We start from the raw sequence: 144,179 nt of genomic DNA on the forward strand, positions 1-144,179 counted from the left end.
TGCCGGATGTTTGTTGTTGTCTGTTGATCCCCTGATACTAGACATCTGTTCAGCACAAAACATTCCATGAATAGTGTTTGCTTATAACACACACACAGCAGTAGCTAACATTGACACACACACACCACTAAAGTGTATTAACCCTGGGTCATAGTCCCCACTGCAGTCACCATCTAGTTGTCCCCTTCAAAAGCAATGTCTGCATGGATTTGTTCTAAATTGTGTGTGTGTGTGTGTGTGTGTGTGTGTGTGTGTGTGTGTGTGTGTGTGTGTGTGTGTCTAGTGTGCTGTCTCTAACCAATTGTCTCTCTTTCTCATGAAGAATCAGCTCCAGGACTTAAAACCAGTGCTTTCTAACAAAATCTCCCCACTTGATGTGACAGAGAAACTCAGATTAGGTAGATCAGTCAAAGTATCATCACTCCTGATTCTCCTAGGCTTCTCTGCTGCCTTAGACATGGTGAACCACAAATGTTTGCTGCAACTCCAAGCAGGACAGCAGCTACTTATCCCTGGAGCAACTGGTCCTAGCAGAGATTTTCCCATCTCTTTTGAGAACTGTCTGGTCACTCTGCGAGTGCAAGAAACCTTAGTGCAGTTGTGGATGACCAACTGTCATACTCATATCGTGTGACAAACTTGGCTCAATCATGCAGTATTCTCCTCTTCAACATTTGGAGAATTTGCCCTAAGGAGGCCACCAGGTGTTTGTTCAGACTCTTGTCAACTGCAGGTTTGATTACTGCATCTCTCTCCTGGCAGGTCTTCCAATGAGTGCCATCATGCCCTTATAACTGATCCAAAATGCTGCAGCATTTTTGGTCTTGCTCCAGAGTTTATTCATGTCACTCTGTTGCAGCATTCACTTCACTGGCTTCCTGTAGTTGCTCATATCAGAATTAAAACCCTTGTGCTTGCCTACAAAGCTAAAAATAGACCTTCCTACTTCATGACAATGGTCAAAATGTGATCTGTACCTTGAGCCCTTCGAGTTTCACATACAGTTTGGTTTGACCCACCATCCTTAAAGATTCATGGAAGACAAGCATTAATGCTCTTCTCTGCCCTGGCCCCGAGTCGGTGCAATGAACTCACACTGGCTGTCTGACCAGCTGAGTCCCTCGCTGTTTTCAAATGCCAACTGAAAGCTCATCTCTTTGAAAAGCACCTTATCATATACTTATAAAACCTTGCCATATTTGCACTTGAACTGTTTTATTTTTCTACTGAAATGTCTAGTAATTGAAATCACAGTGTATTTTCTAGCATTGTATTATATTGTACTTTACCTCTCAATGTAGATTTCAGCACTGACTCTTATTTCTCCAAGTATGTCTGTTTAAGGTTATTATGGACTCAACATATTTGTACAAGCTAAGGTAAATAAGAAATTTTGGAAGTTATTCTGGATAAAGGTGTCTTCTAAATGCAATACATTTAAATGGAAAGAAACCATTTGTGTGTTTCTGTGTTTGTGTATTAGTCTTTTCATGCTATTAAGGTGTTAACACACCTATCAACATGTCATTGCAGTTCACATGTCTCCTTTCTTGCTGTGGCTTCAGAATAAGCTTCAGATGTTCCTTTGTGATTATGCATGCATGTGTGCGTATGTGTGTGTGTGTGTGTGTGTGTGTGTGTGTGTGTGTGTGTGTGTGTGTGTGTGTGTGTCTTTGCCTATAGAATGTCTGCTAGCTGGAATAAATGGAATGTTGACCTAAGTATGTATGTGTGTAAAATCAGAAGAATCTGGCTTCATTGGTAAGAAACATATTTTATTGGTAGGGATTTATGCTGTTAGGGATTCATATTTGGAGTAAAAAAAAGTGCCTAGGTTTCCAGTTTATATCATCTTGTCCACAATTGCATACAAATTCACCTTCAACCATTCTGTGTGCTCCATGGCACAGTGATACAGTGAGACCTAGTGACCTAGTACACATGCACAGACAATGGGAAACACACACACACACACACACACACCCCACCACAACTGCAACCACACAAACACATGCTATTACTGTCAACTCAGCTTCACAAATGTTGGGCATTTATGCCACATTTTCCTGCCAATCCTGGGGTTATAAGAGCAAGTGTGTGTGTGTGTGTGTGTGTGTGTCTCTGTGTGTGCGCGAGTGTGTGTGTGTGTGTGTGTGTGTGTGTGTGTGTGTGTGTCTCTGTGTGTGCGCGAGTGTGTGTGTGTGTGTGTGTGTGTGTGTGTGTGTGTGTGTGTGTGTGTGTGTGTGTGTGTGTGTCTCTGTGTGTGCGCGAGTGTGTGTGTGTGTGTGTGTGTGTGTGTGTGTGTGTGAGTGTGTGTGTGTGCGCATTGGAGCACCGGTATATATTGTCTTCATGTTTCATTCACTTCTGAGAGTGAGGTAGAATAAAGAAATAAAGGCATAAAGTGGTTTTAAAGTCATCAGAAGGTGACACTCTCTTGGCAGGCCTGGTGCCAAAACATGGTTTTCTTTTTTTATAGTCTGTAAACCAAAATATACTGTATTTTTGTGCCCCTTTTCAGTGAACCAAATTTACATGGGTAGATGATGTCTGTCTATACAATAAAAAAAATTGCCCACAGAATTAAATTAAAGTTACAGTTACTGAAGAACTCCAAATACTACCCAGGCCCACCCGTTAGCCTGAGCTGGTGTGAGCCTCATTTAACACCTTCCTAGACTTGATTAAATTAGATTAGGAAATTGCTGGCTTCTTTTTTTATTGAAGAAACAAAGATAATTTATTATTTACACTCGCTTAATACACATCCTTACAGGATAAAAACAAACATCTTGCACATGACTTATCTAATGTGATCTACAGTTGGCTGACTTAAAAAGGAATAAAAATCTTGTTTTCAAACAAATTCATACGGTGAAACTCAGACACTGTGAAAAAGCAGGCTACAGTGAAAGCCTCAGACAGATCTCCTGACAGATGGTTTAATACCCATGTCACATGCTACCTGAGACAGAGCCAAGGGCTCCATCTGTGTTATCAGCACACGACTCAATCTAGCACAATCAGCACTCACCTAACCCAACATACCCAATGTTCTCACACGCTGACACATGTTCGCACGCACGTACACTTAAGTGGAACACTGGTGACACAGGCAGGAAATTATGAAATTGGGTGACTAAACAATTTGCAAGGGTAACTAAAACTGATATTTCATGACAAGACACGTGCAACTCCCAAACATGTCGCTTTCTCAAAACACACTCTTTGTCAGTGTAGTGGAAATTTTGTGATGACTTCATTGCAACTCTCTGAAGTAAGAGGAACGGATATTAACACCAGTGTGACTCTTACATCAGAGGACCAGCCCTCAGACCTTCTGCTTTGGGGTGTAGGTATTCAGCCCAAAATGTACAAGACTCAGTCCTGAATGATAGAGCTCCACTGCCTAACAATGATCCAGGGTAACCTGACTCATGCAAGCAGGATGGGAGTAATTTCCTACAGTTGAATTAAGCCACATACATGGTACTGCATTTCTATTTTCATCTATAATGTATAAGGTTATAACTCCATGCATCATAGGTAGCATGCTAAATTGATCTGAGATTACTTTCCCTAATCCAGATTAAATCTGAAACCAAAGTGCCACCTAGTCAAACCATTCACACAGAATTGTGAACCTTGACCCTAACTCAAAACCTTAACCTAAAACTCCCTCTACCACTAACCTTAACTCTTACTCTTCCTCTTCACAAACAAACAATGCTGAATACTATAATATTCACATGACAACCAATCAGTTCTAGTCCAAACTGTTTGATTCACCACCCTAAGATCAGTACACATTACCAATGGGTAACCCCACCCTCAGTTCAGCGCATGTGGACACTGGATAACCCTACCTTCAGTACAATGTGCATGGATGACCCCTAGGTCTCATGTCGCCTTTATGTTGTGCTAAACCTCCTTTAAAAACCAATAAGTTTTCTAGCAGGAGAACATGAAGAAAAATGACTACACTGTTCTAAATTTAGAGGTGAAATTTCAGTGGAGCATTCACTTCACAAGAGTTTTATCCTATACTGTATTCTGATTGTTTTCTTTAGGTAGCAAAGTGTTGATGTATTTAATAAGTAAAAAAGAATACAATTGAAATAGCCATAAGTTTCCCTCTGGTGTATCAAAAACATATTGAAATATAGCTCTGACCACAAAACAGATAAGAACCAAACTGCAAACTTTGCACATCGGTCCAACGTCAATCAGCATGTTACCTAAAACAACAGCTTTTAAAGGCTCAATTTTAAGCATTCACAGGAAATGCACAATCATTTCTCAGCCTTAACATGGTATTAAAGCCTTGTTATCATCTACAAATGAGAAACCACAAACAGCTCACATGTAGGAAATGGATAGAGAGGCTTGCCACAGAGAGCTGAGAAGCGTGAGCAACTGCAGGGGGTGCCACACCATCTCCTCCCCATTGAACCGTAGATTGTATAGGGAGCCAACGACTGAAGAGGTGACAGACACGTAGCTTTGAACAGGCTTGAGCTCTTCCACACAGAAACACAATGGTGAGAGAGTCTCCTGTGAGAAGGAACAGAAACACTGCCTAGACATATACCTCTACACTGGAAAGCATCCTAAATACACACACACACACACACACACACACACACACACACACACACACACATTGAGAATCACAACATGCAAGACTCTAAACCCATGACCTCCAGGACCCAAAACTTGTAGGACCCAAAACTACAACTTGCAAGAACCAGAACCCAAAATGTAGAACCCAGAGCTCACAACCTGTAAGACCCAGAACCCATGACCCGCAGAACCTAGAAACCACAACCTGCATGACCCAGAACCCATAATCTATAGGACCCAAAACTACAATCTGCAGGACCCAGAACCTACAACCAGTAGGACCCAGAACCCATGAAAAATGTAACCGATTGGTTTACAATCCATACTGGTTTCTTCTTTTTAGTTGTATATTCCACTGTTTCTGTTTTTGGGTGTGCAAACGTCACCCAGTTTTCCATCAGCATCAGCACCGGCAATCAAAAGAACAACTCTCCGAAGCACCTCACTGAGAAAGATACCCATCAACATACAGTTACAAATAACTACACCAAACTGTATGCAAATTCAGAGCTACAGCAGACTATGCTCAGCTATACCAAATTACACCAAATTGCTTTGCTATGAAACAGGAAATTATTAAAATAGAAACTTTCAGAAGTAGTTTGATATATTAGATCATTAGAAATTAAGAAAATTGCATTAGATTATTATAAAAAACTATTCCAATAAAATAATATTCTAAGAATTATTAATATTAATTACATTGTTACAAAAATGTGTATAGATCCATGAATTTCAAATCTTGTCACTTTTGAGAAATTTGAGTTGTATTCATAACTGTCTTTCCATAGCATGAGTCAGTCACTTCCCCTGTAGAATATACATTTCTTATCACTGCAGCCATAAACCACATCCACAACTCTCCACACTCCACCCCCCAACCAAAAAAGGCAGCCTTCATGGAATGACATCACCAGCAGCTTTTCCATGTTCCATGATATTATTGGTGATGTTTATCTAGTATATAGTATAATAAAGGTTACATTTAACAAAACCAGATGCTCATTTGCAGGCTTGTTAAATTGCTTTATACTGTGTGTACAGAATGTCTTCCCTTTATCCTATTTGCACAAAGTACATTTTCTTTTTTACCCAGTCTACAGTGTGTTTACATTCTATTTGGTCTTTAGCCGTACACATGTGCTACATAGAGGACTCATTCTAGACTGTGTAAGCCTGAGAGCGAGGTCCTCTACTGCTTCGCTGATGGCACTAAGTGAGAACCCAGGGGATGATGCCACATACAGAGAGAGCCCAGATCAGCCAATTAGCATGTGATATTATTTGTAAATTGTCCTCTCTATAAGATGCATATAGGTAGCATTATACATGTGTGTGCGTGTGTGTGTGTGTGTGTGTGTGCGTGTGTGTGTGTGTGTTTCTCTGAAAATCTTGTGTACTTCACTGCAATTTTGTTTTCAGTGGGCAAACAATTACATTAATACATGTATGTACCCTTGTGAAAAGGTTATCCGTCATCCCTCTGACACATAAGGTGTATCTATTTGGAGTACATAGCACACATGAATAATTAATACTTCAATGAGTTATGAACTGGAGACCACCAACAAACCTGTGTAACACACTCTAGGCCAAAGCTATGTAACACATACCAGACCAACTCTGTAGCACACACCAGCACCAAACCTCAGTAAACACACACACACATCAAACCTGTGAAACACACACCATCAATCGATGAAACACACAAACAAGCAATGAAGGTGTGTAACTGCATATAATCTACAGTATTTAAACACACCACCACCACACCTGTGCGACACATAAATGCCAGCACAACGCTTACATAACAGACCATCTGTGCAGCAGCATGAGTTAAAAGGTAGCAGCAAGGAGGCAGTAAAGCAACATACCAGCACAGTGCCACAACTCACACACAACAGTCCAATATGCAAACACCATCACATCAGCACAATATCCAAACACAGCCACACAGACAGTCGCCCATAAGCTTGTTTGCATTTTGTTGGGTTTCAGTTTGTGTAGGGTAATTCATATTGTAATTGCTAAATGCTCTTCTGAGCACTAAACACATTTTTTTCATGGGCACTCTGCCACAAATATACCTCGAAAGCAGGTTGTGTTTATCTCTTAACTATACATATGGCCAAGGAAGTAGCCAATCTGTAACCAAATTACTGCATGACTTTACATGAGCTCATCATGGGGTAGTGTGGACACTAATGATAAAATATTCACTGTGCCTCAGAGCGGAAGTAGCACAAACAGTGTTATTTTCTTGTTCATGATACTCGGACTTACAGTAATATCAATACTGAACAGAAGGTGCATTATTTCATATTACAGCTGCATGATGTCAGTCAACGGCCTACTAGCATTTGAACCTTTTCCAACCTAGGTTAGTGCATGTTAATATTCACAACAGCCATTCATATTCCATACAAAAACTATATTCACAAAATAAAGCCACACATGATGCAGTTTGGTTTTTATCACACTCTGAATTAGACCAGAAAAATATTGTACAAGAGGTACAATTACAATTACAGGGTCTGCAACAGATGCCATAAAACTGATGGCCTTGCTTCCACTATCACAAACACCCTTAATGCCTACATACATGAAGTGAGGAAACGATACACACTACACACACTCTTGAGACACTTTGTTCAACTAAATTAACATTTTTTGCAGGCCTAAGCCTTATTGTCAAGGATAACATGAGCCAGTCATGAGAACTAGACGTGATTCTGGGTTTTACAGTGTTGTATCAGAACTTCTAAAGAACAGAAACAGAAAGCCAGAAGTGCACTTTGTAGTTGTTTCGCATATGTACTTTGACATCTACAGGCCAATCTTGTCTACCACTTCCCCTTTAATGGCAGCATTTACCGATAGCTTATGAAAATGCACTGGCAAAGTGATAGTGAGGGTTATAAACACTATAGTCATTCAGCACTGAATACGGGTTGATTTTTATGTCCACTTAATTAACTGAACATGTGACAACTGTGACATTCCTGTATTTCTGTCTTTCTGTCTTTAAACACACTGCGGGAAAAGGGAAGCCAACAAGTACGAGTCTCAGCTGTTCTTTATGATCCTTTGCCCTTATATAACCAAACTTAGATTGGCCATGCAATACCTAAAATAAATTCCTATTATATTTGTCCAAAATATCTTCTCTATGGCTATGGCGGTGGAGGGAAACTAAAGCCTAACTGAAAAATCTTTAGCGACCGAAACGTGAACATATCATTTCAATAATCGGTCATATGGCCTCAAATCAGGGCTTGTACAGATAATTCCACAGCACTTCAATAGAAACTGGAGCGTCCGAGGAGAAAAAAAACCTAAGACCATGTTCAGTTGTCAATTAAACTTCGTTATGAAAGACACAAACAACCACTTCAAGAAGACAATAAATAAACAATAAATATGGGCATTACATGTAAAGTAATCCCAGTCTGCCGGGAGGCGCTCGCCATCCTGGGAGTCCTCCTTACTGTCCTCTCCGGTCCGTGTCCGCACATTAAATGTTGGACACGCAATGTAATAAATATAGAAAGATGTGAGTTTTACATCACTGGTCTCAGTGTTATGATACGTTTAAAACATAATTTTCAGTTTTAGCCTCTTGACTTTTAAAGTCACATTTTCTGTAATGGACAGAAATACAAAATGTAACTGTTTTCATAGTTGCGAACATTGTAATTAACTTCTTTTTTATTATTAACTTTTTACTGTTGCTATCGAATAACATGGGGGTTTAAAACCGGAATACTGCTTCATTTAACAAACATAAACGTGACTTCCTTCACGATTCCGTTCACTTTTGCGATGTTGTTTTACCAGCAACCCTGACAACGTAGTCAAGTTCAATGTTTGAAAGGAAGTTTATAAAGACACGCCCATTAGCTACGTAGGCCAACCATAAGCTAGTAAGGTATCTGTCAGGCCAATGAACGATTACGGGGCTGAGTCTCACGGCACTGTTGCTAGGGTATAGCTTCCACTTTGTTACTATCACTGGCTAGCCAATCAAATGTCATTTCGAAATGTATCAACCTTTTTTATGTGAACGCCACTCACCTACATATTTGATTGGACAATTCATTTACCGAAATCCCGCCTTTGACATTCGTCTGCTGTGCGATTGGTGTGAGGAACCGTCCGTCTAGCTGTAGGTTTTAGTTTAGGTGCAGTTGATATGATTTTGGCTGGGAGTCCCCACGACTCGGTGTGAACGTAGCTGTCCATATCGGGCGTCACCAACTTTACTTTTTGTTTTATTTTCTGTCTTTTACATAATCTGTAACATTTTGTACATACACTTTTTAATTTTGTATTTTTATACAAATTCATCGGGATGGAACTAAATTCTCTTCTAATCCTTCTTGAGGCTGCAGAATACTTGGAAAGAAGAGACAGAGGTATTTAGTCTGCGTGATAAAATGGTGCTTATTTGGATAAAAAATCAAAATAATCTGTTTTAAAGGGAAGTGCACAATTCTGTGCAACGATTTTATTGTAGGGAGCTCTGCAGGCATGATGTCACTTTAGGAGCTGACATTATTTTACTGAGCTGGCTGGGCTCTTCCTACCGGCAGGGATAGTTTAGTCAAAGCCGCAAAAGGTTCACAGGAAAGCTGCTATTAACATTAAATCGTTTACTTATTGGTTAAACATCGTTAGTGTCTTTTTGTGTGCTTATTTGCTATCATCTGTCATCAAATAAGACAAAGTCATTGACATAGTCCTTATAATTGTGTGAGACTGTCGGATTTGGCTAGTCATACTGAGTCTCATGTTTTGCTGAAATACCTGTGCCTATATGAAACTTGACAGTGGTCTAATTTTCTGACGATCCCACTGAACATTCTTGTTCATGAGCTCCTAAGCACAGTATTAAATGTTGATTTTTGTTTACTTTGTCAATAGAGGCAGAACATGGTTACGCTTCTGTTTTACCGTACAATAGCGACTTTTCCAGAAAGAAAACGAAAGCGACGCCAATATCAAGAAAAACTCAGAACAATAGGTAAATATAATGATTTTTTAAAGGTATAGCGATTGCTTTTCGATCGATCTGTTCCTTCACTTCCATTCTCGCCATTTTTCTTGCTGGGCTTGGCTGTTTTGATCCCGTATAAACACTGCCACGCGTACAGCATCAACTTGCTTCCCACTTTCTCACCCTTCGCTTCTGACACTAACCTCCGCAGTGTACATTCAAATTTTACCGAGCTGTCTCGATCATTAAAAAACTCGAGCATTTCCTAAACCGTGACCTTTTTTGTGCGTGTGTGTGTGAGACATTGCGCTGTAAATCGGAGCGATAAGGCTAGCCCGGCCCGGGGCGCTCAGCAGAGAGCGAGGGCCTTGTTTTGGCTCCAGTGACAGATCCAAGACTAGGAACAGGGCTTAGTGTTAGAGGCTGGACTACTCACGAAACCGATCGCTGGGTACTTGTTTGGAGAAAGTAAAGTTTGCATCGTCATTTCATAACTATTTAAAGCCATTCTTCAACATATTAAAAGAATACTAGCAACAGAGAGGGGATAAAACAGGCACACAAACATGCACACAAAGTTATTATTCTTGCTCATGCCCCTTTTTCTTCAGATGTGTGATGAGCAGTGGTATATTCATTTATTTTTAATGTACTTTTGTGAAGAATATTTATGTTTTGAATAATACTTTAGTACCATTTTAAATGACAAATATTTTCTTTGAAAATGTGTTCTGAAGGTTCTTAGTGTAGTTTTGACTCCGTACAGGTCAGGCGCTGTTCACAGGTAGATGGGCTGACTAGTACCTGACCACCTCAGTGGCAGGTGGACCCCAGAACCCAGTTCACCCAAACACTACTCAAAAGATTCACACCGGTCGGCTGCATTCAACTCTGAAATTTGGGTATTTCCTTAATGAACTCCTGAAGTTTGAGTTTGACCGGAAAACTTGATAAACAACCTGCCTCGGTTTGGCTTTCCAGAGGCAAGGCACTCGTCCTCTTTCTGCTCTCAGCCAACTACTTCCCCTCCCCCACATCTGCACACAAATCACTAGAAGTTGAGGAAACAGTCAAGAAAACGTACCACGGGGACTGTAAAATGTTCTCTGTGCCAAAGCACCAGTGCAGATCCTTTCCCCCTTCGCTCTGCTGGGTTCTGAACTTCACAGACTGCAGGAACATTGGCTTTGTTTATTTTGAGCTAGAAGGCATTTTCTTTTTGGAGACTTATGTCATTATAAATCTATGGCTCATGGTACAAAGGATCATAAAGCAAATTCTGTAAACTTCTGCTGATTGAACCAGATTTAAAGCTATAAATACCATGGCAGCACAGGCTTGTTTCAGTACCATAATAAAAAGAACAGTAATGCAGTTGTAACAAGTACAGATTTTATTGTATTATGTTACTGTTGGGTATACAGTCCTAACCCTTGTTGCCACACTGATGCAGTATAAGATATTAATATGGCTAGGGTTAGATTTACCCATTCAAACCCATTTGCATTCATCTGACCTTATATAATAAGACTGTGATCTCATGGGAGGGTGGAGCCTGTGTGCCTGTCTGTTTCCTGGTGCTTTCTCGTGCTGTCCCTAATTTGCACGGGTTTGAATAGGAGCTGTTCTGCCATGTAGAGATGCAGTTCTTCCCCTGGATCCCTGCATGAGCCCTATCCATGCAAACAACCCAGCTCTGCAGCAGCAGGGCTTGTGGATCTGCACGAATGTGGGTGTATCAGTAGCTGTGCATTACAAGTGTGACTAACCTGGTCCTTATGCACAGTGAGAAAGGAACCTACGCATTGCCACTGCCACAGGGCAGCACAGGATATGCTGACGACTGGTGCTACAGCTAATGTATTTGTATCTGGCTGTTTTCTCGAGAAATTAGCATAGATTCTCCCTGCAGTCCCAGTGTTTTATGAATGGCATGTTTGTTTTGAGACGGATGTAATTTGCCCACCCCGTCCTCAGTCAGGCCTGAAATAACTACATGTGTTGCAGCATGCTGAAATGTCCCAGCAACGCTGTGCAAGTGTGTGTATGTTGTGCTTTGTGTTCCTTGTTGTACTTTTACAATTAGTAATGAGGAATGAACCGAGACTGTGATGGGGTGGGTTATCAGCTCTCTGTTAAGAGGCGGACACACATCCAGGCAGAAATGGGCTGTGTTTTTTGGCATGACGGTGTTGAAGGGGGCGCTGCCCACCCACTGGGTGAGGGGACTGCCCAGAGACTTTCTCGTTTGTTTTTGTAATTTCTCTTGTGTTTTCCCCGAAACAGCAGGAGATGTTCTGAAAGTATTGTGTATTTGTGCAGTCAAACATGAGTATATTTATTAGTTGAGCAGCCTCTACCTGCCAGATGCTTGGGTAAAGTGATCCAGACGTTAGACTTTTAAGATGAAGGACAACAGTAAGAGAAGTGTGAGGCTCTTCCCACCAGCTGCGTTTAAGCATGGGTTTTAGGCTCTGCATGCGGACACACGGTTCCGGAGGAGGTGTTACGTCACCCACAACCCATCCAGTCAGCACTGGGCCTGCACATATTTCGGCCAATGGCATGCGACTGTGGGCGGCGCTAGCAGAGATGGCCAGTGACAGCGATTTTGCTAATGCTGCAAACACACACAGAGCCACCATGTGTAGTACAGTGTACAAGGAGACGGGGAGATTGGCCACTCTGGAGTTCAAAACAAGAGAAGAGATTCATATTTCATCTCATTCAGTATCACGTTTAACCATGAATGTACCATCTAAAAAACACAGTGAAGAGTTTAGCTTTCAATGGCCTTGCTCATCTTCATTTCATCTCTATTCAAAGCAGATCGAGTCTTATGTTTTAAGCGCTCATCTGGACGCTCTGTCCTGCCCTAACCTCTGTCTCTCTACAGCAGAACAGCTGCTGGTAAGTACTGAGCAGTTGAGTTGATTTGTTGTGCTCATCCATACCTCTGTTTACTTTCCAGATCTTCACACAATGAGCTGGAGAAACACAGGTAAGATGGCAGCCATATTCCACCCCTTTCTACAGTGTTTGCTAACCCTGATGCTGAGAATTGTGTTGTGTCCTGGTTGCTTTGAGATCAGACCTGCAGTGTTCACACAACCTGCCCCTCTATGCTATTATCACACCCCACTGGAGCTAACCCATCTTATCAGGTTTAAGACAGCATCTCATCAGGCCTTCCACATGTGCATGCACATGTCACTAGCTCCCCTTCAGTAAAACAGTAAAAGTTTTGGGGAGACCTGACTGTAATTTGTTTCTCCTGTACACATGGGTGCAGAGTAGAATGTGTTTCTGCTCTACTCTCCTGTTTATTAACCGGCCCCTAAGCACACAGAGCACAAACCTCTTTCCTTTGAGCCTTATTGGTTTGTAAAATCATGTACTGAGTGGGGACTGTCTGTGTGTGTGCACATTTGTGTGTGTGTGTGTGTGTGTGTGTGTGTGTGTGTGTGTCTGTGACACTCTTTTACTCTAGCTATGAGCTTTTGGTTTGTTGGCTTTATGCCCAAGTGTGAGGATAAGACCTGTGGTTTGGAGAGGGGGCTGGTCTGTGGGTGTGGTTGTGGGTGTGTGTGCACATTTATGTGTGTGTGCCCATGACATTCTTTCACTCCAGCTGTGAGCTTATGGTTTGTCTGCTCCATGCCCGAGTGTCACGATAAGACATGGGTGTGGGTGGCTATGGGTGTGAGTGTGTGTATGGGGGGGGTAGGCAGGCATGCATAGACACATCCATTAGAGTGTTAGCTGAGGAGAAACGCATGTCTGATCTGCTAAAAGGTCTTCGCAGGTTTGTCAGCTGCAGCGGCAGTGCAGAGAAGCTATACGTGGCCCAAAAGCATCAGACACTCTATATGTGTATCCTGAAGTACTGGCCCATCAGCGCACGTTTCCAAGGGTTTCCTTTGTACCAGGACAGATTTGACACTCTTAAGTCAGCATGTTGCAATTTCATTTAACAAAGATAAAAATCCTTGTTTACCGACATTCTCTTTATCTGTGAACTTGGTGGATTTATGAGAAAAGAAAAAGTTGAAGTATCCCATCTTCTGGCTGAGTGTGAAACAGGGTGACAGAGTTTACACAGATTATCTGTGGTCATGTGACTCCACCATGGTGAGAGAGCAGGGCCAGCCATTGACAGAACGACAACATCCCGAACTAGACAGGCCTGAGGACGCCAGGCTGAATGATTTCACACCTGTCCACCAGGCTGAGTGTCCTCACACCAGTCCACCATGCTCGGTGATCCCACATCTGTCCATCAGGCTTAGTGTTCCCTTACCTGTGCAAACCTGTAGGCAAATGTTGTAGACTACAAGTGTTTGAGCGCAGTTTACCATTTGAACTAAGGCACTATTGTGGGCATTCCTTGGGAAACCAGCATGCACCTACCACTCCGGTAAGACCAGTTATATGACCAGCATGAACATTCATAATAACTCTCTCTCTCTCTCTCTCTCTCTCTCTCTCTCTCTCTCTCTCTCTCTCTCTCTCTCTCTCTCTCTCTCTCTCTCTCTCTCTCTCTCTCTCTCTCTCTCTCTCTCTCTCTCTCTCTCTCTCTCTCTCTCTCTCTCTCTCTCTCTAATCTGAAATCTCAGTATCACTTTTTAGAAAGCCGGCTCTCCCACACAACCCAGACACTGCATGCAGGGAGTGCTGCTTATTTTAGCTGTGACTCATCCTGCCAGTATAATCACAGGTTCAGGACTGCTATAAAGAGATTCATTAGCCAAATCTGCTGATTGGGGGTGGGGGTGGGGGGTGTTGCTTTGCTGGCCCCTGGTGCGAGCTGTTTACCTCCTCTTCATCAGGTGTTTATCATGGTCAAGAGTTGGCCAACATGTTGAGAGGCTAACTGAGTTGCTGTGTGTATGTGCGTGTTGCTTCTTTTCATAGACGTGTGTCAGACCTTGCCTGACTGGGTAACACTACAAACTGCAGGGAATATTTCCACTGGAAACACTGTAAAATCCAGCAGGGAATATTTCCACTGGAAACACTGTAAAATCCAGCAGGGAATATTTCCACTGGAAACACTCTAAGGTCCAGCAGCTGGCTTGCTGCATATTTTCTTTCAATGTTGGTTTTATAGTATTACGCCTGGCATATGGTAACTGTCCCTCTTCTGTCTCCCACCACAGGGTAACTGCCCATCTTCTGTCCCCCATCATGGGGTAATTGCCCCTCCTTTTCCCCCCCTGCATAGGGTAACTGACCCTCAGACTGCAATTCACACCAAAGCAGTGTCATCAGTTCATTCCCCTGTCCTCAATTCACTCTTTCTCTCTTACAGAAGTTCTCCAATCTGATTGATCTTGTCAATTTCCCTTTTCAGTGGAGCTCTTGAAACCTGTTCTTTCCTGTCACACACCTGTTTACAGGAAGAGATGCTGTGACATTTACAGTTGCCCGCAACTGGCAAAGGATTAGTAAGGTTATTTATAGCTCTGGAGACATTGTCTGTTCCAGAGCACAAAGCTTCCTCTCCCTTTTCAAGTAAGATGACAAAAGTAAGAGATGTTTACCAAAAAAAAACCCAACAGGGCATTAACATTAGCACTCAAACCCGCTGTCTTCTCTGATAGGTTACCATGTGTCTGTCATCTTGTCTCAAAGCTTTGTTGGATTTCTGCCATTGTGTGCTAATAAACACCCACCAGAGTGCTCCCTCTCTCTCGCTCTCTCTCTCTCTCGCTCTCTCTCTCTCTCTCTCTCTCTCTCTCACTCATTCACTCACTCACTCACTCTCTCACACACACACACACACACACACACACACACACACACACACACACACACACACACACACACACACACACACACAGAGCATGCAAGGCAGGGTTGGGGGAAGGTGGGGTGTCTAATCTACTCCAGTGTAATCTACCCTAATCCAGTGTTTAGAGTGACTGGATATCCTCACACTCCTGTCTGTCTTCGTTGTCTCCCCGGGGAGAAGGACAGTCCTGCTGAATCAGCAGGAACTGCAGCAGATGAGGAAAGCAGGGTGATGTGTAATGGGTACTCTCTCTCTCTCTCTCTCTCTCTCTCTCTCTCTCTCTCTCTCTCTCTCTCTCTCTCTCTCTCTCTCTCTCACTCTGCTTACTTTTGGAGCTGTGGGGTGGGGTGGAGTGAGGGAGTGAATAACATGGAGTCCTTGGCTCACTCTGAAACACTCCTGCATTCAAGAGGAAGACATCTGATACAAAGCAAACAGACTCAGAGAGACCCCTTTATCCTTGCAGTTAGATAGCAGAGAAGAGGCATCCTTTGCCAAACCTAGTTTAATATGGCAATCTCTAACTTCAGACCTCACAACTTAAAACTAAGTCTTGATATTTGCTGTAATATGTGCCAAAGACGGAGGTGATCTGTGTAACAGGACCTTGGCTTTTCCTGTATAGAGACACTCTTTCCTGTGCTGTCACACTGCTGTACTTACCGTCAAAGTAATAAGTGACTCATTTTTTGTTGGGTAACTGGTGACATGCCATAACCAATGTGCTCACACCACACACTATACTGCGTGTGTGTGTGTGTGCGTGCGTGTTTGTGTGTGTGCGCGCACCAGCCAGTGTACCTACTGCAAGACTGCATGTTCTGTCGGGACAAACAGTCACAAGGGGTAGTGTGGAGCAGATAAGGCCAGGGGACAGAGGGAGAGAAAACGAAAGCAGGAGAAGGAATAGGATGAGTGAGTGCATGAGAGGGAGACTGAGAGCGCATGAATGCTGTGAGGTTGTGGGGCCACACAGGCGTAACTACAGGACCGTAGGGTAACAGGGGCTATAGGGTTGTAGAGCTGTAGATTGGTGAGACAACCAGTGCTTCTCAACCAGTGTGACCCATAAGCTCAGAGAGAATTCAGGTCAGACACACACACTGGAATGCAAAGTTGTGTAAGAGCAAGAAGGTGGGGTGTGGGGTGGGTGGGGAGGTTGCATTAGTGATTCAGGAATATTACACTCCCGTGACTTTGCAAAGCTACGCCACATAGTGTTAACTTTTATGTACTGCACTGCTTATTGTCTTTTATGCTCACTTTTATGCTCGGGTTCATCAATGTACATGTGCAAAGCCCTGCGGAGTACTGTAGATAAGACTTCAGCTGAGAGAGCCCATTGTAATGGGCGGGTTACTGTCAGCATTGCAAGTACGGGCAGTTCATAGGCAGAGCAAGGCACAGAGGGGAAAGCTCGAGTTACAGTGTCCCAGTGGGTTAGTTCATGTTAATCATTCACAGAGTTATGCATTCGGACCTGGCCTACTGCAGAACACTTCACTTCTCTGCCATGTTTTTCTGAACTCATGGAGCTTTCACCCTTCAGGCACAAGGTCTCTCCACAGGTGGTTTCATTTAACCTAGTTTGGAATGATTGATAGAGCTCTGAAGGATGGAGACGTTACAGCTGTAAGACGAAGCACCATCTTTGAGCTCTGGTCTGAAAATGGGCCGTGCTGGTTTCACAGACACGCAAAAACACTGTTTGCTGCCGTCAGCTGGCCGACCTGTGTGAGCGATGCTAGTATCTCTCTTCCTGATGTTTTATTCTCTCTAACATCTGTTTTACTATAAGCACTATAAGGTTAGGGTCAGACTCTGGGATCAGACTCTGGAGTTATACAGCTGTGTGTTTATGCCTTAAAGGTTTCAAAGTAAAACTGGCTTTTTTTTGTCTTCCAGACAGTAGGAATGCCAGCGTGTTTTTTGTTGTTGTTGTTGTTGTTGTTGTTGTTGTTGTCATTCCAGTCATCTAACTAAAGTGAAACGTGTTAAAGAATAGTCGGAGGACTGTTGATCTACGCTCACTGCATTTTACCATTGCTGAGATGTCATTTGCACTGCTTTGGGTAGTATTGAATAGTTTCCACTGTGTGGACGAGAAGCCATGTAAGAGAGCCTCTTGTTCTTGTTACCAGGCCTGGGTCTGTACACTACAAATGACAGCAGATTGTTTCAGTGGGTGTGGTACCTCCAGTGACTGCAAAACAAATATCTTGGGAAGAGAAATGTGGCATTTTATCTAGTAACCCCCCCTCCCCACACCTCAGCACAAGATGGTTAGGGACTCTCTGCCTTTCTGTGTCTTCTTTACAAGATTAGGTCCTTCATTGTTATGAATTGCTATCACAGGGTCAGATAGTAAGTAGTAATCTGAGGTTATGTGTTTTACAAGAAAGCACAGGAGAGGATGGTAGAACAAGACTAGCTCATTGGCCCAATACATGATCAGATCAGTGACTCAGAGACATATATTTACGTGGTGCACTCACTCTTCATAAAACTCTTGTTTTTCACTCTGAATGCCTTTTTCGTCTTAAAGAAACAGTCCAACCAAAATCATAATGCTAATATGGCTAAAAATAGTGAAATATTTTAGTTCCAGTTTTGTAATATGGATATTGCATTGTGCTGATTGGTGGCTGTTACCTTTTCCTGCTTTATTAGATGTTCTAATATTTTGGCTAGACAGAGATGAAACTGCTGCTTCCTGCTCTATCCGCCAGTGTTCCTGCTCTATCCCCCTGCCTTCCTGCTCTATCCCCCTGCCTTCCTGCTCTATCCCCCTGCCTTCCAGCTCTGTCCACCAGTGTTCCTGCTCTATTCCCCAGCGTTCCTGCTCTATCCCCCAGCCTGTCCGCCAGCCTGTCCGCCAGCCTGTTGACCAGATGTGGGACAAATGTCCGCATGAATGCTGAACACTGCAATCCTAAACTGAATAATAAACAGTCGATTTGCAAAGTGGCCATTTCTTTTGAAGTATGTTTTGTATTGAGAGTGTTTCACCATGGTGCATTCACTGCTCTGAGCCTCACTCTGCTTTGTTAGGAAGTTGAAGTGGGCAAGTTCACTTCCAAGAGCAAGATGTCCAGTATCTGTGACCCTGCTGTTAAATGGCCTGGGTCATGGTCAGGCTGTCTCCCCTGGTGCTTGGTTCCATTGAGCTGGACACTGAATTACAAGCATTTGTACATGTTGTCCATTCAGGGGTGCTTCCTTAAACAGCACTCAACCAGAAGCCAAAACAACAACAAGCCCGTGAGGGTAGTCTGTTTCTCCCAGCACAGCTCCACATCTAACCCAGTTACCCTGGCGAGGAAAGATCTCTGCAGTGTTTGGGCTTGACCTTTGACCTGGATGGAACGAGTTGGCACAAAGCCAGAGAGCAGTAAACGCCCCTTCTTCCATGCAGCCCTGAGGAATGCTTGCCTCCCCAGCAACCTCATTAAACAGCGCAGTGAGTGACTGCTGTAGCAGGACCCCTGCTTGAGTGTGTGTGTGTGAGTATGAGTGTGCATGGGTGTGTGTGAGTGTGAGTGTGAGTGTGAGTGTGAGTGTGTGAGTGTGTGTGTGAGTGTGTGAGTGTGTGTGTGAGTGTGTGAGTGTGTGAGTGTGTGTGTGTGTGTGTGTGTGTGTGTGTGTGTGTGTGTGTGTGTGTGAGTGTGTGTGTGTGTGTTCATTTACAATTTCATTTACTCCTTGTGTGTTCACATAGTGTTTCTCCTGTGCTGGAGTGTGAGCTGGCTATATCGTGGTAAAAATCCTTAAGGTGGCGTTTGAAATATTATTATGTCATGAACTGAGGATGTACATATCTGCTTAGAACAATTCCCATGTCTTGCCTGAGGTTCCTGTGAGTGATTGCATGAGTTTGTGAGTGAGTGATTGCATGAGAGTGTGTGTTTGAGAGAGAGAGATTGCACGAGTGTAGGTGTATATCGTAGTCATTCTCTGTTGAAACACAGACAGCAGCACATGAGTTTGGGCTAGGTTCTTCTCCCCAACCCGGCAGGGCACAGCCTCATATCATGAGTGCCTCACACCATTTAGCCATGGGAAAGTATGGGGGTTTGTTTATTTGTTTGTACGACTGTTTGAAGTGGGGTTGGAGAGAACATTCACAGTATGTTTTATCTTTTTTGCTTTTATCAGATAGTCTTTGCTGTTTTTGCCTCATTGCTTGTTCAGTTCTGATGCAGTGAGCAGGTTTTCCATTTTCTGAAGTCTGGTGCAGTCTGAATGGCCATAGGCTTATGGGTTTCTTTTTTGAATACTTATTATGTGAGTAGCCTACATCTTACACATAGCAACTTGTGAAACCTCTGAAAAAAATTGTATCAAGGACATTGATTGCTGTTTTTTTTTTTGTTTGTTTTTTTTTAAATCCAACAGCAAATGCATTTTTATGTTAAGTGATATGTTGGCTAACCAGGTAAGCCAGTTCTTTGGAGCAGCACTTACCCCTGCAGCTGTGCGGGTACCTGTCCTATAGATACCCATGCATATAGCCCTGTATACAAACCCCATTCCAAAGTGTTCCTTCCTAGTGCACCACACCCACCCTCACTGCTATACCTGTAGGACACACAACGCTGTTTCTCTGGAATTTGTTAACTTAAAAACCAGCACTCCTCGTGATGTGGCCAGGTCTAAGGTCTAAGAAAATGTCCTGCAAAAGTTTCTTATCATTACATCAGCACAACCTACCAGAAAATGGTTTGGGGGGGTGTTTGTGTGTGGGAGTATGTGTGTATGTGTGTGCCTGCGTGTGTTTGTGTGTTTTGGGAGTATATGTGTCTGTGTATGCGTGTGTGTTTTGGAGGGGAGGTATATTTGTGTGTTAAGTGTGTTTTGGGCGGTGGCATGTCCGTGTGAATGTGTGTTTGTTTGTGAGGGAATATGCGCCCGTGTGTATGTTCGTGTGTTATACACAGGCGTATCCATGTGCCAGGAGCGGAGGGGTTTGAGGAGCTTATAAACATGTCGTGAGTGGCTCCTGCTTGGGGAATAACAAACAGGCGCGGGGGTTTTGTTAACGGAGAAAAGAGCCTACATTACTATACAGAGTTCGCATGACGACGCAGACCACAAGAATAACAAGACCCCAGTGATCATGCAATCCACATAACCAACCAGATAAAGGGAGAGACAGAGAGAGGGAGCGAGAGTGGGAGAGAGATAATGAGAGAGGGGGAAGGACCCTAAGACAACTCCTGTGTTTTAGAGGATCATTGAGGCTGAGAGGCTTAAAAACCACCTGTGTGATTTAAACCAATTTCCTGTAAAACTCTGACGGCATACTGTGTGCTGAAGGTAAAACTTATTGGCACTAATGCCCACTAACAGACACTGACAGGCACTAATGAGCACTTACAAATGCTAGCAGGCATTAACCCACACTAACAGACCCTAACAGGTACTAACCAGCACTAACCAGCAGTAATCCACACTAATGGACACTTACGGGTACTAAGGGGCACAAAGGAGCACTGACCCGCACTAATAGTAGCTGAATCATGTGCCCCACACAGCTTTGCCACAGGAAACACACAAACCAAAATGCTTTTATTTTTAATACTACCATACCATTTTTGGTAATTAAATGATTATTAGGGACAATGGCATACACGTTATTAGAAATAACTTCACGGCTGTTGGGGGACATTCTACACAGGGTTTACTCAGCCTGACGGCTGCAGCTAGTGAAGGCATTCTGGAATATTTCGGCTCCGGTGTGTTGGTACACAGGAACGAAGGCGTCATGGCCAATCTGCTGCAGGAAGCAGATTCTAAAGCAACCTCCAATGTTGCCGTACGCCCAACCCAAGCCACACCCTCACATTCTCCCCGTCAGTTGCTAGTAGACAGGTTGGCCTCTGTCTGCGTTTTTGAGCGGTGCATGTGGGAGTAGGCTTGACCACACTACACAAACACCACGCAGATGATGGGTGAATGCAGGTGGGAGTGTGTGCCAAGGTTTGGGGCGTGTCTGCTTATTTTCTGGGGTGGTGTGTGTGTGTTTTGGGCTGACAGTGTGTTCAGATTCCTGTGTGTCAGCTTATGGCTGCAGCTGAGGACACTTCACTCACTCGCCCCTCTCTAAAGCCGCGGCATCACGGCTCGCTCGCATCACAGCCATGTACTACCCCATACGCAGGCAGTGTGAGCGTTACACACTGTGCCTCCAAAACAATGACAGAGAGAAGGGGTGTCTGTCAATAAGCTCAGCCACAGGAAACACAATGGATCAACACGCACTCACAAGCAAATAAAACTTAACTTGATGAAGGCTATTGAAAGACCCCAAGGCATCAGTCTCCTGGAGTTCTTCCTGCAAGCAGCTATGTGCATACGTGTGTGTGTTTGTGTGTGTGTGTGTTTGTGTGTGGGTGAGCTTTCAGAACCAGGTGGTACTGGTTCAGCTACTCATTGGCACTGGTTATGTGGGGGTGGGAGAGGGGAAGGAGACTGAAATATGGTTCACAAGACATTATAGTGGGTTGGGTTATCCCTAATATAGTTGACAAGACATTATAGTGGGTTGGGTTATCCCTAATATAGTTGACAAGACATTATAGTGGGTTGGGTTATCCCTAATGTAGTTCACAAGAAATTATACTGGGTTGGGGTAACCCTAGTGTACTTTAAAAGATATTATACTTGTATACTACAGATATATAAAATGACCAGTATTACAGTATTATTATGTTATATTATATATATTATATTATTTTATTGACAGTGCGCTTGGTATTTTGTAGGGATAATTCCGACAATGTGTTGGGTATGCTGTCACAGATAGTGTTGGGTGTGTTCTTGTCGGAATATTGTTGACTTTATGTTGTCATGGTGATGTTGTTGACTTTATGTTGGGTATGTTGTCAAATGGATAGTCTGGGGTCGCAGCATTTGGTGAGACGTGGTGTGGGGTCACAGTGTTTGGTGAGATGAGCTGTGTGTCACCTCATCTGGCAGAGGACCTTCCTAATGCACTTGGTACAATTTCCCAGTGCCTCTGTTTTTCAAGCCCTTCCATGTACTGACATGATCTCATGAATTTGGAATGGGGATTGAGTTTGAGATTATGTCCAGTGCAGTGATACTACTCCTGTACTACCAAAGAAACACACCTGCAGCGTCCATGAAGCTCTCTTGCATTACATACACAGAAACACACTTACACCACCACTGGGTTGTATGTAAAAACCTTCAAACCGTCCCAGGGTGTGACAAGTCGCTCAGAGCCAAGCACTTGAAAATACTTGTGTTACTGCCTTTCATAGGTGTTTGTGCAAGTATGTGATTGTATACACGTGTGTGCATGTGTATGTGTTCGCATGCGTGTGCCTGTGGGTGTGCGTGAGAGAGTGACTAGCTAAATGCTAATCCCTTAATGTAGCTTTGTCCCACCACTGGGTCCAGTAGCAACTCTGCAATTAAACATTAAAAAAAAAGAAGAAAGACACTGCTATTTCTTAAACCTTACGTGAGCGTGTGCGTGTGTGTGTGAGTGTGTGCATGTGTGTGCGTGTGAGTGCATGTGTGCGTGCGCGCGTGTGCGTGTGCGTGTGCGAGTGTGAGTGTGTGTGTGTGTGGTGTTCACGTTCTCGGCGCTCTGTGCTGTCTCTGCTACAGACGTGCTAAGTTGCGGCTCTACCTGGAGCAGTTAAAGCAGCTCGTGCCTTTGGGTCCGGAGAGCAGCCGCCACACCACCCTCAGCCTGCTTAAACGGGCCAAGATGCACATCAAGGTACGAAGTCCGGCCCTCTCACATGCTGGGCCATGCCTGCTAGAATATACATTAGCAAGCTAGGAGAACCGGTTCAGCAATTCTTCAGAATCTGTTATCCTTCCAAATGTGTGTGATTGATGGGAGCTGAATTTTGAATTAACAGCTAGTGTTTCAATGTATTTTTCAATGTTAGGCAAAACATTTAGGCTGCATTTTGGCACATTTGCTATTTCAGCATTTGGCAAATCCTCACCACTGAAAATCAGGACAGACTAATGCATATAAAAAAAATGAATAAGTACTGAATCTTCTCTTAACCTAAATGAACCACCGTTTTTTTCATATTGTAGTGAACCACAACACTCATACTTGTTTAAATTCAGAAAATGATTTGATTAAAAAAACCTCTAAATTAGATTATTTACTATCTTAATGTTGCAAAACTATTTGTTGTTGTTGTTGAATACAAGCTTCTATAATAGGACGTTGTGAAAGTTTCCTCCTGTAGGGATCCATCATGCATAGAACAAGACGGCAGTGCTGTGTCCGGAAACTTCACTGTACCACATGACACAATATTCTGCAACAGTCATGTTGTTAGTTTCACCTTATCATTTTGAAACCATGCGAAGCATGCCTAAAATCAGACTGTTGATAAAAATGTTGGAATTTTCCTTAATGTGGTGTTCTGTTGTTTGTTGCTTCTGTCAGATCTTGACTGTAGCTGAGCTGGTGATACACACACACACACACACACACACACAGACAGAGCTGAAAGCTTGCATGAGACCTCGAACTGTACTGATGTGGCTTTTAAATGGGCCATGAGATGGTATTTATGTAGCTGCATGTTGGCTGCAGTTGGCTGGGTTATCTTATGTCTTTACTGCAGTAGGTTATCAGGTGAAACCTTGGTTATGGGGATGAGTCTCTGATGCTTGTGTTCAGACCAGCGCAGACTCAGCAGGTTTGAAGGAATGACCAATGGAAACAAGGACATTTATCATGGTGCAGGAAGTTGCTCACGACTGTTCTCATTTAATCTAACCCTCTAATCCACAGCCAGGCGCAGCGTGGGGAAAACGTGAGAGAGAATGCAAGTCTCTGTTGGAAATATAAGAGCCTGATCTAATCCATCAGTTACCCCATTGAGCTAATGAGACCGTGATTGCTGGGTTGTTGTTTTTTTCTGGATTAGATGCTCTGACACTTGAGAAAACCACAACATGAAAGGATGTAAACGTTTTGCACTAATGTATGTCCCAGTCTCACAACAGTAGTGGTAGCTCAGTGGTTAAGGTACTCAACTAGTAATTGGAAAGTTGCTGGTTCCCACCCCACCACTGCTGAGTTGCCACTTAAGGGCCCGTTTAACCCTCAATTGCTCAAATTGTGTTCAGTCATAATTGTAAGTTGCTTTGGATAAAAGTGTTGCCTAAATGCCATCAAGGTGAATTCTAGCCTGTAAAATGTATGTCGAATTCTATGCCACTGACATCTTATACTACACGAGTGAGACTGGTGACCTGTCTACAGATGTCTGATTCTACACCACTGAGAGTAGTGATCCGTCCAGAGAACAAAGCAGTATAAAGTTTGTTTTGTTCGTGCAGCCATTACTGTTGTTGTAATCAACATAGCACAGAGGCCTGGAACCTTGTAAACCTTTATTTTCCTATTTGTTTATGTATTCATGATTGTCAGTTGTGTTGAGAAAGACAATAAGAGAGAGGGAGAGGGAGAGAGAGAAAGCACGTAGCTGGTTGAATTCCTAGGGCCGAGGATGTGTTAACCCTTCGTTTTCTGTTTTGCTTGCCTTGCTCTGCAGGAGCTGTAGGGAGAGAAACCCCCCCCCCCCCACCACCACACATGTACCACACTGTGCTGCTGATATCCTACATGCAGCCCGATGTCACTTACAATGACATTTGTGGTCTGACGGGTGAGTGTGTGTGTGTGTGTATGTGTGTATGTGTGTGTGTGTGTATGTGTAACACTGCAGAAGCTAGAGGAGCAGGACAGGAAGGCTCTAAATGTGAAGGAACAGCTGCAGAGAGAGCATCGCTACCTCAAACGGCGTCTGGAGCAGCTGTCTGTGCAGGGCGTGGAGCGCATTCGCACCGACAGCCTGGGCTCCACCCTCTCCACCGACTCAGAGCAGGGTACAGCAGTCTCCACCTACCACCACCCCTACCACACGCGTTACACGCACACCTCTCCGTCACAGCTCAAAGGAGCTCATGCACTCTGCTTCCTGCTGATATACACCTGACTCGGGTCAGTAGAGCGATTACATTACAACGTGCACAGGTGGATGTGACTGCACGGGTCCATCCACCCACATAGCTCAGCCAGGCATCCACCTGTCAGTGCCAGGCTCCCTGTGACATTAGTGGTCTCAGATGAGCCTACGCACCCTTAAATGCTTTCACGTAGCTCTTGAGTGCATGTCAGTACCATGCCCCCTACAGGCCAGTGCAGTACTCACTTTGTTTGTGTGAGGACTCTGCTGTTAGCATTTTGGTTGTTTAGTAATGCACAATGTGGTAAACATCATCTGCTGTTTATCAGGACAGGATTAGCTACATTTGCACAAAGACATGTGTGTTTGTCCAGGGTTCGTGGCAAATCCTGTCCTAATCCGCCAACACAGCATTGGCCCCCACACGCGTCCAAAACTGGTTACAAATTCATTGTAGCTTTTCCTGACTGATTTGACTGCTGAAGGTTTAAACAGTCTCGATTTTTCTCTGTGTGTGTGTGTGTGTGTGTGTGTATGTGTGTGTATGCACAGAGGTGGACGTGGATATTGAGGGCATGGAGTTCACACCATGTGAAGGGGACAGTGTGTGCAGTGTGAGTGATACCGAAGACCCCTACAGCCTACAGGGCAGCTCCAGTGACGGCAGTCGTTACTCACATTCCCACAGACTGCAGCCACACATCTGTTAGGCCCTGCAAAACCAGCGAGGCCACGCCTCCCACCCACCGTCCAACCTATCCCCTGACAGGCTCTGTCCCTAGGCCCTGCCCATATGCCCACCCACTGCACCAGGAAGCAGCTGGCTGGGGATCCTGTTGTTACTTCCTCCACCACTCTCACACATCCCAGCTTTCACTGTAACACCCGCCAGTACTGCCTCAGGCATCAGCCCACCCACCAACCAGCAATCTGTGGTTTTAGTGGGTCTCCTGTGGTGTGATCATACAGCTTTGACTTGTCAACTAATGTCCTGAGTAACTCAGTGAGGGAAGGAGGAGGGTGTGGCTCTAAGTGAGTGCGCATGTGAGTGTGGCCATAGGCCTGGACTAGATTTAACCTTTCTTAACTTTTATTATTAAACTCACCTGAGTACAGTAGCATTTGATCCACTACGCACCTCTGTAGGCCAAAGCCATGAGAAAACACCTGATTAGGGAGCAGAACTACCACCCTCAGCACACCATATGCTTCTTTCATAACTGCCAGCTGTGACGAAGGCAGTACCGCGACATTTAAGTCGACTGTTGCCATCGGCCTAAGGAGTCGCAGTGACGGCCACCCTGTGAGTTAGGATTCCTCATCCCTCTGTCCATTCTGATGCACTACTGCAGTTTCCAGCGCAGGAGCCTGCCCACAGGAAGGAGATCTCTGCGTGACCCCACCCCTCGGGAGCCAAACCTTTTCCTGTTTCAGTAGCAAAGTGATGTAGCAATAGACGCAGAAAGCAGCTGCTTTCTCTAGCGTGTGTATGACTCGGAGGGGTGGGAGGCACCGGAGAGCCTCTCTCTCCTGCACAGACACAGACACAGACACAGACAGACACACACACGCCAGCAGCTTGTGTGTTCTTTACCAGCCCGCCTGCTGGGTTTACTCCCAGCGTTTCGTTGACAGGTCAAAGCTGAATGAGGTAAAGAGGAAGCAAACAAACAAACCAACCAGAGAAAGCAACAACCCAAACAGAACAGCCAGCTCTAATAGTGTGCTATTTGTGGAGGCTTATAGATGAGAAGAGATTACACTGATACTTTCCTCTTTCACCTTTCCTGTATTTGTTAAACTTACTTTATCTTTACATAATATATGTAACTGATTTCATAGGAGCTTTGGGCATTGCAAAACAGACCAGTATATCGTATTCTTTTGGGTAGCTTGTTCCGAAGTGCATTTGTAATGCAGTGTTCAGTATTCACTATGGACAGAAAGCACTTAACGTTGGCTTTTTAACCACCTCCCTCTACTGCGACCCTTAGAGCTTGGCATCTCAAACCATCTGAGAAAAAAATAAAATACAATAAAAAACTAAAAAATAAAACATGACAAGTCTACAGTGACCGGTCTGAAAAAAATCAAGAAAAGACTATAAACAAAAATGTGCAGAAAAAAAGCTATAGGTCACTAAAAGTGATTTTAGCAAGTGTAGTCTATCTTTCCTGTATTAAATTTTGTATTATATTTTCCTAAATGTTCCTAAGTAAAAGACAAAAAAATAGATATAGATATATATCTATATATGAGATAGACGAGACAGAAGGCCAAGCATGTCATGGGGAGATGGTTAGTGTTGCTCTGATCTCCCACTGTCATTCTGTGCCTTGGTGACTGTTGTCAGGTCCCATTCCTCCCCCTGCTGCCTATGCCCTACTCCTTTCCCTTGAGCCCTACTCAGGTCTACTCCCCGCAGACACTCCCCAGTGTCCATTCTCAGGCCTCTCAGCAGACAGGCCTTTCGCTCCACAACGTTTCCAAACGCGGGTAGGCCAGGAGCTGACCGGGAGTCTGGCATTAAGCGGTTTTGGCCTGGATGATGATGACTCCCTTCCCCTCTCCTGCCACCTGTCCCAGTCTTAGGGGCAACTCCATCACCCTACTGCCCCCTGGAGGCAAGGCAAGGCGCAGTGTGGCCACGGGGCCTTGGCCTCTCACTGTTGTCCTTTCAGACTCACTTTGCTTATGTTCTCTTAATAACGAAGAGGAAGACGCTGGGAGAAGAGCGACATAATCAATCATTAATGGCAGCTGGAGCTTCTCCCCACTGGCCTTCTCCCAGTGCAACTTCCCTTGCTAGTGTTATTGTGTGCCCAGGGGGACTCACGGGACTTGGTCCCTCTGTTCGTAGGAGGTGCTTCAAGTCGTCTTTGACACTGATGTAGGACTGGCTCCTCCTGCCTAGCCCTAAAATGTAACCATCACAATGGGGAGACATGGAGACATGGCTGAACTGCACTCAGATTAGTGTGAAAGGACAGCTTCCACCGCCACTGCAGGAGGCAAATCACAGCAATACAAACATCCCGTGCTTTTATTTTGAATGGGTGACGTCTGTGTGCAAACAGGAGCTTGGATTCTGTGGTGCACTTTGTGACCAACTCTGACATTTCTGGTATTATTTTGGTTTTACCTCTCCAGTCTGTTGCAGTTCTGAAAGGACGGAGCAGTTTTTTTTTTTGGTTTGTTTTTTGTTTTTGTTTGTTTTTCTTCAAAAAGCTACTTTTTCATGAAGAGTTTACATTCATGTCAAGGAAATGTGTGACTGTTAGTAGCAAAATTGTCCTTTTTCAGTGTGTTGGGACACAGAACAACTGAGTAAAATGTAAATGAAAAAAGACCTCTTGCACAGAACCTCCCATTAGCCGTTGTTAGTGTGGATCTTTTAGAATGAGAATGAGATTTGTGGGCCAGACATGAGATTTCAGTTTTCAGTAACATCATCACAGTGGCACGAGACACACAGAGCTCATAAGTGTGTGTGCGCGTGTGTGTGTGTGGGTGTATATATATACACCCACACACACACACACAAACATGCATACACTTTTTTTTTTTTCTGGGATGAGCTACTGAAAACTAACAGTTGTAGAGGTTTTCATCTAATAAAGATGCCTTAGTGGTTTTGGGACAAGCTTTTGAACACTAAAACGTATGGGGACAGAGCGTCCGGCCCTTGCAGTGTCAGGTAAGCCCCAAAGGTGACCCAGCTGCTCTCTCCCATCTCAGAGCAGACACGCTGGGTCACTGGCAGGTGTCGGGGCCACTGCTGCCCAGTGCTACAGCAGCAACGTGGAACCAAGACCACCCTGCTAGTAACCGACCTGGCATTTTTCCCACCACAGCTGAGCATAGTGGCTCTGAGGCTGGAGCACAGACACCATCTGGTCTCACAGGCCCAGTGAGAGGGCGGGAGCCAGGGTGGGCCGGGGGGGGGGGGTGTCAGTGTAGTGATGTTCAGTGAGATGATTAATCCATTCCTGATTCCTTCCACCTAAATCATTAATTATTCTGCACCTAGCCTCCCCCTGTGTTTCCTCCTCATTTCAGTGCAAGGCTGATGCGCTTAAGTAATTCCAGATCAACAGCTTTACATATAGATTTGGGTTTTTCACCCTTTATAATTTCCAAACCTGCCCAGTGTTTCTATTGGGGCATCTTGCAGCACATCTGGGGCAGTCTCTGCCTTGCCCGCAAAGCACCCTGGCTATGCGTGTACCAGGTGCTTGTGTGGCATGCGAAGCATTTAGAGATGTTAGTGGGGTGGAGTTTGGGGGCACTGGGGGCAGGGCTAAGCTGACCCTGAAGGGGATGGCTCTGTGCCAGAGGCCTGTGAATATGTTTCCTTGTAGATGATGTGTAATATGCATTCAGATGTGTTATAAGTTCTTTTTGTTTGTGTATACATATGTACCTGGTGCTGGCTGTGTTCTAGCACACACTTAAAGGTATTGTGTATTCTTTCATTGTAATATAAATAATTAAAAATGTTTTATACATGTGGCTGTCAGGTACATATTTATTTTGACACCATCAAGGCTATGAAAATATTACAGGGGAAACAAATCGGACATGGATTGACATGAATGGATTTGCACTTAAGTTTACCAAAAGAAAATTTAATTTATTTTTAAAACTAGTGCCCCCTGCTGTCTGTAGCATGTAGAGACATCCTTCATTGTATGCTTAGTATTCAGTCACCACCCATATGGACCACTGAATCCAGGAGGGATGCTGAAACATGGAAAACTCCAATGCTGCCACTGAGAGCGAGTATAGAACTGATCGGTGTCTACCGTGACAGTTTTACTGTGCTGAAAATCATCTTCCACCAAAGGATGTGATACTGTGTGCAATTATACACCTATAAATCTTACCTTATAAAGCAGGTAGGATCTAATAAAGAGGACAAAGAGCATTCTCATCAGATTTTTACTTAATTTTTAAATATAGATGTATGAAATTATATAACTGCATTTTAAACAAAAATGTAAAATTGATGTTTCTGTCTCAAATCAAGTACCCACATGCGCACAGCACAATGTGTTTTACATCCATTCTCTCATTGCTCAATTCTCCAATATGAAATGCTGCAAAGTCATATGTTAATATTTATAGGAAGAACATTATTCAATATTAGAACAGCATGTTCAGAATCAATTATTGCAGTATAATATTACTGCAATTATAAAATGCAGTAATAATAAATAAATAGCAAACTCTTTCACAGACCCATCTCCAAAGACATTTATGGGAGCTGTGAATGTGTTTTTTGTTTGTTTGTTTGTTTTTTAAAAAAGCACATGAAGAGAGCGAGAGCGCAGTGGCCCCCAGATCACAGACCAACTCAGCAGGTCCAAACTAAGACCATAAATTCACAAATGCAACATTTCTAGCATATTTCAGCAGTTTTCCGATTTTCCTTTGCATAATTTGATTAGACAGCATGTGTGCTGTTCTGCACCAACGATTACTGCACCCTCAGGTTGATGGGTTTCATATCAGAGACAGACAAAGGGGTCATACCTGAAGTCTCAGAGTCAGAAGAGCATGAGACAGAAACACACGTTAGACGTGAAGTCATACAGTACACACAGAGAAATGATCAACCTTATAGCCAGCCAGCTAATCACAGTATGTCTCGGGCCAAGCATGTGGCAAAATTGTATCAGCAGTCTTTGCATGTAACTGTTCAGCTGTGGCCCACGAGTGTTTGTGCCCGTCACACGTACTGCCGGGGTTTCTGAGGAGCAGTTGCAGGGGTCAGGTGTTTCTGCGCTTCCTTCGTCTCCCTCATGGCAGGCCGGGGAGGTCGCTGGTGCACATCACCTGAGAACCGACAAAACAAAGAAGATAAATAGTGGAAACACTGCTGACACACTCTCTAGCTCAGACTTGGCAACTGCCAGTCACTCAGTGCTAAGGGATAACCAGGAACCCAGATCTACAGTGAGCTCTAGTGGGGAACCTAAAACAAAAGCACACTCATGAAAGGTGCTTGGTCTCATAAACCTTTACAGAGACAAAAGAGAGGAAACTGAAGCACAGACACACCACTAAAAACAACTGTGTTCATGTCACTGAAACAGTTAAATTAAGTTAAGTCTGTCAAGGACAGTCTGTTGCTTATAATTCTCACAGATGCTTCTAGGTATCTTAACCAACTAAGGTTTCATTTGTATGTGGGATGAGTTTTACTGGAACGGACCAGGGAAGCCACAGCCACCGAGAGTATGTAAGCCGTGAGCCAAGCTCTCTCTGGCAAGGATGAGTAACTTCACCCGTCTCCTACCTTCCTCCCGGACATGCTCAAAGTTTCACTATAAGCATATCAGAGTCTGGCGGTATTTATGTGAAATCCAGGGGCATTTATTGTCTGCAGTGTTTGAAAAGAGCTCTGTTCATTTTGAGTGGTGTTGAACAGTGCAGGCGGGGTCATGACCTCAGCAGATTTCATTTCTCAAACATGCTGAATGAGACTGATCGCTGTAAGCCGCCATGTCAAACACTTCATTTAATGCTCCCTCTGCAAAAGCCAGCAAGGATTTTTTTTTCCCAATCCTGAAATAGGAATTGCACTTGTAAGAGGAGTCCAGAAGAGAGGGAAAGTCACTGAAGGTGAGTACCAGTACTGCTCCCAGTATTTCAAATGCTTCGAAAACATGTGATTCCAAGATACAAGCTTGATCACTTCACCCAGTACTCTGGACAAATTTTATTTTTTCAAAGGTTCTTGAAATTTGGACATAAGTCTCTCTTGCTCTTCCTGTACTAACAGAAAAAGAGAGAGCAAGTGAGAAGTCTTTCAAACTCTGCTGCTCCCCAAATAAGTGGACAGAGTCCCCGTGAACACGTCCTGAGGCCGATTCCAAATAAACACTGGTACGTTTGTTTAAAGTGTGATCACAGTATGGACCAAGCACAGGACATCACGTCAAAAGATGCATGAGAGAACAGAGTGGTGGCAGTGAAATGAGCAGAGGCAAAACCCGGAGCAGTGAATAGGTAAAAAAACATCATTAACATTTGGTATAACAAGCACATCTCTAATACACTGCAGAAAATGCACAAAAATGTCAAAGTACTAAAAATATATTTTCAGCTGGTAAAAAGACCACCCCCTGTACACGTTGTTACAGTTCAGCTAATGTTATCGTCGCAAAATGTCGGTCATAAAAGCAGTTCCATCAGAATTTGACGTCTCCATATGAGCCTTGTTTACATCTTGTGGTTCAACAGTAAATGTCATTGTGAATGCTAAGCAAACCAAGACTAAAACACAACAATGTATAAGTTTCTACTTTGTCCTGAACCAACAGAACTGAACCACAAATGTAAACTTGACCCGTGTCTGTGGTGAGAAGAACTGAGCAGAATATCCAGGGCTGGAGGTTTCCCAACACAGTAGCTTTGGCTGACCCTGCTCATGTCCTTATAGTGGACGATGAAGTCTGTACAGTAAGCCATGCTGTCCCAGAGGAATGAGCCTAGGCTGATTTGCAGTGGCCCTTTGAGCTGCAGATCAGAGTCTCCCCCCGCCCAAGGACACACTGATTACAGATCAGTGAGTGTGTGTCATGGTGTGCTGCTGATGGAACAGCACCGGCTTTAGCAGAGGAAAAAAAAAGTGAATGATTACACTGCACATTTTTGTGAAGGTCCCTTTCACTCACTGAGACAGCAGACTGCAATGCATTGGCTATGCAGGAAGTAATGGTTAATGCTTGATTTCTGTGTTTTGCATCATCCTTACAGGCCATTACACCACTGGCAGACAGAGCTGAGCTGTAATGAGCATTTCACACCCAGAGTCTGGCACACAGATGACAGAGTGATCTAAAATCCCAGTCCACTCAGACACTACTGTTACTTTTACACACTGATCACACTGACTGGTAATCCAGTCAAATGCCACTAATAATGTTGTTTAGCTTCTGTTGATGATCCTACTTTTACACGTGGTCTTAACATGCATTTCATGATCAGATCACAGGTTATGGGTTAAGACGCAGGCATTTACATCTGACCATGTTGAGATTTCGTGATACTTACATCACTTCTGCTGGTGGGCATGTTGCTCTCATCCTCTGTCATTTATGGTATGCAAGCTAGGCCCCATGTTCCAGAATGATGACATGTTTTCCCTTAAAGGTGTCCTTCCATGTTGTCCAGGACACATTGAGACATTAGAATGTACAGATCTGGCCATGTGTACCTCTCACCACCTTTGAATGTAGTCTGCGTGATCAGCTCACACTGTGTTTCCAAGCTGCATATGACCACATTTACACTTGTACACAGCACTGACCACATATGAGCCAATCTCTCAAGACACATGTTGATAGCAGGTGTAAACATGGTCAGTGAGACCAGCACTCTGGGCCAGTGCAGCTCTGACCCAGTGCAGGCAGCCTCACCTTGAATGATGACAATGTCTGCAGGACAGCTGGAACACAGGCTATTTAACTGAGCTCATCACCAGGAAGATGCTGGTAACAATGTGCAGCAACAGAAGGCCATGCAGAGAGCCTTGTTTGTAAAGCCTTACTGCGCACATGGGATGCTGCATCTCCATTATCATGCAGGGGAGTCTGAACTCCAGTGAAGGTATGCAACTAACAGCTTTAGTCACAGTAACTTTCTGCAGACACACCACAGCTTGGTCCTCTGTTAACTAACATACCTGCTTCAACTTGCAGGGCCAGGAAAGAGAAATGCTGGACTGCAGGCAAAGCACGTTTCTCTTCTTTGGCCACAAGACACAGGAGCATGTGTGTCAGCCAATCTGCTGTTTCTCAGTGACATTACTGTGCATACACACACAGTAGTGATATCTTACCAAACACACACACATGGCAGCATCTTACTGATACTACAACTTATCATATAAAACACAAACTAACGTACCGTATAAGTTGGTCAGCGCATATTCCAAACCCCTCATGGCTTTCACCTGGTTGCTTTTAAAGCGAGCTAGTCCAAACTCCTAGAACACAAAACACAGAAGTCACAAAATCACAATGCAGAAAACACCCCACATCAAACACAACCACACAGCTATGTAAGCTTGTGAAAGCTGTATGGTATGTAGTTGGGTAATCTGGTTCTGCTTTGTATTCTATGTATTTGTGTGTTGAGTAATTTGGTGGGTAGTTGTGTGTGTAGTGTAAGCGATGTGTAGTTGTGTCTTCGAAGTAGTCCAAGCTGTGTGTTTGGTGTGTTGTGGTACCTGGATGGCTCTGGAGAATCCAAACACATCTGAGGAGATCCAGGCCTCCCGCTGCAGCTGAGTCCATGATGGATGAGCCACCGACTCTTGAAAAATACAGCGCTCCTTAACTGACTACACACACACACACACACACACACACACAGGATTACAGTGAGCACCATCCCATAATGTTTCTTTAAACACCATGAATGACACATGAAATGTTTCTTTAAATACATACTGTGGAAAGACTGAGGCTTTCAAACTAGTGAACTTTCCTAAGATAATTCTTTCCTGGTACCTACTGTAGTTTTCAGTTACCTACTGGTAACAACAGTAGCTAAAGTTTTCTGTGTGTGTGTGTGCGTGTGTGTATATGTATACAGAAGGTTCTAAGACTGCAGTAAGAGGCAGAGGTGTGTTCTTACCATCAGCTTGGTATGATTAAGGTTCCATGTGTATGTTGTGAAGCTCTTGTTCACAGGATCCACTATAGAATCTTCCAGAATAAAAGCGCAGCGTGACAGGGTGGAGGGGAAGAATCGCTCAGCCCATCGAGGGAGTCTGTTGGTCTTGGTGAGGAGACGGCGTGTGATGAGTTGTTGGTCCACTGTTACCATGCGGAACACCACATCCTCCGTGAGAACGTGTGTGCTGACCGACACAAGACACATTGCTTTACACTTCTGTTTCCTGTGTACACTGACATTTTCTAAAAGGTCTTCCAGCTGAAAAGATCTTGGACAAGATGCTGAATTTCTCTGCCTCTCTTTAAAAACAGAACTATTAAAGCCAGAGTAACCTAGAGCAGTGCTAGCATAAATAAATAAATAAATAAATACATACATACATACATACATACATACATAAATAAATATTTATATGTATGTATGTATATATTTATATATATATATATATATATATATATATATATATATATATATATATAAAAACACATACGACGAATTCAAAGCTCACGGTACAGACAGTAATCTTAGTCGACGTAAGTATTAAAACATTAGTCCCATGCCCAACCTGTATTCAGACATGTATACGATAAGATCGAGTCATAGACTCGCGAGATGTCGCGGCATTTCTTGCAATACTACACGCCTGCTGCTAGACAACCCTCGCGGGGTTTTAAATGGATGACAGTTGATACATTTACGTTACCTACTGCTCCCCACAGTAAAGTTTTCCGTTAACCGCTACCCACAGTAAACCTTATTTAGTCTTTCTGAAACTGGAATCTCTCGTTCAAAGGTAAAAAGCGAAAGAGCGAATACCTGAATGGATTGGGGTATCTCTGCCAAAACGCAGAGAAAACATGGTCCCATGAGCTTTTTATGTCCGCCTCGCTGAAAAAATACTTCACCATCCCTCCAACTTAAAAGTGGTAAACTTATAACCTAGGCTGTTATCAAGACAAAACGTTCTCCATTCCAATAAAACCTCTGCGGCTTAAGTCAACCCTGAGGAGAAACAAAGACGGACGAAATTAAAATGTGTAGCATGGTTTACAGAATAAAGAGCTCCGGCTGGCTAACGTTTTCCCAACTGCTTTTCATGCCCTGACCTAGCTGTGTAGCTAGCTATGCTAACTTTACCTCATACATTTAACCTAAATTTCAGTGCCATGTTTAAAATTTGAACACGGTGAGGTTAAGATGTGTAGTTATCGAAGTCAGTTTCCAATTACAACTCTAGTTGTCGATCACTCTGTAAATCTTAAATTAGTTGCATATTATTTAAAAACGTTCAGTTTAAAAGACCGGCCTACTGCAGGCTTGCTAAGGTAGTTAGTTAGCTAACCTAGCTAGCTAGGTAGCTATAAGTAACGCCGTCGTTCTGGAAAACGTTCGCTGCATATTTAAATCGTAACTTGCTTATCTAGCTAATTTCCATACAGCCTTAAAAAATGTCCAAAATAAAACCTACATAGCTATTAGCTAGCCAACGTTAATCTATGTTACATGCTACTTGTGCTAGGTTAGCTTTCCATTCACAGGGTTCGGATTCAACAGTGCGATCACAGTCAGCTCGTCTGATTATTCTAATAATCTGAATTTAGTACCTACACATTAGAGACACTATTATAATTTTCCTACCACCCGAGTATGTAATACACAGAGAATTTCGACATTACGTTGACAACGTTAAGCGAACCTGTCGAGCAGCGTTTCATGAAAGTCATTAATCCATTATTGGTGTGCGCCCTCTAGCGTCTGAATTCTTAAAGAGGCATAGTGTTACATCCGATTATACGAGAAGGGAATGAATGGTCCGGCTGCAGTTTGCCATGGTCCACCTTTTGCCATGGACATATCCCTATCTACATTGGAGATGGAAAACATAGGATCATGCGCATTAATGCACACTTATGCAATATCCACTGTGGAAACTGTTCAGAAGACTGCAAGACAAGCAGGATTCTATGAATTCTGATTGTTAAACATAGATTGTTTAGTCTTCTCATGTGTCATGTTTTTCAAAATATTTATAATCCATAACTATTGTGTATGTAATTGATGACTATTGACAATGATCAGTGACATTTAACAGCTGTTTAAGTAGGCCTTTTGTAACAACCTGAATATTCAAACTTCAGTTACAGTTTAAAATGTCTTATGCCTTTTATTTTATTGAGAGTGCAAGTAGTGCAAATTGTATTGTAACATATCATAACATTCCAGTAACTGTTACATAAAGTCAACCTGAACCAGACTTAGAGGAGCCTTTCAACAAACTGTTTTGAACAAGTATGTGAAGCTTGGTGGAGAGTGACCTAAATGTTGTCAATGTCAAAACATTATAATGCCCCCCAAAGGCCGATTCACACCAATTCACCCCAAACATGGTATTCTTCCGTGTAACGTTCTCACCGTGTGCTAAATTTGGGTACACGGTGATTATCCCTACTACAGTTTTAAGTTATTTACTGTGGAGGAACTCTGTCCATTGATATGTAGCATCCACAATGATTGACATAAGGCATTCACATTGTATTAAAATACTTTTTTTGATAATTATTTACTTTGAGATTTACTTTTATTTACTCTGATAATAATGTAAGATTTAGAAAAAACACTTTGAGGCAATGTTGCTTGTTTCACAGAATTGCATTACCTGATACCAAGATGTGGTGGATATGTCTAAAACAGAATAACATAGACCAGTATAAGTAGCCTATATTAAATTATGAGTAGCACCCCCTATGAATCCTGACCACATCTTATTTACATTTACCTGGCACTTTTATCCAAAGCAACTTACAATTATGACTGAGTACAACTAGAGCAAGAGAGGGTTAAGGGCTTTGGTCAGGTGCCCAACAGTGGCAACTTGGCAGTGGTGGCTTGACCCAGCAACCTTCTGATTACAAGTTAAGTACCTTAATCACTGAGCTACTACTGCCACACTGCTGTTATAGAGAGTGTGCCTGAACCTACCATTTGAGCTGGGGATTAACTCGCCGTAAACCTGTCAAATGTGTGCTGAAATCGGATTGGCCTATGGTGTCCACCATTTTGCAGATATGATATCCCCCTTGATATATTTGTAGATATGATATCCAGCCTGTGCTGGACTTGAATATATCATTGTAAGTCCTTTTGGATAAAGGTGTCAACTAAATGCTGTAAATATAAGTTTCACATTAATTGCACTATCTCAATGAGTGGGACAGATTCTTGGATTTTCAGTGTAATTACAGCCACATAGTGTTGCATGTGTGCCAAAATTCTTTCCCTACCCCACACTCCTTTAGGATATCCACCTGTAAATTTGTTGTCTTTCTCTTCATGAGTTGGAGCTGTATATGTGTAGTATTTGCAGTGGAAGCACCCAACCATGTTTTTGATTGCCATCTGAAAATAATATATTATTGAAATTTCCTGATTTAAAAAAAAAAAAGATAATTATTAAAGTTCAGAATCTTCTGAATGTCTGGAGGCCAGACATTGTGAACGTTCGGCAAATAACCTAGTTTGTGTTCAAAAATATATGCAATTTTGCACAATATCTCACAATCTAAATTACAGTGCTTAATAATTCTTGATGATTTTTGAAGATTGGAATACTAGTAATCACTAGAAAAAGAGAATTTTGTCTGTATAATATGGTGTGGGAGTTAAGGGGAAGTACTACAATCTATTGACCAAGTTTCATGTCTGTAGGACCTGGTCTGAGCAATTCCTTGCAGCGAGAAGTTGGAATAATAAGAAAGACTCTTCAACAAATACCAAAAGGGTTCAAGTATCTATAGTGCTTGGACCCCAAAATATATATATCATTAAGTATGCTTCACACAGAAAAGTCAGACAGAAAGTCAGAACGTGTTGCCAAAATATAGGCTACAGTATAGTTGATCTAGAATGCAATATTGTGCAACCCCGCTCAGTGCAATAAAGTACAATACAATACAAAATTATTGCTACAAAGTGAAAAAGTAGTATTTAAAAGTGCTTAAAAAGGATTAGTTTCGGCACAAAGAAAGGGTGGGCGTCACTGGAAAAGGTACAGTGTGAGGTATATGTAGAGCATAATAAAAGTATAATAAAGCATATGTAATACAGTCTAAAGATGACCCATGTTTTTCTTGTTGTTGACATGAAGAGAAATAGTTACTAATATTTTCGGCGGGGAGGGCTGTATGATGTCGCCTGTAAGCTGATACTGAAGATGGAGAATGTGTGTAGTTTTTCTGTGGAGAACGGTAGTAGTATTTCCCCCCCCATCATTAATAATATAGGTTTACTTGACACACTGTATAGACTATGTTTGCATTGCTTGATCTTACTTGACACGTTTAAATAGACACAGGGCAACACAAACTGCCAAACATAAATAAATAAATACTTGCTTGTTATTATAGGCAGGACATTTGCTCAATGGTTAGAAGTTACAATGTAAATGTGTAAGAAAATTAGCAAATGTTAAAAAATAATAACATAGTTAGATAAATAATAATAAGACGTTAGCTAAACATCTGCTTGTTTTGACAGAGCTGTCTGGTTGAACGTAAATCCTGGAATTGCCGGTTTCGTTCAAGCCAGTATTGGGTCATAGAGTGATGATGGAGTGATGATGGAGCAATAGCGATGTTCCAACGTGTGCACTAGGGGTCGCTCACTATCCAGACAAAGCGGTGCAGGGTGACGCCAATTCGTTCACTTCCTAGTAACGGCACTGTATTTAACACAATACGGATCTCGGAGGCGTTATTGTACCCTTGTCATTAAAAAGCCCCGATTTCGATCCCAGACTCTCATTACCTTCTCTTAAAGCTACGGTTTACTGGGTTTAAAAAAATTAAGTGGTGAGCTTGCTGTTTGGTATGGAACTGTATAATAGAGGGCTTACATGAGAAGACCGACCTCAATTTAAGCACCTGTTGTAAGTAACTTGAAGAAAGCTGTTTTTAAAAACACACATTTTTCAAAAATCAATATACAAAAACATCTAAGTGTGATAGGGCCAGGAGGTCTGTGGATATTTGGAAAGTTTGTATAAATTCAGAAAGTATTTATGCAAGCAAACCTTTCATGTGGATGAAGCACTTTGCTTACACAGCTGCTGAAAGGTCTTTAATAATATAGAAGTAATATGGCTATGTCAGTGTGAAGGAAACAAACAATCTTTTGTGCTTTGGGCAATCTTCCTCTTTGGATAGTTGTTTTGCCAAACTGTTTTGGGCCACTTCTTAGGGGATGCTAAGGATGCTACAACTCTAAACAGTGATCTTTTTTTGCTTTGTTGATAATCTTACACTCACACACACATATTCAACATTATTCAAACCCACAAAGACCCAAATGGACAGGGTTGCTTTGCATGTCAAACAGTATAATTCCCCAGATCACATGTTTACATTAAAACATCTACGTGTTGATAGTAAAAAAAAAAGAACGAAGACAACATGGAAACTGGCATACTATCTTTAGTCTACTCCCCCTCTTAAAAACATACCGCCATCTCACCACAGTAATGTTGACCAGAAATTTGAACAGGGAGTAATTTAGGGATATATGTATATTAAAATACAAATTAAAGTGCATAAAATGCCACACGCCTATAAATCACACAAGGCAACATACTGAATAAATAGGAAGCACCCTTGCCTATTGATTATTATTTATTCTAAAGGATTGATGTACTGTAACTTTGGTCCTTTCACTTACAACAGACACAATGTTGCAGATAAAAAGAGGCAAGAGGATCGATACTTGGAACAGATCTATACGTTGTATTATGAATGTATTCTTACACTGTTGATCATTGACCAAGTAAGCCTATGCAATATCCGTGTCTTCTAAAAAAATTTCCGTGTGTGCCTAGGCATAAGTCTGCGTGGCGCACAGTCATCGCTTTCCACATAGCCTGTAGCAGAACGGCTACTGCAGGTTTGGCGGCGCGTGAGACGTTGGGTGCAACCGGCGGAGCCCTGCACACGGAGCTTGACACGGGGTGTCAGGCGGGGGGCTGAGAAACATTTCACATTAGCTAACTAGCTCTAGACAGCTAGTAATTCATTATCTTTCTGCCAGCAGAACTACACAATGAGGTTGAAAGTTGGCTTTATCCTTCGAAGTGTATTGGTAATCGGTACATTTTTGGGGCTGGTTTTGCTTTGGTCTTCTCTATCTCCAAAGCCAGGCGACGATAACCCGTTTGCCAAACTGGTGGGTGACTCATTTATTCAGTCATTTCTGCTTCTGTAATGCTAAGTAGCGACTTTTTACTTCTTTTAGCTGTGGTTTCGCTGATTGTAGACGTTTCACCGTTCTGTATAACTACAGGGTTACCTAGGATATTTAGCTAAACTTGCTAGCTAGTCAGGGAGCATAAACGCTGGCTCGCATGTTAAGCTAGCCAGAGTCGTTGTCATGGAGATAGCTAGCTAAGCTAGCTACGCTTTTTAGTTCGATTGAATGGCAAACTAGTTTGAAGAAATACTAATTTACGCACTTCAACGCTATATAAATAACTGCAAGTACATTTATTGTCTATTACAGTTGTACTGCTTAACTTAAACTGGCCCGTTTGCTAGTTAGCCACTTAGCAAGCTAGCTTAACAACAATGTCCACGCTAACCGTCGTTGTGAATCTGGGCAACAACCCGGAAGTCTTCTAGCTACATTGTTGGCGATATGGCGCATATTTTATATCATTAAATTACAATACAAGCAGACGATGTTTTCATTCATTGTATCAACATTCGATGTTGATACAAATAAAGAAAAACTGGGGAAAATACTTTAGATAAATTGCATTTAAAAGATATCGAATTAGAAAGCCAAGTAACTACTGCATCGTTCGCGTAATGACTGCCATGCATGCGTGTCATTTTTATTTCCTCCAGAAGTACGGGTCGTGACCCTATGTAGCTAAACTTGTGGGAGACCACACGTAACGTTTTACTTTGATGCTAGCTGTAGCGCAGAAATTGCCGGCGTTATTCATTGACACGTGGCGGAGTTTTGACAGCACGTCATTATTCGCGGCTGCGCCAAACTATAGTAACACTCCTACTGGTTACATGAGTTTCGTACGGATTTTACTGATTATCTGCTGAAAGATTCGTTAAACTGTCTACGAAGACTTCAACATTTAGTTGCTGTTTCAGTTATTTGAGCGTGAATTTGATATTTTATATTTCTGGAGTGTGTTATATAAGCCTACATGAGTGATGCTTGTGAAGGTCTTTATATAAAACCCTTTAGAAACAGACATGATTGTTCATTTAACAGTGTCCACATTTCTATAACTCCAGGAGGCAAGACATGTGCAAAACCTCCCACCGAACGTTGACAATGACGTAGTGGACCAGTTCAAGCCTGTTGTCCCGTGGCCCCACGTCGAAGGTCTAGAGGTGGATCTAGAGTCTATCCGTCAGAGACGTGTGGCTGACAGACTGAACCCCAAGTTCAGGGCCCAGGACCAGCAGAACATCATTCAGAAGCAGTATGTTACATTCAAGCCCCAAACCAACGTGTACTCTGACCCAGTGCTGCGGAGAGGGACCCTGGGTAACTTTGAGCCCAAGGAGCCTGAGCCCGCTGGGGTCCCTGGTGGTCCAGGTGAGGGCAGCAAGCCGTTCGTGCTGGGGGCCGAGTACAAAGATGCAGCCCAGGCCAGTATTAAAGAGTTTGGCTTCAACATGGTGGCCAGTGACATGATCTCACTGGACAGAACAGTCAGTGACCTGCGCCATGAAGAGTGAGTATGGTATGCATGCATGTGTGTGTGAGAGTTAAGGAGTGATGAGTGTTGTGGCTTGTCAGACTATTTTAAGTTTACACAGTTTGAACTGTTCTATGTGACACATCTATCGTTAGGACCAGTAGAACATTATCCTTTCAAATACTGGTGGCATTTGAAAACTCATCCTCAAATATATGAAATAACAAAGGTTTTATTGATGCCATATTAAAAACCGTGTTTCAGAAACTCTGAGTTTTACTGCATTTCTGATACTGATGAGGCAGGTGGCACTGGATCTGTGAGCAGTGTTTAAGAGTCGTGCTGGTGTTAATGAGCCCCACATGCTAGTACACATGAATACAAACAGGTCCAAGCAAGTATCTAATTCAAATCCTGGCAGCCAGCTCGTCACAGCTAAGCACTGCCGGAGGCGAAGCGGTTTCCTGCCCTTTGTGGATTCCTCCCTTATTTCCTTGTCACATAGCTACTTTTGACACAAATGAACCCTTATCGTTACGTGTATTCCAGAATTCTGAACATTTGTAAACATTGCTATTGAAAATTGTTGTTCCGCATTGTTGTATGTGTGGAATTGAATGGAAAAATTATCAGAGTTGTTTTGCTCATTGTACAGTCCCTCAGAGTATCTCTGTCAGATTATCTGACAGATCAAAGTATCTCTGCTATCTGTGCTTAAATATGCAGTGTCACTCTGCTCTCTGTACTTAGTGTAGGACATTGCCTTGTGCTGTTTTAGTAAGCTGTGTAATTCACTGATTAATGTTCTCTGCCCAGAATGACTTTATAATAGCAAAGCAGGATTTATCCTGGTGCTCTTCAGATCTTGTTTGTTTGAAGTAAGTTCCACTGGCTCTGGTCTAGGTCTCTTCTGTATGAATGTGTCCCTCTGTGAGAGTGAGGCACACTGGTCAGGATGATATCACACTTAATTGTATAGGTATTCAAGCCTTACATGTGGGCTGATTTTGTACAGCATTTTTCTTTTGTCCCTTTCTAGTAATCGCACCCATTTCAGTATAAAGACTGTATATTATCAAACATTGGGACCACACCTGTTGCTCAAACAAGTTCCTTTTGTGGACCTTGCACAAAGTCCTTTTAGAAAAGTGTAACAGCCTTGAAATTTCTCAGTGCAACTTGCTAATACAAGGTTTCGCTCCTTGAGGGAGTCTGTCACATTCAATGACTTGAGATGACCGTAAAGGCCAGTCAGTGTTTGTGCAGAGCTGTAAGCACAGCTTCATAGCTCAGGCCTTGGATTTTTCTATGGTTTAGTCTCTCATAACTGTGTCCCAAATAGAGCTGTAATATCAGACCAGTTATACAATATCTGTTTGTTCTGCTCAGTCCTTGTCATAGCTAAATGATGAGCTTTTAAACACTAACCTTACTGTTTTTTGTGGGCTGCTATTTGGTCTGGTTTCTTTACTGTTGCAAATACTAGGAGTATATTGTTCTACTTCAAATATTCTGAAACATAGTTATTACAATTAAAAAATCTAATTGTATGTGTGGATACAATTTTCCCACTTAACAAGGGCCCTTGTTAAGTGGGTAAATGAACAATATTTTCTTCTCAAATGACTTCTCAAGTGTTATGATGTATGATTAAAATATGGACCAATGAGTTACATTTATTGCATTTAGCTGATGCTTTTATGCAAAGCGACTTTCAATTATGACTGAATACCACTTGAGCAATTGAGGGTTAAGGGCCTTGTTCAGGGGCAACTTGGTGGTGAGGGTTGAACTGGCAACCTTCTGATTACCTTAACCACTGAGCCACCACTGTGTTACCCTAAATGCAGCTTTTCTTTTGCCACTTTATGTATAGTTAGGCAATGCAGTAACTGGACTACATTTAACTGTAGGAGTGGAAACCATAGAGACTGTGTGTTTATACCTACCCAGTACAACGGAGTAAAATCTCCACAGAAGACACACTTATTCTGCTGCACCTGTTCCAGGCTTCAGACATGCAGGTTCAACTGCTGCTAGTACGTCACTTATGTAAAAATGCCTGAATGGATATTCAGCTTTGCCAGAAGATGGCAGTGTTTGCAAAAAATGTTCCTTTAAGTTTAATTTTTCTCACATACTGTCTTACCAGTCTGTAGATTCTGTCTTTAGGAATAATAATATTAATAATAATTTCAATTTATATCATGGCATTCTCATACCAAATATGTAGACATGCGTGCACAGCAGACTTTGCCAGTTAGAATAGGCCATTTATCTTTAGGCATCAAGCAACGTGTTTATTTGATTTTTTTTTCTTTCTTTCTTTTTTCAAGTGATTAGACTAATAGGAATATATTGTGCAATAGAGAACATATTTTATAGTGGACATAATCAGATTGCCCCAGATTTTCCTAGCCTTTGCGCAGTGTAAACAGCCTTGGCTTGTTTTCACCAGCTTGTCCTGGGAACAGCAGTCTGGCCTTTCACAGTGACACCAAAAAGGCAGGAAGAGGGCAGTGATTTGGGCCTCATGGACAGGATCTTCTCTGCTGTGTGTGTACATGATATAATGGGATACAGACGTGTGTGTGTGTGTGTGTGTGTGTGTGTGTGTGTGTGTGTGTGTGAGTGAGTGAAGAGAGAGACAGAGTGTGAGTGGGTGATGGAGGGGGCTGGGGTGTAGTCAAAATGCCTGCTGTCTTGAGGAATGTACTGGGACTCCATTAAAATTCCTGTGGTGCTCTTCAAGGCCACAACTTAGACAGAAAGATTACTGACCTCACTCAAAACAAAGCCTTCTCCTGTAGACACACACTCACTCATTCTAAGATCTTAGTGTTTATTTCTTTCATTCACACTTGTATGCATGTGCACACAATCGCATACACCTTCTCTCACTCCAAGATCTTTTTCATTCTGTTTCTTTTTCTGATTTACACTTGTGTTTTCACACACAACAGGCAGAGTTTGTGAACAGCTTTTCTTATGCTGGTTTTAGTGATTTTGTTTACCTGTCCTTGTCCAAAGTTCTTGTGAAATGTGCACACAGGTTCACCACATTCCTTCTGATAGCAGAATTATTCTCTTCTGTTCTGTCTCAGCGTCACCTGTTCTTTGTTCAGTGTGTCTGGTGTTCTATCTGTCACACCAGACAGGCATTTTATATTATTAATAGCGTATTCTGTCCACTGGGGCACACCTTAGTTTGGATGGAGGCCTGATCTCAAAGCATTGCATGGCTGACATTGTAAGGCTGTCATCAACCTTGCCCATGCGAGCCAGTTGCTCTACCAGTTCTGCAGTCTAAGTGGCTGACGGTGCAGCGACACTACTATCTCTGTTTCATACATACAGACACACAGGACTCAGCCCTGTGCCGATGAGAACGGCTGGATTACATTGACTCCCCTTCAGTTCTACCTGGTGGTATTGGTGTCAGACCAACACCAGTGCAGTGATTTGGGATTAGTGTCATAATTCTTTGTTTCTAACTATAAGTATAAATCAGTAAAAACAATAAATGGACACCATGAAACTAAGCGAAGTTAGAAAAACTAAGAGTTCTGCATGTGCAATGTTAAACAATTATACCTTAATAATCAGGTAATGTGATCCATTCAGGTGGTGCAAATGTATGGCTGGACACAGTTTATCACTGTATAAATTCAATATCCATGATGGGAGTGTGCTTGCTGTAAGTCATCAGCCTTCACACCTATGTTTTCTGTTGGCTCCCATACATTTTTTTCCGGTATCTCTTCATAGTACTTTCTGCTCAGTCATGCTTCCATTCAGCACCACAGACGCTGAAGCCAGAGTTCTTACCCTTTAGCCAAATAAAGTAATAATCATATTACTGTAGCTCTTCTCTCTCATCTGGGTTGTGTGGATGTGTTGTTGTAGAAGTGTGTATGATCATGGAGTGATATGGTGTTGCAGAGGTGTGCATGATTGTGGAGGGGTGTGGTGCTGTAGAGCGGTGTGATATTGCAGGTATTCTTAATTGTGTGAAATCAAAACGTTGCATCCCAAGGCCATGTGCAGGGAACAGCAGTGTGTGCTGTTTTATCTGATAATTAATCAGAGGCTTGGCCTCATTCTGGAGCCATGAGTCACTCTCAGATACTTCCCTGTAATGGCCTGAATGGAAGAACAGTGAAGGAGCAGGGAGACGTTCTCTCACAATGGCTCAGAGGTGGAATAGGGACATAGTCCTCCACAGCATCCGAGTGGGAATATTGACTCTTCCAGTATGTTTATGTATAGTACATGCTCATATATTCAGTCACATGGAAGTTTACATTCACATGCATCTGTCCTGTGCTCCTTTCCCATGTGCCTGAGTGGTTTTGACAGAGAATTTGCAAATGTGTGTATACACACTTATATTTGCTCAAACACACAGGGAATGTATGCAAACTGCATTCAAGAGCTTTTCCAAAGAGGCACTGTACTGAGCATTAATGCAGTCACACTGGCAGGCCCACTCACAACGGCTCCAACTCTTCAGGGAATCTGTCGAGTAGCTTTGTAAACAAGAAACGTCAAAGTCTCTCTCTCTCTGTTTCTCTCTCCCATGTGCCTAAAGCTGTTCATTATATTCCTCCCCCAAAAATTCCCTTAGCTCCCTAGCACCATTCTTATTCTGTCTTTACTGGGGGTTTATGTGTGATCTCCCTCTCTCTTTGGGGTGTGTGTGTGATCGCCTTCTCTCCTTGCTTTGTGTGAAATGTTTGGGTGTGATCTGTTAGAGGTCAAACAAGCTAAAAATAACCACAGGCTACTACAGCCCTGAGGTTTTACTGCCATCTCTGTCCACCATCTGTACACAACTATTCAGACAGTCCATCTTAAGATAGTATTGGCTGCTTACTTTTTGGGCAAACAGTAGTGAGTGAGGAAATGCACTGGGCATTGCTGCCACTACAGAGAGGAAGCATCGAGTGAGGCTGTTGCCTTCCTGTGCCACAGATGGCCTCCACAGTAGGGAGTTGTGTGTGCGTGTGTGTGCACGCACATATTATGTTACTAGAGCAGCAGGTTCTTGATCTCTATAGCTCTGCGTGTGCATGTGTTTGCATGCTGGGGTGTGTGGGTGGGTGGGGTGTGTGTGTGTGTGTGTGTGTGTGTGTGTGTGTGTGGGTGGGTACTTATATCCGTGCCTGGATCCTGTTACTGCAGAAACAGTTGTTCTCTGATATGGGTGCTCTTATGCAAGGCATAAGCATGTATGTACGCACACACAGACAACCACTGCCTGGAAATGATAAATCCATATGTAGTGTATATTTCTGAATCCAAGTCATGAAATCTGGCTGTGCTGGCTGAGCTGCTGCCTGTGTTCTCTGTGCTCAGGTGTAAGTACTGGCAGTATGACGAAAACCTGCTAACCTCCAGCGTGGTCATTGTGTTCCACAACGAGGGCTGGTCTACCCTGATGAGGACTGTGCACAGTGTCATCAAGAGGACCCCCAGCAGGTACCTGGCAGAGATCGTCATGATCGACGACTTCAGCAACAAAGGTAGTTCTAGCAGACCCAGCCATACTCTGCTTTTTATCATGGAATCTGTGCCTCTCTATCTGCATACGTTTTATATATTCATATATTATTATGGTACAGTTATCGCTATCCCTTACATTGTTCTTATAGGGTATAAGTCATTCAGAGCATTTAACTGTGTTACCAGGTACTTGGTGTGCAAGACATGGACATAGTCTAGACAGTGAACAGTTTTTGTCTCTACATTACTTGCAGTCAAAAATACTGCAAATGTATCAGTCTGGTGACTTTTTATTTATCAGTCACATTGTTTCTAGACAGTAACATATTCGCATATACTTGTAGCTGCTGCTGACGATGACTTTTAGCTAAAAAAAGTGTGAGTTTTGGGTGGGACTCATGACCTGTATAATTGTTTTTTTTCCGCTCTCTCTGTGCCTATTTCGCTGTCATTTTATGTGTCTTTCTCTCTAAATTTTCTTTGTCTAGTTCACCTGAAAGAGAGACTAGAGGAGTACATAAAGCAGTGGAATGGCCTGGTCAAGCTATTTCGCAATGAGAAGAGAGAAGGCCTGATCCAGGCCAGGAGTATAGGAGCACGCAGAGCCACTCTGGGGCAGGTAGGCAGGAGTATAGGAGCACGCACAGCCACTCTGGGGCAGATGCGCAGGGTTCGTGGACAGGTCGGTCAGTGGTCGTGTGATTCATGCTTGCGTGTGTGTGTGTCTGATTACATGCATCTTACAGCAGCTTGCTCTCCTCAGGTGTTGATCTACCTGGATGCCCACTGTGAAGTAGGGGTGAACTGGTACGCCCCACTGGTGGCCCCTATATCCAAGGACCGGTATGGCCCTCTGAGTGTTACTTGCGTTAACTGAAAAAGAAGCAGCTGGCTAGCAGAGCTTATTCTCTGATGCATTTTAAAGTGTTCTAATATGCATGTTAACGGATCAGAACTTGTTTGATATTACCTGGATTTCTGTGTTTTAAGATTAATGCAGGATACATTTGAGAATGCACCACATGGATATGAATCATAGCACCATCATGGCGATAAGTGTAAACCGTGAAACAACATGAGCAGCTGTTCTTCTTCAGGTTCTGGCCCCTGCATCCTGGACTTCCATCACCTAACACTGCTGTTGTATTGTGGTTGACATTACAGTACGGTTTGCACAGTGCCTCTGATAGATTACATAGACGGCAATGATTATACGATCGAGCCCCAACAGGGCGGCGACGAGGATGGCCTGGCGCGCGGCGCCTGGGACTGGGGTCTGCTGTGGAAGAGAGTCCCTCTGAACAGCAGGGAGAAGGCCAAGAGAAAGCATAAGACCGAACCCTATCGGTAAACACAGCCTCAGGTCACCCAGAGCATGGTTGTTAAAACATCTCTCTCCCCCTCTCTCTCTTTCCCTCTATCCTGTTTTATGTCTCCCCCTCCCAACCTGTAAATATGTGCTATTGCATGTGTGTGTGTGTGTGTGTGTGTGTGTGTGTGTGTGTGTGTGTGTGTGTGTGTGCGCGCGCACGCATGCATGGACCCCTCCCCCACCCCCTCCACTTCATCCTTCATTACTGCTTTTAGAACAGTGTGCACGGTGCCTCTGATTGACTCCATTAATGGGCAGACTTACTCCGTAGAGCCCCAGGGTGGGGGCGACGACGATGGCTTTGCCCGAGGAGCATGGGACTGGAGCATGCTCTGGAAGCGTGTGCCGCTCGGTGACAGGGAGAAGCAGATGAGATTAACTAGAACTGAGCCCTATCGGTAATTCAAAGCCTGATTCCAAAACTGATTTGGAGTTAAACCCACTGAATGATTTGATATGATTGGTGGTGAGCTTGTATGTGGTGTTTTGAGAAAGTCCTTTAAGATTGGCTGAGCAGTGTTATCTGTTATCTGGGACACGCTCACCAGAAACAAGCCTAGATACCATCAGCTAGGCTCCAGCACAAATATGTCAAACATTATTCTTATTGATGATATACTGCAATCCACATAACCGTACCATTTCATGCTATACCAAAACAAAGCTACTCATTCATGAACAATTTCAATGATTGAATTCACCATTTAATCTTTTCACTGCATGCAGTCATCTCCTCCATTCTACTACAACCTCTCAGACCAGTCCTTCCTGGCAGGTCTGTGTTAGTATACTAATACTGTTGCTTGTGAAACCTTTTGACTAAAACTAACCATGCAAAACTAAAGACAGCTACTGTAACGTCTTCAGTTGATCGCTGTGCACAGTGTGCCATGTGGCTTTCAGTTGATCGCTGTGCACAGTCTGCCATATGGCCTTTGGGCTCTGATTTCCCATCACGTTTGCTGCTGGAACAGGGGTGTAAAAATACCCCAAATCTAAAGGTATCAATTTAGTAACATCCATTTTGCAATACTATAATCAATTATCATTGATTTGCAATATTTAATAAAGCATGTTAATATTTAATAAAGCATGTTGGTCAAAATAATAATTCATTCATAATTCATGGTGAACTTAAATTCCAGAATCTAAAGCTTGGAGTATTGCTTTTATTGTCTATATTTCACTACTATTTAAATAATTCGTGTGTGTGGGTGTGTGTGGGTGTGTGTGGGTGTGTGTGGGTGTGTGTGGGTGTGTGGGGGTGTGGGTGGGTGTGGGTGTGTTTTTTTTTTGTTTTGTTTTTTAATTATTATTCTAAATCATACTAAACATAAACATAAATGAATCTGATCAATTTGGTAGAAATATAGTAAAATAGTAAAATAGGAGGGTTTAATCATCTTGTAAAGAATCATATTTATTGTGAGGTCAGAGATTCGCACCCCTGTGGTGTAAGTCTTATGACATCATGGCAGGGGCTTGCTTTGGCAGTATTGCACAGGCTCTGTGGCGGGTCAGTGAGACGCCCACTCATGGGCAGCTGGTTGTAGCTGTTGCCTGTCTATGCTGTGGGGGTGTTCTAGGCACACATTTTGTCTAGTCGAGGCTAAATCCAGGGTTTGAGACCACTGTACCAGCAGTAAGTTCAGACCTTGACTATGTGCAGTCTGTTTTTAAAAAAACAACAACTGAAACATCTGCATGAAGTCTGGATTTGCCAAATATCTGCATTCTGTTTGTCGCTGAGGGCACTTGGTGTTTTCCCTTTATAAAATAAGTGATGAGCCAATTTGCCTGATTAGGGTTTAAGTCTAGGCTATGCAGCATTGGGGTGTAGTTGATGTTTAAGTAATCAAGCTGTAGAGCAGGCTTTCTGGATATTGACGGAACTGGTGACAGTGCATGCCGCATGTCTCAGCCTGGCTGTCTGTCAGCTAAAGCCTGTCCATTTTGGTTGTTATATTTAAACTGCCAGCACACCTGAACCTGATGGGAATCATAGCTCAGGGGAGCTAAGAGCTCCAACAGGAAGCCAAAACTGGAGTAGTTGAGGTTCCCTAAGTATAGGGTCAGGCTGGACATGTGTGGACTCCATTGGGATCTTAAAAGAGAGAGTTAACTGTTTGTGTGTTCGTGTGTATAAGGTCTCCTGCAATGGCTGGTGGACTGTTTGCTATAGAGAGAGATTTCTTCTTTGAGCTGGGCCTGTATGATCCTGGCCTGCAGATCTGGGGGGGAGAGAATTTTGAGATATCTTACAAGGTAAATAACTTGGATTTTATATATTGTATATAAAACCTCACATTTTACTGACTCTGCTCTTAGTTCATGAACAGATCTTTCTGTGCTTTTTTTAGTCCAAGGACCCTTCATTTGTAACGGAACCCATTAGCTGGGTTTATGCAGATTTATGTGACAAGATGTGGAATGCATTTGAAGTGCATGTATTTGACATGTGCTAATAGTCATTCTGTTATTGTGTGTGCCTGTATGCCCATGTCCTGTGCAGATATGGCAGTGTGGGGGCCAGCTGCTGTTTGTTCCCTGCTCTCGCGTAGGCCACATCTACCGCTTGCAGGGCTGGCAGGGAAACCCACCCCCTGCTCACGTAGGCTCCTCCCCAACACTTAAGGTCAGCCCTCAATCGCAAAAATATGCCTCTACTTCCTTTCTTTTTTTTTCTTAGCACCTGAAGCAATGTTCAGAATAGTGATCATATAACAGAAAAATGCCTTTGTGAATATTTCTGTGTTCAGGGCAGTCAGCCATCAAGGTTGGAGTTTGTTTGCCACAATAATTTGATTGTTATTTTGAGTGTGTAATTGTGCAATATAACATAACAAATGAGGACTTTAGCTCTAGATTGTGTGTGTCCTGACTATGCAGAACTATGTCCGTGTGGTGGAGGTCTGGTGGGATGAGTATAAGCATTACTTTTACGCCAGCCGGCCCGAGACTCTTACTCTGGCCTACGGTGACATCAGTGCTCTGAAGAAGTTCAGGGAGGAGCACCGCTGCAAGAGTTTCAAATGGTTCATGGAGGAGATCGCCTACGATATCCCCATTCACTACCCGCTGCCACCCAAGAACGTGGACTGGGGAGAGGTGTGTGACTTCAGGCCTTACAGCCTTAGGCTTTATCAGGAATAAACCCACTGATTGAGGGATGGGGAGATGGGATTTACACTATGCTGCGCCAGTTGTCCAGTTTTCATGAGACGTTGTTTTGAAGTTGTGTGTTTGTAAAGGTCCCATTGATAGACGAGACTGGATATATATAAAGTAAAGAAAAAGTTTAAGTCTTCTGGTATCCTTCAAGAAAAACAAACATATTTTTCTTAACCAGAGCACATGCGGCTGTTTGGAGGTGAACTTGTAGGTAGCATGTTGTGGTGTGCTCATCCCGCCTCTGCCTGTGATCTCAGATCCGTGGGTTCGAGACCAGTTACTGCATAGACAGCATGGGCCACACAAACGGTGGCAGTGTGGAGATCGGGCCCTGCCACAGAATGGGAGGGAATCAGGTGAGCAGTTGCACGCACGCACGCACGCACACCCCCCTTTCCTCACCTCCAGCTGTCATTTAGCCTCATTTGCCAGCCGACCTTATAGCTGCCATAGAACCCATACTCTCATACTCTGGGTTTCAATGCCAAACTCAGAAATTATGGTGGCAGTGTTGTGTGTTGCAGCTGTTCAGAGTGAATGAAGCGAACCAGCTTATGCAGTATGACCAGTGCCTGACCAAGGGCTCGGATGACAATTCTGTCATCATCACACACTGCAATATGAACGAATATGCTGAGTGGAAATACTTTAAGGTACGTCAGACAATAGGTCTCCGGACAGATTTTGGGGGGGGTGTTGTTTGTATTGACAGGAATATGTTTAAAAGATAGTCAACAGCTAATGAACCAACAGTTGGTATTTAGTACATAACAACTACTAATATGCATATTATGTTTATTTAGCTAAATCTTCCAACATCACTAAGAGTGTGCTAGTCATATATATATATATATATATATATATATAAAAATCTCCATATATATATTGCCTCTAATATCACTAATGTATTTTTATCTGACCTTTTATATTGTAAATTATTGTAATCCACCCTCAGGATGGATCTCCTGTACTAACTTCTTGTCTTGTCCTACTTGAGTGCTTGAATGACCAGACACTGTCTGCTTCATCATTTTGTATTCATTTTGCTCTTCCAGGATCTCCATCGGTTTACACACATCCCAACTGGGAAATGTTTAGATCGGTCAGATGTCTTGCACAAGGTTTTCCTCTCTGACTGTGATAACAACAAGAGCACTCAAAAATGGGAAATGAACAATATTGTGGCAGTCTGAATCCAAGAACGATGACATGCACTTAAAGGGGGAAAAACAACACAACACTGTTCACTGCAGCACCAGGCATTAATGGTGTAAATACGTGTGATGGAAAGGTTCTGCACTTTCAGTCTTCAGCAGTGCGTCAGAGCTCATATCATGACCTCAACTTTATTTTATTTTTGCTCCGTTGTATAGGGTTTTTACATGGATTCCTCCTGCTCTCCATGCTGCTAAGGGCTGTGCTTTGGGAATTTGCTTGAAGGTCTTTTTGACTCCACCATTATTTATGGGAAGACGCAAAGAAATGAAAGATGCAATACCACTGTTTTAACTCATAACTGCTACATTTTAAATGTTTTAGTCTTATTTTCTTTCAAGACATATGGATTGTTTACCACCCAATGGGAAATGTTTTTGTTGGTTTTATTTTTTTTATATAACGACACTGGATGCTTATTTGCAAGGATTTCCTGCTCTCATATTCTGATCTTTGACAGTGAAATTTCAAAAGCTGGAAGCTGCATTTTCATAGAATGTGAGGAAATCAATGGGGCTGCGTACAGCAGGGAAAGGGATATATGGCAAGGGTAATGGAAATAAAGGGGTTTGTTTTTTCTATTGCATTGATGTCTGGTAAATGGAATGTTTACTTGTGTATATGGATCCTGATGATTTAAAACTAATAGATATCATTGGACAAGTATTGTCAGCAGCCAAATAACAGGTATTTTAATGGTCACAGGTTTCTCTATCATGAGCAAAAAATAACTACAGTGTATGCTATTTTTTGTACAATGTAAATATGCATTTTTAAAGTAACATTTTGAGATACAGTAAGACTCCTTATGAAGGTGTAAATATCTAACAGTGATTGATGGTTTTCCCAAGGGAATAAATTAAATCTTTTTACCAATTTACATTTGTTGTGTAAATAATATACCCATAATTATCATGAGACTTTTAAACAGAACATTTAAATGGAGACTGTTAAATTCATTGTTGTTCATGTGCATCTAGTCCAAACTATAGCCCACAGTCCATAGTAATGCTAAAAAGAAAGAACTGAATGTATGAAAACTATGCACTCATTATAATTCACTGCATATAGTTCTACAGTGCATCAACAGTCATCACTACACATGTAGTAATTGATGTGGAATAACTGACTAACTGCAGGACCTGGCAATTTAATTTTATGCCATGGAAGATATTTGGACTATTTTAATGAAGAGCTAGAAAGCATAGCACACCTACACAAGGCCTGGCCTCGTTGGCCAGTTTCCTTCTAATCAACAATGAATTGTAATCATCATTTGCATGAGCCTGAAACAGATTAGTGAAATCAGAACCACTTGGTTGTGAAAACTTTAGCTTTAAGTGCCTTTTTCAGCTAAGCCCCTAGTTTAAACTACTACTAATCTAGCCATGAGTAGTAGAGTGGTTAATCACACAACCTGATCACAAGTGGTTACTGGAGAGTCAAGACAAAACACACTAGGTATGAATGGCCATCTGCTGCCCACTTGGGATCAGATGACCATTGATTTCAGGTGCAAATACACTAGTCTAAACAGGCATGCTAAACAGTGAATCCGTATTGATCCCATCCCCAGCTGAGGTCCTTTTTTTTTTTAATAAAAAATAAGTGTGTATATGTATATACATATACACATACACAAAACCAACATAGCTTTTGTAATGCTAGTTCCCAATCACTAATTGAGACTTACAAAAACAAATCAAGAACCAAATTAATCATAATATACAAAATTTTATTATAAAAATTGTGTCTACACAAATTTAAAGCTCAACATCTAAAAATCTTGTTTGAGACTTAAACTACATAACATTGTTCCTCATTTTCCTTACAATGGCAGTGGAAAATTTTCAATTGAGCAGAGAAACCACAGCTATCAGACAAAAAGCAGTGCTTACAAACAAAAACAGCTGTTAAACTTACAAAACAGTACATGACCTCAATATGTATTTCATCTATACACATCTCTGTACATGTTTTGAAAATATTCAAATGCTTTAAAAAACAAAAAAAAATGCATTTTCACATTGTTTTGCAAACAATTCAGCTCAAGTTTCCTGACAAATTTATTCGTCCTCATCATCATCGTCATCTTCATCCTCCTCCTCATCATCGTCTTCGTCGTCGTCATCGTCATCTGTGGCTTCTGCCTTCTTTCCTGCTGGCCGACCTGGTCCACCCTTCTTCGCACCCTCAGACTTCCCCCCTTTGGCGCGGTATGCAGCAATGTCCTTGGAACCAAAAGGATTCTGTTAAGCTCCAACACCAAAATAAACTGCCCGATGTAAATGGGTACTGTTGACCGTTACCTTTTCGTATTTCTCCTTCAGCTTCATGGCCTTCTGCTCATATGGGGACTTCTCTTTTGGTGACAATTTGGACCACATGTCCCCAAGTTTCTTTGCAATGTCTCCAATGGAGATCCCTGGGTTTTCATTCTTCACCTTTGGGCGATGTTCAGAGCAAAAGACAAAAAAAGCCGATCTGCAGAGGAAGAAAAATGGATTTGTTGTACATTGTTGTTTTTAGGAGCCTACAGGTAAAATAAATTTCAATGTGAGTACAAATAAGTGAATGAATGATGACTTACGGTGGTCTCTTTGGAGCATTTGGGTCCTTCTTCTTCTTCCCTTTCTTTGCACCTTTAGGTGGTACATAGTTTTTCATCTCACGATCATAGCGTATCTTGTCGGTTTTGGCCATTTCCTCAAACTTTGCTTTCTCTTTGGGAGACATGGTCTAAGAAACACACGAACATTAGACGCTGTGGTTTGACACCGCCCTCTTCTCTAGGATCAACAATTGAACAGTTGCTGCGTACGCCCCGCCCCCACACTCCCTCGCAACCATCCCCCGGAAAAAACAAAACATGTTCACATTAGACAGCCAACTTACCTTCCATCTTTCTGCGCATTTTTTAGAGAACTCTGCAAAGTTTACAGAAGTCCCAGGGTGTTTCTTCTTGTGTTCCTCTCGGCAGGTCTGCACAAAGAACGCGTAGGACGACGTCTTTCCTCTTGGCTTATTAGGATCTTTCCCCATGGCTGCAATAGTCTGAAATGTTTTAAAATATAGTAATATTTTTTTAAAAACTCGTATAAGTGACACTACCTCGGGTTACGTCTGAAAACTTCTGAAATTCTGGTTACGTTCTGAAATAATTTGCAGACATGCCGAGCAAAGTAGCAGTCAGCTGGCTAAGAGCTCGTTAATCCGATCAAGTTCCTGCTTCGTTTCCACCAGCTCAGACACAGAACAATAAGTGCACCTCCATTTTGCTTCCCGCCTAAACTACGAAGTTGTTGAGCTAAACCACTGTGGAAAAACAATTTTGCAAAAGTTTAAAGAATTAGTTATAAAGTTACTTTAAAGTTTGAAGTAATACATTTGACTCGATTTCTAATAACTAATCGGCTGCATGACGAGGTGCATGCTAACCGAACCAGTTGAGTTTACATTCAACTTTATGACTAAGCCGCTAGCATGCTACGCTAATTAGCAAGCTACATAAGCAAACAATACAAAACAAGATATCCCTTACGAGTTAGTTATGGTCATTTTAGTTTAAAATACTTTATATAATGCTGGTTATACGACAAAAACAGCGATACAAGCGAATTCAGCAAGTTTCGCAGACAACTTAGCAACCAACTATCCTTAGTTAGCTTGTCTAGCGTTAGCTTAGGTAAAATAGGTTAATGTTAGTTTGAGAGCCGAGGCACTTCACATTTTAAAACGAACAGTACGAAATTAACCGTCGAAACGTTACCACTACCAAAAAAAGTCTAGTTTTCAAACACCATATGTAATGATCCGAGTGTTAGATTTCGCCATGGAAAATAAAAACACTAGGCGGCGTTAAAATAAGCGCCGCGTACCTACGTGTATTCAGCCGCTTCTCTCCGACGACTACAAGCCGAAACGCTCATGAACCGTTGAGTACAGGGCGCACGAGCTTGATTAAATGCCTTCGGGGCTCCTCCCTCGCGGCCTTGTGGCGGTTGGCCGAAAACGTTCAAATTTGAATCCACGGGCCACGAGGCGGAATGCGGCCGTTCCTATTGGCTGCTCAGCGCGACCATCACGTTTCCCTCGCCCGCGAGGGCCAGGAGATGACGCCCAGGTGACGTCTGTTGCGTCTTATTTGCTATTGGTTAAAAAAAATATGTTTTAAATGGGCGGCGGTAGCGAGCAACAGTGTTTTTGTATTTATTTTACTTTTACTGTATTTTACTTATTAAATACACTTTACTGCTGATTGTCGATGCGCTACGCCACGCGAAGACGCGAACAAATGGTGTAGCCATTTTTGGAAATTAAAGTTAGAGGCGAGGAGACAACGTCCCTGCTGGGAGCTGCAGTCTGTGTTTACAGATGCACTATGTTGTGTCCCGTTTGGCGCACAAAGCCACAGAACAGAGCAGAAACCCACGATGCAAAGCTACAGTACAGATATCGTTCATGTCAACAGTCAAATGCCCATGCTACTAACGTATTAAACGGCTATTTTTTCATAAACCAGTAGAGCACGTCACTGCAATTCACCAGTTTACAACTACTGTTATGTGCAGTTGTGCGCACAGTACATGAATGTTTCCTCCTTTAAGCTTTAAATGTTTAACCACGCAGGCTTCTAAAATACGTTTCAAACATACTCACAAATAAAAACCCGTTCACGTCAAGAAATATGAATTCTCAGTGGACAAAGCAGTTCAAACCAGTTTTCACACCACAGCCTTTTATTTTTTCGCTATAAAATTATTGATATAAAATAAGAGCGAGCCCTAGTACTCTCATAACTGATTAAAGTGGAATAAAATAGCACAGTCTAGCTCTGATATAACAAATATAAAATTCTAGTTATAGGCGCTTCGTTAAAGAATACATATTTTCTATACGGGTATAATATAGAGCAAAAATGATTAAGTTATATTTATTCATTTTAAAATAAGGACTTAAAACAACATTGCTTAACATAACTTTAGTTGCTCCACTTGCACGTTTTGCCTACGCGTATTTCACAGGAAAGGCGTTCACACTTTCTAAAGCATCCGTACAGCTATTAACATAATACTGTTACCTCAGCCCTTGTTTTAAATGCCCCGAAAGACAGTTCTCACTTTCCACCTCCCTTGGCCTAGAGGGACAATCCCTAATAACGACTGCCCTCGGTTTAAACAATAGGTTACCCAGGGGCAGACTGAGGTGTTGGAGAACTTTGAAGATGCCACATTACTTTTGAATGACCGCAGCTCAGAGGTTTTCAAGGGTCACAAAGGGTGGGGGTGGGGAGAAAGGAGTGGCAAATGGGTCAGTTTAAATCCTGATGTCCAGTTCTGTTTGGGATTATAAGAGTGACCAAAGAGGGAGGCTGCCCTTACAGTGTTAACTGTTACTTTTAATCTGTTCATTTTAAATGAATATCTCTAGCAAAGTGGCTCAATTAAATGTGGCACTATTGAATGCTACGCGATGTCCTGAAAGCAGTTTAAAGCTGTACCTTGTTATCATAATGTAGTTTTATGGTTCTTCCATCCTAACTCCTGTGTAGGCATTTTAGAGAGATGTTGCAGCCCTGTACTTCAGTTATATAAATTGTTTAAAGTTGCAGCATTACTGCAACACATGACAACCTTTTATGTGTTTACTGAAACTGGCTGATAAAATGCACAAATCTCATTAGATCAGACCTAAAAACCATAACTGGTGATAATCTGCATTTAAAGCTGTTTGTTTTATTAAACATTTTTTAGATGTTTGTAACATGAAAAACCAAAGCATATGGTCAGTACAGTAAGGCCTAACACACACTTGTCTCTCCACCGGGCAGCAGCTCTGATTGGATTTTAGAATTGCCAGTAATTATAGTGCTTTCAGGCTGTGTTCATTCCAGCTGGTTTTAGCACTGAACCATGTAAAGCTGATGAGACCTAATTTTGCTCCTGGAGAGATCCCCAGTTTAGCTTCCAACCTAATCCAGTGCACCTGGATCTGATGAATGAATGCCGCTGAAGACCCTATATATATGGATCAGGTCTGTTTATATGGATCAGGTCGTATTGGATCAGGGCTGCAAATCAACCCTGCTGGGCAGCAGAACCTGTGTAGCAGGGTTAGACTCTTCTGCCATGAAATATCATGTTAATGCATTAACGTTGATTAAAATCATACATTTGATTAGAGAGGTGTGTGTTTGTTCTCTGCAGCAGTTTTTCATTGTGTAATGCAGTAGGGCAGAAGCAGAGTGGACTGTTTCTCCATGGCTTTGCTGTTCAGGTTTTGTTTTCCAAATGGGAATATGGACTTTTATTCAGTCACTATAATAAACACATTCATTTCACTCAGAGTACATGCTCAGATGTCTTGCATGGGATCACAAAGGAGATTTTTGGCCCAAAGAAAACATTTCTGGAAAAGACAGAAAAGACAGGTTTTTAGTTATATTCAGTTTGCGAAAATTATCACAAGGAACAATACCAGGAATTGTAAAAACTGGTTGACTCAAAGGAAAATGATCATAGAGTTTTGAGTGCCATCGTAACAGAGAGTAGCTATCTACATTAAAGTTACAATGCATGCTTTTTATCTGAAGTGATTCTTCAACTGTTGCTACATAAGAAAGACTTAGATGTAATGCCTTTTTTTGAACTAGCATTATTGCATATGGAGTTGATTCAGATCGCTAAATGAATAACAGCATAGGCCGCTTATTTATGGATGTATATGAAATACATTGGGCAACAGTGGTTCATTTACATAAATTATAGCCTATGAAACTGTCTACTGACTGTAGTATATATAAAGGCATTGATGTATGAATATAAGCTGTTTAGTCCAGATCACTGAGGATTATTGAAGCTTCCCCAGGGCACTAATGGATAGCGTGTGTAAAGAACAGCTGGCTGGTCCTTGCTACACACGTGCTAGCATTAACAGCAGTCTCATGATAGCCACAATGCAGTCTGTGTTTAGCATGAGTCTGTAACACATATACACACACACATGACATTTCTCCCTCATCTTTCCCTCTCTTCTGCTAGAGCTACTCCGTACCACAACCCTACATCCTTACAACCTTACCAGTCCCACCTAGTGATCAGCAGGTGCAATTACCGTGGACAACACAGCAGCTCTCTGAAGTTGCAATAGCAGATTGTGTCACAGTGATTGCCCTCCCAGTAATGGTACTGCAGGGAGTCCATGGGTCTCATCTTCTCCAGTTTACTGGGGATGCTACGACAGTCCTGGTCTTTCAGAACCTTTCTGCTGCATGACCATCCACGTGTCGGAGACCCACCACCAGCATGTAGTCCAAGCAGAAGAATGGCCATTACATGCAATACATTCATTTTACGATCCTGTCAGCAATAAGAAAGGAATTGGCTATTAACGTCTCATTAAAGCTGAGGGAGTACTTTAATTTTAATCTTAAAAAATATTGCAGGTTGATACATTTTGGTTGGCTATCTTGAACTTAAAACGCATAAAAAATAACCATTGTAACAGTTATTTTTGAAACTGATATTTTGATTATACACTAAACTAAGCTCCTAACTGTAACTACAATTAATGATTAGATAATAACAGCTCACAGCAACAGCACATGTTTGGAAGATAAACAACTATTACAGGAATATAATAAAAATATACCCTGACCCAGGATCAGTAAAGTTCTATTTATCATCATAAACATTTGTAATAAACTCCTTACTCTTGCCCTTATAATACCCTAGACTCCATTATCCCACATTTCCCCAAGCAACAGAAAGTCCTGCAGCAAATCCTACCTGTGAGTGCTCGTCTCCGTGGCAACAGGTCTCTGTGACCACCTCTCTGTGTATATGAGTTTAGCATTTCCACAGTGAGCTTCTTATATCACTCCTTTCTCAGAGGGACTCTGTCTCTCTCTGTCTCTCTGTCTCTCTCTGTCTCTCTCTCTCTCTCTCTCTCTCTCTCTCTCTCTCTCTCTCTCTCTCTCTCTCTCTCTCTCCCTCCCTCCCTCCTGGGTATGGACCGCTGACCAGAAGCAGGCATCAGCATAACCACAGTCTACAGGGCTGTACAAAATGTACAAAATGAGCATTTTGCTCACAAATTCACTTCTGACAAAAATGTGTAAGCATACATTCACCAGCCAGTTTATTATCTCATCAATTTTAGATGTAGATATGCATATACATTTGTATGTCTTATACTCTTCCAATGCACAGTCTGTGTTGTCTGTGCCTGATCAACTTGTACCAGCTCACCACCCACACCAGGCCACTACCAGGTCAGTGTTAATCCTGTGGTGAGAATGGTACCAATGAAAGAAATGTGTCCTGTGGTCAGAAACAATAATGTGGTAGTCGTTTGCTGACAAAACAGACTACATAGTTTAACTGTGCACATAAAACACACTTATAAGGTTGGTGTACCCAGTGAAATTGTCAATGAGTATAAGTCAAATATTGATGTTTCCAGTAAAGTAGTTGTTGACTTTTTTCCAAAGCAAATATTTGATACTTGCTATGATATTTATCTTGTATTTCATGCTGTGGCCCTTTCTGAGATGTTTATCTTTATAGTGCCTGTAATAATTGGCGTTTCTTTTTTTTTTGCAAAGATGCCAGAAGCGTGCGCTGCCGCTTGGCTCGGTAATTCTCGTGCAGCTGCATAGAGTGCATTAGGCCTTTACCCATTCAGAGAAGTCAACAGAACAAGCGCAGCTGCTAGATTCACTTTATGAAAACAAGTAGTAGCTAGAGCACCACTGGCTTGAAATGGAGCACGACATGATGATGCACTTGGTCTCACCGACACTGTTACTTAAGGGGGGTTAGAAGTTCTGAAATCTTAATTTCAGACTATGAATAAGGTCAACTGCTTCCAAGCAGACTAAATGCGCGGCCCGGACCGGACACGTTTATGCTGCTGAGTGAATGAGTTGTATTGAAATGCAGATTTACGACTTGGACTGGTGCTTAGAAAAGTCACAAAGAACACACTGGTCATTACTAACGCCCAGATTTGCGTCTCAACGTCATGACTGGTCGTCTTTGTTGTGGGTGATATTATTCGCTGTTTAAAATGAATTCACAAAATACCGGCTTTCAGCAAATGTGGCACTATCAAAGTAGTCAGTATCCGCACTAAATTCAAATTTTATCCGCTCCATCAGAATAACTAGCTCGTTCGATAATTGTTTTAGTAGTTTAGGTAGTAAGGATTTAGATATGTAGTCTCGGACATTGATAGTTCGGTGTGTACCTGATCACAAGAGGAACACTAAATTTACCAGTGCATCACATTTACCGGCATGTCAAATCCTTACCGTCCGGTGACAAGGAATCATTTCGGAAATGTTCCTGCAGTGCCACCTGCTGTTTATTCGTTAATGTTTGTTTTTATGCTAAGAATTCTTTATTTACACTACAAAGTTAATTACGCTTTTTGCTTGTTTGAATGCGTGCATGCAAGAATAAATTTTGGCTTTGTTAATAAAGTTAAAATACTCTTGATGTGGTTGTGGGTTTGAGGTTTTTAGTCTCTTGAGTGGATCCTTGTTCTCTGCCGTCGTCACGGCTCTGGAAGCTATGACACAAGCTTTGGCAATGGATCAATGAAAATTAGTTGTATCTGTAAATCCCTTTATGGCACATGAATGAAAAGCGTGTATTTATGTGCGGTATTTATATACATATCTGTAGGCTCAAACACTGTGCGTTTAAAGCACATTGTAATTGAAAGACTTGTTTTGTCTTTGTTATTTTTCCCCACTTTCCGGTGTCCTTGATTAAATTAACTTGCATGTAGAATACTTGTTACAAAACTAAATTTCATATAGGGGCACGTTTTAAAAAATTATTTTGAAAAATAACTGACAACATGTGCAGTGAGAAAATGCCAAGCACCAACAGTTCTATTTATAAAGATTATTTCACATAGCAGTTCGCCGATCAATAAAAGTAATGGCATACTGCATTTTTTTTTACATATTAATTTATTTTTTCTAGATCTGAAAAAAATGCAGAATGTTTTGGCATTGACAGATTCTACTGTGAGACTGTATCGGCTGTGAGATTATTGTTTCCACTGTGAGATGATTGTTTCCGGTATGAGATGACCGTTTTTATGTTAGACGATTGTTTCCACTGTGAGATGATGTTTTTTTGTTGTGAGATGATTGGTTTTTTTTTTGTTTTTTTTTGCTGTGAGGTGATTGTTTTTGCTGTGAGATGATTTATTGTATCTGCTGTGAAATGATTGTTACAGTGTGGATTCTTCAACATTCTGTACTGGAAGAAATGGTGGAGAAAAAGATGACCGTTCTAAACTAGCCTTTGGTACAGTGTACATGTTTTAAAAGCATGTATCAACAATCAGGGAAAAAATGGTTGTTTCTGCTGTGAGATGATCGTTTCTGTTGTGAGGTGACTGCTTTTAATGTTAGATGATTGTTTCCACTGTGAGGTGATTATTACGGTGTGGAAAACATTTTACACTGGCAGAAGTGCTGGGGATAATTGAGGGAAAAATCTTTCATTCTTTCTTTCATTTTTCTTTAAATTATTAATTTATGTGTTTCATAGAAACAAGGCAGGGTTTATAGCGCTTGACTTCATAATATTATGGCGCTTTGATATGCGCATCTTTTCCATCCGACAAATCTTGAGTTTTTCGAAAAATGCTGTGATAAATATACATGTACAAACTCCATGTTTAATCACAGACGAAAGAAGAGAAACATGCAAAATAAAGATGCATCTTGAGCTAATGTTTCCTTTTCAGGATCCTGGTGTCTGTATATGTAAGCATCAGCCTGAACCAATGATGTCATCAGTGATATCACTAAGGTTTGGAGGGCCATGGTGCTGAGAACTCATTTCATCAGCTAATTGACAAGCCTCCCCTGAGCTTTTATTTGTGAATTCAATGCACATTTAAATCAGGCTGTCTATGCTTTCAGATCCTCCTAGTCAGAAAGCCCATGTAGTTAGTATAGGACAGTGGCAATCAATGCTGTACCTCCTGGTGGGAGCTGGGTTTCAACCTTCCATCTGGGCAAATGTACTGCTCTATACCAATGAGTCCTTGGGCAATACTTTTGACACTATATTTGCCTACCTCCGTAACGTGACAACTTATGAGAGCGTCTGCCAAAGGCGTAAATATATACGTATACCTGTATCAACCTTCTCAAAACAGAAGAGGGCGCCGCTGCGATAGTTCCTTCAGGTTCTATTGTATTCTGGAAATCGAGGCTATAGCCAAATATCCGGCACATTCTTTTATTTGAACGCTAGTCGAGTTCCGGTATTATATTTTGATGAAAATATAAATCATTTCGAACTTAATTTTCATTAAAATTCTTTTAACTAGGCGATGTGACAAATCGCCTTGCCGCCTAACTCCTACAGCTATCACGCACCCCATGATTATTCGAATAAGCAAGCTTTTATCCTCTAGTGCCGCTTTTAAAAATCATGCAACTACATTATAAATATTTATATTTGTATTATATTAAATTGATACTTAATTTAGTTCATGATTCCTTAAACTTCAGGTCTCCTTGATTATTGACGTTGTCTTTCACGCTGTGAGTTATTTCAGAGCATTGTGTCCTATATATAGGTATCTACCTAAAGATCGCATAGACAGATAACATTGTTCCCTTTGCTAGCTGAATCAAACAGGGTTTTATTAAATGTGATATACAGCTTCTGAATGTAATTATTTTTGATGGATTTTTTTTATTTTTCCCGACTGGCTGTCGCTAAAAGGTACACTTGTACTTACGGTGTTAATCGCATCCCATTCAGCGGATTTAGCGCAGAAATACATAGCCAGAGTAAACGATATATATTAACTGGCCTATTCAAAAGAGGTAAGGGAATGCTAGTTTCACCGGAATGTAATGTATAATAAAAAATAAATTATAATGTTCAATTATGATATTCAGTTAATTCACTTATAATACTGATCAAAATGGTAATCAAGAGATACTGTAAAACCTGTTAAAATGCTAAATGACACACACACACACACACACACAACACACACACTCTCTCTCTCTCTCTCTTTCTCTCTCTCACACACACACACATACTCTCTCTCTCTCTCTCTCTCTCTCTCTCTCTCTCACACACACACATACTCTCTCTCTCACACACACACATACACTCTCTCTCTCTCTCTCTCTCTCTCTCTCTCTCTCTCTCACACACACACACACACACACATTTATTTTTACTACCTTTACATCTTACTATATATTTTATATATACACTAGTTTTGATTGCATGTAATAAGTCCTATTTGAACTATCCATAATGACAACGGCATGATCAAAACATTGCGTATAAGGCTTGAAATGAATTCAGTTTATAGCAGTAAGGTGAAATAAATATTTGTGACATAGACTAACTGTTATTAAGCGAAGTTATTCGTTTGTTTGAGTAGCCTACGCTGTTGTGGTAAGGCCAGAATCATACAGAAAAACATCATTAGTCTCAGTCGGCTACAGATGCCTTCGCTTGTGAGAGACCGGAGAATGAGGTGGTTTCTACTGCAACAGTAATCAAGAAGTGGCCTCCTGAGCTTCATTCTCTGCTATTTTACTGACAGACGAGGCCAAACAACGCTATAGGCTGCGGATGAGAGCACTTCAAGCTCTCCTGGCTGTTATAAGACTCTTGACAAGTCAATCGTGACCCTGTAAATAAGGGACTAAACTCTGACATGTTAGCTCCTCACCTACAAACAAGCAGCGATTCGGAGAGTCGAGTAGTTGCTGTTATAGCTCCAATTCTTCTCAGCGCTTGATTTACGACGCACTTCGCCATGTGTGAGTGAACGTAGCTCTAGTTTCGGGTTAAAAGAGCTGCAAACGGACAAGACCGACGTTCCCACGCCGGAATCGTCATTAAAGCAATCCCGTTTTAAACGAGGAGCAGGGCCCTCCAGCTTAAGATACCGCTGTATCTCACAGGCAAAACGAGTGTCTGTGAAGATAGCGTAATCTTACCGTATAACCAAAGAACCCGTCACGGATATTTTCTTACTCCCCGAGTTTTTACGCGCTTTTTTAAGCTTCGGAAAAGCATCCACGATGTCCCAGGCACTTGTTTAGCCCACTTGTCTCCGGCCCATGTCTGCTTTATCAAGCAACCGTTCATCATATCTCACACAGTGGAAGCCCCAGTCACTGTTTGTGATTGTAAAACCTGTGAATGTAGCCGGAATGTTTATGTCAAGGTAGCCAAGGTAAATAGGGATGTACACATACAACAAAATTCATACATAAATATATTGTTGCATCGGATAATTAAAACAGCTGAGTGATGGAATAATATTTCATGCCGCATTCTTTCGTGATTGTCAGTATCGCTAATGATTGATCAGCTCTCACAGGCCGTTAATCTTTAAGTGATCGGTATCTTATCTTTTTAGGGACTGATGTTGTCGTATTGGTGTCACCATCTTGCGAACACCATCATGTGAATGTGGGTAGTAGTAGGCGTTACGAAATAAAGTGTTTAAGCCACATTCGTTTTTTTTTTTCACTCCAGCATGACACTGGCTATACAACAGCTAATTGGCTGTTGAAATGTTGTTACCTACTGTTTTCTATTTGTCCTATAATACAGAAAACACAGATAGGCTCTGAAATGCTTTTGCTGTCACTGAGCTGTTTTTAGCCTAGATTTTATTGTGGTGAAAACACTTCGCTTCAGTCGTTTGTTTTATTCATTCCAAATTAATGCGATCCATTTTTTAACAAAACGTGCAAAACATGTGATACCGATGTCTATTTGCCTTTGATAATCATTTCAGAACGGCTTTGCCTTCATAAATATTGCGTCTACTCCCTCGTTGCCTTGCTGCGCGGCACGCGCGTTGACTCACCATAAGGGCTGTGGCATTTGTAAAACATCCCATCATTTCGCTTGGCTGGTCAAGAAGGGTTGTGCACGTTTTACAACTGGCCATTAAACTTCTACCATTTGTTAAGCATCGATAGTGCATGGCATTGACTGCACGTCTTGCAAAGCGATATTTGAACTAGAACGAGTGTCCGACGAGCGTGCAGTCCAGCCACGGCTTCCACCCTCAACAGCATCTAATCAAGGTGCGGCGTCTTTCTCTGAACACCATCAAACCCACTCTGAGAAACGTGCCGACACAGCGGGGTGTGGTGGACCTCAGCAGACTGCCCTCGTCTAGGCCACCCACGAGAGGCCCTTGTGCTGCTAGACCCGCGGACCATTTCGTGTACCAGTAAACATGGGGTCACGGGATCCGAAATGTTTCTCACCCACGTCCGTATGAGTCGCATGAGTCGAATTCAAGTTCATTCACGTTATTGGGTAATAATTTTACTTAACTAATAAGTTTTTAATTTTTTTTAATTTTATTTTTTTTTACATTTTAAGTAAATACAGACACGTTTGTTTTATATTTAAATCAATGTATTGCCAGTATTGCCGTATAGTTACTGAAACCTTTGATTATTTAGATATAAAAACCAAAAATGGATGAAGTTTATATCCTTCTTCCTATGTGGTTTCTCTCTCTCTCTCTCTCTCTCTCTCTCTCTCTCTCTCTCTCTCTCTCTCTCTCTCTCTCTCTCCACACACACACACACACACACACACACACACACACACATACACAACATTTGAGAATCCTGGTCAAAATGCTAAATCAAACCAGATCAATACGCTGTTTTGTAGTGACATAACTGACACTGCTGCTGCAGCATGCTAAACACCCCTGTGCATGTGTGCTTAGACATATTATTGGCTAACCTGTGGACTGGATTTGGGTTTGGGTTCTTGGTGAGACAGAAATTGAACCTCCCTCTACAAATGGTTTGTCCTATGCCCACCGGGAATATATGAGACATACATGTGTTACACTGTATCAGAACTGTCCTGCTGAAAACCTCAGATATGTACCCCAAGCCCTTTGTGGTTGGAACTAAGCTAAATTATAATTTACAACATGGATCAGAATAACTGGATTCATTGTTCATTGTTGTTTGAATTCTGTGATTGCAATGGTAATTTCTACCTTCCATAAAATGATATGCTCTTTATCTAAAATGAATCAGTAGGATGATGGGCTACCTTAAACAAACAACCAGGATCTACCATTAATCATGTGATACAGTTGCATCTGTCCCTAAATACCAGTGTTTTTGATTTGGGAAAATGTGGGTCTTTTCCACAGAAGAGGGCCAGGGGTCTGACCATGACAGAGCACACAGAGTAGAAACATATTCAACATGGCTGCTGACTGCATAACTCGACTTCAAACATCAGATATGTATACAGAGAAATTCTTCATGTGATACTTAATGAATGCTAACACACAGAGAGAGAGAGAGAGAGAGAGAGAGAGAGAGAGAGAGAGAGAGAAAGAGAAAGATGGTAGCTTAGAGAAGCAGAGTAGATAGCTGTCATCACTATGGTTTAACAAAGTCAACCACAGACTGCTCCAGAATTTCTGCATTAGTGCCTGTGATTGATGGTGCATAGGAACCTTTTCCTAGATGCTCCTGAGTGGCAGGGCGACCTGGGCTTGCCATGGTCCCAACATTTTCCTAGCCACTGTTTCCCTCTCTACACCCTGATATGCTTCTCAGTGGGGATACCTGATGATGCATATCTCCTATTCTGGTCTATTCCACTGCAACACTGATCAGGAAACAACGTGAAACTGTTTCCATAGCATGGCTCTTTATTGCAAACGGCCACATCCTGTGTTTTTATTAGACAGCTCTCCAATACCTCATTGTATCTGTGACAAGCATTCACTGGATGTTTTACATCATCATACCACATGCCATATGAGGTTATTTTTGCTGCCCATTGCCACAAAATGCAGAGCTGTAGTGTATGTGTGCAAGAACAGATGTTTTCATGAGAGGAAAAGTGATGGGCCATATGTTTAATACAGAGAGAGAAAGGATAGAGGGACGAAGAAATAGAGAGAGATGGATAGTGAGAGAGCGAGAGAGAGAGAGTGAGAGGGAAAGTTCAAAATTGTGGGTTGGGTTTTTCAGGATTGTTCCAGATCTCATCTCCTTGTGTGTAAATGAATGGCTTTACAACTTAGACAGACCCTTGAGGTTTAGCGATGCACATCGTGTGATAGGTTCATCTTAGCTGAGCTATGCAGAAGTGATAAGAGCTGAGCAGTTTCACTAATACATGATGTCTGGACCATGATTATCACAGCCAATATTCTGGGCACCTCCAAATCTATAACATTCTAGGGGAATTCTTTCCTATATGACATAATAAAGCATACCAGTCTGACCACAGATTTTCTGCTGGACAATTGTATCTAATTATTTAGATACAATAGACATAATCCACTCAAAATCCATTCACAACCAATTCTGTTTGTCATTTCTTGTGATAACATTATTAATCTCACGCACAAGAAGTGCTTCATGGGAAACATTAATAGACTGACAGTTTGACTGCATTTTGTATGGACAGAAAACTACCCTCCTTCCTTGGGTGGTAAGACAAACTTACAGAGGCAATTTGGGTACTTCAATTTGCATGACGGTCCATTGGACAACACAAGGATTACTTGATTTGTCCTTTGAGCAATAATAGAAGTGTCTTATGACTTGTGTCTATACCAAACAAAAAAACAACAACAACCATAAGACGGAATCCTATAATACCTCCCATACCTCACACCACTGGGCAATATTGTGTCTTTGCACAGAATTAAACAGATGTCAGGCCCAATTAATGGCTTATCACTTACGTTTGGAAATATTGCTTCTTGTCCTTTCATAATAAAATAATACTTTTCTAGATACTACTACTACTACAAATAATAATAATAATAATAATAATAATAATAATAATAATAACAATGTAGCTTTCAAATGCATAAGTACAATTTTATATTGTATAAGGGCAATTACATTTTTAGACATTTTCTCGTCAAAAGTGTCAGAATGCAACTTGAAGTGTAATTCAGTTTAGTGTTTTAGGGTGACTACAAACATCCTTCAGGAAAGAATTTCACATTACAGTAAAATTCGAGAATTTTAAAGAGAACTTTAAACCAAATAATAATTATTTAAATTAGAAATAAGTTCAAATTATTAGACCTATGTGAAAGTGAAGTACTCAGTGCGGTCAGATTCCCTTAAGCGCTCATGTTGAACTATCGCGATTTTTGATCGTTGACCAGGCAAAGGATTTCATTTCTAACGGACACTCTCAATCCATATTTAGTCGCAGGCATGATTCGCACAAACGCGCAATCTTTGCGTTTACCAAAAAAAATGTTATTTTATAACTTTTAGCTATTTAACGACAACGGGAGATCGGACGTTTTGTCCGGTCTAAATGGGTATTTATACAGATATATATTCAGCTTGTTTAATAGGTTGGTGTAAAAGGTTAGTGCTGTTAATAGTTTGCCTGTGTGATGCACGCAGTCTGTTTATTATTCACTGAAGATGTATTGCAGTAGGTTAACCCTGCCGTTTGGGCCTCTTCAACTGAATGAATGGGACGAAATGGCTTGACTCTGGTTAGGGTCAGTCAATGTCAATCCGCAGCGCTTAGCTAAAAAACTATTACTATTAGGCTTAATAGATGGTAATACTGTGCACATCCTTAATGATTTGGGCGCCTGCTCGTCACGTAACTAATGGAGAGCAGGGATAAGGCTCCAGTCATTTTCTCTCTCTCTCTCTCTCTCTCTCTTTCTCTATCTCTCTCTCTCTCTCTCTCTCTCTCTCTCTCTCTCTCTCTCTCTCACACACACACACACACACACAACACACACACACACACACACACACACACACACACACACACACACACACACACAAATCTTGGATAATCTTAGATTGAACACAGACTCCTATGGTTGGTATTTCCATGACAACGAAGGGGAGTGAAATAATTATTGGATTTAAGATATTGAATTTTGGAGGATTCTGCAATTCATGAAGGAATATTTATAACAATGAATACATATTGCTGCTTCTGCAAACAGCTTTAGTGTTTTATTGTACAATTCATCTTTCAGCGTGCGTGTATTATTTAAGACTTATTCAAATGCAACATTTAAGAATTATATATATATATATATATATATATATATATATATATATATATATACTATATATATAATATATATATGTTGTGTGTGTGTGTGTGTGTGTGTGTTGTGTGTGTGTGTGTGTGTGTGTGTGTGTGAATCAATTAGAGCATTTTAAAATAAGATAGACTGTAGGAAATGGGAAAATGCAGCGGTATTCCGGTGTGTGTTCTGGTGTGTTTTGCGCGCCGCCTAGGCTGGATTTATGCTCTCGTTTAAAGGTTTTAAATGTTTATCACCGACAAAACAGAGCAGTCGCCTCCTGCTCGCCGGGATAAATGGAGTGTTATGGGAGTCGCTTGAAATGACACGCATGCCCCATCCACGTGGGAGGTCCGCCTCTCCTCTCACGCTCGAACCGGTAAGCCGTGGGCTGCACGTGGCAGCAGCGCAGGCCAAAGGTGCGCTTTTGAAATAAAGAAGAAAACGGAATGGTTGCGCTCGCGGCATTAGGTTAGTTGGCAGACAATACGTCCTCGACCAATATGGAGCATGTTTCATATTTCAAATATGAAACAAATACAAACAAATGCATAATCAAACAAATACATAAAATCTGCCTCTTTCCTGCTTAGGCCAAAGTCGTATAGGAGTGTATAAATCCTTTTCGCTTTGGGTTTGTACCGCGTAATTCACGAGTAAGAGCGTTGCAGTTCAGTAATAATTCTTAACGCGAAAGAACAACGGTAGCGTATCATGGACACCTGAAATATGGTTCCGCTATACATCACATAAAGCTGCCTACCAATTATGAAACCACATATTTTATTATTATTAATAATAATAATAATAATAATAATAAACAATAATAAATATTAATAAAAAGAATTAATTTATTGATAATTATTGTTAATAAATACATATCTATCTATCTATCTATCTATCTATCTATCTATCTATCTATCTATCTATCTATCTATCTATCTATCCATCTCTCTCTCTCTCTCTCTCTCTCTCTCTCTCTCTCTCTCTCTATATATATATATATATATATATATATATATATATATATATATATATATATATAGATATATAGATATAGCCTGGAATAACCTGGAATTTTATGCTGATTTTATGTTCCCTGCATTACAGTACAGCACAGCTACATACAAAAATTAATTAAAAAAATTAAAGGTAAGCGCTCCAAAGGCTAAAATTACAACTAACGTTCTTAGAATGCATATTAAGATATGTCGAAAACACAAACAACCTCTGTTTCTCCCTCTACATTTTAGAAGTTAGATCATCTTACCATAATCTATCACCGAAGGACTTCGCGTTTCACGCAACAGCTCTCGCACGAGACGAAGCCGATTCGCAGCACTCTTTAGAAGCGATGGCCATGCGATGTCTCAGGCGTCAGGGCGCACGAGTGCCTGGAGAAGGTTTCGGAGGACGGTTTGGATGAAGAGGGAGTTTTTTTTCTGTGAGAAACTCAATCTCACATACAGTAGCGGTCTCCGTCTGGGAACTGTCACGACTGACAGCGGCACAGGGCGCAGGCCCGCAAACCCGGTCTTCCGCACAGCACCACGCGAACATTGGTATAGTTCCACATAAACGCGACCATTGATTTATTGCAATATTTACAGACCCCTCATCAGGTGGTCATGCAAGATATGTGCGATCTATGGGTTATAGAGAGCACAAAATACATAATTCCGAACTGCCAGCCATTTTCCGCATTAGTCCAGACTGTCTGGTTTTATGTTATTTGGGCTACTCATCTTCTGTGCGTGTTTTGATTTTAATAAACAATAGGTTAATAAATAAATAATTCAACATGTATTACATTAATGGAAAAACAGTTATCTGCTAAAATGTGTTGTAAATTACCATATATTTAGTAGGACATACAACCAGAACAGCCAGCATGTTGTTTCGTGTAAAGCTAATCCTTCGCTTTAAAATTTAAATGTCTCCACTACAAAATACACCGTAATATTCAAATGCATGTCGGCGCGAGTTCTGCAGAATATCACTGCTGTAACGCCAACACGGTCCTACCTAAAATATAAAACTACTGAGTTGATTAATCTTGGGGTTGGTATTTACAATTTATACGCGGGCTCTACAGACTAATAGTCGCAAAGGTCCTGTCGCTCGTGGCTTCTTCCCAGACACGCCAGTTACGCAGAGGTGCAGAGCGGATGACTAAGTAACCTTTACGGCAACAATTCCCGGTAGCTTGGTAACTATTTCCAAAATCACACAATTAAAAGCCATTTTTTTCTGCCAAGAAGTAAGAACGTCTTGGCTCGGCGCACACGTTGCTTTCTGGCCAGTTTAAATAAACAGGCAGTTGTGCAATTAGTTGTGTTATTAATAGGCTTCCTTTGGGCTGCAAGGGGGCGCGAGCGTCCACCCTTGTTTTAAACACGTGAAACGTACACAGCTAGCAAAATATTCTAAAGAACTGCTTATTTTAACATTAATGTTTAAAAAATAAATATCCATATTTAACATTCAAGTAAGCATTTATCCTCCCTATAAAAGCTACATTTCTCCAAGCTCTAGCAAATAACTGAAAATGTTGCCTCCTTTGTCGTACTGACATCGAAATATGAACTATTTCGTCATAGACTATTTACATCCGGTTTTTAATTGCTTTGGCATAAGTGGAAGGTGAATTTTGACAGTCTTGTCAATTGGACAATAACAATCAATAAAGGTAAAATGTCAGAATGAACTGCAAGCCTTAATTTGCGCATTAATTTGTGAACGGATATCAAATTCGCATGAGTACCACAAACAAGGATACCTGACCTGAAGAATCCAATACATTAACTTCACAAGTGCGTTATCCCGCTAATGCACTTAATGTTTGCTACTGCATTAACTATTATAATAAAATATAAATAACTAATAGATTCACTGGTTAGATTTTACGAGTAAGTTAAATTTGTTACGTTTAATATCACAGTTCAGTCTTAACATGAATCGGTGTTGAACTGTTGTACGTCACATCTGTTGTCAACGTACAGCCTCAAATAAGCAATAAATGATTTGAAGTAGCTGTGTTAAAACTAAGATGCATCTGTTTGACTACTAAAACAGAGACGATCACCCGAATGGTGATCAGGTGCTTAGTTTACATGAGGGTGGAATTTTAAAATGTATTATTATTATTATTATTATTATTATTATTATTATTATTACTAGTACTACTACAGTTGTTGCTGCTGCTGTTATTATTTTGTCATACGCAACATTCCAAAAGAGAAACAGCAATTAGGTTATTTGTAATTTCTAATTATCCATGAATTTCCACAAACGCAACAGTGGGTTATAAACAGTACAAAACACACAACAAACGTTTTCTTTCCTTCTGTACCTGATCGTATTTATGAGTTGGGTGATCACATATTGACTGATAAATTGACATAATTGTTTTGTTAGAAATTCAATGAAAACATCAGCTACATAGCAGATAAGTGAGACACAAGAATAATTTGTTCACGCGAAGGCAAAGACAGACAGACCAAGATACTCCACAAAGTTGGGCATTAAAGAACACACACACACACGCCCTCGCGCGCGCGTTCACACGCGTATACGCGCATAAATTACATAATAGCCTCTTTTCATAAACTTATTCAGATGATGAAGGCCTACCCATACCACGCGTACTAGCAAGCCCTTACGTTCTACGCCTACGTTGCAGGCAACGTGATGACGTCCAATGTAGGCGCAGGATGTCTCCCTACCGTATGATTTGACGTCAACATGACCGCTCTGCAGACTGAAAAAAAAAGACGTGGGGGAGGGACTTATGAACTAATCGTTTACAGATGCCTATAATACCAGAAAAGCGATCCTATTTGGTCCACATGCGTTAAAATATATCACAACCCAGTAAGCTTTAAGATGGAATTTTGACACAACTGCACAGCCAAAGTCTTTAGGCTGGTGACTGGTAATCATTTATAATATGTAGTTGAAACAAACAACATTGTGTATTTGTTTGCTACTTATTCAACATTGGAAAGTTGTGCTTCATTTGGATCGCGCTATAAGATCTTATAATAACGAGCTTTGTTGTTAGATTGACGCAGCCCACAGTGGGGAATCGAAGCCAGTTACTGGCCCTCCGCACTGCACGCGATTTCCCCGGAGGAAGCAGAGCGGTCCTGAGATCACCTTAGAGACCACGGTGACACCCGGTCTACCGTCTTTACTGCAGTACTGCATAAACAACGTATTTCTGAACATTTATGGTCTTTGCCATTGGTACAGCCTTCAGAGCGCCGCGCATTAAAGATAGGCCTCCATGCTCTCCACTATTAAGACTCAGCTACTGACGTCAGAGCAGCAGTGGGGCACGAAGAGGTCAAAGAATTATCTGTATCTTTAATCAAGGGAGAACCGTCGGTTAATTTTATCTCGGACGCCATCTTGACAGAGACAACAAATTATCTAGACTATAATTATCAGCACGCACTAAGTCCGCTGGAACCAGACGGCAGAGTGTAACAAGTGATTCTCTAATACAATCGGATGGGCTCTAAATCGTCCGCATGTCCTCGTTTCTGCACTGATTTAGTAGGACTGTCAAACTGCATGCCTGTGCATGAAAAATCCTCCGGCTTATAGTTACACGAGGAGACACAATGCATAGTCCGCTGCAGAAACATATCTTTAAAAATAATACTTGCTCACGCGGAGAAATAAATTTGCATGTGCATACACAGAATTTGAAATTAAAACAAAAACAGACTGCAAAGGGGGGAAAGGTAAATGTAGATATTTATATATTTAAAAAAAAAAAAAAATATATATATATATATATATATATATAATAAATATTGAAAGTCCTCTTTCAACCTGACTGTATCATTGCACATGGAATAGCCCTGGAATTTCAGCTAGTGTGCGGCTCAGTTAAATGTAAGCCTATTCTACTCGATTAGTATGACTAGGCTAACTGATCTAGTATTTTTCTCGCACAGTCATAACAATACAGACTGCTGCTTAATTAACGTTTGTTAAACCCGCACTTTCTGTTGTGCTGTGTGCACAACCCCCTCAACGACTTTTCAGCAGCAAGTTTTGATAGGCACGTTATCAATCACGTGCACATCCGATAGCTGCTCCGCTTTGCTCCGCGACAGTCCACCTCACGATGACCTTCTTAGCGTTTTGCTCTTAATGTCAATCGTGCATTTTTCCACAGGCTCCAGAGTGTCTGCTCCTTCAGCGAGGAGAGAAAAGCAATTCACCAAAGACATTTCGCTCCAAGCTTTTTTTTTTTTTTTTTTTTTTTTTTTTTTTTTTTTTTTTAAACGTTTTACTTGACTAATCTCAGAGAATCCATTTCGTATTTTGGTAGACCAAAATTTTAATAATGTACTACTTATTTTGTAACTTATTTAGTTAGGCTTACTAGTATTATCTAATTCAAAACGTGTTTGTGGATTTTACGCGCCGGGACAAACAGGCCCGTATTTAAAAAATAATTCATCTTATATGTGTACGTTTATTCGTAGCCCAATTTGAGTAGTAATAAAAATATTGAAAATAGGCTTGATTTTCGTAGCTACACACAATTTGTACTAATTGTAAGATCTAACTGAATTGTTAGATTTAGGCCTACTTCAACACAGTGCCGTATGCTGTTGTTATATATCGCTAACATGCGTTTGAAAACGTGTGCTTCCGAGCAGATTCTCCGTTGTTAAATCTTCTTGCTGTGTACCAAACAAACATGAGATGACACAGAGAGCAGTGGTTTTATCGAATATAAACATTCACTTAAGGAGCGACATGCTCCCAAACCGCCACTTTTAGGGTCGAGTTTGCGGTGACGCATCGTCTAAGTGCTGTTTGATGAGGCTGTCACGCCTGTGTGAGTATACCTGAAAATATTTTAGCGAAGACACTTGGCTCAGCCACGCGTTTTTCTTTACTATAAACGCGCAAAGACCGCAGTCTAACACTAAGCTCTGATAATTACTGCTGTATTAACGTTGATTTGCCTGCAGACAGCGTGACTTTATCGCTGCCCTAAATGAATAATTAATCAAATATTTATCAAGGCAACACGAAGATTTAGATCTTTAAAACACAGTGGTTTATTGAATTAATTACATTGTTTACATCTCCAATATTATTTAAGTTTCTTGTGTCTGGACGGAAGTGCACTGGAGTGAACTCGGCGTTAGTTTCAAACACCACCAGATTCTACACGGCCACAAACATCACAATATAACACTTCATGACATTTTCAAATAAAACGTTATTTTAACTGTATCATAACTTCGACCCTCGTTATATTTAAATTCAGAAAAACTGATAGAGAGAGAGAGAGCGAGAGAGGGAGAGAGAGAAAGAGAGAGGGAGAGAGAGGAAGAGAGAGATGGGGAGAGAGAGAGGGTAAGAAAAAAGAGCGAAAGAGAAAGCGATTTATACTTCACGTACACCTTAGTGGCGGACATCTCGGCTTTGTTTCGGAGTGGGACAAACATTCACCACATACTAGACAACAACAACAACAACAACAACAACAACAACACGGTCCCTTACCAAAAGGTCATCCTCCTCTTAAAATGGAATGGTTTTTTCTTCAAGGGTCCACTGTCCGTAGCGGGAAATTGCACATAAATATTCCATTAAATAAAGTTAGCGTAAAAATCAGAATGACAGGAAGGCGTCGTTTCAAGTCTTTTTGGAAAGGTTTGGCTTCACTGCTTGAGCTCCAAGGCCCAAACATGTTGCGGCCACCCGGTTCTTCCTTTAGGTTTCTTATCATTGCCGCTCCCTGAACTTTTCAAAACTTCATTCTGTTTCAAATACAAGAACACCATCAGTTAATTGACACAGCACATCCCCCATGCCCTCGGTATAGCACATATCCTCTTTTTCATATTTGGAACTAGAGCTTGTGTGCACGTTTTCTGCCGATTAAAACTCTACAAAACACTTCTAGACACGGAACTACAAAAAGTAATGTTAGTCGCTCTTGATACAAACGTAAGAGCACAGGTAACTTCTTACACGCGGCCTCACAGAACATCTTCACAGATTACGCATAGAAATATGCACTTTGCCTTTACGGTTTAGCAGAATGAGAAAAATCGAACGTACCATATCTTTCTTTCGCCTCTCTTCTTTGGCGTCTGTTTTTTTGAATTCCGCTTTGAATGCCTCTGCTTCGCCGTTCTGCTCGTCCTTGTCCAAAATGTCCATGAGGTAAGCGATATAGCTAGTGGCCAAGCGGAGCGTTTTGATTTTGGACAGCTTGGTGTCCGCAGGCACGTTGGGGATGCATTCCCTGAGCTCGGCAAAGGCGCTGTTGATGCTCTGAGTCCTGCGCCTTTCTTTTCGGTTTGCCGTTGGTCTGCGCTTCACTGTTCGGGGTACCATCCCCACGGCTCCAGTCCCCGGGACTCCTCCGTAGTGTGCGTGGTCGAGCCCGGGCGCTCCGGTGGTGTATTCGGGACTGTACGAGGGTGCCATAGTATAGTCTGGGGGTGACATCTCCGGGTGGCTAATGAGCCACCCGTGGAAATAGGGGTTTTCTTCGTGACAGCGGCTGGCGGCCGCTGCGGCAGCGAAGGAGTAGCCATCATGATGCATAACCGGATGGTGAGGGAAGCCTCCAACTAAACTCATAGCGATCGACCGAACTATTGCTACAGCAAACCGCAAGAAGATATTCTTTCCCCCCCCCTTTCAGATTGTGCGTAATTTGTCCCGACGATTTGGGTACTTACTAACTTCCCATAAAGAGGAAGTCGAGTAGCACCTCTCTAGCAGATGAAGCGCAACGGCGTTTATTTGTCCATCACAAAGCTACAACTGCTATTGAACCAAACATATTTAAAACATAAAGGTGAACTGTGATTTAGTTAGCCGAAAACTGTAAGTCAGCTACTTACACGCGTAGGCTCCATTGTCCATATCCACCAGGAAAAGTTCCATTAGTTGTCACTGTATGTTGTACACTTCATCTGAGCAGCTGCGCTGGAAACCTCTATTTATTTATTTATTTATTTATTTATTTGGCTTAAGCCTCACCGAGCCGTATTGTTTTCAAATCCGTGGTGGAACTCCTTCGATCGGGTGTAGGACGGAAAACGTTTCCAATCCCCGTCGTTCGCACAATATGCAGCCTCGCGGCGGAGCAAAGGGGAGAATTTCTCCGTTTGATCTCGGCGTCACAGCCTCATCTTAGAACTGGCCGAGTTCATATATGTCGTCAAAACATTTCTTAGCCAATCCCGTTGGAGAAGAGGAGGGACATATGGTTCTTAGCAGGGTGTTTACTCACCTAAATTGCACTAGCCCACTAGTCCTGGCAGGTTTTATTCATATCGTTAATATTGTGAAATATATTCCACTTTATGTGTATGATCGCAGTAGCAATAAATTGATGGGTAGTCTACTTTTGGCTTATAAGATAAAGTACTAATAATCTACATTTTACGCATGTTATTCTAAAACAACTGCATAGTTTTTATAGGCTTAGAAATTATGGTTTCCAACCTCGAACTATTTTTAACACTTTGTTGACATCATTACCAATATACCAATGTTGGGAAACCGATGTTTATTTTCTATTCGTAAATATGTTATTCAGATTCATCCGAACCGACATCAAGATTCATCAAGATTTATCCTGTCACTACTATATGGCAACATGGAAGCGTACGCCTAAATGCTAAATTATCAAACGCTTGAAAAAGTCCATTCACGCATTATTTTAAGAACCAGACCTGAATTATTTAATAATAAAGCCTGAAAACGCATTTTATGTTGTGTCTTCCAAGTGACGGCCCAGATTGATCTGTATGTACTCAAGCAAAAATACATTTTTTAGCCTTCTTTCAGAATTATTCAGATAAATTATAAAACATTAGCGTACTATTATATATCTATTTTAATTTTTTTATATTTAGTCATAAGTAGGCTACGTCTGGCTTTTCCCTCATATACTTTATCATATTTGGGTGTGTGTGGGTGAGTGGGGGGTGGGGGGGCGAACATGCAATCCCCAACCGCTGTACAGATTTGATTGATTTATTTATTTTGTGTTATCTGTGCATATAAATTTCTAACATAGAAAGAATTCTCTCTCTCTCTCTCTCTCTCTCTCTCTCTCTCTCTCTCTCTCTCTCTCTCTCTCTCTGTGTGTGTGTGTGTGTGTGTGTGTGTGTGTGTGTGTGTGTGTGTGTGTGTGTGTATGTACGAGAGAGAAAGACCATTTTTTATTCCACAGGATAACGACAGTGCAGACTATTGGAATATTCAAATGAGTTTTACTATAAAGAAATTAAATAATTCAACAAATGCACATCGATCACACAAGAGAAATACATATGCTTAATTTATGTACATAATTACAAACAAGTGTATGAGTCTTCAGTGAAACTCTCGGCAAAAGTAGAGACAAAACAAACCTTTCTCCTGACGCATTTACCTTATAGGCTACAAAATCACAGTCACAAATTAAATGTATTTAATTTAGAAGTCATCATTGGTGTGTTTACTGCAGTCTAGAAGGTGCACACGACTACCATTATAAGAGTAAATTAATAATAATAATAAAAATAATAATAAGATAACTACTACTACTACTACTACTACTACTACTACTACTACTACTAATAATAATAATAATAATAAGATATGCGGTGATATGCGGTGAATATGCGGTGAATCACTGGAGTTGGAAGTCGTTGAACTCTCACTATAGATACAGATAATTTCGAAATTAATCCATATTGTCCCCAAAGAGATAATTTCATATGCATACCGTGTTCAGGAAAGGGAGATTGTAGATTCGTTTTGATGCTTTACTACTGAAAAAGCAACGCCATTGAATGAAGACTTGGTCCAGGCTCTCATGCAGACGTGCATCTAGGCCTAATGCCCACGTTTCTTAAGTATACGTGTTTACTGCGAGCTCCTTCGAAAGACTTGTAGCTGAGGTGAGTTATTTTATTTGTATAGTTTGCAATCTGTCCAGAGCCCACATACTGCATGTGTGTTAACGCCGCGTGAAAACGTCTTTTGGCTTTAAATATACATCTGCGTCTATGTATGTGTGTGTGTGTGTGTGTGTGTGTGTGTGTGTGTGTGTGTATGTGTGTAAACGCATGCATGTTAACGAAAGCGAAACAGAGAGAGAGAGAGAAAAGAGAGATTGAAAGACAGTGATATGAGAGAGAGAGAGAGAGAGAGAGAGAGAGAGAGAGAGAGAGAGACGGGAGGGTGTTTATAATATATAAAAATACATTTTACAATTTTAACAATGGAAGGTCCATGATTCATTCGTGTTTAAGTGTGTGTGTGTGTATATGTGTGTATGTGTTAGGTGTGTGTGTTTGTGTGTGTGTGTGTGTGTGTGTGCGTGTGTGTGTACGTGTGTGTGTGTGTGGGTGTGTGGAGGGGGGCAGTGTAATTTATCGGTCTGATTGGTAGTGCTTGAGTCATTTAAACGCGCCGAGTCTCCAGCTAATGACACATAATCAGCCCGCGGGTCACTTGGTCAGACTCCTGTTACAAACCCCTCCCCCTCCTCTCATCTCCTTTCAAACTACATTTTGTACAAATAAATAAAATTATGCAGAGCCAAATGTTTCAGCGCGACAGGAGTGTTTAATAACTGTGGTATAAATCAAAGCGACGTCATGTGCCGGATTTATGAGAGCTCACCAATTATTCGGCGTAAAATGATACATAATATTTGCTACAACATTTTATCAATATCAAAAAAGAATATCTACATTTTCCACTCTTTATCCTTACGTCATACATCACAGGCCGCCGCAGGCCGGATATAAGACTTAAGACATTTCGCCCCAGAAAGGGTTCAAAATAACTTTTTTTCCATACAGAGCTAAAATGAGAGATTCCTAAATACGATTTAAAGAGAATTTCAATTTTTTTGGTCTGTAAATGATTGGGTCTACGTTTAAATACTAAGAACAAAACATATCTTGTCGCTTATGTACCTTGAGGGTTTCGGTTCTATTTTAGAATAGAATTAATTAAGTTAGAATTAAAAATAGAATTAAGTTACATATTATTGGCCTACCTGATCACAGAAAGCGCTAAAGCGTAGTGCACCCTTTTCCTCTGGTCAGCCTGCCCTGCAGTTTTCATCTGGAGGGCTCATTACACCAACCTCGCTACTTTAAAAACCTCCTCCAATCCGCAGCCTGAAAATACAACCCGCAATCACCGCGGCTCAAAGTGCAGCCAAATCATATCACCCAAGTTCGACGCCAGGCTGGCTTGTCCGTTGGTGACATGGCTATCCAACCTCGCCAAAAATATCCAGACAGGTAAGCCGTATCAAGTCAGTTAATAACAGTATTAAGGCGATCATACGTCAGAAGATGGGGGACCGGCACAAAGCCAAGATTTAAGATACATTTACAAGATTTTAATACAATTCAATTACTCCTATGAATTAAAGCCACTGTGCAGATAATGTATTGAATTATATTTTAGGTATCGAACTGTAACATTGCAAAGACCAGTAGTTTGCTTTCTTTCTTTTGATAAGAGTTCAGGCCTCAAGTATCAAGTGAAGCATTTAATTGACCAAATACGACTACGACTACGACTACTACGACGACTACTACTACTACTACTAATAATAATAATACAATATAACGACACTTTAATATGATTTTATTTATTACTTTACAGTTTAAAATAGTTGCCTGTTGAAGTGTGGAGACTCATAATAATAGGCATATTTCTATAAAAATGAAGCCATTTTATTAAGTCATTTTATATTTTAATATAGTACTACTGAAATAAAACATGTGTGGGGAAAAATGTGAAAAATGATGAACACAAAAATGATGAACTCATTAAAATCTTGAAAGAAACACACACACAAATATATATATATATAAAATATTTTTCTTTTTAAACAGAGCAAATGATTTACATTTCTGCAGCTGTCAAGTCATTTAAACAAACAATTAACTAATAAATAATGGAATATAAAATCCTCATACACGGAATTGAGAGATAACAAGGATGATTTGTGGTCAAATTACAGATCTAATCCACCCTATAATATTTATCGGTTTCCTTTTAGAAGATTGCATTTGTTTTGTAATTGTTAGTTAATTGTATCGTACTGAGGTTTGAAATCGTACTGAGGTTTCGTACTGAGGTTTGAAAAGTAGTTCTCCATCTCAGGTAATCACGTGGGCCTAACTACTGTAGTTTAGATAAATCATTTAATAGTCACGATTTTTTAATTAGTAATAATATCAGCGAATAATATCAGATAATAATATCAGATAATATCAGCGAATACGTCCAATTAATGATTTAAAACTTGACCAAACAAGCTTCCGTTTTAAGGAATCTTTTTTCTTTGATATATTTCCTTTGTTTAAATATGCTGTCTTCGAAACACCATTTATTCTACTTCATGTCTCCTTCTAATGGTCCTTGTGTACTCGTATATTATGCCTAATCATCTTTAGCCCATCCGTGTATCTATTTTGTTACATATTCATTAAAACACTGATGCTATCTTGTCGTTGCAGCACAACATCTGTCTTTAAAGAACACACACTCATTACCACCTATTTCCAGCTTATTCACATGGTTTTCTATTAGAATCCCCCTTGCGCTCTCTCTGTCTCATTGTTTCCAGCTGCCTTTCTGTCCATGTCTCTCTCTGGCACTTTTTCAGTCTGACTCTCTCTCTGTGTCTCTCCCTGTTATTCTGTCTGTGTCTCTCTGCCTCTGTCTCTCTCTCTCCGGCCCTCTGTCTCTGTGTCTCTCCCTGTTATTCTGTCTGTGTCTCTCTGCCTCTGTCTCTCTCTCTCCGGCCCTCTGTCTCTGTGTCTCTCCCTGTTATTCTGTCTGTGTCTCTCTGCCTCTGTCTCTCTCTCTCCGGCCCTCTGTCTCTGTGTCTCTCCCTGTCGCTGTCTCTGTCTCTCTGCCTCTGTCTCTCTCTCTCCGGCCCTCTGTCTCTGTGTCTCTCCCTGTCGCTGTCTCTGTCTCTCTGTCTCTTTTGTTCTTCCTCTGTGTCTGTCTCTCTCTCACACCCACCCCTCTTCCCTCAGTCTTATCTCCAGTACTACTCACTTCCTCGGTGCTGTCCTCTAGCACCTGTTCTCCCCACTCACAGCTAATAGTTCATCCTCCCTGTTCATCAACAGTCTGCAGCCGTGAGACTCTCCCAGGTCTCTCTCTGTGTCTCTTTGCCTCCCGGCGTGTAGGTGAGCTGCACTGCCAGACGGCAGTCTGGGCTCCGGGAGGCTGCAGAGTTTGGATGTCCAGTGACCTTTTTAATATGAACCTGCTCTGCTGGTTATCTGTGTTGCAGTGATGCTGTCCTCTTTATTTGGGATCGTGTGCTTTGTGCATGCATCTTTGTGTGCATGTGTGCATGTGTTTGATGTGTGTGTATGGATGTGTGTGTGTGTGTGTGTGTGTGTGTGAGACTGTGCGCGATCTCTGTTTCCTAACACTGTCTCTGCCCTTTTGTCTTCCTTTCTGTCTTTTCCTTGCTGCTCATTTCAGTCACCCCCCCCACCCCACACACACACACACACACCAATCTCACATCCACCATCACAAGCCCATCAGCCATTTCCCCCTCTTAGCCACTGCCAGTAGCTTCATTATGCTTTATCAGCGATCAATCTCCCCCTAAATAAAATGAAACCAAAAAATCATTACGCTAATGAGGACAACTCAGTCTTGCTGGCATTTTCAAATGATCATCAATCTAGCCAATGGGCTTCTGCCAAGTCACTCTAATAGAGCTACACCCTCTGAAGCAATGCTCCACCCCTCCACTGTAGAGTGTCCCTATTCGCTCTCTGCATTAGAGGCGCACTCCCACCCCCACCCCCACCCCCCTTGAGCGGATAAATGAGATTCATAACTCATGCTCCCAGAACCTAACACAATACTACTAACCAGTTTATGCAGTGCATCCAAAATCCAATGAAATGAGGGGAATCTGGCCCCGTAATCAGAACCACATGCGCTCCTGTTTGTAGAGTGCACTATGCAGACAGCAGAATGGAGCTTCGTTGCTTGTTGGAAGCTTCACAGTGTTCTGTAGCTCTCACTCACCTAGTCATTCATTACAGTTGCATCACCTCTGAAACAGTGGCTATGGTTACCTGCACCTCTGAAACAGTGGCTATGGTTACCTGCACCTCTGAAACAACGGTTATTGTTACCTGCACCTCTGAAACAGCGGTTATTGTTACCTGCACCTCTGAAACAGTGGCTATGGTTACCTGCACCTCTGAAACAACAGTTATTGTTACCTGCACCTCTGAAACAGCGGTTATTGTTACCTGCACCTCTGAAACAGCGGTTATTGTTACCTGCACCTCTGAAACAGTGGCTATGGTTACCTGCACCTCTGAAACAACGGTTATTGTTACCTGCACCTCTGAAACAGTAGTTATGCTTACCTGTACTTCTGAAACAGTGGCTATGGTTACCTGCACCTCTGAAACAGTGGCTATGGTTACCTGCATCTCTGAAACAGTGGCTATGGTTACTGGTACCTCTGAAACAGTGGCTATGGTTACCGGTACCTCTGAAACAGTGGTTATGGTTACCTGCACCTCTGAAATGCCAGTTATGGTTACCCCAAGGTACTTACTCTCCTCCCCTCCAGCTGAGAGTGACTTTTGTAGAGGGAGTGTAAAGGAAAAAACAGAGCCATAGCTCAGTATATGTGTTGGACTAGTCTCTGCGGCACCTCCTTGTACAATTTACCGTAATATTAGTGCACTCTGTCGACAGCATGCAGTTGCCTCTATCTCTCCCTCAATCCATCACACTCCTGCCGATTGCGCAGCTCCTGCTGTGACCTGTGCTGCTCTCTGAACCATAACTCCTGCAAAAGAAAAAACAAAAGATCCAAAAAAGCACACCCTTACTTATCCAACCACAGCCCAGCTGTATGGGGGGAGGTGTGGGAATCCTTAGTGCTTTTTCTCATCCTGTTCCTTCAGCTACAGTGGATGGCTACACATCTAATTCTCTTCAAAACATTCCTAATGTGGTGCTTGACTGCGAACCACTTTGGTTCATACAGAGGGTTAGTACATTAAAAAAAATTAGCTATTATATTTATATTTCAAATATAAATACGGCCACTCGATGGGCTCAAGTGTTGTAGTGCTGAATTCAGCTGTGTGAAGGCAACAGTTCGTGGTGCTCTTGTGCTGATGATGGATGAGAAGCATGAGGCAGAAGTGTGACCGCTTTTCAGTTAGCACCGTCTCCAAAGTGCTGAGAATTACCGTGGCAACAGTGAAGCCCAGCATGCTTTTCAGTGGCTTCTGCTCTTGCAGACCAAACTGCTGTATGTTGGCTGCCAGGAGCCCTGGTGACAGGTGACGTCAGTGGCGTGGCATGCATCCTGTTCGCGCTCTGCCTCGGAACAGTGTCCATGCTCGTCTGCATGTGTGACCCTGCATGTGTGACCCTGCATCTGACAAGGAAAAGGATTTCCAGGACCTTCTCTTTAGCCCACCAGAAATGCACACAGTAGCTGAGCAGAGAGTGAAAGAGAGGTTTTATTTCTGAATGGGGCGTATCAGAGAAAGGGGCCAAACTGAGCCCCAGATATGAGGGTCAGAGATGATCAGTTAGTACCTCTTTCTGCATGTGTGAGGTCTCCTCATTCTGCCGCTTTCTACTATTTTTCTTTGTCTGTTGTCTGTCTGTTATTTTGTGCTTTCACAGTTCAGTAATAGACATGTACAGTGATTTGGATGGCAGTGTGAACGTAAAATTTTAACCCTGAATCTGTCATTTTCAGTGCCCATTTGAACCACTTTCACTACGTTCACATTGTCAAATTGAAGTGACTCAAATCCGATTATTTGCCTTAATGTGATAAAAACCTGATTTTTTTTCAGGACTGTGTGCACATACAAAAACCCCATAATCTTTTCAAATCAGATTCAAGTCACTTTCCTTTGTGGTCCTAACTTGCACTTGTATCCAATTTGTGTCCATATGCAACTTTTATTTTGTGCTTTCACAGTTCAGTAATAGACATGTACAGTGATAGTTATGTGCAGTCACAGACGTGTGCAGTCACAGACGTGTGCAGTCACAGACGTGTGCATTCACAGACATGCAGTCACAGATGTGCTTTTAATGCACCAACATCTATATCACCGCAGCTTCTTCTGTTACTACAGTAAAATGAGCACACAGAGCCAGGAACAGTGACCTCAGCACTTTACCCTTCCATGTCTTCAGAACTAGTGCCATTTATGATGTGACAATAGCTGTCTGTTACATTCTACAACTGCAGATTCTACATAAGCACACACTGATGAGTTAAAGTGGCCTATTGCCCTTCTTGATACACACTGCAATCAGCAATCAGCTTTGATCTGTTTCAATCCATGAAGTGTGTCTAAGCTTACGTGAGACCCATCTCCCCATACTGGCACAGCGAGAGCACAGCGAGAGCGCAGCAAGACCAAAAGACACTACAGAGATAAATCATGTGCTAGCATACAAGTCTGAGGCTCCCCGCGACATCCTGGCCTAGCTGTTTGGGAGATACTGGGCTGCAGTTTGTAGCCATGGCCGATTTATTGGAGCACCGGTTGCGTCAAAACCGCAGTCCATCATGGTAGTGCTCTCTCTGGCCATTATCCCCCCCCAGCGATGTAATCCGCACACACAAAAGTGCCCCGCGCTAATTTACAGCCCCTGATGGATTTACATCCTTCCCCCCATTAGTGTGTACGTTACCTTCAGCATGTTATGTAATGGTGTTAGGGAGATTTAAGAAAAGGATAACAAGCCATAAATTTGAGCTCCTCAGCGGTGAGAATGCGGGAACGGGGAAATGCGTCCAGAGCCGAAGCCCCTCCGGACCGGATCTGGCCGGGAAAGTGACCATGAGTGCGTTCCTGCACAGATGTTTATTTGTTGAGTGTGGTGGAGGAGATACAGTGGTGTTTAGGTATCAGATGTGAACCCAGGCAAGGACTGCTGGGTTTAGTGGAGGATGCTGAAGCTGAGAGCATTGCCAATGGGATTTGATGAGTGGATGATGGGGGCTAATTGCTGGGTGGATGAAAACTCAGACGTGTTTTCCTGGAGAAGCTCCAAGGTGCCTGGTTGTAGCTTTGCTCCTTGTTCAAAAGAAAGCTTACGGTCTGAATGCTAAAAAAAAATATGAGCTTGATTGTCTTAAATCGTGGAAGACTGAACACACCCTCCACCACCCACCACCCACCCCCATCCAGCTTGCAAAACATGTAAAACTTATGCCTTTGCAATCCTCTGGTAATTTACCATTTCAAAACTCACTGCCTCACTTAAGATCAGAAAATAAGAATGTAGTCGTGAGTTGCAGAACAGCACACACTGGGGGAGTTAAATATTCCATCAGGTCAGACTGGGCCTGTCTTGTGGACCACTGTAAATTAGGCCAAGTGTGTATTGTACTGTTTTCAATCATCCTGTCATGTCCTCCCAGAACCCCTGAACTGTATACTGTACGTAAAACCAGGGTTCTCTCATTATTACAGAACTGGGTTTCATTTTTGTCATGTTTGAATAAATCCATTTTCGAGACCGTGAGTCCACATGCAGGAGATGCTATTACTGACCAAAAACCGTGTCCATGAGCTTTTGACGTGAAGGATATTTATGGTCAGCTAATCTGAGACAGTCGAACTGCTATGAATGAAAGGACGACAGGGCGATGATGTGCCGGTGTCGCTCGGTAGCCAGCCTGTACGTGCAGTTGGCTGCACCGGGCACTTGAGGAAACGTTCAATGATGATCCTTCTGTGCACCTTCCTTTGCTCAGCCTCTTCCCCAGTCAATATGACTGAAAAAGGAAAGATAGGGAGATGAGAGGAGACGTCCGATTTCCCATCCATCAATCCCCAGCGCATATCCCGTCAAATAAACACTAAAACAATTTACCACGAGTGTACACAGTGGAAGTGCCAACGTTAACACTTCTTACGGCTGAATCCACGCCAGGTCATTTTTCAGGGCAATATTTAATGTGAACTAAGATGTCCTTTCCATTTGAAGTATCGGAGGAATAACTGGCTTTCCTATATTTGGCCAGGGGCTTCAGTCGGAGGAGCTGCGTTCGGTGCCCGCGAGCCCCCTTTAGCATGATCATGATAAATGGCTTTCATTTGTTTAAGTCCATGTGGCAGTTTCAGTGTCTGTCCTATAAATTCAGCATAACCTCTGCTGGCATCACCTGCGAAGTCAGAGGGGGAACAAATTACACTTCGCCGTTGATTCATCCTTTTTAATTGAGAAGGCCGGAAAGTTCAGTAATGGGAGGCATGGCGACGCTCCAGGGTGCGCAATCCTACCACGCATCGCTCGGCGCGCTCTTACGCAGCAGCCGACTTCTCCGTCGCTGAGGCATTGCAAAACCCCAGTTATAAATGACAACAGGCTTAGTGCTAATTTGGCACGGATAATCTAAAGAGCAAAAAAAAAAAAAAAAAAAAAAACCTGACAAAAAAAATCTGACAAATGAACCTTGAGGAAACTCTTTGGCTCAGCATCAATAACGCATACAGAAGGCCTCCTGGAAATTGTGTTTAGCAATGGATGGTGTTGCCTTCCACTCTGAAGAAGACTGAGTCACTCAGGTTACAGAGGATGGGCCGTTTTAATTTGTTGAGATGAACAAGATGAAATAATTTGTCACAATCCCACACATTTTAGACAACACAAATCTGGCCTCTGTGAATTACTGCAATAACCATAATTTAAACCGCTGCGCTAAAAATCTTTGGCAGCAAAGGAAGTGTGCATATTTATGTCGGTGTCTCCCCCAAAGATACCGTGACAGAAAAAAATTGGTTCCGGTTTTCCAAATCATATTTTCTCAGGATATGGAGCTGAATCATGGATGTTACGCGCAGCTAAAAACGCTGTTAACAGGAACCCATGCATCAGCAGGGTGAAGTAAAACTGCTTAAAGGGCTTTTTTTGGGCCATGCTACGACATTCTTCCACAGGCCTTTGAACCGAGAGCTCTGCAAAAGAGCTCTAAAAGTGTCAGTCCGAGGAGGGAGAGGATGCCAATGAGCAAAGCTCGAAGCTGTCGGAGAGGAGGGAGAACACTCGGGAGAACACTCAGGATGCGCAGATCACCGTGGGAATGAGAAACATGGGTGGGGTTTAGAAACTGGAGGTGGGAGACCTCTTTTGATCCCTGAACGTGTGAAACTGCGAAATTTAAAAAACTGCTGACAGTTAGTGCTGAGCTTCCTATATCAAGATGGAGACTCTGATCCAAGTCAAGTTTCAGCACTTTAGACTCTCAGTGTTAGACTTAAATCTATAGTGTAGCCTACTGCATGTTAGAAATTGGTCCTTGTCTATATATAACACTGATATCAGTTTGGACTGTGAATTCTAACTACTATCAGTCAAGTGTGCTGGGAGGTTTGACGAATTAGAGTTCTGTTTTGAGACATACGACCATGCCCAACATACACACTGACACAAGCAATGTTTTTGTTAGGCTGGTCACAATATCGTTGTAATATGACCTATATCCAAGATTAATCTGAACAGATCACGCTCCTAATCTGTCTGGCAGACGCAAAAGAACAACAATCAAAATGGGGTCAGCAGTAACAGATAAAGCCGATATTAATCTGTAGTGGAGGCCAGCTACAAAACAAATCAAATTGAAACAAATCAAATATCCCATAAACAAAGAGGAAATTAACAACAAAACACTATTTTCTTTGCTAATCTGTTAACGCCCACTATTGACTATTGCTGGGATGCAATGCCACATGCTTGTGATTCCTATAGTTATGATCAGGTGTTATATAGACAACAGTGATCAAATTCCATACCATATACTGAAATGAAAGGCTAAATTCACATTATCATCAACATAATCCAATTCTGATTTTATCCTCAGATCAGATTTGCCTATTTCAAAAATTCACATTCATAATGGCACGTGACCTTTATCTGTCTGTAATGTGAGCACATCTATGCTCAAAAACAACTCACACAGTGATACCTTTTTGCACAATGTCATTTGTGTCACTACCATCAGAAATGTCACAACTATGAGACCTGCAGATATTTGTGGCCCAAATATAATCTTTTCCTTGTTACGTGACTCAGATTTGTCATTTGGATGGCAGTGTGAACGTAAAATTTTAACACTGAATCTGTCATTTTCAGTGCCCATTTGAACCACTTTCACTACGTTCACATTGTCAAATTGAAGTGACCCAAATCCGATTATTTGCCTTAATGTGATAAAAATCTGATTTTTTTTTTCAGGACTGTGTGGACACACAAAAAAACCCCATAATCTTTTCAAATCAGATTCAAGTCATTTTCCTTTGTGGTCCTAACTTGCACTTGTATCCAGTTTGTGTCCATGTGCAACTTCAACGAGGACTTTCAGATGACTTGTGCGATAACAAACTGATTTTGAAATTTGCATCATTATGGCTTAGCACTCTAGCTAGTGTGAGAGCTAGCTAGGCTAGCCAATTACAACTATCACCAATCAAAATCAGTTCACTTTTACCTAGCTTTCTACTTATTTAATTTATGATTCCATCCTTGTGGAATCACTTAATTTATGATGAAATCACTGAAATCACTTTAATATGTCTTGAATCACTTGTATTTATAACCTGGGTAGCCTCAATAGTGTATTCTAGAAAGTAATAGCTAGCAGCATAATGATATGCTATTCACCTAGAATTAGTCTGTCCTTGGAAATATAGACGCTAAACATGGTCAACACTTTTCACTCAAACTTTTAACTCAGTGGGCCTGTCTAAACTTGTTCATTTTTTTACACACAGATTTACCAGTTTCTGACTGTTTATTATTTCAGGTTAGATAGGCTACACATTCAGCTACCAAGCTGCCGCTAAGGTTTATTGTTTTCATTTGCAATAAATTCTGTTTTTCAGTAGAATAATATATTTGTAATCCTGTACGCAGCTCAGTAAAAGTTACGATAGGTCTAATCTTATATCATATAAATTACAAATCAATATCTCCTGAAACTTATGTCACTCTCACCTGTTGCTTATTCCACAATTATACCTAAAAGCTTTAATTTAAAAAAAAGCAAAATGCTGTCTTCCACTGTTCATAACGTGGTTGTGGCCTTTGCTAGACTTACCAGGTGACCTCAGAAGATCTTGTTCTTGTGCAGTGTACTCTCCCATCTGGTCGTGCAGGGAGTGAGTCTTACTAACATCCTGTCCTTTCTCCTGCACGTCTGTGAGAAGATTCCTTTTTAGTATGGTCTCTTGTCTTCAAACATAATGGGCTGGCTTCTAATACCAAGATTAATTCTGAACCTATAGACTAAAAAGGACTTTCAGTGATGAATTACAACATACATTACAGTACATGCCCAGGAAACCAGCAAGTAACCCAGGTATATAATTAACCAGTTGACTGATCGTACACTTTATACACTGTTCTTCACAGAACTACAAGATAATATAACTGATAAAGCATTATACTGGTAAAGCATTATAGTGAATTCATTCATGTATAACCTATGTCCTCAGCTACAAGCTAAGTAAAAAAGCATTATTAATAGAGGTCAGCTTTTACAGGTCAGCTTTAAAAATAAATAAATTCCTCTGTGCAGTTTTCAGTATTATTTCCATATAAGTAAAACGAGTTCATAGCTGTCTTTGTAGAATGATTTAACCATTCCTGAATTATTCCACATCTTTGACTTTTTTAAAAAAAATGAATCAATTGCGTTTGAAGTTTCTGTTTTATGAATCTCACTTATCTTTCCGACTATGCGCTGATGTCCTCCACGTCCAAACACTTGCAGTGTTTACATCCAAATCCCTTTTTCCGGGATTCGATCCAACTACACACACAAAACCGCTGGACATTGGACAGTTACGGACTTGAAGGAAGAGGGGGTATATATATTTTGTTTTGCTTCTCGTCATAAAAGCGGTGAGAGAGATCAGGATCTGAAGCTAAGGATGAGCTCCAGACTCTTCCAGCTTCATCCAGGTTTGTCGTAGTTGAGAGAAGAACATAATGCTCTAGTGTTAAAAATAACACTAGCTCGCGTAAATAACGGCTGTTTTTATGAGATAGAACATAAAAAATCGGATTTAACTGTTATCGATGTACCGGATTTTTATTTTCAACACTAAAGAAAAGCAGATCATCAGATCCTGTTATGTCAGGCCAAAGAGGGTCACAGCTGCCTGTAAACGCCTGCTGATGCTTCAGACGTGACGTCGTACAACCGCAGTTTGCTAAACAAAGCCAGCAAAGTATGCGCGAGCACTAATCTCCCCTTAAACTTCACTGTACACTGAAGCTTTCAACAGCCTTCTCCCAGTTTAGTAGGCCTATAACTTCATTTGTCTCAATTTACCCTGTTTATTTTCCTATTTTGAAGTTGTCTTTGATATCATTTCCAAGGTGATAATAATTCAGTATTGTTTGGTCAGGCTGTCACATGTAATAAATTTAAGTTTAACTAAAGTGTACTAGTCACGTGCCTGCACACCCACACATGCATAATAATATAGGCCTATTGTACACCTTGGTGACAACAGCATATTAAGTGCTTCTTCAGTTCAGCCCAATCTGGTTTGTTAATTGACAACAGTGGATATGTGTTATAACATTGTTTCTGTGCCACACAGCCTCCTGTTTTTCAAAGTGCCAAAATACGTTCTTGTCTTCAATTTAAAATCAGCATGGCCAAATGAAGGATTCTCACATGAACTGCTCGGCTAGATAAGTGGCTTGCTAGTGAGTACTGTTCAAACAGGACCCGTGACCTCTGGACTTAACGCACTGGCTTCAGCTAGTCTTGTCACTATCGCAGATCGCTGAGCCTTTTTAAGTGACATGCATGGAAGGTCCACACCAGCCACTGCAGATTGGCTGGATGTGCAGTCCCCTGGATGTGCACTCCCTTGTAGGAGTCCTGAGAGCAGTTCTCCTTGGAGTGTTGGAGGATGTGTCTGGAGCTTTCTGACAGCTGTGAAATTTTTATTGAGACAGAGTTTTCCATGTTGATAGTGTGTGTGTGTGTGTGTGTGTGTGTGTGTGTGTGTGTGTGTGAGAGAGAGAGAGAGAGAGAGTGAGAGAGAGAGACAGACATAGAGAGAGAGAGAGAGAGAGAGAGAGAGAGAGAGAGAGAGAGAGAGAGAGTATTTCATCTTCACTGATCTTTTTCTTTGTCATCCAGTGACCCAAATGTCAAAGGAGCAGTCAAAGGGCAATAGTTTCTTAAAGTTCATTTGCATTTAAAAAAAAATTATCTTCTCAGAATTAAAAATGGCACTTGCTCTGTGGGGAACTCAGGTGTGGTTTCCATATACAGGTAAAAATGACCTTTACTATCAGTGCCATTCAGAAATATTCCACAGTCACTCTTTTGATAGAACACACAGTCATCATTTTAGGAGCAGGAAATCTTGGATTCTGGCTTCTTAAGAAAAACCATGTGACCCATCCTAAAAAGCTTTCCCCCTGCCCCACTGGCTCTGATCACAAGGTTCCTATCTCTGATGAGGCCTAAGGATGTCCACTCTCCAATTACCAGAGCTACTCTCCCACACCATGTTTATGTTCACATGGAAGTTCAGGAAGCCATTTGAAGAAGGTTACACTGATAAACGGGTGCGCTGAATTCTGACATGGCGTGATAGCTGCTTCATCTGTAGTAAACAACAAGGCCTGTCTTTAGAAGCTAGAAAGGGGAGCATATCTCTCCCCCTCTCTCTTGCACTTCCCTTCTCTACTCTTCTCTCCACCCCCCCATATGAACTCTCGTCGGTTCCCTGGAGGACCAAGCTGAGGCCTGGTCCTCCTCTGAATGAGGAGCCCTCTCAGTTCTGCTGATGGATGGCCACGTTCTAATTTATGATAACTGATAAGCTTTCATGCTTTGGAAAGTTTCGAGCGATGAGAGAGCGGGAGAGAGGCAAAAACGACACTGTGCACATTGATCTCTCAAGGAATTCCTGCTGCAGAAACTAGTCGAATGGGTGCCTGTGGGTCAATGATGACGGTATAATACTGCTCTTGGTATCATAGTACTCTCTATAACCTGTTTAAATGTTGTGTAGATTTAATACATACATATATAATATATACAAGTACACTTCCAATATCTAAGACTATATAGCCTAAATACATTTAAAAGACTTTATGAAGAGACATTAACTATTTTAAATGTTTTGGAACTTGAACTGGACTGAGTCCAGCATGAGCTGATAACTCTTTCTGTGCAGTGTGTGAATTCACGTCTGAGTGCTTTTCATTGGACAGGGAAGTGGTAAGGCTGACGCTTCCTGCTCTGTACCAGCAGAAGGTCCAGTCCCCTCGGCAGCTCTGCTCCGGTCTGCGGAGGACGCTGGCAGTCAGGCTGCGAGAGGCTGAGGGCTCTCGGGAGGCTGGTTAACCTCTGTTCCTTTGGATTTATTCTGCTTCCAGCCACAGCAAATACAAGGCAAGAGAGACAATTAGATATCTGTGGTGTACAGCGTACAGTGTCGCTGTAGGAACATTAGTTATAGAGATTCATGTGGTGGATGACGGTGATGTGCATTGTTTGAATGAGTGTTCTGCTGTGATTTGGGGATTTTTCTGGATAGCATGATCTCAAAGGAGTCATTCCTTAAAGTCCAGTCATCTTTATAACATCCCTCTCTCTCTCTCTCTCTCTCTCTCTCTCTCTCTCCCTGGCCAGAGTCGGTCTCTGTACACAGCTGTCGTGGGACATTGAAATACGGTGTGCGTGCTGATATTGTGGCTGCTGTGTTGCTGAACACTAAAGGGCTTTTATGAAGACTTGATTCCTAATGACTTATTCGATGGGGCTTTATTGAGAAGCACTCGGCAGAGCGGTAGAGGGAGAGGAAATGAATTAGCCTGTGCACAGATGGCTTTCAAGGGAAAAGACCACATGATAAATGCTGCCTGCCCTCCAGGCCTCAGGCTTCAATCTAACAAAATGGACAAGAAAAGAGGACTCACTAGAATATCAGAGTGCCACTGTTTCCAGCCGCACGACATCACACAATACAAGCGTACTGTAAAAGAGGTCAATATGTTCTCTCCTCTGTTTCTTTTTCTTTATTATTTTCTTTCTCTCTCTCTCTTTTTCTCTCTCTCTCTCTCACTCTCTCCCCTCGCTGGCCCATGCGGGGTGAAATGGTGGGTTTGATTGTTTGTCCGTGGCTTCTGCATCTTCCCCTGTTTGCGCCCTGTGAGACCAGCGTCCGGGCCTGCGCCTCATTTGGGCTTCTCATAAACCGCGCTGCAGTGCCCCGTCTTGCCTACAGGGCACCGCCGCAGGCTGGGGCACGCGAGGCTCCTGTGACGACCGGCGCCTCGACGATGGCGTTGCTACTGCCGTGCTGCTCCTGTGAGGATGAGGAGTGGGGATTTGGCCTTGAGCTGTGCATAGCCTTCATCCTCCTTCTGGATCTCATTTAGGTTAATGACGGAGGGCTTTGGTGTTCCTCTTCCTGCAGCAGTGGGGAAAACATTACCGCACAGCTTTTCTCTCGTTTTCTGTTTGGAACGGCTGCTTTTGCGTCGTGAATATGCACGAGAGCGGTTTTTCACTGTTTGTTTTCTTTGCGTGCCCCTCTTACATCTTTATTCTGAATGAATGAATGTCAGGCACTGACCAGAGTGTTTGTGAACAGAAAAGGTCTCATAGGTGTTGCTCCTTGAGTCCATGATCTCTCTTGCACTCTTTCTCACTCTCCATTTATCTGTGTGTCTGCTTTGCTGACTCCTTTCTGTCTCCCTCAGTCATTCTCAGTGAGTGCAGCTGTTCTGCGACACTGAAACAGTGTGTGTGTTGAGGTTGTACACATATCATGCATATTTGGCCTTGTGAATGTGTATGTCCGTGGTTCCCTACGCAAAGCAGAGCTAAGCAAGTTTATCTGTATAGAAGCTTTCGTACACAGTAGCAATTCAAAGTGCTTCACACAAACAAATAGAAAGAAATAGAACAAGAAATAGAAATAGAAAAGATAAAAAATAACAAAAACAATTAAGTCCATAACTTTCTCAGATGTATTAGCTTAGAGAAGCTTTTGCAAAAACAGTTATTAAAGAGTTAAAGTGAAATAAAATTAAGAATGTAAAGTGAGGTGTACGAATTGACTAGAAAACTATCAGCGGTAGGATTTTCTTTCATTAACTATGTGCTTAAGAGGAAATATATATAACAACTGGGCACATCCTGCACAAATGACATTACTGTGTTGCAGTACACAGACAGCAGCCCTGTTACGACTTGTGGCGGATGGACTCTGAGCTGCCCTCATCTCAGGTGGTAGGGACTTGGGTTGGAGGGGCTTCTCCGAGCTCCAGTGCACAGCCAGACTGGCTGATAACGGACCTTGATCTGAGGGGCTGTCTGTGCCTCGTTATCTTGACCAGAGACCTACGGGAGGTGGGGAGTTATCTTAACAACCCAGTCTCTCCTCCAGGAATCCCCCATTCTCCTCTCTCTCTGTCTCTATCTGCTTCTCTATCTCTCCATCACTAAAATTCAATGCATCTCTTGCACTGCCTTGTAAATGGAAGCTTGTGCTGAAGACAGAAAGCTTTCTGCTCCTGTTTTACTCACACAGTAGTTAAATACGCTGCCATTTGTTTACTCACACGCTAGTTGAAATTCCCCGTCTCTGTCATTTGCACTGTGCCGAGCGCTGTGGTATCCTTTGGAGGCTACACAATGCGGGTGATGGAGTCGAGGTGTGTTGCGGTTGCCCGTCAGCCAGGGTTGGGTGTGTTGATGGCAGTGTCACTGAACTCCTGCAGGGCCCAGTGTGGAGCCATGGGGGCTCCAGGCCCCTTGCTGTTAGCACCATCCCTGCTGCTCCGCCGCATGACTGCCTTGGACCGGAGAGGCGTAAATCCTCCTTCAAAGTCGTCGTTAGTGCCACCACACGGACACATCCTCACACCTAGGATCAGATAGAGGGAAAGGTCCCGGCACGGCGGGGGGGCATCAGGCGCTGCAACCAAAGGACCGATCTGGCCTGACACATTACGACAAGCTAAATAGGCGGCTTACTTTGGCTAACTGCTGCACAAACATGAGGTGTAATTATTCACACTGATGCTGTCAAATTAGCCACTCTGTCCCTGAGATGGTCTCGAACACGCAGGGCTGGGGAAGAGGACGACTGAAGATGGACCCCATTATAGCACATGTCTTCGCCGCTATTTGCTTTGGGACAGATCCAGTGCTACCGATGCAGCACATCACAGCAGCTCTGGGGAAAATATAAAGCGTCTTTCACTGTCACACAGCCGTTCTTATCAGCTATAGTTTACCGTAATGTGGAGGTGACCATGGAAGAAAGCTTCCTTAGAAGCCCAGCAGAGTAAACACATGCACACACACTCGCAGTCTCACCCTCTGCCTATACACGTGTATCCACACATAGCCCACATAGCCTAACTATATTAGCATGTGCCCAGTGTCTGTAGTACTGGCTGTGATATACTGCAGAATATGTTCATCATAGTGTATTCACAAGGCAACTGTTAGAAGATGCAGGGCTGGAAGATTCAGTTGTCTTACCAAGGGCTAGTAACTTCAGTAAAAGTTGCCTACAGAGTGTAACGGGCTTCCCCAGCTGGGAAAATCAGAATGGAACTCCGGGAAAGTCGGTGTGAACGCAGAGTGGATGACCTCGGACTGACTCCTCGATGTTCAGACTTCAAGCCCATTGCTCACGCTGTGTTGCAACTAAACCACAGGCTCAGATTATTGCAGCTTTCAGCCACCCCTCTGCCTTTGTGGTCAGAAGACTAGCTCTGATAGGGTGGATTTATTTAGGGAAAAGATAACATGCATGTCTTTTGGATATGGAAATTCCACCTTTGCCCTGGTTAGTTTTCAGAATGAAGTTGTCAGAGGTCCAGATCTGAAACGGAACCTTTTAAGTTTTGGAAACTTTTTTAAAAAAAAGGAACATATCAAGTGATATTGGTGAAAGGGATTTTTGATTCTATGGATTCAGCAAGGGTGACTTTACCTGAACTCAGGGATTCACCCCCCGCCCCTTCTCGTCTGTTCGTAGCCAGCCTTAGGTCTCACACACTGTAGTAATAAACATTTACATTGCTTCTCTTATTGCTTTGGTTAATTAAGCATTAATAGAACATTAGCATGAGGATTCCCAGCAGTATGGAATTACTGGGAAGCCCTAATCAAAGGAGTCAGTGTGAGTTGACCCAGAAGTTCAGGGTGCCCTTTGGACTAAAATGACTTTGTAATTTGGCTTGTTCAGTTGACTCCCATGTGCACTAAAATGGCCATAATCTGAATGGTCATACTGCCATCATCTGTGTAAAACTCAATGTGTAAAAGGTTTTTCATGTGAGTGGAAAAACCAGCCCTGTACATAGTGTACACACATTTTTCCCAATTCAGTCAAAACCAGTTCCGGCCTACTAGTTGTCGATCAGCCTATGGCAGCAGGCACCTGTGTACAGGAGACCACCTGTTGCACAGTTTTTTATACATGACCTAATACGACTCCCAAGATTGTCATCGCACTGATCAAAAGAGGGAGAGAAGCAAGGCCTTCCTTCCCACTCAGAGAGCAGGACCGACTCCTGGCTGAGAGATTACCGGGTTGTGAATCGTTATCCTCTGCCCTAACACGTCCATTTTAAAATTCATGAAAGGGTCGAGCAGACCATGAGTCGAGGCAGATGTCTGTGGAACAGAGGGAACTCAGCAGCGTGAGGCTTGTTCAGTATGAGGACTGTGAAACACTGTCTTTCAGGAAGCATTTGATGGGCTAAAATGAAATTTATATGTAACGAATGGATTTATATTAATTGCAAGCAGAAACGAGGTACGGAAGTGCTGTAATTGTTCAATATTTGGCTCTACGGTGTTATGAGACAAGCTTTGCCCAATCATGTCCTTTCTCCACACTCAAGTTAAGTCTCAGGGTTGGCTCTCTCACCACACACCAGCACACCAGCCTATGATGTGTGAAGTGTTTCCAGATGCTTACCTCTGCCAACAGCCCAAGACGCTGAGGGTCATAAACTGACATATTGTGTTATTGTAGCCTCAGTGCTTGTCTGAAGACTAAATAACCCGATATTTAAATGCTGAATCAATTCCCTGATTTAATGAAAATGTGTTTTGTGTGCATCCTGGGGTCATGCTGCTTCATGCATTTTTGTCAGTTGGAGGCCAAATGTTTTTATCCTGTCTGTCTACCTGTCTGTCTGTCTAAATGCTAATATGTTTACATCCTCAGTACACCTCTCTATCCCTCTGTGTATCCCAAATATTCCAATAATTAATTCTTAAATATTTCCATATGTGGTATATCCATATCCCCAGTGTTGACTATTTCATATATATTGCTATTCCTGTGTCTCCACACTTCCTCTGCTTCTACAGACAAGACTTGGTTCAGGGGAATCAGGGAGCTCTTCTGAGAGGTGCAACACCAGCAGTACCAGCAATGGCATTCCAACGTGCTGGTCCACTCTCCATAGTTCCTCCCAGCGCAATAAATCACAGACAAGACTCTTCAGGTGAAACTGAAGCGAAAGTCCTGGATAAATTACTCAAACTCTCCCTTTTTTCTTTTCTCCGAGTTGGCAGCTACTACCTACAAACACAGACTCGTGATTTAATGGGAGTTCCACTTAAACATCAATTTTTCATTTGATTGTTGATCCCCCTCCCCCCCCCCTCTCTCTGTCTGTCTCTCTTTCTCTCTCTCTCGCTCTCTCTGTCTGTCTGTCTGTCTGTCTCTCTCTCTGTCTGTCTGTGTCTCACTCTCTCTCCTTCTCTCTGTCTCTCTCTCTCTCTCTTTCTCTGTCTATCTGTCTCTCTCTCTTTCTCTCTGTCTGTCTGTGGCTCTCTCTCTCACTTTCTCTGCCTGTCTGTGTCTCTTTCTCTCTCTTTGTCTGTCTGTGTCTCTCTCTCTAATTCTCTCTGTCTGTCTCTCTCTCTCTCTCGCTCTCTGTCTGTCTCTGTCTCTCTCTCTTTCACTCTCTTTGTCTGTCTGTTTCTCTCTCTCTGTCTGTCTGTCTCTCTTTCTCTCTCTCTGTCTGTCTCTGTCTCTCTCTCTCTCTTTTTCTCTCTGTCTGTCTGTCTCTCTTTCTCTCTCTCTCTGTCTCTGTCTCTCTTTCTTTCACTCTCTTTGTCTGTCTGTTTCTCTCTCTCTGTCTGTCTCTCTTTCTCTCTCTCTGTCTGTCTGTCTCTATCTCTTTCACTCTCTCTGTCTATCTGTCTCTCTCTCTTTCACTCTCTCTGTCTGTCTGTTTCTCTCTCTCTGTCTGTCTGTCTCTTTTTCTCTCTCTGTCTGTCTGTCTGTCTGTCTGTCTGTCTGTCTGTGTCTGTCTCTCTCTCGCTCTGTCTGTCTGTCTCTATCTCTTTCACTCTCTCTGTCTATCTGTCTCTCTCTCTTTCACTCTCTCTGTCTGTCTGTTTCTCTCTCTCTCTGTCTGTCTGTCTGTCTCTTTTTCTCTCTCTGTCTGTCTGTCTGTCTGTCTGTCTGTCTGTCTGTCTGTCTCTCGCTCTCTCTGTCTGTCTGTCTGTCTTTCTCTCTCTCTCTCGCTCTCTCTGTCTGTCTGTGTCTCTGTCTCTCTCTCTTTCTCTCGCTATCTCTAAGAGATGGCTTTGACTGCTGTATGACGGCTGCCATCGCAGACGTGTTTTGATGCTGGCTCGTCTTTTCTGAAGAGCCACATTCCTGCTGGGGCCCCTGAGGGTGAAACAGTGGTCCCTCTCCGTGGATAGTTAGCCTCACTCTCGTGCGTGGCTTTGCATAAACACTACACCAATACCTGTCATGTGAGCCCATCATTTTTCCTCTGCCTGTTCCACTGTTTATACTACACAATTCTTACATCTATTCAAACATTTGCTTTTCAATAAACACACAGGAATAGGCAGTGACCTTAGCACATTCATTTATAATTTGTCACCTGATATTTATGAGTTCATTCAAGTTTTTCTTTTTTTTGCCCCTCTGCAGTCCTTCCTCTGGCTGGGAGATAAATAACTCCCCCAGGACTCTATGAGCTTCGATTCTCCGGTTGTTTCCTTGCAGTCGCATAATCAGACGTTCAGTGGGACGTTACCAATCACTGGGTCGCTGTCCAAGCTGAAATTAGCTTTAAAAGCCAGAGCAGGAGGAAGCAGTGCTTATCAGTGTTTAACATGCGTTCAGTTTAATCTGTCAGGACCATAAACATCCCATTGATAAAAAGTGCCCAGTGGACAGATTACAAAATAATTAAAGGGAGAGTTTGGTGAGGAATGTAAACTTCACAAGGGTCCCCGTTTCTGTTTATTTTGAAACAGCTGTGAAGAGCCGACTTAGCTGCCAAAGAATAAGCATCTGTTTGTCACTTTTATTTTTTTACCAAAGTGCCACTAGAAATGGAAAAACCACTTCGGACTGTCTTGATCTCTCCTCCTTCTCTCTCTTTCTGCCCCCACGTGTTTCTCTCTCTGTCTCTGTCTCTCTCTTTCACTCATATAACCTCTCCCCCTTGGTGGATGTACCAGTCAGTGACTGTCTAAGGTAAATGACCCTAAATCCCCAACACAGTAGAAGAGCATTCCAGTAATATGTACTCACTGAGTTAGACCTCTGCCTTTAAGCTCAGCAACAAGCCAAGCCAATCTAAGGCAGTTTTGGTGACAGCCAAATGGCTGTAAAGTGGATTTGCTGGCTTTATAGTGGGCTTTCTTACCCTTGAAAGAGAGTGAGCAAGAGAGGGAGAGAGAGAGAAAGAGAGAGAGAGAAAGAGTGCAAAGGAGAGGGAGAAAGAGAGACAGAGAACAAGGGAGAGAGAAAGCGCAAGGGAAAGAGAGAGACAGAGAGAGAGAGAGAGCAAGAGAGAGAAGGAGGGAGAGCTGTAGTCAGTGATTTAAGGGGCTTTCACTTGCTGACAACTTTCAAATAGGTCCTCATATAGAACAAGCTGAACGCAGCCATAATCCTCCAAAATTGCTGCTCTATTTGTAGCTTCTAGTCCACACAGCAAAGGGTCACATGCTGCTGAAATGTTGTTTTTGGATGTTGGCTAAGACTTTCGCAAGTGTCTCAGTGTGCGAGAGCAAGTCTCATACACACACTGTGAAATACCATGGAAGAAGAGTCGTCAGAGTCACAAGTATGACACAGACAGGCACAACTGCAATAAACCCGATCAATCTAGCAGGTGATACAATCTAATCTCAGAGCGTGAGGGGAAGCGAGGCGTTTCGGAGGGAAGTCAGAGTGCTATCGGCAGCGAGCCACGCGGAAAAATCCTGCATGTTCTGTTTACATACCTGCAGGGTGATTTATTCGTGTATATGACGAGCAGTCCAGTGACTATCACCCACACATTTTATTACGGCTGTGGAATGTTCATTCTGAGAGGGAACAAGGTCAGCGTTTTATCTGTCTGTCTCCAAATATGGGGCTGGTATTCCCTCAGTCCCCTCGTTCATCATAAGGCAGTCCTCTGGGAGCCTTGGAGGCCTCTGTGGCTTCAGGATGGCCTTTCCTGGCCTTCCAAAGCCCTCTGTGTTTGCTACACTTGAAGGTAGAATGTGGCAGAAAATAACTGCTTGAAATGTTTGCCCTACTGTTGAAGATTTAAAGCTTGTTGATGTGTGCATCACAAAAACTCCCGTAAAACATTATGCCTGGTCTAAGACAGATCAGGCACTCATCCCATTGCACTCAATCTCATTACTGATATTTCACTGATATTTCTTAATTGTTCACTTTTATTGTATTGATGAATTAATTATATAAAGTATTCACTGAGTCCTATGTGCATGATCGTCTGTCACGGTTTCTGTTTAACCAGTCTGAAGTGGGTTTTTTATCAGTGGTGGACATGGTTGAAGGCTATACATATTTAAAGTAAGTATTTCACTTTAAATATATGTAGTTTAAAGTATCTGTTTCTCTATGAGTGGAATTTCCAGGAAGGCCTAGGATTGCATATGTACGTGGATTCTATTACGTTTGGAGAGCTCTTACTAAATAAAGGGGACACTAATATCAGGTATGAGTACTGATGCTAAATACTATCACTTTATTCCTGAATGTGGCTACTGTATGTGTGCTGTGCTACAGGGGTCAATCTGTGGGTCTGTACCTTCCTGGTGCCTCCCAAGCCTCTGCCCTGTCTGAGCATGGAAGTCTCCATGGGGCTGGGTCAAGACGGAGCCAGTGTTCCAGCCATCGATCAGCTCTTATCTGACCTGACCTGACAGTTCAGAAGCACAGCTGGGGGGCTAAGAGAAAAAGAGAGAGAGAGAGAGAGAGAGAGAGAGAGAGAGAGAGAGAGAGAGAGAGAGAGAGAGAGAGAGAGAGAGAGCAAGCTGTATGTTGTCCATGCGTTTTGCTGGCTGCATAAGCTGTACTGCTGTCAGAACAGAGTGTAAGTTATGGGTGCCTCAGGGTTGTCTGATAAGACCACAGGGCTGAGAGTGAGAGAGAGAGAGAAAAAGAGAGAGAGAGAGAGAGAGAGAGAGAGAGAGAGAGAAGGAAGCTGAGAGTATAGGCGGGGTTGTGAAAGACTAAATCAAGGTAGATGGCATTTTATCTCCAAACTCTGATTTTATACCTGACTCCTTCCTTGTGCCCCATTATAATACAGAGAATACAAATTCCTCACAACACCTTTGTCATCACACAACTGTAATCTTCAAGAATGCTTTGAGGTCTACGTGTTTTTTTTGGAATTATGTGGTTGTAGAATTGTTACTGCAAATCTAGAATGTAGACAGATCTTAACAGAGCTTTACAAAGAATTTACACTGTGTTTACACAAAGCTTTTGTAAACCTATGCAAGTTGAATTTTGGGTTCAATTTCCAGCGCATTGAGCAAAGTTCCCACAGGCTATAGTGATGATTATGTCACCTTTCTCAGTACAGTGCATTCTCAGCTCATCAGCTTTCACAACCTGGATTTTTCTTTCTGGACTGTTTCCATTTGTACATTATTGGTTTTGTGTATTGCTGATCACCTCCCCCCAGTACCTGCATCCAACGCACTGATGGTTCAGCCGATGCTGGAGTGAGGAGTAAATAAACCGAGTGTTATCTGGAGTTCCACTGCTGTTTTTGCTAAGAGACAGTCCAGATGAGGGACCACCAGTGCAGTGATGCACAGTCTTACTTACAGTAATCGCTGGTGTATTTAATGACAATTAATATAAATATTGCTTGGATAGAAGATGTATTTAGAAGATTGTCTCGTGTGTGTGTGTCTGTGTGTACATGTGTGTGTGTGTGTGTGTGTGAGAGAAAGAGAGAGAGAGAGAGGAGGCGAGAGAGAGAGAGACCATTCTCGTGTATGGATGAGCTAAAATGAGCTTGTGGAAGTACTTGGGCTTCCTCAGTGTTGGTTGGTGTGTGTCTCTGTCTGCCGGTGGTCCTGCCATCATTAGCAGAAATGCATAGTCCTCACAGTCCAGTTCTTGTGTGAGTTGCCCTCAATGCTGTGCTGGCGCTGGAAACAATCGCATCCCCGCAGGACAAGGGATGTCTCACATGCTTATGAGTCTCACGCATCCCCCCCCCACCCCACCCCACCCCCGAGGAGAAGTGATTTATTGAAACTTGTCCATGCTAGTGGGGGTCATCTGAGGAGGAAGAGACAGAGTCTCTGGGGTCAGCCGGAAGTGTGTGTGGGTGACTTCTACTTCCACAGCCACAAGGGCTTGACTGAAGGCACCCAGCTAGTGCCACACGAGGATTGATGGTCCGATTTATCCAAACAGAATGGGCATGAGATGAGATGGAGAGGACGATTCACCCAGCCGTGGACCAGACTCAGATGCAGGAGGATTCCTCTCCACAGATTCCCGGATGGTAAGGGCCAGACACCATTTGCACAGAGTCTGTGCTCCTGTTAAATGGAACTAGGTTTCACATGGTTTCCAACTGTTCCTCGTCACGCTCCGAACACTATGTGAGAATAGATATGCAACAGTTTTATTGAACATTAGGTGTTTTCTATTGTACTTTTACTGTGTAGAGTACACACACACATTATGGAATACATACATCTACAGTATATGCATATGTAAATGTATGATTGTGGTATATTTTTAGATATGCTGCATGTGTGTTTGCGAACTGGAAAACATCTAATAAGATGTTCGTTCTACTTTACTTTCTGCCTGTCGACCTTGCATACTGCTGTCCTTAACAATCATTTATCCAAAGCCAGATGTTCTAGGAAAACAGAAAAATATACAAAGCAATTTCTTTGCCATGTCAATTTTATTCTTTCTTATTTAAACCAAATTTTATTTGTGTTTCATATTATTTTATATATTGGGACCATATTTAAAAGCAAAATATACAACAATAAACCCAACAAAATGGACTTTCTTGAAAGTCTGTTCTTCTGGGACCTATGACCATCTCCCAGGAACAACTCCAGGCATGATGCCAGTGATGGAATAAAATTCTACCATCTACAAAATAAGATGTATGCTGTCATGGAGAATCCTGCAACCACAAACAGACTACTGTTCCAGTGGAGACTGTGTAGACATAATTACACTGAAATGCTATTTCATAGCTGAATTGTGACTCAGAAGGACTGAAAGGCTAGCTACATGCAGGTCAGGCGAAAGGCCTTCTTTTGAGGTGAGTCTCAAAGCCACACATCGGCATTATTCTTGTGTTGCGAGCCCTTTGCACACCCAAACCAACTCATCATTCTTTACTCCACCTGACTCACTTGTTGTCCCTGGCTGCCAGTAAACCCCTGTTTGTGTATAAGCACCAATGTGTCAGCAGACGGTCGAGTGTGCTCCATTACACTTGGACCTCTGGCTGTTTTTTTCTCTTCTCTCGTCTTTTTTCTCCTCCTTCTTTCCCTCTCTTTCCTCTTTCTCATCCCTGTTTCTCTCTCTCTCTTCCCCCATCTTCACTAACAGTCTGCAGACAGAAACAGAGACACTGAATGAAATGACTTCCCTTTGTGAACCTACTGAGAGGAGTCAAGTGAAATTTGACCCATATTCCCTTAAAGAGAACCTTCCTCCATTGCACCCAGAGCTTATGAATGACTTTTCTGCTCCAGGACTGCCCTAGAGTAACTATTACATTATTCTAAAGCCTGCTCTCCTCCCAGCATGGAAGGGATTACATCTGAGTGACAACCTTTGAGCAGTTTTCTTTTGCAGTATCTTGAGACATGGATTAGAGTAAATGACTGTGTTAAGTGCCTTTACTTTACTCGTCTGAGTCTCAGTCAGTCTCAGAGTGTGATGCAGGAGTGCATGTACGTGTTTGGGTTCCTGTATGTTTGTATTTACATTTGCATCTAGTCATTTGGCAGACTCTCCAATCCAGAGTGACTTAGTGACCAAGTTTCTGTCAGTGTGACCAACTTTGGTTTCCCACATTGTCAGACATGAATTCTCTCTCTCTCTCTCTCTCTCTCTCTCTCTCTCTCTCTCTCTCTCTCTCTCTCTCTCTCCCTCTCTCTCTCTCTCTCTCTCTCTCTCTCTCTCTCTCCCTCTCTCTCTCTCTCTCTCTCTCTCTCACTCTCCCTCTCTCACTCTCTCACCCCTTCCCCCTCACTCTGGTCTAGACACCTCACAGCCGAACAATCCTGAGACAAACCCCGGAATGGAGCCAGGCTGATAAAGCTATTCCCATCTGTCAATCAAACCCCAAAGGCCAGAGTGATCTCGCAGGGCAGGCCGTGTGCCTACACACTGCCACTCCAGCCTCTCACGCCTCCGTGTCTCTCCCACCACACTATGCCCTGGCGGAGGTCCTGTGATAGTGGATTAGCATCAGGTATCAGTGGTGAGACTGACAGAGGAACCACAGCATGATTAAAGGGAGTTTGTGGACTCAGTCAGCGGGACTGTCACATGGGGACCACAACCCTTGGAGAGTGCTCGCTGGAAAACAGCTTCAAATATCCAGTTACATGAGAGCCAATTTCTTCAAATCTTCAAATCACACCATGTTTAGTCGCAACGTACTTGGATTGATTCTATAAATAAAGCCAGAGAGCTATGTTTAAAGATGTCTTTAGCATCAGCAAAGCATGTATATGTGTGTATATATGTGGTTTCTGAAAATTAAACAGGAATGTGAAATCTTCATTGACTTTTACACTAGCAACGAATTATTATTGGATGCACATAACTGTGAGATAGCTGAACCACAGTGTTAGTACTAGCTGACTACAATCCAATTCTGGTTAGTATATAAACAAAAGTTAAACATAGCATTCATTGTGCTATTACACGTGAACAAGAAAGCTTAACTGAACTGAGAAAAATATTACTCTGCAGATCATTGCAGTTGAATTAATGACCAAATAGGAGCAAACTGATTCATAGCTATACATACACATCTACACTAAAACCATCTGCCTCCCTGGCAGACTTTAAACGGTCTAAAACTCTACCTGTTCATACCGAGGAGATAACACAAACAGCCATCTTAACTGTGGGCCTGCCCACTCACTTCAGTCATCAGAGGACAGATCTCTGTGTTTTCTTTTGTGGTGTTTGCTGAAAGGCCTGTGTGCCAACCATGCATAATGTTACTGTTTAAATTACATGTTTATGTCTTTTCTTTCTTTTTTTCATTGGAAGCACGTTTCTTTTAAGACTTTTCATTTTCAGACACTTTTCTGTTCTCATGCCCATCAGATCCTTTCTATCCTACATGGCTAGCAGTCTTCACAAATTAAATGAAAGATTTACAGAATATTTAACACAAAAACAGACCAGGTATAACGTCTGGAGATCTGTCGGCTGGAGGTTTAACATCTTTGTTTCTTTTTTTTTGGCTGGAAGGAGTAAAGGGGGTCTACCACGTCACGTCCGAGTCAGGAGGAAAGAAAGTGAGTTTTGTTCTAGAATGTTCTTTTCACCTTTTCATCTGCCTCAAAGATTACGCTTACAGCCATTAGAAAGGAAATCAAATGTGTAAATGCTGAAGACCCTTGAGTCAGCTGGGGTCACGGCCTGCGTCTGCGAAGAAAGACTCAGGGTTGAAAACCGCTCTAATAGCTTAAAGATGCTACTACTTGGACTTCAGAGGAGGGTGACACGCATTCTTGTGAGTATGGCTGCTACAGACCTCATTACCATTAGTGAAAATTACCCAGCACACCATCGTCGCTGGTGCTGCCATCTCCCTACATATCACCCCCAGACACCTTACTAAATCTCTCCGGACAAGAGCATATTTTGCTAGTGATTAGAGACAGCCAAAGTATGGTGGTTGGTGGTCATCAAGCTGGGGGGCCTTCCTGCGTCCTCTTACTACAGTCTTCTAGAATATTCTTTGTGGGAAAGATGGTTGGAATATAATGTATGTTGAGCTGATGGATTCATGGACTGATAGAAAAAGACAGATGAAGTAAAGACTATTGAATGAGAACTGCACTTTTACTGGAAATAGCATTCTGGTTTTGAAAGAAGAATTTCCGTTTTTTAAGCTGATTTACTTCAGGAGAAGCTGTTATACATAAACATTAGTGAAAGAGGAAGGTGTTAGACAAGACTTTTGTAATAGATGGGCATTTCAGATCTTTGGAAAATGAATTAAACACTACTGGACACATGTGGGCTTCAGGTAGAAGAATATCATGTTGTCACCTCTGAAGAGAGAGGTGTGTCCAGCCTCAGTGTGTCCAACTTCAGTGTGTCCATCTTCAGTGTATCAAGCTTCAGTGTGTCCAGCCTCAGGGTATCCAGCCTCAGTGTATCCAGCCTCAGTGTGTCCAACTTCAGTGTGTCCATCTTTATTGTGTCCAGCCTCAGTGTTAGGGACCTCTCATACACACCTCTTGTGTTATAGAATCCCTCCCAGATGCCTGCTGGAATATAAAAACGGACACTTAACACCTAGAACTTGTGCAGCTAGTGTGAGTTAATGCAAACACCGGGACCCGCAAAATGTCTGCAGCACGTATATCTGCAGCGATACTAACATTGGTAATAAAGGGACTAGAGTGAGTGGTATTAAGGAGGAGAAGTGAGAAGCTTAGTGAGGGGTATGGGTTCGCACTGCTGTAGCTTAGTGACGATGGGAATGTGTTGGATCTCAGCTGCTGAATGTCATACTGATAACGCAACCGTAGGAGGAACAGACATCATGCTTTTGGCACTGCCACCAGTGACATCATGCCGTTGCATCAACGTTTGCACTGACGTCATATCCTGTCTCATGGCACCCATGAGGGTTTTAGAATGTGATTGCGTTTAGTGAGAGTATCTCTCCAGTAGGAAACAGGGACATTTTTATCCACCGAACTCAGAAAGAGATACAATGAAAGCCTTGATGATGTAAGAGGCCACTGCACATAAGAACAAAAAGAAGACAGAACTTTCCGCTTCAGTAATCTGAATGAAGTTTAAAATGAAGTTTATTTCTGAGCATGTATCACTTTTTCCCCTTGGTTCTGTTTTTAAAGGTAGTGCAAGTATCTCACATGTTGTGACCGCAGGCTTCAAACCAGAACTGCGCCGTGAGCTCGTGAGTCTGGGACCGAGACAGCCCACAAACAGTCGACACATCGCTCTGCTGAATTTAGGGCTACATTATGCTGTTTCCCCTCACCTCTGTCCCTCTTCCTGTGGAAATGGAATTGCAGGAGCCCACTGATCTGTGTTCAGTGCCCCGAAGAAAAGCCATAAAGGTTTTTTTTTTTAAAGGGGGAGTTCTCTGACCTCACGCCTTCATCTATGTATTGGAGGAGACAGTATCCCAATTCAAGGCCATGGGATTGGTTTTATTTAGCAGTCTCATAATGGTCCCAGCAGCAGCAGAAACCATGCTGTAAAAACACAGCCCTGTGGCTTTATGACTGGTACCCAACTGCAAGTACACACACATTCACACACACACGTACACATGCACATGCACACGCATGCATACACACATACACACATTCTCAAATGCATACACATTCATGCAGATACATATGCACACACACAAACACACACACATGCACATAAATACATGGAGCAATTTGTCTGCTGGTTTCACACACACACACACACACACACACACACACACACACACACACACACACACACACACACACACACACACACTGAAATGTCATTATTTTAGGAACAGTAGGCCTACTTCCACTATGGAAATGGTACCACTAATGTTGGAAATATTTCTACTTTATATGTAGAAATTATATGTATAAACTCTTAAAATATTTACACTATAGCAGCGTTATATTCCCTCTTAATCTTTAGCCTGTTGCAAAATAGTAAGACGAAAGTGTTCAAATAAAATCATTAAGTTCAGTGTGTGTGTTGTGCTTGTGTGGGTTTGTTTATACATACCACTGATAAAGATACTGTAAATTATACTTATCAGGGCGATACTTCATACTGCGGTCGTTCCATACCCGTGAAATGAGCTAACGACTTACAGAGCAGCTGTTATCTTGAGCTGCATTTTTCCACTCTCTGTTATTATTCCAACCAATGGCGTGAGCCAGCTGTGAAATGATGTCACGCTGGTGGCCCTTGTCAGACGGGACATGGTTTGTTTGTGAGCCGTGATTATTTGTTGATCTCGGAAATCTGCTAAAATGCCCTAATGTTGCGTAGCCATCAAAGCCAAGCATAATATGGCTTTGTAATTCTTAGTAATTCTTAAGAGAAAATTAAAAGATGCTTTTCAGTGCTATTATTTTCATTAGGAAATGGTCATCTTAAAAAGATTCGCTTGTGGACATTTCATTCATTCATTCATTCATTCATTCATTCATTCCCTACTCACCCACTCTCTGCTTGCTTCTCACATGCACATATAGAGTTCTTTTCTTTTCAGTCCTTGGGAAAAGGGGCAATTTTTAGAGCAAATTACATGTGTGTATTCCACCTCATATATATGTCACACATTTCATCAGGAGGACCCTTACACTGCGTGGGGTGTATGTGCATGTGGTGTGTGTGTTTGGGGTGGGGGGCTTCCTCTTTGCTGGAGCTTGCCTCTGTCTGCAATCCATTTCACCCAAGCCTCAGTGCTTAGATAGCTCACACAGCACAGAGTGCTGAGCCAAATTCAGCTCCACTCTGTGTCATCTTGTTCATTATCTTGGTCATTAAGATGATCATTTTTTACAAGTTGAAAAGCAAAGACTCCCAGCTCAGTTCCTTTTGGCTTTGATCCATGTCAGTCCAGAATGACACTTTCAGTCTGTGATATTTATGTTCTGCCGTCTGCTCTTATGTCGTGCTGGTCGAGAAGCCGAAGTGGGTTTCTTCTGGGCTGCTCCCTCAGCGCTGCGGCTTATTTGTCATCCGAGCCGTGCGGTTTGGGCCAGCTGACCCGAGGCCGCAGGGGAGAAACAGATTTCTGCGCAGGGGAAACCGGGTTTATTGGATGATGAAACCTCAGAGTTCCAGCTGTTTCCGAACTCCAGGAAAAGACCCATGGCATCACTCTCATTCACCTCTCAAGGAAAGAGAATGTGAGAGAGAAAGAGAGAGAGAGAGAGGGAGAGAGAGAGAGAGAGAAAATCAGTGAGAGTGGAAATGTTGATATGTGGATCTGTGTCAATGTCACTCTGCACGTGAAGGTTCCAGCTTGGATCCTGCACGTGAGTATTCCCGCTTGGATCCTGCACGTGAGTGTTCCAGCTTGGATCCTGCACGTGAGTATTCCCGCTTGGATCCTGCACGTGAGTGTTCCAGATTGGATCCTGCACGTGAGTATTCCACGTACTTATCCTTCATAAGTAGAATACTTCAGTAACTACCTCCACTTTCTAGCCACATACTACAATTTTTTTTCTAAATACGTGCTTAATAGTATTTTTCACTCAAGTGCAGTTATTAATTTGGTTTCGGTCATTTACCCAGCCCCAGATCTCTACACACGGTGAATGCGTACTGGCACACAGGTTTTTTGGCCTGCAGTCAGAGTGCAGCGTTACCATCGAGCGTGTTTGCTGCCTATCGTTAAGTAAATAGGTCTGTACTAATAGATAAAGGCTCTCCGGATTTCCAGCTGTAAACAGCATTGCGTCACTGCTCCTTCCTCACCTACGGTTGGTACGATGGGAAAGTGTGAGTTTAGCTACGCTGTCTTATCTCTGTCTGACCTGTAGGGTGTGCAACAGCTCCCTGCTCTCAGGAGGAATGTGTGAGTGAGTATGCAGTCTGACCATAAGCTAGCATGTTTTGTAAGGACCACTAGAACATAACCTAATGAGTTATTTTCCTTGACACAGTGAACAAAAGGGTCATATGTGGCTTTTACAGAATAATCTTGATGTTTAGAATGGTGGCAGCTACCACCTGCCTGCATATTAGCTTCATCTTCTGGCTCAACAGTTGTGTGTGTGTGTGTGTGTGTGTGTGTGTGTGTGTGTGTGTGTGTGTGTGTGTGTGTGTGTGTGTGTGGGAGAGAAACAATGAGATCATCCATCCATACAGAGTGTGTATTTGTGGCAATGCTGTTGCTGTGTCCTGGGGCTGTGTGTCTCTATGGTAGGCCTGAGTGAAATGTTCGTGTTGTTATGGAGGCACTTAAAGGGCTAATGACAACATCTGACCCCCACCCAGCTGAGGGCAGAAACACACACACACACACACACACACACACACACACACACACACACACACACACACACACACACACACACACACACACACATCCTCTCTCTTTTCATCCTCACAGCAACCAATGCCCTAATGATCTGTTTTGAGTCTAATGAGACCTGCAGCCTCTCAGTCCTCCTCATGAAACCTTGTTCCATTATGTCTGTCTCATCTTTAACCAACTCCCTCTTATCATTCATCAGCTCATGCATGTGGTGACCCACCACTTGGTCCTTCATGCGATTATGGGTAATGATGTTTTTGGCCGGGGCAGTTTGTAGTCTGTAGGACTGAGCGAGGGAGAGCGTTACCATGTCGACCTTTTGTCCTGCGACGATGGCCCCCCCAGGGCTTTGGGTCCAGGAGGCCGTGGAGACAAACGCACTTATCTCATCCTTTTGCTTCTCCTAAAACAGATTACAGTGTGGGAGGCCATGTTGCAACCCGAGAGCCCCCTGCTCGGTCGGACCGGGCCCCACCCGAAGTCCCCCGGCCACGTGAAGAGGTCCATTCGAGGGACATTAACCCCATCACACATGACCCCCATCACACGTGAACCCTGAAGTGGAGCACACTGGAAACAGGTGCAATGGAGACTGCACACCAGAAGTTTGTTTCAGATTTCAGAAGTTTGTCCGTGAGGTTTGGAAGAAGATAAACAGTTTAGGACGCAGCTGGTGTACGGTCAGAGGAGGCTAGACTAAAACTGATGAGCATCACGCACACACACACACACACACACACACACACACACACATTGCTCTCACACACACACACACACACACACACACACACACACACGCACACACACTCAGAGTAAATTATAATTTTTATTTTATTACTTTATAATAGTTCTGTTTTCCTTTTGTCATGGCCTGAGAAGGCACAAAGGCATTCATTATTTAGCTACATCTGTTTACCAACTTTACTATACACTATATAAGTCATTCACACTGACATGCGAACTGTGCAGTATCTGTGCATGCGTGTGTTTGAGTGAGTGCCTGCATGCACAACTGTGTGTACATACATACATTTGTGTATGTGAGTGTGAGTGAATCTGTTTGTGTGTGTGTATCTGTGTGTGTTTTTTTGGGTTTGGTATGTGTGTGTTTCTCTGAGTTTATGTGTGTGTCTGTTTCTCTGGGTTTGTGTGTATGCATTATGCTTTGTGTCATTACATGAGGCCCAGCCCTGCTACTATTTATAACTACGTGTGACTCCAAAGCCCAACAGCACCTTAAAATAGAGGCCATAGAACCCTAATTACCCCCCCCCCCACACGCAGGAGGGGTCGTTTGACAAGGCACAAGGCAGGGGTCAAAGGTCGCGCCCTGTCTGCCTTCTCTGTTTGCAGACACGGCCCTGAGATCACAGCCTGCCCAGCCAAACCCCCAACCTCCCGCGTCACACACACAGACACACACACATACACACAAACCCAAACACACAGTCCTTCACACATATAACAACAAACAAACAACAAAAACACACTGCACAGCAGTGGACATCATTCACACGTGCCACTCCTCCGTGTGCAGCGTGTGTCTGGTCCCGTCACCGACATCTCCAGGTCTCACCGCGTGTCTGAGAGTGACTGATGGCTAATTATGATAAAGAGCTCTTGGCTGGGAGGCCTGTGTGGCTGCTGAGGAATCAGTGTGACTCTAGGATGTGGGCTTGGTTTCAAAGCTGCAATATGCGTTTGTGCACATGCCTGTTGCGTTGGTGCACATGCTCGTGGCATTTGTCCATAAAATTGATGCGCTTGCCTGTACATGTTGGTTCATATGGATGTACCAATTCATGAACATGCCCATAACATTTTTGCACATTTTGTAGTGTTGGTGCACATGGCTGTAGCATTTGTGCATGTTTGCATGCGTTTTCCCCGACATTGGTATAGTTTAGTTGGTTGGTATAGTTTGGTGGCTAACAAAGCTGCCTGTCCTGTGTGGGGGCAGGGATTTAATCTGAGGTTTAATCTGAGGTTTAATCTGGGGTTTTAAATGTGGTTTAATCTGAGGTTTAATCTGGGGTTTATTATGAGGTTTAATCTTGGGTTTAATTTGGGGTTTGAGCTCAAGAGAAGCCTCTGTAGGTCACTGACTTACTAGAAGACTAGAAGGACCTGTGGAGAGCGTGCTGTAGTTGTTCTTTAGTGGTCTGCATGGGTCATTATGGGTTGCCCAGTCCTGCTTGGATAGCTCAGAGTGTAGTGAAGCATGAAGAGTTTCACTGTGGAGTTGTGCGGGGAATGATTTTAACTGTCCAGTTGAGTTTTACTTTGGATTTGTGTGCGGTGGTTTCATTGTGGAATTGAGAGGGCAGTAATACCCATCTAAACACATCCGTGAGATTATTTGATTTTCCATAGGAATGAGACTTGTAGCTGAAGAACACAGCCATACCCATACTAGCTTTAACTGTTTATAAGCATCAAAGTACATCTTGCCATCATTAACAGATCATTCAAAAAAGTTCCATTTTGGGGAAAAGTGCTTGCATGTATATTCCTTGTGCAGTACACACTGAATTCCAGTTCATTCCACCAGTTTAAACCCCAGAAGCCATAAACAAATATTTTAAATATTTAAAAGGACTGGTTAAATTCTCTGGGCATATAAACTCCAACGCAGAATCCATTGATCTCAGCCAGATGTTGACCCTGGGATGACACAGGACTTCACATAGCGTAAGTCCTCCAAAAAAATCTACAATACACATTTCCCACCTTACACATTTAACCCATACTCTCTCAGGAGCTTTGGCATTGGCTGTGGAAGCTGCCTTGTGCTAGATTGTTGATTCTTCACCAGATCTGTAATGCTCTTTGAGATGTAGCCAAGCTCTGTGCTCTGATCCAGGTCTTTAAGGCTCAGGAGAAACTGAGCTGTGAGATGCCCTCCTGTGGCTTTCTCAGGACAAATGAGAACTGGCGATTAGGAATGCCAGCTTGGTCATTAGGAGCTGTGGTTCAGTTTGGAAGAGGGGGCCCTCAGCCTGACCTAGTGTCTCTGACTGGGCATTTCCCATGTAACGTCATGGAGACCCACCTGCACACACACACTCTCCCAGTATGGGGAAGCAGGTAGCATTTCTGCTTGGATCCGGCGGCCTGGGTTACGCTGCAGCAACATGGTTCCTTAAACAGCACCATGGACACTGAGATGGCTAGAAGTACATTTGTGTTTGTCATATTTTAAAATAGTCCCTCACAAAACTCTAGAAAGTATATACAGAAATGACTGGTGATGTTCTTATTTTAAATGTTATGACTGAGTAAATAAACAAATAAAGTAATGGAATATATAAATTAGCAAGACTTTTTGAGGCAACTTTTTGAATCCATGATTTAAACTCGTCTCTTAAAATGCTACTAATGCACTAAAAGGTTCTGTTTCTGCAAGACAAATTTAATTAAAATCCAATAACACTACTTACAAATAAAAAGAAAAAAATGAGTTCACCTTAAACCAACCGTACTGACTAAATGCTCACATAAACTAGCAGCAAATAGCCCTGGTCTTCCAGCACGGCACTAATTAGCGCCACGTCTCCCTGCTCCTCTGCGTCAACACCTCCAGTGTCTGCTCGCCGATTAGCGCATAGCTGCCATTCCACACGCCACTTTATGGCCCGGCCGGTGTAGGGCTGTCCAGAGCCCCTGTGCCCTCGGCGAGCCCCGTTAACAGAGTGCGCAGTGAATTTATGGTGTGGTGCAATAGAAGGTGAACTGGCCGGTGGGGGGACGAGAGGGGGGGGGGGGGTAAGGCTGACCAGGTCAGATAAGCCAAGCTGACCCATGGCATTTTGTGGGGCACTATAAGGGCCCTGTGCAGGGCTCTTTGAAGTGGCTGTGATTTAAGGTTATGAGTGGGCTCCTCTGCCCACGCCCCATTGATCTCTCAGCCTATCAGGCACTGTGGCTCTGCCTCGTTTTGTTCGATGGCACCCGAGCTGCTCTGGCTACTCCACGTGAAGAGCGGACGGAAGAGCCCTCAGCAACCATCTGGCTTCTCTAATGGTTGGCTGGGAGATGAAATAGTGGGTGAGAGGGAGAGACACTTTCATGCTCCATAGGCCGGAATGTTGCAAGCATCGCTCACACGGCAAAGATGCCATGGACCTCCTCCGGCACTGCTGTGGAACCTGTGCTTGTCTGTGTGTGTGCATGTGTGTGTGGCTCTGTATGAGTGTGTGTGTGTGTGTGTGTGTGTGTGCATGTCTGGGTGTTTGCGTGTGGCTCTGTATGACTGTGTGTGTGTGTGTGTGTGTATGTGTGGTTTCTGCCTCAGCTGCCCCTTGCCATACAGAACAATATTTTACCTACAGATCAGAAGAAACTGTCTACATGTGCACACATGCACACACGCATACACATACAAACACACGCACCAATAAACACACACACACATAAACACACACACACACACACACACACACACACACACACACAGCATCATGCTACTGCTCAGTGTGTTGGTTGGTCTGGGAGTCGGACTGAATAAGAAGGTCGTGCGCGAGTATGAGCAGACAGTTTCTCCTGCCTCGTACACACAGCAGAGCCGCTTTGAAGGTTAACAAGCAGAAGAATTACTGCCCCCAAATGCTGCACAGTTTATTTGGTTTCAGTGCTACAGGAAACAGCTGCCATCTACTGTATGTACACAGCTGAAGACCTATCAGACACACCAAGGAGGCCATCCAAGACAGTTCCCTGCGATTTATGTTTTCTGGCACAGCGGATCTCTGCACTGGCTGGCAGCAGTCTGTCGGTACACTCCTCTCCAAACATCTTTTTCAAGACATAAAGCCATAAATATTCTTTTGACGCTGCACATCAAACTAGCCCAAGGAGAAAAATGTGAGAATCAAAGGCTCCCATAAAGTTACGAACATGTTAACGTTATTGCATTTGCTGCTTGTTTTGTTTCTGTGAGTTTTAAGATCTTGCAATCACAGCTACCTAGAATCTCTAAGAAATGTAAGCAAAAAAACATATGTTCCTGATTTCATTTTTTATTAAAAACAAACAAACAGACAAATGTTCTTTTAAAGGTGGGTTTTTAGGGAATTGCCTGCTGGGTCAGCTTCAACAGGAAGTGACTGTCAGTTCCTTTGTCTTTACCCTTGGTGTCGTTCTCACAGGTAAGCGCTCAGTTCGTGTGAATAAGATGTTGCTCCCTACCTAAAGGCCTTGTCATTTTTCCTGAACTGGGAACTGTTTCACCTTGTAGTGGCATGGCCACCTGTCATGGCCATGTCATGCTATTAATTTAAATATCTGTGAGAAAAAAAATACAAAAAAACCCCAAAAACAAACTGTTTATGTGCTTTCTAAATCTGGCTTTACATGTGCAAAAAAATCTAATCAGATTAATACTTTCCAAATATTTAAAGAAACAAACAAATCAATAAATACTTTACTGTCACCATGAGGCTCGATTCTTTTGGGAGTATATATGTACATTGAGTATGTACATGTATGGATATATTACATATTGCAGTATATCATGTATGTATATATTACATATTCCAGTGTTACATGTATAATAGTATCTTTCTGCTAGGAACTGGAGATTATGATTAGAAGCCTTGTGAATACTTTACCCAAAATCTTATTGAACAATCAGCGCTGCTAAAGAGTTCAGCTCATTTCAACTCACGCTACATTTTGTTTTACATCTACTTTCAGCAGGCCACGTTCTACCATTGCACAAGCCAGTCCTAAACACTCAGGCTTTGAAGCAGCATGACTTGTGAAACTGCAGCTGCTCTTTTCCTCTCTCTCTCATCTGCAGCTCACGGTCGGCGCACCATGTCTGTGATGTTCTTTAGGGTTCTCTAATTGGTATGTGATTTATAAGTCCTGGGCTAAATTGTCAGTGTTTGCATGTTCCGCTCAGATGACCTTATGAGTGGGGAATGACGGCCTCCGAAAGGCTCTGCAGCAGATCCGAGCTTGCACAATGGAGCACTGTACTATGGTCTCCCTCGCTGGCCTCCATCGCTTTTAAATGCACTCGAGCAGCAAACGCATTTCTCCGTTGGCCGTTAATAATGCAATAACCTCGCCGAGGCCTTCGGCCAACCCGTCTGAGACCGCGGCCTTCGCAGATGTGGATGTGAGCAGTTCTAATTAGGTCGTTTTGAGGCATGCTTGTTCACCCATTGGATTTTTTAAGACGCACACAGGCACGTTAGGTTATCTTCCGGTTTTATCCAGTGGGGCGCAAGCCTGTAGGCTTTTGTGCACGGGCACCAGCCCTGAGCACATACCAAAGCCATGTGCTGTGCCCTCTGGGGCTTTCTGCCATGCTTTAAGGTTTTTTTGTGTATGTTTGTGTGCATTTGCACGTTGTTTTTATGTCCCTCTCCGTGACTGCGGCGGTCACCGATCCCTCGTTCTGGCTGGAAAATGGAAAAGGTCCGGGTGAGCCTGCAGCTTAAACGTGAGGAGGTAATTAAGACTAAAGAGGAGCTAATTCCGCTCGGACCAGGCCCCTGTTGTTTTTAGTCCTTCTGGAAAATGTGGATTTTCTGATGATGGGCCATTTGAAAGTCTCACTCTGGAGCCATGGTGAATTAGAGGCAGGCACTACACAGTCTAAACAAGCAATCTCCTCCATTATCAACAGGCTGACAGGATAATAGAGTACAACTGGTCATGTGACCAGGACCACAATGACAAAAGGCCGACGTCTATCATTCAGGCGTCTGGGAACGTTGGCACTCAGGTTTAGCAGAGGGGGCTCATTCCACAAGAAACTAGTTTGTTTTTGACCGAAGTCAAATACTGTCCAGTATAGATCAACCTCCGATTGGAACTTACTACAATTGCAGTTTAAATAATAGACAAACCATAAGGTTTAAAATGTTAAGTCATTTGTACTTGAAATTTCATTTGGAAATTAAAAAAGAAAACAGTTTAATGTCTTGGCTGTAGGCCTTCATGTTGCCTTAAAAATTTTAAAACCCCCACCAAACCTTAACCTAAACCATGTTTTCCCCTGAAACACAGATAAAAAAATGCAGCAACAAAACATAGCAGCAAAAGAGAAAAAAAAATGCCATAAAAGTTCAAGAGGTTATAAAGGTAAATGATTTCATCTGCCATTGGTGGCACGATGAGCTGGTCCATTTTCCTCTCGAGGTGGAAACAGCTAGTTAGAGTGCATAATCTCCCGAGACGCCTCTGCCCCCCATACAAACCCCTCGCCCCCACCCCACCCCCCCGAGCCGGGGCTTTTAAGTGGAACCTCCTGAGCGGCCAGTCAGCCAGGGGATTGCTGGCTAGCGGGCAGCTGGACTTTGTCATGCATGACCAGGGACATTCTTGTTAGTGTAGTGTAACCTTTTCTTCACTAACACAGATAACACTGGCACCCTGGCTGGGCTGTAATCTCTACACAGTGCCCAGTGTGGGGGGAGGAGTGCCGACCTGCGTGTGTGAAGGACTGCTGGGGGGGATTATTCCAAACAGTGGGCTAGCAGTGGCCGGGTCCCTGAGACCACTGACCTCACCGTGGTGGAAACAGTGAAGGAGATTATTTATAGTTTATCGGCTGGAGGCCACGAGTCTGCAGTGCCGGGTGGAGCAGCACGGGGGCGCCCTTACCTCTGAAGCTTAAACTGACTCTTGGCTCTCATCAACCAAAGCTTGATTTCACCTATGACCCTCCTGGCATCCATCTACAAGCCTACTTGCTTGAAAAATCTTAATTGTTTTATGCAGTTCGTTGCTAATGAGAACTGTTTTGATTTCAGTTTATTTTTTATTCTTTCAAACAAAAAGTATTTTGAAAGATAAAGATAGATAATAAATAACAGAATGATAATACTGTAACTATATAATACTGTAACTTCATCCCTTCACCAATTCATACATTCATCCCTTCATCCTTAAATCCTTCATCCCTTCATCCATTCATATAGTCATCCCTTCACCCTTCACCCATCACTGCTTCACCTCATCCCTTCACCCCTTCTTCCATTCATACATTCAAATCAAATCATATCTGATTTATTTCTGTAGCGCTTTATACAGCAGCCATTGTCATAAAGCAGCTTTACAAATGTCTGAGTCCAAAGACCCCAGTGAGACAGCCAAGTGCGACAGTGGCCAGGAAAAACTCCCTAGAGCACGAGGAAGAAACCTTGAGAGGAACCAAGACTCAAAGGGGGGGCCCATCCTCCTCTGGCCGACATCCTTACACCCCTTCACCCCTTCACCCGTTCATGCATTCATCCCTTCACCCCTTCTCCATTTACTCCTTCATCTATTCATCCCTTTACCCCTTCACCCATTCATCCCTTCATCCTTACATCCCTTCACCCCTTCACCCGTTCATGCATTCATCCCTTCACCCCTTCTCCATTTACCCCTTCATCTATTCATCCCTTCACCCCTTCACCCATTCATCCCTTCATCCTTACATCCCTTCACCCCTTCACCCGTTCATGCATTCATCCCTTCACCCCTTCTCCATTTACTCCTTCATCTATTCATCCCTTTACCCCTTCATCTATTCATCCCTTCACCCCTTCACCCATTCATCCCTTCATCCTTACATCCCTTCACCCCTTCACCCGTTCATGCATTCATCCCTTCACCCCTTCTCCATTTACTCCTTCATCTATTCATCCCTTTACCCCTTCATCTATTCATCCCTTCACCCCTTCACCCATTCATCCCTTCATCCTTACATCCCTTCACCCCTTCACCCGTTCATGCATTCATCCCTTCACCCCTTCTCCATTTACCCCTTCATCTATTCATCCCTTCACCCCTTCATCTATTCATCCCTTCACCCCTTCACCCATTCATCCCTTCATCCTTACATCCCTTCACCCCTTCACCCGTTCATGCATTCATCCCTTCACCCCTTCTCCATTTACTCCTTCATCTATTCATCCCTTCACCCCTTCACCCATTCATCCCTTCATCCTTACATCCCTTCACCCGTTCATCCCTTCATCCTTACATCCCTTCACCCCTTCTTTCCTTTACCTTTTCTCCCTTCTATACATTCATCCCTTCAATTCTTCAGACCTTCACTTCACCACTTCATCCCTTCATACATTAATCGCTTCAACCTTCCAGACCTTCACTCCTTCATCCCTTCATCCCTTCCCACTGCTAATGGCACTCAGTTTTGTGTGCATTTATAGAAATTCACTGCGTGAATCCACTGTTGGTGAGAATGGTTTGGCTACTGGGTCTGGCAAAGTTTGGAAGTATTGCGGGATGGTTTGACTGTGTATGATAGAGAGAAAAAGAGAGAGAGACAGAGAGAGAAAGAGAGAGAGAGAGAGAAGGAGTGTGTGTGTGTGTGTGTGTGTGTGTGTGTGAGAGAGAGACAAAAAAGAGAGCGAGAGAGAGAGAGAGAGAGAGTGAGTGTGTGTGTGTGTGTGTGAGAGAGAGAGAGAAAAAAGAGAGCGAGAGAGAGAGAGAGTGAGTGTGTGTGTATGTGTGTGTGTGTGTGTGTGTGTGTGTGTGTGTGTGTGTGTGTGTGTGTGTGTGTGTGTGTGAGAGAGACTGTGTGTGTGTGTGGGGGGGGGGGGCGCACATGTGTAGTCCAGATGCCTGGAAGCAGAAGGGGTTGAGGGGGTGCGGCCTGGTCAGCTCTGACAGTAACAGGCAGACAGCAGGCGTCAGACTGTTAGAGGCCTACACCTCATCACCCCACCGGCTAATTGATTTCCAAATGAGCCACAGTATTCTGCACAGTAATCTTGAAAGGCAGCCGTAAAAATGTCCACAGACACAAGGTGTGCTGTGCTTTTATCCGAAAAAAAAACTCTTGTATCTTTCTTTCTCTTTCTTCTAATCTTGCTGTGTGCTGTGCCTCATTCTCTTCTTAGTTCAGTCTCATTCCCCTCTTAGTTCAGTCTCATTCCCCTCTTAGTTCAGTCTCATTCCCCTCTTAGTTCAGTCTCTTTCTCTTTTTAATTCCGTCTCATTCTCTTCTCAATTCAGTCTCTTTCAGTTCTTATTTTTCCTTGCATTTTTCCACATTCTCTCCATTTTTGGTTCAAAGCTGCTACACCTGAAGTTTTCTCATAAAACAACAAGCCAATAAGATGTCGAACATCCAAATCGGAACCATATTGACCCTCTTCACAATCCCCTGAACACCCCTGGGGTGTGAGGGTGCACATTTGTGTATGTGTGTTTGTGTGTGAGGGTGCATATGTGCTCAAATATTACTTATGTAGCTGTCATTTGGGTTTCAGCTGCAAATGATGTATGGGAAAAGCGGTTTCACATACCTTAGCTAGAAACCTCTTTTGCCAGAATTTTGACAAACTGGCTTCTTCTAAGTGAACGTGTGGTGCAGAACAGAAAAAGAGCCCAGCTGTGTCCAACACCAGGTGAATTCCAACAAATATGCACCACATCTGCACAACACAACGTAGATGGATTAAAGGTTAAAATAAATGAACAATTGTGAGTAGTTTTGTTAATTTACAATGTTTACAACATTTTTGAGGAAACAGAAAGGAAAATCTGCACTTTCAAAACATTAAGCTGTTTCTCAGAGGTATTCAAACTTCCAAGTGTCTGGTCCCTCATAGAATTATTTTTTAGATTAAGACCAGACTAAAACTTATTTCTTGGCAAATGTAACCAATGGAACCTACCTTTTAGGAATTGAATGATGTAATGATAGGCATATCTATTTTAGGATGTAATGATAAACAAATAATACACAAATAATAAACAATTTTCTTGTATTTTGCAAGCGAAGTGCATTCTTTTATCTTTTTGTTCCAAGAAGACACTGAAACGGCCATTAAACTGTATATCCAAGGGCTGGGTTTTCAGTTTCCTTTTGCCCTGCTGGAGACCAATATTTATCAAGCACACTGAATAATTGGGGTCAAACCAGCTAGTTCACCTGTAATATATCTCAGAATTTAACCCCTGCGCTGACAGTTCCAGACATCCTCCGTAGCCGCGCGCTGTTGAGTCCACAAGCCACACCCCCTTTGATCGCCATGAAGTGAGTTTGTCAGAGGGGGCAATGCAGGCCAGGGGCTCTGAAGCCGGTCGAGTCAAAATCCGTCTGCTCTGCCTTAAAGCCTGGCGCTCTGCCTCTCACCCTCCTAGTGCCACATGTAAATATTTCCATAGTTACCTTGCCTGCTTCCCTGTGGATTACATCTATATTTGTATTGTTATCGAAGCAGTCATTGACACGTGAGGATATGTATTTGATACACTACGAAGCACTTATGTAAGTCACTCCGGACAAAGGTGTTTGCCAACTGCTGTGAATGTAAATGTAAATGTATATTTATTAATACAGTAAATGTGAGTGGAACACACATGCTCAGGCACAGACTCCCTGCTCTCACGCAGATATAAATATAACTTTCATACTTGTTTGATTAACAATCTATTGGGAAAAATGTGCTGTTATAACATGTGTATCATTAAGAAACAACAGAAATGCTGAACTGTGTACGAGACAACAGTGGTGTGTTTACGTAGCCATTAGATCATTAGATTTGTGTACATTTGTTTTAAATTAGATTTTTTATGATAAAATGTAACCCTTAATAGTATCAGCTACCAATTGTTATCATGTTTAGACATGAACTTTCAGCACAAGGAGTTAAACCAAGTCACACAAGTTTTGTAAAAGCAAAATCTTTCCAAATATTTTAGTGATTGAAATCTTCTTGACAGATTTGATAAATAGTTGACGCTATGATGAGTGAAAAGAGGGAGTTTGAGTTTATTGTTTACATTCACGTTTACATGTACAGCATTTGGCAGACGCTCTCATCCAGAGCGACTTACAAAAGTGCTTTGTCATGTATTCAGAATACATCCTAGTATAGTACAGTAAGTTAGAGTCTAAGATACCAATGATCTAGAATACTGTAAAAATACAGGGATCAATGCTGATACCTAGAAGTGTGAAACACATATAAGCTCTATAACAGAAATTATAAATGCAATAAACAATACCATACAATAAGTTTTAGGTGCAGAATCAGTGGTGATTTAAATATTCCTGAAATAGATGGGTCTTCAGTCTGCATTTGAAGGCTGCAAGGGACTCTTCTGTGCGAACAGTCAGCGGAAGTTCGTTTCATTGTCTGGGAGCCACGCGACAAATAAAAAGAAGTGTTTCATTATTCACAAATTTTTATATTTTTTCAAAAGTATTTAGTACATCAGTGGGGTTTTACACTCAAGCTTGCCAAAGCCCTTGTTATATATATGTCAGTTATACTTGGTTGCGTCAGAAAGTCCAGTCTAAACAGCGCATGCAGTGTGCTGGTTTGTTTCTGACAGAGTACAGTGCAGCTGCTCAGCCTGGTCAGCGTCTCCCTGCCACCACCACAGAGGACTAGGAATGACGTCTCTCAGAGGAACAGCCCTGTAAAGCACAGAGGAATAGCCCTGTAAAGCACAGAGGAACAGCCCTCTAAAGCACAGAGGAACAGTCCTGTAAAGCACCAAGGAACAGCCCTGTAAAGCACAGAGGAACAACACAGTAAAGCACAGAGGAACAGCCCTGTAAAGCACTGAGGAACAGCCCTGTAAAGCACAGAGGAACAGCCCTGTAAAGCACCAAGGAACAGCCCTGTAAAGCACAGAGGAACAACACAGTAAAGCACTGAGGAACAACACAGTAAAGCACTAAGGAACAACACAGTAAAGCACTGAGGAACAACACAGTAAATCACAGAGGAACAATACACTAAAGCACAGAGGAACAGCCATGTAAAGCACAGAGGAACAACACAGTAAAGCACAGAGGAACAGCCCTGTAAAGCACCAAGGAACAGCCCTGTAAAGCACAGAGGAACAACACAGTAAAGCACAGAGGAACAGCCCTGTAAAGCACAGAGGAACAATACAGTAAAGCACAGAGGAACAGCCCTGTAAAGCACAGAGGAACAATACAGTAAAGCACAGAGGAACAGCCCTGTAAAGCACAGAGGAACAACACAGTAAAGCACTGAGGAACAGCCCTGTAAATCACAGAGGAACAACACACTAAAGCACAGAGGAACAGCCCTGTAAAGCACAGAGGAACAACACAGTAAAGCACAGAGGAACAGCCCTGTAAAGCACCGAAGAACAGCCGTGTAAAGCATAAAGGAACAACCCTGTAAAGCACTGAGGAACAATACAGTAAAGCACAGAGGAACAGCCCTGTAAAACACAGAGGAATAACACAGTAAAGCACAGAGGAACAAACCTGTAAAGCACAGAGGAACAGCCCTGTAAAGCACTGAGGAACAACACAGTAGAGTACAGAGGAACAAACCTGTAAAGCACAGAGGAACAACACAGTAAAGAACAGAGGAACAGCCCCTTAAAATGCAGAGAAACTGCACTGTAAACCACAGAGGAACACATAGGAATAAAACACAGAGGAACAGCCCAGATTTAAAAAAATCCAATTAGACAAATGCTTAATTAAACAGTACCACCGTTGATTTTAGGACAGCGAAGGACGGGCTGCAGTACTGAATGTTTTAATCCACTGATGAAAGCAGATAGGAAACAGTGGCCTGCATCCTACTCCACAACCCACGGGCAGAGCTGGGAATAAACTCAACAATGCAGCGTGCTTGACTGTGTTCATGTTGTGCATCTGTGTGGACATGTGCAATCAAAACCTTTCGTCAAATAAAGAGATTGTGTATTTTTATTTTGGTAGAATTTGAAGTCTTGGACAATCAAAGAGTGCACCCCACAAGTAAAGTATTCAAATTAGTAGCATTCCAAAACCATCATAATAGTTTCAGTGTTGAATTTTAAGTTGTCTGTTCCCTCCATTTTGTGAATGAAGATGTACACTCATGTCAACTCTTTTATCAAGCAGAGCTCTGAGGCTCCTTCTTATCTGAGCTCCACTGTGCCTATCAACACATTTAGGAACTACAAGCTGACCTTTGACCCTTCATCCCCTCACTTCACAGAGATATGCTTAAGAGCCCAGCTCCCCCAAACCACTGATAAATTCAGTCTGTTAAAATGCGCATTCTCTCTCTCTCTCTCGCTCTCTGAGTCTTTTTCGTCTTTTTTAAATAGAATATTACACATTCTCAGCTTCATTTGTGTATTTTCATAACAGCCAAATAAGAAGTCTAAAAGGATAAAAAAGAACAAATAAAATTGGTAAAAGAAACATTATGTGATTAATTTAATCATTCACAGACAGACCACATCGCACAAAGTCAAATGGACCAATAACAAAAGCTTCCATGATACAGTGTCTGTTTAACGTTATGATTAATCAGTGCATATTCGATACGTAACCATGTTATCAGCCCCTTTCCCTGTCCTGTTCCAAGAACAACCATATACATGGGCATCAATTACCCATTCCAAAATTCGGTTACATTTCTTCTTACGAAGCCAAAACAAAAGCCAGCGCGTACACAGAGCCACAACTGGACTGCAACTAAACTGATTAGCACCAAGGCTTCTGGGTATCTGGTGTGTGTCAGTAGAGAGGCAAGTGTGTATGTGTGTGTGTGTGTGTGTGTGTGTGTGTGTGTGTGTGTGTGTGTGTGCGTGTGTGTGTGTGGGTGTGTGTGAGTGTGTGTGTGTGAGTGTGTGTGTGTGTGTGTGTGTGTGTGTGTGTGTGTGTGTGTGTGTGTGTGTGTGTGTGTGTGTGTGTGTGTGAGTGTGTGTGAGTGTGTGTCTGGAGGGCACAGAGAATCAGAACTGAAGATACATACTACAACCCTTTGACCATCAGCTTTAAAAAGGTTGACCTGAAATTGAATTAGAGAAAGAGAGACAGAAATAGAGAGAGAGGGAGGCAGAAAATGACAGAAAGAAAGAGATGGAAAGAGAGGGAATGAGAAGGAGAGAGAGACATGGAGTCCAGCACTTGCTGATTTGATTTAGCAGGGGCAATCAGTTGGGTAGTTTCTCTGATTTATAACTTCCTGTTCCCTTCTGTCCCTCTCTGCTAACCTCTCAAATACTGTATGATGATGGGGACCACACTGACCAAAACACCACCTAACACACACACACACACACGTGCACACACACACACACACACACACACATAGTCCTTATCAGCAAGTAGTAAGTGCGAGGGTCAGTGGTAACTGTATTTATTTAAACACACTACATTGCTTCCCCAGGGTAATTAGGGAAGTCTTCAATGACCCTCTGATCTCAGTGCTCTTCTGTCCACTGGGACACACACGAGTGGGAGTCCAGTGTGTGTCGCGGACAGCTGACGGCGCACGACAGCACCATTTATTTCTGCGCGGGCAGCGGGCGGCTGCATAAAGGGGTCCTTTGAGCGGTGCCACCCGCAGACCTCGGGGGAGTGGAGATGAAAGCTGGCATGCAACTAACCTTTGCGTTTGAGAGAGATGACTCTCCTAATAGCTTGTGACTAGTGTGGAGTCATGGAGATGTCCACCGCCATGGCCAGCCAGTAATCTGGACTTGTCTCTGTGTGTATGCCCACACACACAGTTCCACACAAAAGCCCCTCAGACCATCAGAGACAGGCATCACTGAGAATAGAGAGCACAGACTAAACCTCATTTAAATGAGCCTCATTTAAAGTGTGGACTTTGGAATAGAATGTACTGGTTGCATCTCTCTACAAGCTCAGGACTGTGGTGAATTTAAGCTTAATATCTTCAATCTGAGCAAAGATCACATCACTACAGTCCTGGGACCTGCTGCATGTGCTACAGACCTGGGACCTGCCGTACATGCTACAGGTCTGGGATCTTCCCCATGTGCTACAGGTCTGGGACCTTCCCCATGTGCTACAGGTCTGGGACCTTCCCCATGTGCTACAGGTCTGGGACCTTCCCCATGTGCTACAGGTCTGGGACCTGCCGTACATGCTACAGGTCTGGGATCTTCCCCATGTGCTACAGGTCTGGGACCTTCCCCATGTGCTACAGGTCTGGGACCTTCCCCATGTGCTACAGGTCTGGGACCTTCCTCATGTGCTACAGGTCTGGGACCTGCCGTACATGCTACAGGTCTGGGATCTTCCCCATGTGCTACAGGTCTGGGACCTTCCCCATGTGCTACAGGTCTGGGACTTGCCGCAAGGGCAGCTGCACTTAGCATGCCATTTGCTGCCTCCGGTAGATTTGCAGCACTGTGTGGAAGTCATGTGGATGCATTTTTAAAAAAAAACATCAAACCATTTTTGGGATAATATTTAACAATAAACAATAATACATATGGGTAGAAAATAATTGTGTAACCATAGAGTTCAGTTGACATCGATACAATTTTAAGAATTGTAAAATTGTATTTAATCTTAATTAATTTAATTAATTTTAAAATTAAATTAATTAATTTTTAAATACATTTTTAAAATGTAATTTTAGCAAAAAAATGTATTGCTGTAGTTGTGTGGTATATGGTGCAGTAATGACTGTAGTTGTGTGGTATACAGTATAGTAATGGCTGTAGCTGTGTGGTATATGGTGCAGCAATGGCTGTAGTTGTGTGGTATATGGTGCAGTAATGGCTGTAGTTGTGTGGTATATGGTGCAGTAATGGATGTAGTTGTGTGGTATACAGTATAGTAATGGCTGTAGCTGTGTGGTATATGGTGCAGGAATGGCTGTAGTTGTGTGGTATACAGTGTAGTAATGGCTGTAGCTGTGTGGTATATGGTGCAGTAATGGCTGTAACTGTGTGGTAAATGGTGTAGTAACGGCTGTAACTGTGTGGTATATGGTGCAGTAATTGCTGTAGCTGTGTGTTATACAGTGTAGTAATGGCTGTAGCTGTGTGGTAAATGGTGCAGTAATGGCTGTAGCTGTGTGGTAAATGGTGCAGTAATGGCTGTAGTTGTGTGGTATATGGTGCAGTAATTGCTGTAGCTGTGTGTTATACAGTGTAGTAATGGCTGTAGTTGTGTGGTATATGGTGCAGTAATGGCTGTAGTTGTGTGGTATATGGTGCAGTAATGGCTGTAGTTGTGTGTTATACAGTGTAGTAATGGCTGTAGTTGTGTGGTATATGGTGCAGTAATGGCTGTAGTTGTGTGGTATATGGTGCACGTGCGTGATCACATCCTGCCCAGAGCATTTAATTAAGCATCACGCAGTGTCAGACGCAGGGCCTAGGGGCTGGTCCCAGAGAGACACATGGCGTGTCCCCTTTCTCTGGATGAGGACAAGCTTGTGGTGGCCATCTGGCTCCCTGGCCACTAAAGTCGCCATGTCAGAGAGCGTGCCATCAACACTGTGGCCTGAAGCGCCTAATCACATTAGCAAGCAGCGCCAGACGCCTGCTTCGCTCTCTAATCAAAGAGCTAGGTTCGACCAATCAGACGACTCAGCCGGACCAGCAGATCCAGATCAGAGTTATCAAGCTGTTCTTATCTCTCTTGGTCATGCACTCTATCTGCACAGATCACACTCAGTGGACCCTGGTCTTAGACGTAACCTGTCGACTAGTATTTGTTGTGCTTTATTTTAGAAGTGTCATTTTATTACATTATAGCAAGGTTTTGAAAAGTTTGTACAATAGCATAGTGTGGTTATACTGTAGTTGTATTTCATTTATTTCAGACTGTGAGTACATTGTAACTGTCCAGTGTACTGTAAGTGCTCGTCAATTCTATTTATTAATTTAACACATTTTAGTATATTGCACTGCCCACCAGAAAAATCCTGTTGCATATAGTACTGATACTGTACTATATGTAAAGAAACTAGGTAAAGTTCTTGCAAGTGCTAATTGTAATGTCCTGTAAATGTCTCAGTAATAATAAAAAATGTCCTTACACAGTTTGAGACAATAATACAAATTCAAATGACTAAAAAGTTGTTTTAAATTTCAATTAAGTGTAAATTAAACAAAGTAAAACAAAGTAAAAAAGAAAACATTTTTTAAATGTACTTTCTAACCTTACCAGAAATACTCATTTTTGAAAAATTCATTCATTTACATTAGAAATGAGATCTTCTTGGAGCTGAAGAAAAATTGTGGCCTTAAGCATTACTGTTGAGTGCTTCTTTCATGGATGTGTCTCTGTGTGGGGGTGAGGGTGGAGTTCGGTAGGGGTGGGGGCAGGGAAGGGCTCTTCCCTGCCATATCTCCTGAGGGAAGCACGCCGTGGAGATAACAAAGCTCCAGGAGTTCGTCTCCTCATCTCATGCTCTCTGTCATGGATGCTTCAGTGTGATGTGAGGAGGACCATGTATCTGCCCTGCACTCTCCTGAAATGAACTGATTAGAGCTATAAGGTGCAGTATATTAAATCCAGTGGTGAGGTGGGATAGTTGCAAAAGGGAATGGGAGAGACTGGGAAATGAAAGCAGTTTTGATGCGGCATCTGGTTTCCGTCATCTGTCCTGGTGGAGGAGCAGCACTGAGTTCTTAATCAGGCTGAGCCACGTAAATTATTCTCTCTCATTACAAAAATGCACACAGCTCACACACCGCTTAAACACAGCTCAAACACAGCTCACACACAGCTCACACACAGCTCACACACATCTTAAACACAGCTCAAACACAGCTCACACACAGCTCACACACATCTTAAACACAGCTCACACACATCTTAAACACAGCTCAAACACAGCTCACACACAGCTCACACACATCTTAAACACAGCTCACACACATCTTAAACACAGCTCAAACACAGCTCACACACAGCTCACACACATCTTAAACACAGCTCAAACACAGCTCACACACATCTTAAACACAGCTCAAACACAGCTCACACACAGCTCACACACATCTTAAACCCAGCTCACACACAGCTCACACAGCTCACACACATCTTAAACACAGCTCAAACACAGCTCACACACAGCTCACACACATCTTAAACACAGCTCAAACACAGCTCACACACAGCTCACACACATCTTAAACACAGCTCACACACATCTTAAACACAGCTCACACACAGCTTAAACACAGCTCACACACATCTTAAACACAGCTCAAACACAGCTCACACACAGCTCACACACATCTTAAACACAGCTCACACACAGCTCACACACCGCTTAAACACAGCTCAAACACAGCTCACACACATCTTAAACACAGCTCACACACATCTTAAACACAGCTCACACACAGCTTAAACACAGCTCACACACATCTTAAACACAGCTCACACACCACTTAAACACAGGTCAAACACAGCTAACACACATCTTAAACACAGCTCACACACAGCTCACACACATCTTAAACACAGCTCACACACATTTTAAACACAGCTCAAACACAGCTCACACACAGCTTAAACACAGCTCATACTCAGCTCACACACATCTTAAACACAGCTCACACACAATTTAAACACAGCTCATACACAGCTCACACACATCTTAAACACAGCTCACACACAGCTCACTCTCAGTTTGTCTGTTGGTCCCTCTCTTGTTGGTTGATGAAAAATGGAGCAGGAAATTTCAAACTGTCCCTCACACACAACTACATATTGACATACACACACACACAAACACATATGCTTACACATATATATACACCTATATAGAGACACATGCTTGAACACCTAAAGCAGCATACACACACACACACACACATACACACAGATACAATAACAGACTGACATACACCTGTACACACAGGCAGCTACACATAGACACATCCATACAAACACCCATACACCTATATGTACACACACACACACACACACACACACACACACACACACACACACACACACACACACACATCCATACACCTATACATAGACACACAAATGAACACACATACAACACCACAGATCTGCACACTAACACATATACACCTACACATAGACACATGATCCATACACTTACACATATACAGACATACACAAACACTCATACACTCACACATACTGTAGACACACATGCACGAACACATGTATGCCTACATATAGACACACACATATGCAAATGTGCAGTATAGAGAGAAATGATAAGTTGTTTTGGGCCTTACTGAAGTGTTGACTTTGTTTTGTTTTAATGTCAGATGATACTTCAGTTGGACAAGTGCAACATATATATTATAATTCACTACTATTCCACACTAGCACAATAATTGTATTTAAATTAACTATTATATTTATTTAGATGTAATACATATTTGAATGATTTGACTTATCTGTGCCTCTTTTTTGTCCTGTTGTTTTACTCGCCATAGCTCACACATCACATACTTAAATATGAGACAACCAGGTTTCTCACAAACAAAGAAAGGATTTGTTTGGGAAATTATCATAGATAATATTTAGGAAATATATGCAGATGACATTCTAATGTCCGAAGAAAACAAAATGACCCATTTATTGTTAAAAAGTAAAAAGTTAAAGATGAAGTTTTAGCATTTGACACTTTTTAATTAACCAAGGTAATTAACCAAGCATTCGTTCCACACAACAGGTCAAATTCACCAGACTGTAAACTCTCCACACCTGAATCAGGTGCAAGTCTAACCATCATTAACCTTCTGTACCTGAATCAGGTAAAGGTGTGCTGGTCAAAGTCTCTCAAAGGGCAAGGTGGGTTTGATTTCAGCTAATGAGGTGTGAAGTGTAGCACAGTGTGTGTGTGTGTGTGTGTGTGTGTGTGTGTATATGTGTGTGTGTGTGTGTGTGTGTGTGTGTGTGTGTGTGTGTGTGTGTGTGTGCTGTTCAGCCATAAAGCTGAGGTGAGTAACGACTAATCTGGGACGAAGCAGTCGCCTGGTTTACCACTCCTACACTGAACAGCACCTCTGTTCTTTAGTGAAACAAACTGAACATACATTTATTAATGTTTACCCATACTTTTATACAGGTAATACCAAATAAATCTTGGCCATTAGATGACTAATATTTACCAGTCTCAATCGAGGGAATCTGCACCCTCATAATGTCTGCTGTTTGATCGCTTGATAATTTGATCATTTAAGTGTTTGAATGTTTAGCTCTCAGGTGTTTGTGAGGAGGGTGAAAGGCTGTGGCAGAAACTACTTCTTACAGGACATAGCGTCCTACAGATCTCAGCTTCCTACAGGACATAGCCTCCTATAGATCTCAGCTTCCTACAGGACATAGCGTCCTACAGATCTCAGCTTCCTACAGGACATAGCCTCCTACAGATCTCAGCTTCCTACAGGACATAGCCTCCTATAGATCTCAGCTTCCTACAGGACATAGCCTCCTATAGATCTCAGCTTCCTACAGGACATAGCGTCCTACAGATCTCAGCTTCCTACAGGACATAGCCTCCTACAGATCTCAGCTTCCTACAGGACATAGCGTCCTACAGATCTCAGCTTCCTACAGGACATAGCGTCCTACAGATCTCAGCTTCCTACAGGACATAGCGTCCTACAGATCTCAGCTTCCTACAGGACATAGCCTCCTACAGATCTCAGCTTCCTACAGGACATAGCGTCCTACAGATCTCAGCTTCCTACAGGACATAGCGTCCTACAGATCTCAGCTTCCTACAGGACATAGCGTCCTACAGATCTCAGCTTCCTACAGGACATAGCTTCCTACAGATCTCAGCTTCCTACAGGACATAGCCTCCTACAGATCTCAGCTTCCTACAGGACATAGCCTCCTACAGATCTCAGCTTCCTACAGGACATAGCCTCCTACAGATCTCAGCTTCCTACAGGACATAGCCTCCTACAGATCTCAGCTTCCTACAGGACATAGCTTCCTACGGGCCTCTGAGCTGTTTTGTTTTTCAGATGGTTTGCTCTTGGTGGCCGGCCGGTGTCATTGCCTGTGGCCTCCAAGTATTTTCCTATGTCTCCCTGTGAGTCCCATATGCCGAGGCCATTAACCCGGGTCATTACGGAGAGCTCCTTTCTCACCAGGACCACGTCTACCCCACTAGTCAAGTTCACTATCCATTTATTCCCTGAGAGGGGCTCCATATGGAGAGAGTATGTCAGGACAAGCCTCGAGTGACAGTATGACACCAGCATGGATCTACAGAGGTGTCGAGGTCACTGTCGTCTGTGTAGGCAAACCATGCTTTTAACAACACTTTCACTGAAGCTCGCCTGTTCTCAGACCACAGCGAGTACTTCTGGCTGTCACTCGGGTGTTGAGTAGGACTACCATGAGCCATGAAATGGATCTGATGCACTTTAATGCTGCAGCTTTCAAGTGTTTTTACAGCTATGTAATCAGTGTGACCAAAATCACCAGAGCCGTTATGACATGGGAAAGTTGCTGTACCACCCAGGTGCTAACACCCGCCACAGATGCTCTGTTTAACATTGGCTGCTCCATTGAAGCTTTCAACAGTCCTGTTACTGGCGCACAAAGCCTCGCTAAGACCTCTGGGACATGTAGTTCCATTTACAGACACTAATCAAAGTAAAAACAAGAGGAACTTTGTAGATTAACAGCCCATCCTGATCAACCTTTATTCTACATATGGTCACAGTGCACTCTCCATACATGTCTAATATGCAGGGTACGTGAGCTTGGCCTTAAGGGCAAACATGGATGGAAAGCCAACCCCCCTCTTAGTGGCCTGGTAAACTCAGACCAGCGTCTGTTTTCTCTCAGGCTGTGCCAACAGTAACCCAGAGGGACGGGGAGGCACGTGATTGGACGGGCACCATGTGACTCCGGGGGCCTCCGGTCTCTCTATCACCCCCAGCAGCCTGGAGGAAAGGTCTGTGGCAGCGAGGCCGAGGTTACGGAGGGCGCTGCTTTGGACAGGCATAGATTAGAGAGCAAGGCTCAAAGCTTTCTCTTTCTCACCCCTTCTTGTTCTTCTCTTCTCCGTCTCCCCTCGGTCTCCCCTCGGAGGCCTGCCCACCCCTCTCATTTCAAAGCGCCCGTCTTGTCCTCCCTCCTCTGCTTTTCCTGTCTGTGCCTCCTTTTACTTCTTTCCGATGAAATCACCGGCGTGTTGTCGGAGGCCGGCTGTGCCGCACTGCACCGTTGTTCCAGAGGACACCTGCGCGATAGGCCGACTAAGATATGTCCTCCACCACGTCCCCTGAGTCCCACTTTGATGCTTTTGTCTTTGAGTGAGGAGGAGAAAACAAAGAGCTCTGCTCTGTGGAGAATGCCTCTCATCTAGTTTGTTTTATCTTCTTCCTGTGTTTCACTCCAGATTGAAAGTTGACCGGCGCCCCATTCACAATGTACTACACAGTAAAAAAAGGGACTCGTGGGATTTACAATCCATGGCGTCCCCCTGAGGGGCTAAGAGCCCCCCCCCCCAAAGAAAAAAACTGAAATGGATTTAGAGCTACTAGCTGGCCCAGCCAGACTCATAAAAGCCCAATGGCCTCTGCTGAGCCTGTTGGTGGTCCCTCTCTCTCTCTCTCTCTCTCACTCTCCCTCTCTCTCTCTCTCACTCACGCTCACGCTCTCTCTTGCCCTGAGTCCCATTGCTGGGCTAAGGGCCTTTTTTTTTTGATTGCGTGTTTTTTTTTTCGCCATCTCAGACATCAAAAGGGTGCATAAGGCAGGTACAGAGGTTTCCTTTTAACTTCGTAGTGCCCTGTGACTACAGCAGCCATAAAACCAAGCCTATTGAAACGAGAGAATGATTGATGCTGTACACAGTGTGATTGCTGAGCGATTTAATTTCCTGTCATGCAGCAAATAATTTAATGGTAGAAATTCTTCATTGTATCTATGCCGATGTCATTGGATTGAAGCATACAAGGACCTAATCAATATTTCATGGAATGTGTGCTGATGTTTATAGTGGAACACAAGTGAGTAATGCATCTCTGTTTTGACCTAGTTCATGTTACTCTTATGTAAAATGAAATCCAGAAGGATATGGTAAAGTAAATGGGTGTAAAAGGCTCACAATGTCTCTAGTTTACATTCAGCAGCTGATAGAAACAATGCAGAGTAGACAGCTCATGTGATAACACACAAGGCCGAAGCTTGACCGTGTGGCGTTTTTATTGCAACCCTTCTGAAACCTTGTTCATCTGTTTCCTTGTGCGCTGTGTACAGGTTATCGTGCATGTGTGTTGCATAGCCCTGCAGTCAAATGTGTGGAGGTAACTGTGATGTGTGTAGGGATGTTTCTCTGCAGGGCAAGGAAACCCTTGCTTAGCAGTCCAGGATGCGGGATGCTAGCATCCCAGTGGCTTTAGGACAGCCCTGTGGGCCAGTGGCCATTCAGAGGCCTTGTTCTGGCCCAAATGATCCACACAGTGCTCAGAGCAGGCACTTACTGTCAACTCCGACCTCTGCCTGTACTGCCCTGGCACGTGGAGAGGAGAGAGAAGAACAGAAAGACAGGATGTTTGTCTTGATCTGAGGAAAGGTCTGGAGGGAAGAAGAAGGGAGGTGTTGGGGCAGAGAAAAGGAGAGAATAGGAAAGCAGTATCTGAAAAAGAAAGGTGGGATTACGTGTTTCTAATGCATTGTCATATTCCACTCTCCCTGAATGCAGACTCTGGATGAATGAAGGTTGATCAATGAATTCATGAACAGACATATGGATGAATGGATGATAATGGATAGCTTTCCAAAGACACCTCCCCTCTGCTGAAGTAATAATTACTTTGTCTTTTGTTTTCATGCTCCACATACAACTGAAGTTTTGTTTATGTTTTTGGTTCCAACTATATTAGCATTGTAAAATAAATCACATGTTTTAGGGGTTTCTATCGCCACCTAGCGGCTCTCTACCCTTGTGCGTAAAGTTTATTTACAGCGCTACTGATAGACACCTACACCGAGACATCATATCCAAAAAGAAGGACATACGGAAAACAGGGATGTGTTACTACAACACACAAAATCAGAACCACACAGTGGCACAGTGTACAGAAGCCGTGAAACTGATCTTTCCTGCACTTCGAAAGGAAAGGACTTGCTGACCACTGAGAACTGAAGTCGTTTTCTTTTTGGTATTTTCACACCGTTGCAAACATCCTGACGGACTATTATGGGTTTAAGCGGTGGGTGAGGCATGAGTTGATCTGTTAAGCCAATGAAATACAAGTATTTGCTTTGACATGGATGTAACCCAGTGGCTAAAATAATATCGGTCAATGGGCCGCAACTACCAGTTCACGCAAATATGACAAATAGATGAAAAATCCGACTGTCCGGCCTAAAGCCGGATGCATGGTCAACCTAACTAGGCGTCTTTCTGCGGGATATTCAGACAAAGGTTTAGTATTTCAGTGATAAATGGACGCACACTTTGAAATCGTTTTTTCAGAGGAGCCAGGCTCACAATTATCCCATCCAATCCGTCGTAATGAGCCGTTTATAATTTAGTGGGACATTTTAATTTTTTTAACGAGTAAGATAATCTCAGCGTTACGTCGGTGGAAAGCGGCGCTTTTGCAGCGTAAACGTCGTTATTCTTTTGAAAAAGGACATTGATTAGCAGGCCGAGGGGACTCAATGAAATGGCTCCTTAATTAAGGGGCGATGCACAAAGCCCTGGATAGTTTTAGAGAGAAAGATGAACTGCAGCCGCTGCTGCAGCATCAAAGTCCTCCGACGTAGAGAAAATATGCTACGTGTCCTTCTGTCATTCCTACTTCTGAGTTAGGTTGTTCCTCTCCATTTTATCGTCCTTTGAAATAAAGCGTAATGCACACAGTAATATGTTCACCTGCATGTTAAAACCCATTAAAGGTTTACTGCGCTCTTCTCCTTCAGTTGTTGTGGACGCGTAATGTAGGCCTAATAGCCATGATGGCGTTTTGTTTGCAAGGTAAAAATGATTTGGAAAATATATGGGTATAAAACATATGTTGACTTCGTATTTGTCCCAACGAAATATCATTTAGAATTTGAAATCAAATAGGATTGGCTAGACAGCGGTCCGACTATCTTGGTTTCTGCCAATGGCGCGCTCACAATGATAAACGGAGAAGCGCGTGCACGTGATCATAATGCATGTGTCCCTCGTGTGGAGTTTTGCAGGCTTTTGAGCAGATGTGCTTTATGAAAGCATGGATTAAAAAGAGGCAGCGCTGTTAACAGATGCTCGTCACTATCACAATATGTACGTTTATTACTGAGACTGCAGTGAGTCAGCCGCAGTTTTCTTTGGTAAAGTTGTGTCTTGTATGCTAGACTGAAAACGGTTGACTCGAGCTCAGAGGACACACGTTTACATTCACTATTTCTGAAAATAGGAAACATTTTCCACTGGCACTGTGTATAAGTGCTTATTGTTGGCAACTGAGTAGCCTATCATTTCCCCTGTTTGAAAAAGAAATGTAATTAATATTTACTCAATAATATGGGCCTAATGTGATATTCGTTTCTTACTCTTATCCGTTTCATATTAAACGATCCCACAGTCCGATTCAAATAAAAGCACAGGACCCTGCTTTCCTGACCTTGTTGCTCACAGTCTTGGAGGAAACCAGAAGGTACGTTTGCAAAGCAGGACGTGAGACCGGTGCAAGCCGGGTCTGTGGCATAATGACTTTTATCTTCAGCCAACGACGACAAGAGTGATAGATAAACGCTCAGGGTCCTTCACTTCAAAAATGGGCCGAGCAGAGCACGACAGGAACCCTTAATGACGTTTAACTATATAAGTAAACATAAATAAGAAATCATGTTTGCAACTTTTAAAGTGGATCACCTTTTCTTTCTTTCGTGGACTTAAATCGATGCTTTATCGCATTAGCATATGAATAAATAGAATATAGGATACTTTGAAACGGTAAAGACAATACAAATATTTTCAGGTCAAATAAAGAATCTGCAATCGCCATGAAAATACTTTCCAATCGTGAAGGGAAACGAACATTTCATCTATTTTCTTATCCGCTGTCTGTAAATGACAAATTTTGCTGCAAAATAATTTACGATACTTAAAAACGATAATATTTGGTTTGGATTGTTAGATTACAGTAATTATCATTAAATATATTAAAAGTTTTGTAAAGAAAATAAACAGAATTGCATTCTTAGTCCTCTGTAAGCGGTGTGTGTTTTTCATAATTAAGCGCTCACTTCAGCGTTTTATTGACTTGCACTTTTTTTTACAATGTAGTAATGTGCGAAAATAAGGAGTGTCGAAATCCATTATAAGAGGACAAATCACTGCTCGCCTTTCTCAGATAAGGGAAAATTGCTTCGTAATGACATAATTAATCACGATCATTTTATGCATTTTTAAGTCTCCTCTCTGTCACCTGCCCAAACAACTGCACAATTAGCCCCGATATAAATACCCAAATGATAAATATGATCTTGTGTAAATGCAAAACCTATAACGGCTTGACATTTTCTTTCTAACGTCATGGTACATGACTATTCTACAGGCAGCTTCTGGAACCGTAAATAAAACGGAAAATGAATTAAAGAAATGAATAGGCCTACTGAAACAATATTACAGGCATATATGCCAAATATACCAATTAGAAGCCAACAAGGAAAACACGAATAACATATGCATCCGTAAACGGATTTAAAATTTTTCAATTTTTAGTTGTTCAAAGAAAAAAATCACTGCGCAGAGAAGCTCTAAGGCTCTGGTCGAACACAGGAGATGAAGAAGTCGCTTGTGCGTTTCTCACGCCGCGCTTCAATCAGAGATCAAATAGTTTGACACTGGCTCGGTGTGCATTGCTTAAGAGCTCGACTCTGACTGAAGCGTTGGCAGCAGACCGGGGGAATGTTATGACCCGGTAATTACGTCCCTTGGACAGATGTATTATCCAGGCTCAGCGCTGGAGCCACTGGATATTATTGTAGCCAGAGGGCCGGAGAAGTGGAGACCTTCCTTCGCGGAGAGGGCCGACCCCGGCCCCGCGCTGGGTCTCCCGCGCCGGAGAGCGCTTAGGCGGCGGGGTTTCCCGAGTTCATCCGCTTTGTTGATAAACAGACTCGACTTTCAAACATGCGACGTCGGCGTCATTACGCCCCGGCCCCGCTTTGGGCTCGTTCGATAGCTGTCGATACACAGGATTATAATTCATTGTTCCTAAGTAAAAGAAAGTTTGCGCGTTATATGACCAAAAACATTAATCATGCGAGATCTTGACCTTGCTTTAGTTCGGCCTCCCCTAATTAGCTCTGATATTGGAACGTTTTGCAGCGTGTATTTAGAATTGTAATAATTTCCTTTGGAAATAATGGATGAAGTTGGAAGCGTTTTCTGCACAAAGAAAAACCTTTTCGATCTTTACACTTACCAACGTAGAAAGTTTAAGCTCCTCTGCAATTCCATAGGCATGCTATTTAAAGAGAAAGGAGACGTAGGAACAGAAGAGAAGATAGAAGCAAATGAGAGAAAATGAGTTGCTTGATCTCACAACAGCACATCATGCAACCGATGCAGTTGAAAACAATAATACTAATCAATAACATGGAGCCTGTAATGAGACTGATAAAAACGTATCAGCAGGGATTTAGGGCCATCACGCTATTGTTTGCGTATCCGAGCAGTGTGGATCGAAAACCTTTGTGTTATGACAATGACACGTCCGAGTGTTGTCTGCAAATACTCGTAACACCTATTAGTAACCTAGTAATGAGGTCAAAGGAGCTCACTTTAGGGTGTAGGGAAGTCCTCATGTGTACTGATGGATGTTCCCACACCCAAAGAGTGTAGAGAAAGCTGAAACCTGCTGAACTATTTTTAAAGAAAAATGTTTAGGCTACTTTTTCATTATTAGACGGTGACGTACGAGAAGACAATTTTGCAGAAGTTATTTCTAGTCATTCTCCTCTACAACACTAACATGCAGGTGTCCGGTACCACTGAGCGTCACTCCATGCTCATGTGGCAAGCAAATGGAATCTAAGGAGATACAGTCTTGTATATTGTATATTCAACATAGCACTCAACATAGCACACGTTTATTCAAAATGGCACATCTCCACCATTCACGAACGGTTTGCATCGTGCAGACAGCGCTTTGCGCTCGCCCGAGAAAACCGGTAAAGGGAAAGACGCCACAGAGTTGTCTACATGTTTATTTTGGCTCACGAGCGCGCTCCCACATTACGCCTCTTTGTCGTTGCTTGGTATGCCGACATGCGAGACTGTGAAATGGACATGCGATATACACACTCACTGTTTCGGCCGTCGTGTAGCTCTCTTTTGTGGAAAGAGCTGACATAGTGACCTTCCTCCACACATGCGCAGTGCGGACAGGTAAGGAATCAGGGCTGGGGGCGTTTGATGCCCCCTCGTCTGGTCTTCCCCAGACAGGTTACCACAGCTGCCGCACACCTGGTTCGAGCTGGGAGATACACAGAGGACGCAGATAGAGCAGGCCGTTCATAGCGCGGAGATATATCCGCTTACAGGCTTTCGGGGGGCGAACCTGGCTGAGGAAACACTCGTACACTGCTGTTTAAGGAGTGACCCCACGATATGTGCTCGTAAATAACGGGACCTCTGAGTATCTCCTGCTTGTCTGCATCCCTTTCTTTGAAACGACAGTTCCCCTGA

The 144,179-nt window shown here is 42.6% G+C and overlaps 6 protein-coding genes and 1 long non-coding RNA gene across 15 annotated transcripts; 3 read left to right on the forward strand and 4 right to left on the reverse strand.

Moving 5' to 3' along the window:
* Nucleotides 1-8,824: 8,824 nt before the first annotated feature.
* On the forward strand, nucleotides 8,825-27,294 carry mxd4 (MAX dimerization protein 4). The gene is made up of 6 exons (XM_027020984.2): nucleotides 8,825-9,038; nucleotides 9,547-9,646; nucleotides 12,591-12,620; nucleotides 23,052-23,166; nucleotides 25,151-25,310; nucleotides 25,943-27,294. The coding sequence occupies exons 1-6, from the start codon at nucleotides 8,975-8,977 to the stop codon at nucleotides 26,098-26,100; spliced, it is 627 nt and encodes a 208-aa protein (XP_026876785.1). The 5' UTR covers nucleotides 8,825-8,974; the 3' UTR covers nucleotides 26,101-27,294.
* Nucleotides 27,295-30,621: 3,327 nt separating this feature from the next.
* On the reverse strand, nucleotides 30,622-36,847 carry prelid1b (PRELI domain containing 1b). Of its 4 annotated transcripts, none has more exons than XM_027020985.2 (6): nucleotides 36,777-36,847; nucleotides 35,897-36,082; nucleotides 35,039-35,264; nucleotides 34,629-34,742; nucleotides 34,307-34,385; nucleotides 30,622-31,228 (listed from the first exon to the last, which is right to left on the reverse strand). In XM_027020985.2, the coding sequence occupies exons 2-6, from the start codon at nucleotides 35,986-35,988 to the stop codon at nucleotides 31,122-31,124; spliced, it is 618 nt and encodes a 205-aa protein (XP_026876786.1). In that variant the 5' UTR covers nucleotides 35,989-36,082; nucleotides 36,777-36,847; the 3' UTR covers nucleotides 30,622-31,121. The 4 variants fall into 4 exon arrangements, with proteins under 4 accessions (XP_026876786.1, XP_026876787.1, XP_026876788.1 ...); XM_027020986.2 differs by having other exon boundaries at nucleotides 36,757-36,819; XM_027020987.2 differs by lacking the exon at nucleotides 36,777-36,847 and adding an exon at nucleotides 36,689-36,771.
* A 4,156-nt stretch (nucleotides 36,848-41,003) lies between these two features.
* Nucleotides 41,004-54,934, forward strand: galnt7 (UDP-N-acetyl-alpha-D-galactosamine: polypeptide N-acetylgalactosaminyltransferase 7). 2 transcript variants are annotated; one of them, XM_027021016.2, is made up of 12 exons: nucleotides 41,004-41,290; nucleotides 42,382-42,827; nucleotides 48,150-48,316; nucleotides 48,785-48,915; nucleotides 49,060-49,139; nucleotides 49,461-49,643; nucleotides 51,816-51,933; nucleotides 52,181-52,303; nucleotides 52,558-52,776; nucleotides 53,097-53,195; nucleotides 53,364-53,492; nucleotides 53,895-54,934. In XM_027021016.2, exons 1-12 carry the CDS (start codon nucleotides 41,168-41,170, stop codon nucleotides 54,030-54,032), a joined length of 1,956 nt encoding a protein of 651 aa, XP_026876817.2. In that variant the 5' UTR covers nucleotides 41,004-41,167; the 3' UTR covers nucleotides 54,033-54,934. The 2 variants fall into 2 exon arrangements, with proteins under 2 accessions (XP_026876817.2, XP_026876816.2); XM_027021015.2 differs by lacking the exon at nucleotides 49,461-49,643 and adding an exon at nucleotides 49,884-50,066.
* An 834-nt stretch (nucleotides 54,935-55,768) lies between these two features.
* Nucleotides 55,769-58,037, reverse strand: hmgb2a (high mobility group box 2a). Of its 2 annotated transcripts, none has more exons than XM_027021008.2 (5): nucleotides 57,937-58,037; nucleotides 56,950-57,108; nucleotides 56,645-56,793; nucleotides 56,364-56,538; nucleotides 55,769-56,285 (listed from the first exon to the last, which is right to left on the reverse strand). In XM_027021008.2, the coding sequence occupies exons 2-5, from the start codon at nucleotides 57,094-57,096 to the stop codon at nucleotides 56,121-56,123; spliced, it is 636 nt and encodes a 211-aa protein (XP_026876809.2). In that variant the 5' UTR covers nucleotides 57,097-57,108; nucleotides 57,937-58,037; the 3' UTR covers nucleotides 55,769-56,120. The 2 variants fall into 2 exon arrangements, with proteins under 2 accessions (XP_026876809.2, XP_026876808.2); XM_027021007.2 differs by having other exon boundaries at nucleotides 57,933-58,033.
* Nucleotides 58,038-58,775: 738 nt separating this feature from the next.
* LOC113584226 (scrapie-responsive protein 1) lies at nucleotides 58,776-83,290 on the reverse strand. Of its 4 annotated transcripts, none has more exons than XM_027021013.2 (3): nucleotides 83,219-83,290; nucleotides 61,168-61,412; nucleotides 58,776-60,462 (listed from the first exon to the last, which is right to left on the reverse strand). In XM_027021013.2, exons 2-3 carry the CDS (start codon nucleotides 61,401-61,403, stop codon nucleotides 60,396-60,398), a joined length of 303 nt encoding a protein of 100 aa, XP_026876814.1. In that variant the 5' UTR covers nucleotides 61,404-61,412; nucleotides 83,219-83,290; the 3' UTR covers nucleotides 58,776-60,395. The 4 variants fall into 4 exon arrangements, with proteins under 4 accessions (XP_026876814.1, XP_026876812.1, XP_035387183.1 ...); XM_027021011.2 differs by lacking the exon at nucleotides 83,219-83,290 and adding an exon at nucleotides 73,433-73,619; XM_035531290.1 differs by lacking the exon at nucleotides 83,219-83,290 and adding an exon at nucleotides 67,061-67,171.
* On the reverse strand, nucleotides 78,228-80,344 carry hand2 (heart and neural crest derivatives expressed 2). Its single transcript, XM_027021010.2, has 2 exons — nucleotides 79,264-80,344; nucleotides 78,228-78,959 (listed from the first exon to the last, which is right to left on the reverse strand). The coding sequence occupies exons 1-2, from the start codon at nucleotides 79,789-79,791 to the stop codon at nucleotides 78,861-78,863; spliced, it is 627 nt and encodes a 208-aa protein (XP_026876811.1). The 5' UTR covers nucleotides 79,792-80,344; the 3' UTR covers nucleotides 78,228-78,860.
* Nucleotides 83,291-106,941: 23,651 nt separating the features above from the next.
* Nucleotides 106,942-109,263, forward strand: LOC113584229. Its single transcript, XR_003411394.2, has 3 exons — nucleotides 106,942-107,040; nucleotides 107,606-107,826; nucleotides 108,779-109,263. It is a non-coding gene; the product is annotated as an uncharacterized LOC113584229 (long non-coding RNA).
* The last annotated feature ends 34,916 nt before the right edge of the window (nucleotides 109,264-144,179 follow it).

Source organism: Electrophorus electricus, chromosome 11, assembly GCF_013358815.1.
Source record: "Electrophorus electricus isolate fEleEle1 chromosome 11, fEleEle1.pri, whole genome shotgun sequence".
Classification (NCBI taxonomy): Eukaryota; Metazoa; Chordata; class Actinopteri; order Gymnotiformes; family Gymnotidae; genus Electrophorus; species Electrophorus electricus.

Excerpts from the sequence above, each read along its gene's own strand:
- mxd4 (XM_027020984.2), top strand. The coding sequence starts at position 8,975 with ATGGAACTAAATTCTCTTCTAATCCTTCTTGAGGCTGCAGAATACTTG. Across the intron at positions 12,621-23,051 it reads AATGAGCTGGAGAAACACAG|ACGTGCTAAGTTGCGGCTCT; the intron begins GTAAGATGGCAG and ends TCTCTGCTACAG. Across the intron at positions 23,167-25,150 it reads GGGCCAAGATGCACATCAAG|AAGCTAGAGGAGCAGGACAG; the intron begins GTACGAAGTCCG and ends GTAACACTGCAG.
- prelid1b (XM_027020985.2), bottom strand. The coding sequence starts at position 35,988 with ATGGTGAAGTATTTTTTCAGCGAGGCGGACATAAAAAGCTCATGGGAC. Across the intron at positions 34,743-35,038 it reads TTAATCATACCAAGCTGATG|TCAGTTAAGGAGCGCTGTAT; the intron begins GTAAGAACACAC and ends GTGTGTGTGTAG. Across the intron at positions 31,229-34,306 it reads TGCGCTGACCAACTTATACG|GTGATGTGCACCAGCGACCT; the intron begins GTACGTTAGTTT and ends GTCGGTTCTCAG.
- galnt7 (XM_027021016.2), top strand. The coding sequence starts at position 41,168 with ATGAGGTTGAAAGTTGGCTTTATCCTTCGAAGTGTATTGGTAATCGGT. Across the intron at positions 48,317-48,784 it reads CGACGACTTCAGCAACAAAG|TTCACCTGAAAGAGAGACTA; the intron begins GTAGTTCTAGCA and ends TTCTTTGTCTAG. Across the intron at positions 51,934-52,180 it reads ATTTTGAGATATCTTACAAG|ATATGGCAGTGTGGGGGCCA; the intron begins GTAAATAACTTG and ends TGTCCTGTGCAG.
- hmgb2a (XM_027021008.2), bottom strand. The coding sequence starts at position 57,096 with ATGGGGAAAGATCCTAATAAGCCAAGAGGAAAGACGTCGTCCTACGCG. Across the intron at positions 56,794-56,949 it reads AATGCGCAGAAAGATGGAAG|ACCATGTCTCCCAAAGAGAA; the intron begins GTAAGTTGGCTG and ends TGTGTTTCTTAG. Across the intron at positions 56,286-56,363 it reads TGAAGGAGAAATACGAAAAG|GACATTGCTGCATACCGCGC; the intron begins GTAACGGTCAAC and ends TTTGGTTCCAAG.
- LOC113584226 (XM_027021011.2), bottom strand. Across the intron at positions 60,463-61,167 it reads GAGCTGCTGTGTTGTCCACG|AAATGTTTTCTTTGGGCCAA; the intron begins GTAATTGCACCT and ends TGTCTTTTCCAG.
- hand2 (XM_027021010.2), bottom strand. The coding sequence starts at position 79,791 with ATGAGTTTAGTTGGAGGCTTCCCTCACCATCCGGTTATGCATCATGAT. Across the intron at positions 78,960-79,263 it reads AGAGGCGAAAGAAAGATATG|AATGAAGTTTTGAAAAGTTC; the intron begins GTACGTTCGATT and ends TATTTGAAACAG.